The following is a 144,179-nucleotide window of genomic DNA, read 5'->3' as shown; positions in this document are numbered from 1 at the left end:
CAGTCACATCTTAACCACGCAGTTCTCTTTATCTCGTTTTAATTACTGAAGTAAAACAAAAATCAGTTTTGAAAAGGCAGATTTATTTGAAAAGAGACAATTTAAAGTGGTTTTGGACTTTTCTTAATTTTGTTAGCTGCTATTCTATTTGCTGACGTAGTGTTAGTGGGCATTCTACTTGTTAATTACATGTAGTTTCACTATTGGTTGAAGCAAAATATTTATATATATAAATTAAAGTTAGGTCACCTTCGTTGTTAACTGGAAGATGACCTAGAAGGTCGAAATGTTGTTCTGTACTTTATTTTAATCAAAGTTTTAACAACCATACCATCCGTTTGGGAAATTAGTTTGTGATAATTAATCAGCAAAACAATTGTAATCTTAGTTTGAAAATACCGAAAACACACTCGGATATTGTTCTTATGATTAGGATACAAAAATACACTTCTATGCTGTTCTTATGACGATGAACTTATTTTTAAGGTGGTAGGAGCATTGGGATTTATTTGAGTTTCTTTGTGGTTTTTTTTATATTTGAAAATAGGTTTTTGTTTTGTCTTTTAAAAAATACACACAAAAAAATAGTCCCACTGTACCCAGCTGAGTATCTCTACTTTTGTTTTAGGTATTTCACTTCTGGTGGAACTAATGGGTTGTTACTAAATAAGACGACAGCTACTTCGTACGTTAACAAGATAACTTGAATTTCATCGCAAAAAGTTTATTTTTACGCCAAGATAAGTAGTTTTTTAATTAATTAAATAGGGCCGTGAGGGAACAGCTCAAGAGTTAGCGGTGGGTGGTGATGACTAGCTTATTAATTACTATCTTTCATAAGTAATAAAACATTCCTGGTAGCTTTAGCTTGTATAACGGTCTACACGTTACTGTAGTACTATCCATCATCCTGTTAAAACATTGAATGATATTTAACTTTGATACCCTTTACCTCAAGCAGAACTATCCTGCTTTGCAGGCGTAATTATATTTTTATATTTCAAGCGAAATTTTGAAAATATAAAACGACACGAAGGTTACTAGTGTATGGAAAGTTTCTAGTAAAATAAAGAAGGTGATATTCAAGATATGCTCCTAATGCTATAAAAACAATATGTGAACAGTGACATGTTAGTCAAAGATTTGTGAATACAGGCTTTAAAATAGAGTTGAATAAAAACTAAATACAAGCGAAAATAAGTTTTAAAACTCTAAGTTAATAAATAATCAAAAGATACGACTGGAGTTCGAATGTCTGTTCTCTGACCTCGGTATTAAATGAAATGGTGTCATAACATTACAGTTGATCATCTTGTAGGTTAGTGTAATTTTGTAAGAATGTTTTATGATCCAGTAATCGGCTTCACTATTATTCATGTTTTTTTTTTTTATGTAATGTAAACTCGATTTACCTAAACGTATTATAACTTAAGAATTAAAAGAATTTTTAAGGAAATACTTGTCTGTAAATACAGCGTTAAACAACTATCAAATACATTGTTAAACAACAATCAAATACATTGTTAAACAACTATCAAATACATTGTTAAACAACTATCAAATACATTGTCAAACAACTATAAAATATTCATATAGAAACAGTTAGAGCTACATAATAAAACTGAATGAATAGCTTTCGAAGGTGTCATAACCAACCAAAGGTTACTTCAAATTATTGTTAATTATTTTTATAATTCAGTCCGTAATAAAACTTTTTTTTAGTACACTGGTATTACCTAAATTTCTATAAACATATGGAGTGTAAACATGTTATTATTTTCACATAAACAAAAGTTAATAGTTTCTAAAAGAATATTCATAATAAATTCAGTTTTAAACAAAAGTCATGTCAAAATAAACGTATGGTGGTGAGTTTCGGTCGCTGGTAATCTTATTAAGTTAAAATCCGGACTGGAAAATTATTTTAAGATGTTCGGGTTCAAGAAAAACTTTTTAATGGTTTAATATTATCAAAAGTACCATTGACGAGTTTCTTTTCTGCTAGTGTAACTTATTCTGTTCTTTCATGTCATAAGCGATCTCTAGTTTCGTATGGTATATGATGCAATGACAAATAGGTATATTTCTTCTTATTATGCGTTTTATCACATCTATCTTGTAAACTCCTATATTTAGCGATAAATTTATGTAATCGAATACGTCGTTCCTGAAGTCAATTTTGTTAGAGCATATTTTCAAAGATTTATTGGGAAAGATGTACGTTTCTGGAACGGATCGGATGATCGTATATGTGGCGTCATAATGACTTGGCGTTGGTTGTCACCAGTGTCGGTTGTTCACGTCTTCGACTTTGATTGTCGGGCCTTGTGACTAACAAATCGACCTTTAGTAAGGTTGCTGGACTTCTCCACATTCATGTAAGGAAATAGATTTGTTACAATATTTTATTTTACATTTTAATTGAAATAATCAACATATGAAATTTCGTTTCTGACATAAATGTTTACAGTGTTTTTTCTTTAGTTTTATTAATAAAAATAAATAAGTCACGTGTTCGTGCAAACGCCCCTTACAATCCCGTACCCACTGGTAATCTCGTCCCTAAGACATGTGCCTTGCAACTGTCAGTTGCAAACTCTCAATTTGTTAATCTTGAGATGACTTAGGAAGGTCGATACGTTGTTCTCTGCTTTATCAGTAAAAGTGTTAATACCCATACCAGTCGTTCTGAAATACATTTTTATTCGTGTTTATTTCACTTGAAAGCTGCAATTATAGAAACACAAGCAAAATTGTGGCTCGCGAGACGGCAGTAAGCCCGTCATGGCCAGGTGGGTTAAGACATTCGACTCGAAATCCGAGGGCGCGGGTTCGAATTCCCGTCACACCAAACATGCTCGCTTTTTCAGCCGTGGAGGACGTTATAATGTTACAGTTACTCCCACTATTCTTTGGTAAAAGTGTAGCCCAAGACTTGGCGGTGGGTGGTGATGACTAGCTGCCTTCCCTCTAGTCTTACACTGCTAAATTAGGGACGGCTAGTGCAGATAGCTCTCGAGTAGCAAAAAAACAACAACAACAAAAAACTAATCAATTTTAAGTTGGTTCATATACCAACTTTTTTTTCAAATCCACAGTCGTTTTAGAAAAAAAAACATTTGCTAACAAACACAGACACACGTAAGGGCGAAAACACAATCTCTGTCCACCTTAAGTGATCGTGGAAGCCACTAACCATAACAGTCAATTAATTTGAAATATGTGAAACAACAGTTAATTTAGAAACACACTTTCGTTTGTATAATAGTACACCAATGCTTAGCCGTTGTATATCTATTGTAGTTTGCTGGAAGTTCTTCTGCAGGCCGAGTTGGTAAAGGAAGCGTACATAACCTAATTATGTAATCTCGTTACGGTTTAATTCAGGTTACGACTCAATGATCATAAATTTTTATATTCCCCTTTGAGAGACATTTCTCGCTCTGATGTTGAATCTTTCGCCATTTTATTGTCTTAAACGAGAGAGAATGAGTACAATATCAGAGATTCTGAACAATGTAAAATAGTGGTCCTTTTAAAATCTTTTAAAGTTTCACCCACCCTTGTAAGTTTTTACAACAGTTCAGACACTACTGTTCCAAAAAACAGTACTAAATTGAAATGAAAAATTCTTTGTTATGACTTAAGTATATATCAGAGTACAACTAGAATGAACACAACAAAAATACGTGTATTTATCAAACAGTAACTAGAGTCATTAATAATAACTAATGACGTTTTTGCTCTTGAATTTGTTGTATAGTTGATGACATTCGTTCACCCTGTCATTCACTCTCGCTATTTTCGTTCAAAATTATTGTGGTCTTGTTAACTCCTGCAGTAAACATGAAAACGTTAATAACGTGAGAAACTGCACCATTTCACTGCTGCGTATTTGGAGTATAGTTGAATAATATCTCAACGATAAATAGAACTTATGTGTATAAACAGAAATGTAACTATCCTCGTTTGTTATCATGCACATTTGTATATAATCTCAAATCCTAACAATTAAGATGTAATATCCTATTTTAAAACACGTTTTGACCCATTAAAAATATTCAATATATTTAAATGATAACCAAAGGATAATCTTTATTTTAAACAACAATAACAAAAATACACCAGTGACGAATAACTACATTTCTCATGATGCTCTTAAGAGGTCTGGATAAGTGTACAGAAGAGATTGAGAATTTATTTAGTTTTCCTTGTATCACTGGTGGCTACTAAAATCGATTTAATTATTTGTGGTGGGACACCTGGGAGTCCCTAAAATGAATAATGAATAATTAATTTCCATTCCTTGTTCATCCAGAATGGACTTGTGTCCACTTTTATGTCCATCGGATGATTTGTTTTTTATTGAGTAACTGTCATGTTGTAATACCTTTTGGTGTTGTTCCCTTTGTACTTTATATTAAAGCGATTTTGAAGACGCAATGAGGCAAGTTCTCTAACAATAACAGCTGATATAACTTGATGATGGAATGACATTTATTACAAACACATTTTGACATAATTGAGATTTTCGTGTGTTGTAAGAACGGGTACTGTTTCTTGCTTATTTTATAAGCGGAAGCGTCCAGATGCGATTTTTGATCAATATTAATCAATGAAATTACGTAGTTTGAGCCATCAAGACAAAATAAAAAAAATTATGTTTAAGAAAGTTTAGCTAAAATTAGGATGAAATTGAAAATTATTGCTAATTTGTCTTTCAAAGTGTAATCGAAGAATTTCTAGCTACTTTATTTAGACTTTAAAATATGAAAAGTTCAAATAAAAACACACATTATATTATTGTTATGATTTAAGTGACTCGTGCAGCAGTGCTTATTAAACACCACACCTTATATTATTGTTATGATTTAAGTGACTCGTGCAGCAGTACTTATTAAACACCACACCTTATATTATTGTTATGATTTAAGTGACTCGTGCAGCAGTACTTATTAAACACCACACCTTATATTATTGTTATGATTTAAGTGACTCGTGCAGCAGTACTTATTAAACACCACACCTTATATTATTGTTATGATTTAAGTGACTCGTGCAGCAGTACTTATTAAACACCACACCTTATATTATTGTTATGATTTAAGTGACTCAAACTCGTGCAGCAGTACTTATTAAACACCACACAATATATTATTGTTATGATTTAAGTGACTCGTGTAGCAGTGCTTATTAAACACCACACCTTATATTATTGTTATGATTTAAGTGACTCGTGTAGCAGTGCTTATTAAACACCACACCTTATATTATTGTTATGATTTAAGTGACTCGTGCAGCAGTACTTATTAAACACCACACCTTATATTATTGTTATGATTTAAGTGACTCGTGTAGCAGTACTTATTAAACACCACACCTTATATTATTGTTATGATTTAAGTGACTCGTGTAGCAGTACTTATTAAACACCACACCTTATATTATTGTTATGATTTAAGTGACTCGTGCAGCAGTACTTATTAAACACCACACCTTATATTATTGTTATGATTTAAGTGACTCGTGCAGCAGTACTTATTAAACACCACACCTTATATTATTGTTATGATTTAAGTGACTCGTGTAGCAGTACTTATTAAACACCACACCTTATATTATTGTTATGATTTAAGTGACTCGTGCAGCAGTACTTATTAAACACCACACCTTATATTATTGTTATGATTTAAGTGACTCGTGTAGCAGTACTTATTAAACACCACACAATATATTATTGTTATGATTTAAGTGACTCAAACTCGTGCAGCAGTACTTATTAAACACCACACCTTATATTATTGTTATGATTTAAGTGACTCGTGCAGCAGTGCTTATTAAACACTACACAATATATTATTGTTATGATTTAAGTGACTCGTGTAGCAGTACTTATTAAACACCACACAATATATTATTGTTATGATTTAAGTGACTCGTGCAGCAGTACTTATTAAACACCACACAATATATTATTGTTATGATTTAAGTGACTCAAACTCGTGCAGCAGTACTTATTAAACACCACACCTTATATTATTGTTATGATTTAAGTGACTCGTGCAGCAGTGCTTATTAAACACTACACAATATATTATTGTTATGATTTAAGTGACTCGTGTAGCAGTACTTATTAAACACCACACAATATATTATTGTTATGATTTAAGTGACTCGTGCAGCAGTACTTATTAAACACCACACAATATATTATTGTTATGATTTAAGTGACTCGTGCAGCAGTGCTTATTAAACACCACACCTTATATTATTGTTATGATTTAAGTGACTCGTGTAGCAGTGCTTATTAAACACCACACAATATATTATTGTTATGATTTAAGTGACTCGTGTAGCAGTACTTATTAAACACCACACAATATATTATTGTTATGATTTAAGTGACTCGTGCAGCAGTACTTATTAAACACCACACAATATATTATTGTTATGATTTAAGTGACTCGTGTAGCAGTACTTATTAAACACCACACAATATATTATTGTTATGATTTAAGTGACTCGTGCAGCAGTGCTTATTAAACACCACACCTTATATTATTGTTATGATTTAAGTGACTCGTGTAGCAGTACTTATTAAACACCACACAATATATTATTGTTATGATTTAAGTGACTCGTGTAGCAGTACTTATTAAACACCACACAATATATTATTGTTATGATTTAAGTGACTCAAACTCGTGCAGCAGTACTTATTAAACACCACACCTTATATTATTGTTATGATTTAAGTGACTCGTGTAGTAGTGCTTATTAAACACCACACCTTATATTATTGTTATGATTTAAGTGACTCGTGTAGCAGTGCTTATTAAACACCACACAATATATTATTGTTATGATTTAAGTGACTCGTGTAGCGGTACTTATTAAACACCACACAATATATTATTGTTATGATTTAAGTGACTCGTGCAGCAGTGCTTATTAAACACCACACCTTATATTATTGTTATGATTTAAGTGACTCGTGTAGCAGTACTTATTAAACACCACACAATATATTATTGTTATGATTTAAGTGACTCGTGTAGCAGTACTTATTAAACACCACACAATATATTATTGTTATGATTTAAGTGACTCAAACTCGTGTAGCAGTACTTATTAAACACCACACAATATATTATTGTTATGATTTAAGTGACTCGTGTAGTAGTGCTTATTAAACACCACACCTTATATTATTGTTATGATTTAAGTGACTCGTGTAGCAGTGCTTATTAAACACCACACAATATATTATTGTTATGATTTAAGTGACTCGTGTAGCAGTACTTATTAAACACCACACAATATATTATTGTTATGATTTAAGTGACTCGTGCAGCAGTGCTTATTAAACACCACACCTTATATTATTGTTATGATTTAAGTGACTCGTGTAGCAGTACTTATTAAACACCACACAATATATTATTGTTATGATTTAAGTGACTCGTGTAGCAGTACTTATTAAACACCACACAATATATTATTGTTATGATTTAAGTGACTCGTGTAGCAGTGCTTATTAAACACCACACAATATATTATTGTTATGATTTAAGTGACTCGTGTAGCAGTACTTATTAAACACCACACAATATATTATTGTTATGATTTAAGTGACTCGTGTAGCAGTACTTATTAAACACCACACCTTATATTATTGTTATGATTTAAGTGACTCGTGTAGCAGTGCTTATTAAACACCACACAATATATTATTGTTATGATTTAAGTGACTCAAACTCGTGCAGCAGTACTTATTAAACACCACACCTTATATTATTGTTATGATTTAAGTGACTCAAACTCGTGCAGCAGTACTTATTAAACACCACACCTTATATTATTGTTATGATTTAAGTGACTCGTGTAGCAGTGCTTATTAAACACCACACCTTATATTATTGTTATGATTTAGAGTGACTCGTGTAGCAGTACTTATTAAACACCACACCTTATATTATTGTTATGATTTAAGTGACTCGTGTAGCAGTGCTTATTAAACACCACACCTTATATTATTGTTATGATTTAAGTGACTCGTGTAGCAGTGCTTATTAAACACCACACCTTATATTATTGTTATGATTTAAGTGACTCGTGCAGCAGTGCTTATTAAACACTACACAATATATTATTGTTATGATTTAAGTGACTCGTGCAGCAGTACTTATTAAACACCACACCTTATATTATTGTTATGATTTAAGTGACTCGTGTAGCAGTGCTTATTAAACACCACACCTTATATTATTGTTATGATTTAAGTGACTCGTGTAGCAGTACTTATTAAATACCACACCTTATATTATTGTTATGATTTAAGTGACTCGTGCAGCAGTACTTATTAAACACCACACCTTATATTATTGTTATGATTTAAGTGACTCGTGTAGCAGTGCTTATTAAACACCACACCTTATATTATTGTTATGATTTAAGTGACTCGTGTAGCAGTACTTATTAAATACCACACCTTATATTATTGTTATGATTTAAGTGACTCGTGTAGCAGTGCTTATTAAACACCACACCTTATATTATTGTTATGATTTAAGTGACTCGTGTAGCAGTACTTATTAAATACCACACCTTATATTATTGTTATGATTTAAGTGACTCGTGCAGCAGTGCTTATTAAACACCACACCTTATATTATTGTTATGATTTAAGTGACTCGTGTAGCAGTGCTTATTAAACACCACACCTTATATTATTGTTATGATTTAAGTGACTCGTGTAGCAGTACTTATTAAATACCACACCTTATATTATTGTTATGATTTAAGTGACTCGTGTAGCAGTACTTATTAAATACCACACCTTATATTATTGTTATGATTTAAGTGACTCGTGTAGCAGTACTTATTAAACACCACACCTTATATTATTGTTATGATTTAAGTGACTCGTGTAGCAGTACTTATTAAATACCACACCTTATATTATTGTTATGATTTAAGTGACTCGTGCAGCAGTACTTATTAAACACCACACCTTATATTATTGTTATGATTTAAGTGACTCGTGTAGCAGTGCTTATTAAACACCACACCTTATATTATTGTTATGATTTAAGTGACTCGTGTAGCAGTGCTTATTAAACACCACACCTTATATTATTGTTATGATTTAAGTGACTCGTGTAGCAGTACTTATTAAACACTACACAATATATTATTGTTATGATTTAAGTGACTCGTGTAGCAGTGCTTATTAAACACCACACCTTATATTATTGTTATGATTTAAGTGACTCGTGCAGCAGTACTTATTAAACACTACACAATATATTATTGTTATGATTTAAGTGACTCGTGCAGCAGTGCTTATTAAACACTACACAATATATTATTGTTATGATTTAAGTGACTCGTGTAGCAGTACTTATTAAACACTACACAATATATTATTGTTATGATTTAAGTGACTCGTGTAGCAGTGCTTATTAAACACCACACCTTATATTATTGTTATGATTTAAGTGACTCGTGCAGCAGTACTTATTAAACACTACACAATATATTATTGTTATGATTTAAGTGACTCGTGCAGCAGTGCTTATTAAACACTACACAATATATTATTGTTATGATTTAAGTGACTCGTGTAGCAGTGCTTATTAAACACCACACCTTATATTATTGTTATGATTTAAGTGACTCGTGTAGCAGTACTTATTAAACACCACACAATATATTATTGTTATGATTTAAGTGACTCAAACTCGTGCAGCAGTGCTTATTAAACACCACACCTTATATTATTGTTATGATTTAAGTGACTCGTGTAGCAGTACTTATTAAACACCACACAATATATTATTGTTATGATTTAAGTGACTCAAACTCGTGCAGCAGTACTTATTAAACACCACACCTTATATTATTGTTATGATTTAAGTGACTCGTGTAGCAGTGCTTATTAAACACCACACCTTATATTATTGTTATGATTTAAGTGACTCGTGTAGCAGTACTTATTAAACACCACACAATATATTATTGTTATGATTTAAGTGACTCAAACTCGTGCAGCAGTACTTATTAAACACCACACCTTATATTATTGTTATGATTTAAGTGACTCGTGCAGCAGTACTTATTAAACACCACACAATATATTATTGTTATGATTTAAGTGACTCGTGTAGCAGTGCTTATTAAACACCACACCTTATATTATTGTTATGATTTAAGTGACTCGTGCAGCAGTACTTATTAAACACCACACAATATATTATTGTTATGATTTAAGTGACTCGTGCAGCAGTACTTATTAAACACCACACAATATATTATTGTTATGATTTAAGTGACTCGTGTAGCAGTGCTTATTAAACACCACACCTTATATTATTGTTATGATTTAAGTGACTCGTGCAGCAGTACTTATTAAACACCACACAATATATTATTGTTATGATTTAAGTGACTCGTGCAGCAGTACTTATTAAACACCACACAATATATTATTGTTATGATTTAAGTGACTCGTGCAGCAGTACTTATTAAACACCACACAATATATTATTGTTATGATTTAAGTGACTCAAACTCGTGCAGCAGTGCTTATTAAACACCACACAATATATTATTGTTATGATTTAAGTGACTCGTGCAGCAGTACTTATTAAACACTACACAATATATTATTGTTATGATTTAAGTGACTCGTGCAGCAGTACTTATTAAACACCACACAATATATTATTGTTATGATTTAAGTGACTCAAACTCGTGCAGCAGTACTTATTAAACACCACACAATATATTATTGTTATGATTTAAGTGACTCGTGCAGCAGTACTTATTAAACACCACACCTTATATTATTGTTATGATTTAAGTGACTCAAACTCGTGTAGCAGTGCTTATTAAACACCACACCTTATATTATTGTTATGATTTAAGTGACTCGTGCAGCAGTACTTATTAAACACCACACAATATATTATTGTTATGATTTAAGTGACTCGTGCAGCAGTACTTATTAAACACCACACCTTATATTATTGTTATGATTTAAGTGACTCGTGCAGCAGTGCTTATTAAACACTACACCTTATATTATTGTTATGATTTAAGTGACTCGTGTAGCAGTACTTATTAAACACCACACCTTATATTATTGTTATGATTTAAGTGACTCGTGTAGCAGTGCTTATTAAACACCACACCTTATATTACTGTTATGATTTAAGTGACTCGTGTAGCAGTACTTATTAAACACCACACCTTATATTATTGTTATGAGTTAAGTGACTCAAACTCGTGCAGCAGTACTTATTAAACACCACACCTTATATTATTGTTATGATTTAAGTGACTCGTGCAGCAGTACTTATTAAACACCACACAATATATTATTGTTATGATTTAAGTGACTCGTTTAGCAGTAACACCACACCTTATATTATTGTTATGATTTAAGTGACTCGTGTAGCAGTAACACCACACCTTATATTATTGTTATGATTTAAGTGACTCGTGTAGCAGTAACACCACACCTTATATTATTGTTATGATTTAAGTGACTCGTGTAGCAGTAACACCACACCTTATATTATTGTTATGATTTAAGTGACTCGTGTAGCAGTACTTATTAAACACCACACCTTATATTATTGTTATGATTTAAGTGACTCGTGCAGCAGTACTTATTAAACACCACACCTTATATTATTGTTATGATTTAAGTGACTCGTGTAGCAGTGCTTATTAAACACCACACCTTATATTATTGTTATGATTTAAGTGACTCGTGTAGCAGTACTTATTAAACACTACACAATATATTATTGTTATGATTTAAGTGACTCGTGTAGCAGTGCTTATTAAACACCACACCTTATATTATTGTTATGATTTAAGTGACTCGTGTAGCAGTAACACCACACCTTATATTATTGTTATGATTTAAGTGACTCGTGTAGCAGTAACACCACACCTTATATTATTGTTATGATTTAAGTGACTCGTGTAGCAGTACTTATTAAACACCACACCTTATATTATTGTTATGATTTAAGTGACTCGTGCAGCAGTACTTATTAAACACCACACCTTATATTATTGTTATGATTTAAGTGACTCGTGTAGCAGTGCTTATTAAACACCACACCTTATATTATTGTTATGATTTAAGTGACTCGTGTAGCAGTACTTATTAAACACTACACAATATATTATTGTTATGATTTAAGTGACTCGTGTAGCAGTGCTTATTAAACACCACACCTTATATTATTGTTATGATTTAAGTGACTCGTGCAGCAGTGCTTATTAAACACTACACAATATATTATTGTTATGATTTAAGTGACTCGTGTAGCAGTGCTTATTAAACACCACACCTTATATTATTGTTATGATTTAAGTGACTCGTGTAGCAGTACTTATTAAACACCACACAATATATTATTGTTATGATTTAAGTGACTCAAACTCGTGCAGCAGTACTTATTAAACACCACACCTTATATTATTGTTATGATTTAAGTGACTCGTGTAGCAGTACTTATTAAACACCACACAATATATTATTGTTATGATTTAAGTGACTCAAACTCGTGCAGCAGTACTTATTAAACACCACACCTTATATTATTGTTATGATTTAAGTGACTCGTGTAGCAGTGCTTATTAAACACCACACCTTATATTATTGTTATGATTTAAGTGACTCGTGTAGCAGTACTTATTAAACACCACACAATATATTATTGTTATGATTTAAGTGACTCGTGCAGCAGTGCTTATTAAACACCACACAATATATTATTGTTATGATTTAAGTGACTCGTGTAGCAGTACTTATTAAACACTACACAATATATTATTGTTATGATTTAAGTGACTCGTGTAGCAGTGCTTATTAAACACCACACCTTATATTATTGTTATGATTTAAGTGACTCGTGCAGCAGTGCTTATTAAACACTACACAATATATTATTGTTATGATTTAAGTGACTCGTGTAGCAGTGCTTATTAAACACCACACCTTATATTATTGTTATGATTTAAGTGACTCAAACTCGTGCAGCAGTGCTTATTAAACACCACACAATATATTATTGTTATGATTTAAGTGACTCGTGCAGCAGTACTTATTAAACACCACACAATATATTATTGTTATGATTTAAGTGACTCGTGTAGCAGTGCTTATTAAACACCACACAATATATTATTGTTATGATTTAAGTGACTCGTGCAGCAGTACTTATTAAACACTACACAATATATTATTGTTATGATTTAAGTGACTCGTGCAGCAGTACTTATTAAACACCACACCTTATATTATTGTTATGATTTAAGTGACTCGTGCAGCAGTACTTATTAAACACCACACCTTATATTATTGTTATGATTTAAGTGACTCGTGCAGCAGTACTTATTAAACACCACACCTTATATTATTGTTATGATTTAAGTGACTCGTGTAGCAGTGCTTATTAAACACCACACCTTATATTATTGTTATGATTTAAGTGACTCGTGCAGCAGTGCTTATTAAACACTACACCTTATATTATTGTTATGATTTAAGTGACTCGTGCAGCAGTACTTATTAAACACCACACAATATATTATTGTTATGATTTAAGTGACTCGTGCAGCAGTACTTATTAAACACCACACCTTATATTATTGTTATGATTTAAGTGACTCGTGTAGCAGTGCTTATTAAACACCACACCTTATATTACTGTTATGATTTAAGTGACTCGTGTAGCAGTACTTATTAAACACCACACCTTATATTATTGTTATGAGTTAAGTGACTCAAACTCGTGCAGCAGTACTTATTAAACACCACACCTTATATTATTGTTATGATTTAAGTGACTCGTGCAGCAGTACTTATTAAACACCACACAATATATTATTGTTATGATTTAAGTGACTCGTGTAGCAGTAACACCACACCTTATATTATTGTTATGATTTAAGTGACTCGTGTAGCAGTAACACCACACCTTATATTATTGTTATGATTTAAGTGACTCGTGTAGGAGTAACACCACACCTTATATTATTGTTATGATTTAAGTGACTCGTGTAGCAGTAACACCACACCTTATATTATTGTTATGATTTAAGTGACTCGTGTAGCAGTACTTATTAAACACCACACCTTATATTATTGTTATGATTTAAGTGACTCGTGCAGCAGTACTTATTAAACACCACACAATATATTATTGTTATGATTTAAGTGACTCAAACTCGTGCAGCAGTGCTTATTAAACACCACACAATATATTATTGTTATGATTTAAGTGACTCGTGCAGCAGTACTTATTAAACACCACACCTTATATTATTGTTATGATTTAAGTGACTCAAACTCGTGCAGCAGTACTTATTAAACACTACTTGAAAGACAGTTTTTTGTTTTTTTTCCTTGTGTACTGTCTGCACTCAGTGTAGAAACAAAATAACACACGGCACAATAGGATAATATTACATAAAGGTTGACAAAATACCACATGCTGTTTTGAATAGTAAAAAAAACACTGCACAAAATAACACAAAAACAGAATTATACATTTATTTCACTTTCAACATATATTGTACAATCTACTTACTACTGCTTTTTAATTAATTGAATTGTCTTGTGCTACTTTATTGTGATATTCATCCTAGGGTATACCTTTGGACATGCAGTTGTTTGATTGGTGTATTATGTATCGTGTGTAAACTAGAAGCGCATGTGAACATAATTCGTTCAATATGTATAAGTCTTATCCTTTTTCAACAAAAATGGGTGTACGTAATTAATTTGTTTCTTTTGTATTTCGCGTAAAGCTATTCAAAGGCGATTTGATAGTTTGTTTCGTTTTTGAATTTTGCGCAAAGCTACACGAGAGCTACCTGCGCTAACCGTCTCTAATTTAGCAGTGTAAGACCAGAGGGAAGGCAGATAGTCATCACCACTCACCGCTAACCCTAGTGCTATTCTTTTACCAACGAATACTGGAATTGACCGTCACATTATAACGCCTCCACGGCTGAAAGGACGAGCATGTTTGGTGTGATGGGGATTCGAACCTGCGACCCTCAGATTACGAGACGATCCGATGGACTACAAGGAAGGTAGCAAGCTAGTCAACGCACTATCCCCAACTCTTGGACTACTCTTTTACTTTCGAATAATTGGATTGACCATCTCAATTACCCTCAAATTTGGAATTGAGAGGCCTAACCACCAGGTCATTACAAAATATCTCATTTGTACCTTTGCACTGAAAATAAAATGGATAAAGAAACAAATATTGTAAACAGAAGTCGTAAAATTTTAATCACAAATACACGCGGTTGACAGAGCACGTATAGCCATTACGTAGCTTTGCGTTTAACAACAACAACGACAAAAATCGATTAATTTCTAAGTTATTTATAGTTGTGAACTTGCATCAGATGCTTCCGAACTACGTGTTTATCTTACTTTCAGATCAGAAGCTGTTGGTAATATTCCAAAAGAATAGTCTTTTTAAAACTACTTATCAAAATACAAGAAAATCTATCGGTCTCTAGTTACAAAATATATAAATAAAATTTAGAGTTTAGAGTTTTTTAACAGAGTAAAAATGAAATAACGTTAATGCTGCTTCATAGGTCTAATTATTCCTATTCTTAGTTGTAGTTTCGAAATTATTTCTTAATAAAAAAATTTTACAGAATTTTAATGCGTACTTTTATCCCATTTCACTTCATTTTCAGGCTTTAAAAAAAACAACTTTTTGTTTATTCAATAAGTTTAGATTTTCTTCTTGAAAACCGTCTATTCATCACGTTTTTCTTTCTGGATCTAAACCTTTACAATGTCCCAATTACCTTTCAGTGTCTAGAAAAACCGTTTTTCAATAAACCGCTACAACAAAAGCTTTGTTTATACGGACAGAAAGCTCTTTCCGAATGTTTTCAAAACATATCCAAACTTTAAGAGTAACTATTCCCATGAAATTATAGGTATTCCAAAGGATTTTGATGAGTTGCCACACAAAAGAGTAAAGTAATTTTTTTTAGTAAGGGTTTGGAGAAAGACTCTTTGTTTGGATGGTAGGGTGGCTAAATCGAAGAAAGTCAGAAGCTTGTATTCGGTCACTATAAAATGATTACCATTCAAATTCTTTGGAAAAGTGGATACAAAGTTTTTGTCTTAATTTTTTAAAACGAAATCAAAAATAAGTCATATATAAAAGTCAAGTGACCTATTATAACACTAACTCACATTGATTGCAAGTTAAATAAACCATACGCAATGCTTTTTTTTTTTCGTATAGCAAAGCCACAAAGGGCTATCTGCTCAGCCCACCGAGGGGAATCGAACCCCTGATTTTAGCGCTGTAAATCCGGAGACATACCATACGCAATGCAACAATTATCCTTTAATTTATAAAACAAAACGAGCATTATTTATCAAATGAAATGTATCCTGGCTGCATCTTTTCGTAAAGTTGGGCAAGTTTAATAACCTAGTAATTATTTCATATTGGGTTTAATGAAATGCACTGGAAGTGTACCTTGTTAGTAGCCTCATGGATTAAACCGGACATTTCTTATTTACATTAATGATACTGATAGGACACCACAGTTGGTTAATATTGTAAATATTACTAATGATACCATATTGATGCTGAGGTATGGCTGGCACGAATCGCTGAGTTGGACAAATGTCCTCCACTTACGATAAGTTCAACCTGGGCTACTGTAATTTTGATCAGCTGTTTAATATAAATGAAAAACCATTCAACAGCTAATTGAAGAAAATAATCTTGGTATGGGGGTGGATAACTCACCCAAGTAAGTGATCTGTTGTTAATATAAATCTAATATATTTTTGCGTAAGTATTGTTGAACATATTGATTACAAATGAAAAGAGATAATCATGGAGAGAAATCAGTTGTTAGGCCTTACTTAAAATAATATGTACAACTGGTATTGAATTATTGGAAAAGATTCACATGGTTTCGAGAAAGGAATAAGATATTTCAACTTGTTTTTTTTTTAAATTGGAAGTTTATAATTTTATTTGTAGGAACGATAGGATAAAGGCCTCTGATTTCTTTGTTATGCATTGTGAAGATAGTGTGGCCAATTTGTATAACTCTTCATGTATCCATCTAACATACACAAGCACATTTGAAAGTGCAGAGCGAGGTTTTGCATCAACGATTTTGCGAACCAAATCCTCGGATTGATTATTGGGAAATGCTAAGTAGTAAGAACGCCTGACTCCAGAATAAGTTAAAGTAACAGTTATTATAAAACACTTTATGATTTTATTTTTATTGGTGCGAGCCTAGCTTAGTGGCTTACTTACTTTCACTGTAAACCAGGAGATTCATTGTTTACGGTTCATTGTCGCAAAAACGCTCTCCCTACTTTGCTGTAGGTTTGTGATAAGCGTGAAAGTCAAAATCTACTATTCTATCAAAGAAGAGTCGCCAAAGAATTGCCGATAGATGTTATTGATTAGTTATCTTCACGCTACTCTATTAGTACAAAACTAGAGACTGCTGTGCACAGTAAGTCTTGTGTATGTATAGTTTAGAGTGAAAATTCGGAAACCAATAATACATTTTTCTTGCAAGGAAATTTAACAATGTTATTTTTACTTAAACTAATAATAATAATAATAATTAATAATATATAAATGAAATAATTTCAATGAGACATTCATTTTAGTTGCAGGTTCCAGCGGTAGTATAGACTACCATATGATCCTGTAATGTGCTGCCATCTGTACCTTAACATTATATTTACAATATTGTGACCGTTTGTTTGTTTGTTTGTTTGAATTTCGCACAAAGCTACTCGAGGGCTACCTGCTCTAGCCGTCTCTAATTTAGCAGTGTAAGACTAGAGGGAAGACAGCTAGTCATCACCACCCATCGCCAACTCTTGGGCTACTCTTTTACTAACGAATAGTGGGATTGACCGTCACATTAAAACGCCTCCACGGCTGAAAGGTCGAGCATGTTTGGCGCGACGGGGATTCGAACCCGCGACCCTCAGATTACGAGTCGAACGCCTTAACCCACCTGGCCATGCCGGGGCCTGTTCGTTTGTTAAGGAGATTGAAGAAATATTTGATGAAGTGATGACTCAGACGAAGTGATGACTCAGACACAATGTTCAAAATTGTTTCAGATTTAGGGTTAACAGTGATATTTTATTGGTGACAACAAACATGTCGACATATTTTCCACAGAAGTATCAAATCCACTCTCACAATATATTTATTCATTTCTTGGTCTGCGATGTTAAAAACTGTGATTTTAAGTTACTTATACAATACAGATGAACATTTTTAAAAGTACAAGCGTATGAAGAAAACTAACATAAGTTGAAAATATAGTTTTTGCACTATGAATTGAAAGTTGAGATTGTAAGATTAATTTCAAATAGCTGAAAATAAGTTCAAAAGCTTAAATATAATACAAGCGCCCTCTGGTGGTTTAGCGTTAAGAGATTAATTTTTAGCATGATAGGGTGAGCATCACTATAACTGATATCTAGTTGCTGTGACTTAATATTAACTAAAGTTTTAGAAGAAGATAACAGGTGAATCATAATTAAGTTTTCCAACTCCGAAAACGATTAATTAATCAGGTGCGGAAGACAAGATATTATGTATTGCTACTACAGCTATAAGCTAGTTTACAAGATACATTGTCGTATTAAAGCAGGTGTTCAGAGTGTTTCCTTTTCTGATTTACACATAATATTGCATGTTCCAAATCTCATTCTGCTTACGTCATCATAGACATATTTTACTATTGGTTAATCTATTAATCCTTCCAGTAGCTACTAAATATGTCTATTAACAAGTCCTACGAGGCAAACAAGAATTAAATAATTAAAATCAGAAATAAGTGGACTATAAAATCTTTCGGCAAATTTATTCATTAAGCACTTGTAATATTGTAAGCTGGTTAACTGCTTTAAAACATTTTGTGATGTTTTTATAAAATTTTTGTAGAATACAATCGTTATGAATGATATTCTGAATGGTTATTTGAATATTCTTGTTAAACTATTAATTTATTTGTTATTGTTTCATTGGCATCGCTTATTTCAGAATGGATTTGTGGCTTCTAGTTCTGTTCAAACGACACTGCAATTTGTTATCGCTTCCAAGAAAGCATGATATCACACCTTCTGTCTCCGATAGATCTGCTCAGTCACGTGATAAAGATAAACCTCCGTAATGTACTAAGCTACTTTATTCAGATCATGATGAAGGGCCGAACTTAAAAAAAAAAAAACTTTTTATTTTCGAATATTTCTCAATCTTAAAACATTACTCTGGGCTCATGTTGGTTTCTAGTGATTCCGGAAATGTCGCGACGAACATCGTTGTTTGTGTGTTTTGTTATAGCAAAGCCACATCGGGCTATCTGCTGAACCCACCGAGGGGAATCGAACCCCTGATTTGGCGTTGTAAATCCGTAAACTTACCGCTGTACTAGCGGGAGGCAACATCATTGTTTCGGATGCTACAAAGAATGATCCTCAAAATTGTGGATTTTAATTTTCTGAATCGTTTGGTCTGTAAAACATCTAAACTTCCAAAACTAAGCCTACTACACATGAAACTAACGATATGTAGTAATGAATATGCAGAATTTTAGAACACTGGAACCCTTACACAGGCGAGGAAAATATTTTAATATAGGGGTGCCCTGAAGTCTGAAGTTAGCCTAAACTTAAGAGAATCAAATACCTCACGGTTCCTTCATCAACTTCTTCAAAACAGCAAAGTTTATAGCGATTGCAATAAACCACAAGTTAACATGACACATGCATACATATAAAAGAGACCGTGAAAAACGATTGGACTGTTGTTCCATTATAACTTGTACATGAAACGATCCCATTTCCTTACCCTACAAAGATTACTTCACTGAGCCACGCATTTAGCTCCCCACTTACCTCACTATACCCCCAAAATCAAACTTGCCACAAAATACTTAATAAAACCCGAAACACCTTTACATTCCACTTCCCCATCACTGCCGCTACTACTCAAAGCTGGTGTGGATATCTATTCCCACATAACTTAATCCATAAAGATTTATCTTTATCACACCTTCAGTAAACACATCGCATGTTTGTTTTATATGTACAACTCTGATTTATTTTTAGTATATTGAAATTCTCCACCATTTAAAACTCCAATAATTCTTTGTCTGGACTTTAATTCGGTCTCGATTAGTGAAAAAAAAAGTTTCACAGGGGTTCTCCCTGTCAAAAGTTTAAGACTTTGGCCCTGACGAGGCTCGTTTGTGATGATGGTTTGTCTGAGTCGTATTTTCTTATTGTCCTACCCGCCTTCAAGTTTCATTTAGAGTTTTCTTACCTTTCAGGTAAAACTTTACTTTTATCAGTCGATCTCTGATAATATTAATCTATACGATCTAAACCCACCAATAATTCGAGCGAGACGAAGGAAGATGACTGAATTTTTGAGTAACCCTAATCATTAATTATTCCTTCAGAAATTGTTAATATTAAAATGTAAAATGTAGCCATAAAAAACTGTATGAAGTGCGCCAACAACCAGCAACACCACCGTGGTTTCTACGCCTCTGCTATATTAACGAAAATCTATACAGGTTGATGGCATGACTTAGAGGTTTACGTTTCTTTTCCTTTTAATTTTATTACGGCACAGCTAAGTCAACAAACAGAGTAATCTTTCTATCCTGTAATATGGTTATTTCAATGTTTCCGTTTTGCTAACAAGACTGAAAATGTTTATGTCTGTTTTTAAGCACAAAGCTACACAGTGGACTGTGCCAACCATAGGTATCGAAACTCAGTTTTCAATGTTATAAGCATTCATAGTTGTCGTTGAGCTACTAGGAGCCAAAAAGTGGTAAAAACTACATCGGAAACTAGAAGACTTTTATAGTAATAATTTCTAAGTATGTGAATGGTTATCTAAAAATTATATTTTCCACTTGTTAGGCTAGGGTTATCCAAAAGTTATATTTTCCACTTGTTGGACTAGGGTTATCTAAATGTTATATTTTCCAGTTGTAGGACTAGGATTATCTAAAACTTTATTTTCCAACTCTTGGACTAGGGTTATCTAAATGTTATATTTTTCAGTTGTAGGACTAGGATTATCTAAATGTTATATTTCTCAATTGTTGAACTAGAATCATCTAAATGTTATATTTATATTTAAGGTAAGATATTGAGCTACGAAATAATTAGAATATATAAACAAAATTAAATTACCTATTATTAACTAAACGCTGGTGATTTTATGGGATATTATGCGTAGCAACAATTTTAAAACATGATATGAATTAGGGGTATATATCATACCAGTATTTCTTTTTGTACCCTTTAATTTGCTATTTTATAATCTTGAAAACTTTTATTTTAAGTGAACTAAAAACAAAATAATTGAGGAATGTTGCGTCATAATAAATTTCTCAAGCGAAACCCTTTGAGACTTCATTAAGTAAATGTGTGTTTGTGCTTGAAAACAAGAATGTTAATTGTGTCGTAAATGTTCGCCAGTGTACTTAGGAGAAGATTGTGTCACATGACCGCCTTCCTCAGTACAGATTCACGTTTTTCATTACAAGCAGAGAATATTCAGTTTGAATTAAAAGAAACAATAACAGTTCTTGACGTCTAGGATGAAATATTTTACGCCGTGATAAAACATATAATTTCTATCGCTGCTCACTGAAAGTTTGTTTGTTTCTTGAATTTCGCACAAAGCTACTCGAGGGCTATCTGTGCTAGCCGTCCCTAATTTAGCAGTGTAAGACTAGAGGGAAGGCAGCTAGTCATCACCACCCACCGCCAACTCTTGGGCTACTCTTTTACCAACGAATAGTGGGATTGACCGTCACATTATAACGCCCCCATGGCTGAAAGGGCGAGCATGTTTGGCGCGACCGGGATGCGAACCCGCGACCCTCAGATTACGAGTCGCACGCCTTAACACGCTTGGCCATGCCGCTCACTGAAAGAGATATCGGTTACTTTCAATAAATTTTAATGTTAGAAATCTAGATTATGAAAACACTAATTTCATATTGTAAAGATACAAGGTACGAGTCTGTGTTCAATGAGAAACAGTCAGTTTTTCAGTATAATTTGATTTTTATTTGTATGAAATATTTCCACGATTGCCTGTCGAATTACACCAGTCCAGCCAGGTCTATCAAACGAGTTAACCTTAGTTGTATTATTCTTTAAATATGCAAAGTTAGACATTGTTAGTTTTGCTTGTTGTTGGTTTTTATTTTACTTTTTAACCAAGAGAACTTCTGGTTGGCGAATCTTATCCACTATTTCCTGCCACTTACAATCCTTTTTCTTATTGTTTGCTATCATTCTGCTCTGGTTAAAGACATCTGAGGTTAATTCTGGTGAAGTGTACTTGTCCATAGACAGTCGTTGTTTGGAATTTATTAGAAGATGTGAGCTAATACGTTTTTCCTACGAGCGAACTTGTTGGACACTTTCTCTCAAGAAACTGCACCAACACTGATGTTATGGCAACTGAGAATAACTTTAAATACAATAAGCAGGGACCTGGCATGGCCTAGCGCGTTAAGGCGTGCACTTCGCAATCTGAGGGTCGCGGGTTCGCGCCCGAGTCGCGCCAAAACATGCTCGCCCTCCCAGCCGTGGGGGCGTTATAATGTGACGGTCAATCCCACTTTTCGTTGGTAAAAGAGTAGCCCAAGAGTTGGCGGTTGGTGGTGATGACTAGCTGCCTTCCCTCTAGTCTTACACTGCAAAATTAGGGACGGCTAGCACAGATAGCCCTCGAGTAGCTTTGTGCGAAATTCCAAAACAAACAATAAGCAGAGCGACATGATTTTCATGATTTTGCCACTTTGAAGAAAGCCTGTGGTATCGATGACGAATTACGTTTAGACGCACTGGTTGTGTTGAATGATAATCGTTGGTTGCAGTTCGTGGTGTTTTAATAAAGGTTTTATAATTTTGTGGGCACATAAGCCTTCTTTTGTCTTTCGTTTTTTCATGTATTCATGTTCAATTCACTATTACTGTTTTAACCAATCAAGTCTTTTTCTATTTCGCTGGCCCGGCATGACTAGGTGGTTGGGATTCTTGGCTCGGAATCTGCGGATCGCAGGTTCGAATTCCGGTCGCACCAAACATGCTCGCCCTTTTCACCCGTGGGGGCGTTATAATGTGACGGTCAATCTACTATTCGTTGGTAAAAGAGTAGCCCAAGAGTTGGCAGTTGGTGGTGATGACTAGTTGCCTTCTCACTATTCTTACACTGCTAAATTAGGGACGGCTAGCGCAGATAGCCTTCGTGTAGTTGTGTGCGAAATTCAAACTAACAGTAACAAAGGAATAGACATTTATCGGTACTAAGTGACCCGCTAAAGTCACTAATACTGTTGTGTTTGTAAATCGTGCCAATTAATTTTATCTTCGTGAACAATTAGCTTCACTAACAAAGTAAAACGAGTGATATAAGTGAAGTTAACGTGTTATGTAAATTCAGGCAGCTCCTATTAACCATCTTTAAAAAGTAAATTTATCAATGGACAATCTATAGTGTCTTTTCTGTTTTGTTTGAATTTCGCGCAAAGCTACACGAGGTCTATCTGCGCTAGTCGTCCCTAATTTAGCAGTGTAAGACTAAAGGGAAGGCAACTAGTCATCACCACCCACCGCTAATTCTTGGGCTTGTCTTTTACAAACGAGTAGTGGGATTGACCGTCACTTTATAACTCCCCCACGGCTGAAAGGGGCGAGCATGTTTGGTGCGACCGGGATTCGAACCCGCGATCCTCAGATTACGGGTCGAACGCCTTAACCCACCTGGCCATGATTGACCGTCAGCCAGTCTTTTCTGAAAGCTTTACTGAGAGTAACTTCGTTTGTTGATGCTTGAATTATTTGAGAGGTTTAATCATTTAAGCACTTTGTTCCGCGAATACTAAAGTCCGAAACTTTGTTACGTTATTTAATTTTCTTCGAATTAAACATAGAGATGGTGTTTACTTTCTAACAACCATTTCGCACAAATAAATGTACTCTAAGCTTTACATGCTTACCTTTATATGTGATATGCCTCGGGATTCTGATACTGACTTCTTCAATCAATAAAACCTTGACAAATAGTAGCTCGTCCCCATACATCAGAATATACGATCAGCTGTAGCTGTTAGTATCTGTTCTCCCTCATGCTTGAAGTGGTACACAAGAAAGCAGTTATTCAATAACAACTTCCTCTAAATCTTGGGCTACTCTAATTGAATATAGACCTAGTGGTTAGGGCCCTGTAATCTGAGGGTCGCGGGTTCGAATCCCCATCACACCAAACATGCTCGCCCTTTTAGCCGTGGGGGTGTTATTATGGTGGTCAACCCCACTATTCGTTGGTAAAAGAGCAGCCCAAGAGTTGGCGGTGGGTGGTGATGACTAGCTGCCTTCCTTCTCGTCTTACGCTACTAAATTTGGGACGGTTAACACAGATAGCTCTCGTGTAGCTTTGCATGAAATTTAAAACAAACAAACAGAGAAACTAATCAGATACTGGGATACGACAGTCACTCTTATTACGCTCGTAAATTGTGGAGTGTGACTACGTGAGTAGTTTATAATGCTAGAAGTCAAGTTTTAATAGCTGTCGTGGACAGAGCACAGATGAGCTTATTGTGTAACTCTGCGCTGAATAACAAAGAAATCGAAACATAAAGAACTAAGCCACTTGCGATAACTTTAAGAAACATCATTAAGTCTTGCTAACAGTATCTCATGTTATTCCATAAATTAAGCAACAACAACATCAAAAACGTTCCTGCGTGAAGGGGTCACACAACACTTGTTGAGCGAAACTTTAATAAACACGAAGAAAGGTATTGAGTCCAACGATGTTTTGACGTATAAACTGAGTAACAACTGAACGTGAACTGGATTTCTCCGCTTAGAATAATCCACTTGATTCTGCGAGAGCAAATATAAACAAAACACACATTTGCACGAAAAAAAAATCCTACACTTTTTTCTTGATGTTTTGCAAACACTGTCTCACCAGCACAGACAGAATGGTTTATCTGCTGTCATTATTTTATATAGGATAAAAATATGAATATCTTAGTTATTACTTGACAAACATCATCTATATTTTCTGAAATCATAACTTAAGAACATTTGCGTTTTATAGAATCACCTGTTAAAAGATATCGATTTTTTTATATAAATATAGTCGTTTTATTGACTAGAAAGTTTAAAATATTTACTTGGATTTTCCAACTTAAACAGAATCTTATTCTAAACATGAATTACAAGTTCAGGCCCATAAACCTTGAATCTCAGTTTTTAGAGTTGCTAAAAAAATAAATAAGATAACTAATAAGTAGCACTCATTGACTGTCACGCTTGTAACATAACCAGAAATAAAATACGGAGTGTGTTTTGCAGCATATTGGGGTTCAAACCTTGGACCTTATGTTCACATTCAGGTTGTTAATAAGTATACTACCGCCTATACTTTTTATGTAAAACTGTTTATTACAAGTGTATGTTTTAGATGGATAACAGTGGTCTTTTGAAGAACTAGTTTTATTGTTGGAATTAGAAAAGAAACAACAACTGATTTTTTTGTGTTACTCGAAAAATAAGTGTTTCGCCATAAATAGATTAGGTACAATATTTATTTTGTTTCTTAAACCGTACATGTTTTCCACACAATAAACAACATTGAATTATCTGAATTAGGTTTTGCTAGTTTACGTTTTTCATTGAAAAACATGTTCTGAATTAACGTAAAGTTAACTTCTCATGTAACATTCTGCAAATTCAATCTTAAATCAAGGTAGATATGTTTATATTTAAACATGTATAATCATAAATTCTTTTCAGTTGTATCTAGCTCAGTTTCACCAAGATTGTTTTAAGCATAATTGCATAATCGTTTCATGCCATACGAGAGTTCTTTGAACTACTTTTTGTGTAATATAATGTATTATTTTGTATTCAAAGAGGTACTTTGTACTGTTATCTGAAAATGATTCCGAACTATAGTTAAAATACAATAAAGTGGATATATATATATAGTCGTACATCAAGTAAAGCCGTGTTTATTAGATCTCAAATCGAAATACAAAATTACGAAAACGTTCTCGTTCAAAATAACCTTCCACAAACGGCAGTCATTGAAGTCAGCAGTCATGAAAAATCAAAAGTCATGAAAAATTACTACACTGCGAACTACAGTTGAAACTTGAAAATATTTATCATTAGTGGACAACTTATAGAGCATTTTGAAATTCCTATAATGGGCATTGTTTCTCTGAGATCGTGGCGGGAATCTGCAGGTTTCGATTACTGCATAATCCATAGCGTTTTCTCAAATCGACTCGCAGAATCTCGCTGTCTATTTAAAGTGCTTTAACATTCTCTCTCCATTTGAATCTTAAAGTAAGAAAGCTAACAATGCTTACGATTATTAACCTCGTTCATAAAAAAAACCTTTTAGAGTAAACGGGTATTTTATATATACGCAGACACGAGCTGAAAAAAGGCCTTCATTCTTGTCTAGCAGAAAGTGGCCATCTTCACTCTATAGAAATATGCAAAAATTGACGAGAAAAAAAGATATAATTAATAGTTTGACCTGTCCACTCTTTTGTGTTATGTTACTGCTTTTCGTAGAGTACAATCTGTTAGCAAAACTTTTGTTATCTTTAAATCACGTTCTTAGTTTGTGTGTCACATACAAACAGACAATACGTTCTAATTTGGAGAATACGCAACAAAAACTTGCATTATTTTTATACTGTAATGTATTTTGTGCTGTACTGCGATGTATTACTGGCAAATTGTATTGTATTTTCTATACTTATGGCAAAGACGTCATCTATAAGTTTAAATGACTGACCAGAAATCATACCATTGGAAAATAGTCATCAGCTAAAAGGTGGATTGTCACTCTTATAACGCACCGACAGCCTAATGAGCGAGAAATATTTTGTTGTATCGCCTACTCCGAAATCCAAAGAAATACCACAGGATAAGCCTGTATTTGTGTTCCTGATTTCTTGAATATCGCACTTTAATAATGATACAGCAAAGCATATAACACTTTAAACAAATGAAACACTTACAGGGCATTAGGAAAGTAAATGTAAAACAACGAGACAGAAATGTCATTAGCGCCAAGTTAAAGATTTATTATCTTGCAAGAAAGTTAATTATTTCGTGGAATATGAACACAAGAATCTCTTGAAAAAAATTCGAGAATGATTTACAAAAAAAAAATGACAAAAAATAAACGAACACGACTTTAATTAAACTAACAAATATTTAACGAAACGTTTAAATAATTGACAGTCAATATAATGTTATCTAGTCACTGAGACTTAGGAAACATTTTTAATACATAGAAATCACCTATGATAGCGGCCTGGTATGGCCACGTGATTAGGGCGCTCCGAGGGTCGTAGGTTCGAATCCCAGTTACACCAAACATGCTCGCCCTTTTAGCCGTAGGGGCGTTTTAATGTAACGGTCAATCCCACTATTCGTTGTGATATGGCATCTTTCACATTAGTCATATGAAGCTTATAAGGTAAAGTATTGTATTTTAAGCTCTTGCAATATAAATATTACAGCTCAAATATCGAATCATGACTATGTGTTATCTAAACACCATTATTCGACCGTCATATTTCAAACACTCTTCGTCCAGATAACACTGAACAAAAAAAAATTAAACACATGATAGCCAGAAATTAATATTCAAACAATACGTTCTGACATGTTGTTTAGAAAACATGCACGTATATACAAGCTGAAAGGACAAATACCGAACAGACTATTTAAAATGCTAAAAACACTACTACGTTACTAAGATTTATAATATGATACTAATAAGGAAACGTTGAATTAAACAAGCGTTACTGAGAAAATACAATTGAAGGGTCACATCTAAACATATTTTCTAGATTCTGCACCTCGTTTTACTTATTGTAAATATGCATTTCATTATAACATCAGTAAGAGAACAGTAAACGTTAAGTACAGAAAGTAATACAAGTTTTTATTCTGTCGTACAGCAGTAAGGATGAAAACTGGTAGCTCTATTGATAATACAGAGTTGGAGCTCTGTTTATGAAGTCTTCACCTACAAAAAATGTCTAAATAAAACTATCATTTTTACTCTTGTCGTAAAAAGTTTACTAGTTTTCTTTTTTTACTGCAATTTATCTTAATCCACGAGATCACGTAATACGTTTCATTACGTGTTCTTATGTAGTTACAATATTTAAACTGGTAAACAACATGGCAAAGAATTAATATTCATTAAAAAAAGACAATTTCGACTCCAGTTACGTAACAATTAACGTTCTAATCTATACTTGATTAACCTTACGCCATGTGTTTTAGCTGTTGTGTTTCATTTGCAACGCCACCTACTTACACTCAAATTAGCGTAAATGACTATACCCGTGATTTTCTATTACACATTCCTGTCGCGGTAAGTGTAACTTAAATGAAAAAAATGAGGGTTGGTTGTAATTCACTGACGTTTTGAATTATATGTTTTCCTTGTGCCTACGTATTTTAGGCTTAATTGCAGACCGTAACTGGTTACACAACAGAACTTGTTACGGAGGTTTGGCTATTTTAGTTGCTACTAAGTAAGTTCCCTTTAATAAAGAATTTTTTGTCTTTTGAACCTAATGTAAAAGATTGTTTTACCCAGTTTTTGTACAATCGAGAAACACATTTAATTATCACGTTTCAACGTTTTCTGTCATTATCAATTGTGAAGTAGTGCAATTTAATAAGCCTTGAAAAACGAAATTAATGCCCTGTATTAATGTGTTAATGAATAATAGAACGGATGAGTGTATTTAATATTCTGTACAGAAAAATGACTAGTTTTTAATGGACTTATATCGATTTTGAACATATAAATAGCCTAAACTATAATTACAGCTTGGACTAAATTTAAATATTAGTAGGTTCAACCATTCTAATTGTATTTGAAACATTCTAAAAATGACTGTATCATAATATATATTAGTTACATAGAGCAAACACTCAATGTTTTTCACAGACAGTTTATACTTGTCACACTAGATGACACTGAACAAGTAGTACAGATGTTTCTCTAACGTACGTTCATAATCAAATGTATTTTGCCACAGGCCATGGTACCTAAAAGAGAGAGGAAATACTATTACTAAAGTAACATACAAAAATGAAATGGAATAAATCTATCAAGAATTTAATTAAACCCAACAAACTATGATCGGCTCAGTATCTTAAGAGTTTAATCATTTTTACAAAATGAAGATATTTATCTTAACTTTCTTAAAAAAGATTCCATCCACAACATTTTCCAACCCTCAATATGTTTCAGAGAATAAATGTACGTAACTTCATAATCTTTTTGTTGTTCACTTTAAGTCTAAAGCAAAATACCAACGATAAAATGATTGGTGCGTTGATATTTACAGTGATAGCAATTGTACTGAGAGTTTCCGTTAGCTGAAAGTTTGAAGTAAATCTTTACGTTCCTTGTTAATTCTGCAAGACTTTCCTATAAGTGTCACTCTCATAAAGATAGTTGTTGTCCGTTTCATCTTTGTTCGCAGACTCTTTATTTGTAAAACAAAACAATCTGTGATCACTAGAAAATAAGTTAATGATAACAGTTTACTATTGTTTTAATACAACGTAATCAATATAAATAAATTAATATATTCACTGAAGTATATTTTGACTACCCGCAGATGATGGCGGGAAAGAAACCTTCAAGGTTGTTTTTTACTCAGAACGTTCTTTAAGTAGGTTTTTTTTCATTTGACGAGTAAGCAGGAAGCTTGTAACCGACAGGAAACAGCTTGGCCCATAACGCCAGGTAAGCGTTGTGTGACGAAGACAGCAATTGACGTTAAGACGAAAAAAAAACACGATAGAATAATTTTTTTTTCTGCTCTTGTAACTGCGATTTGAGACAGAGTTCTTTTGAAAGTCTTGTTCTGACTTTAAACCAATTTTGTTATTCCTTAACTAAAACAAACTGCACTCAAATGAACCGTAACGAATAAATTAATAAAAACAGAAATAATCACGTTATTTCTATCAGTGTATTGTGATTATTATGATTGTAATAAAATTTATTGTAACAACAACACAACTTAACACTCCTTGCGGTACAGAAAGTGTATTTATTTTATAAACTCTATTTATTCACAAAATAAAATCTATTTACATATAGGTAACTCAGAACTTACTGTGAAATAATCACTTCGCTACGAACACTTTCTCCCTAACCACACCATACACACCAGGAAAGGAATCCAGAAGCCTCTTACTCTTGGAGCGCCAGCTGGTGAGCCATCACCTAAACAAAAAGAACAATTTTCTGCCGGTATAAAAGGAAATGTCCTTGATAAACTTAATGGAAATTTCATTGCATTAAAAACAACAAAAACTGTCTTCTTTAATGTCATTATTTCTGTGTTACAAGACTTTCTTCTGAGTAGACGTCTTGTACTTTCTTTTATAAACATAAACACAAAATATATATATTTTTTATATTTACTCTGAAAGACAATTAGCAACGGAAAAATAATGATGTATTTCAGAGAAAAGACAAAAACTAGATTGTAAAGTCAGGACATGTGATACGTGAGATTAAGGCATAAAACTGGCAGTATATTTTTTTTACTTATTGTATCAAAGTTTGGTTTTTTTGGATAAAAATATATTTGTGTTAGGAAACTTGCTTCCATTGTCACCAGGATATTGCTACAATGGAAAAACGATATCAGGGCAACTGGAATCCGTCAATGCTTGATGACTACTGTTGGACACTGCAACGTGATGCACCGGACATTGAATATAAACGAAAATCACGAGCAAAACGCTTTTAATTATGTTGAACTTAATAGCGTATTAGAAACATAAACGCAATTATATACGTTATTGCTAGTAAACAGTTAACTGTCTATTTCTCAGAGTTCCTACGTGATGAAGCAAAACCAAAACCCATCAAGTACCTGTCACAATCAGCAAAAACGTCTCAGGAAGCAAAAGTTTTCAAAAAAATTGTTGTGCAGTGTAATTGTAATTTCACCTCAGAGGTGAACGTAAACTATATCACTGATTTTTGTGATGACCTTTGGCGTAGGATTAAAAAAAAAAAAGCACAAACGAATCTGTCAGGGTTAGTGGCATATAGTGTTACCAAAGTCTGATCATTAAGTGGTGAATAATTTGTTTGTTACTAGGCGCTAATCACATTCTGCGTTTTTCCCACTGAGCCTGCTCGTTTCTTCCAGGATTTTCATGAGGATTGTATTTTGTAATGATAATCAGGCTCTATCGTGGTACTCCGTGGTAGCAAGGGTCACCTTCATTAGAACTTTAATAAACATTGGGATTATTCTGGGTTTTACTGACTTCTTCGCTTGGTGAACTGAGAGAGTTATCAGTTTAAAAAGTACAGAAGACTTCTTTGATCTTTAGTTTTTTATGTGTGGTTCATATTCAGAATTTTCGTCTTATCACATTTTATTGTACGGTGTCTCTTTCAATAATGGACTGTTACAAACAGGTCGGTATTATAGAGTTTAGTATGTCAATTACGTTGTTTTTTTAATTGATTGTTGTTAGTCTTTTCGTTTTGGCCCGTCACAGCCATAGGCGCTGAGGCGTTCAAGTAGTAATCTGAGGGTGGCGATTTCGAATCCCCGTCGCACCAAATATGCTACCCCTTTCAGCCGTGGGGGCGTTATAATGTGACTATCAATTCCACTATTCGTTTGAAAAACAGTAGCCTAAAAGCTGGCGGTGGGTGGTGATGACTAGCTGCCTTTCCTCTAGTCTTACACTGGTAAATTAGGGACGGCTAGCGCAGATAACCCTCGTGTAGCTTTGCGCGAAATTGAAAAAAAACAACAACAACAAATTTTTCGCTTCTTCGATATACTGGAGGCTCCACCCACATAGGTCGTACACTTCACTGGACGTTTAGGTGGTTTAGTGACTGTGATAGTATAGCGATGTGGTTACTGTTCTGACTTTGTGCTGTTTCCCTATTCTGTGTCTCTTTTTACATAAGCCTTTTACACAAGTGAATATAACTGTGCGTCTGTAATGTTATACCATCTTATATTTTATATCTGTCTTCTTTCTTTCATTGTATTTTAGTTAGGGTATCCACTATTTTTTTCAGTTCATAATATATTATAAAGATAGTTTTAAATTATTCAGTTTTTAATTGCACTATGTAACAAAATTTTTAATTTTTCTTGTTCATGGGCCAAAAGTGTTATTTCCCAGTTGCTTGTGCCTAAAGTAAATGGAAAAAAAATTATTTTTGTCTTCAAACTTTGTTTTTGTGACCTGGAAGCGTATAACAAAAACATGATGGGAGACTATATTTGAGAGCTGATACGTGAAAGTGATTTAGAATACAGTCGCAAATCTCGAAAAACTACTCATTGTGTAGCTTTGTGCTTAATTCAAAATAACAACTCTTTACATGAAGCAAAATTGTTCGTTTATCTGGTGGCATGACATCGTGAGGTGTTGTGTCAAATTAGCTGAACTAATTTCGAATCAGTTTGCTAGTAGAGCTTGGATATTGTTTTCGAAGTACCTTGTTTAAAAAAAAAAAAGATCAGTCTAACTAACGGTTCGTGTGTGGTAGCCATTTTAACTTGTAATACATGAAACCGACGCCAAACTAAATCATTGGTATTTTTGCTGATCTCTATGTAGGTATGATAGTTAATTAAGAATAGATCCGATAGAGATAAGCTTAAATATAATTTTCATTGCCATCAGGCTATCACTGGTTGTAATGTACGACAATAAATTTGGGAAAATGTTTATAAAAATACAGTGAAGCGTGATTTGGTTGAGATAATTCAGAAAAATAATCTGAGTAATTTCGGGCAAATCATAGAAGGTATTAAATGTCACGTGACATGGAAGTATATCTGCTTGTTTGTTTGCTAAATACAAAGTCACACATTAGGGTATATAAGTTGTTTCCATATTGAGCAAACGAACCTAGGATTCTATCATTTAAATGTCTCGAGGCTACTACTGGATGGACGGTAAATTTGTTAGGTATAAGTGTATGTAAAGTGAATAATCTGAGAGTTCTCACAACAGTGAGTGATTAAAAACTGACAAACGTTTTGATGTGAAATTAATAATTAATTAAATATTTTAAAGAGCAATTGTTCAAGATATTAGCGTTATTTATTTAGTTACTTTAATTTTCCATAAAGTGGTTTCGTTTGATTAATAAATACAACGATAGAGAGCGTTCGATATTTTATGATCTTTGAACCAGAAATGATTATAGGAAATACAATAAGCTTTTCCAGAAGTTTTAAGATAAATGAGAAAACTATTCCTTTATGATCCGTCCCCCGTTAAGTCTACGGATTTACAACGTTAAAATATGGGGTTCGATTCCCCTGATGGACTCAGCATATAGGCTGATGTGGTTTTGCTATAAGAAAACACACTCACACCCCTTATGATCAGCCCTCCCACACTGAGGTAACGGCACCTTTACAGATTCACAACGCTAAAATTCAGGGCTCGATGTCCCGCGATGGACCAAACGCAGGAACTTTATCGTGTACCCTTGTGATAAAAAACGAGATTCTTGCGATTAATGAAGAAAATACTTTTAAAAAGACGATATTGAAAATATTTTCCTTATGAAACAATCTTACCGTGTTTGTTTGTTTGTGTTTTCTTATAGCAAAGCCACAGCGCGCCATCTGCTGAACCCACCGAGGAGAATCGAACCCTTGATTTTAGCACAGTAACTCCATAGACTTACCGCTGTACTAGCAGGAAGAAACAATCTTATCTTAACAGAATCATAAATGTAACTGAGGTTTAAAGTATCGGATATATGCTTATCTCACACCTAGCCTGTAGTTTTTATTTAAAGGTTGTTTGTTTACAGCAAAACTACATTGGGTTATATACTGTGTCCAGAGCGTTGTTTTAATTAAACACAAAACTACACAATGGGCTATCTATACTTTGCTTACTACGGGTATCGAAACCCGCTTTTTAGCGTTGTAAGTCCGCAGACATGTCACTGTGCCACTAGGGGGCGTGTCCAGAGCACTATAAAGTAGAAACGTACAAACGCGCATACTTGAGGTTCACCCTTACTCTAGGGACATTAAAGCTTTATTAAAGAACATCCATTATACAGCTGAAAAAGACCTTTTATAAAAGATCAAACATCACCATAGCAACAAAGCTCGTGGTGATATAACCTTTCCAGTTATGTTGTTATTGTCTTCCAACATTCATAGGATGTCGTTTCAAGACTCTGTTTTACAAGTTTGTTTAACATCACAATGATGGGGCAAGTGTATTAAGTCTGAAGGAAATGTCTGATGCGTCATCCGTATCAAACAATCTAAACGACGAAAATAAAAGTCAAAACAGTACTTGTCGTCCGTCACATTATTTACCCCACAGTCTTGACTTACGTCGCGAAGAAAGGAAAATAAGTGTACCAGATTGAAAGTCGATAGGGACTGCGATATTTAGGAATAAATCGAATGTATGAATACAACGCTAACAAAGACATTTGCTTGTAAACGATTTTAGTTTTGTTACTGACAACATATTTCATACTTGTGACGGTAGTAAAAACTAGTTATAAGCCTTTTTTTTATTAAAGTACAAAAGCAATAAGAAAGGAAAAACGAATCGTATTTTCTAGTTATTCTTACAGAACAACTCTGAAAACGAATGTATTAAAATACTATGTGGTAAATGTCGTTCCAGGATGAACACTTTTATTGTCTATGGTACTTTGCATACGCTAAACATTGGTTTACGCACAACAACATACCTTATGTTATATATCCAAAGATGATTCAATATAAATAGGATCAGTTTTTTTTTTGTTTTTTAGCGCATTAGGCTATTTGTTGTGTTCACCGCGGGGAATCGAATTCAGGATTTTAGCATTGTTAATATAATCAGACAAGCAGTTATTCAGTTTTTCTATCTCTCTTTAAGTATAACAGAAAGTTAATTTTTATATATCAGAGCAGCTCTATTTGTTATTATTACATCAGAAAATTACGCTGTTTTTTTAAAAAATAAATTATTCACTTTATGTAAGATAGAGAAAGAATCAATATTTAATGACGCAAGTAAAACTACAGCAAGAATTGCTTGCTCACAACTTGACGATGCTGAGATAAATAATAGTAGTGAGTATGTCTCGCTTGCGAATATAAATGCTAACATTAATGAGTCTGGATTTTCAATAAAGATTCTAAAACCGTTGTCTTTCCTATAAACACAGAGACACTTAACGGTGGGCTTCACATTTGCAGTGTTATAGCAAGGACATGAAAATTTATAAATCCCCACCAAATGCTTGCCTTTTGGGCATACTAACTTGGAATAAAAGATTTATACTAACATCAATTCTAATTTCAAATCTCCACGTCTACAATGCATATCAATTGTAGTGGAGTCAAAATATTAGCAGGAGAGATTTGTAGCTTGAAATAAACAACACATACACTGTTTTCAGCCCTGATTGTTTACCTTTATTTAGAGTCCAGAGAGTAGGCTTGAAAATATAATATTTGCATTCTGATTGTTTGTTTGTTTTTGAACTTCGCGCAAAGCTACTCGAGGGCTTATCTGCGCTAGCCGTCCCTAATTTAGCAGTGTAAGACAAGACTCTTTACCAAGGCAGCTAGTCATCACCACCCACCGCCAACCATGTTTGGTGCGCCTTAACCCGCGACCTCGGTTATGAGTCACTTGACCATGCCGGGCCATTTGCATTCTGATTCACCTTGTTTCTGTATTTGTTGACGATCCATTTCTCTTCCTTTCAGGCCCGGCATGGCCAGGTGGTTAAGGTATTCGAGTCGTGATCTGAGGGTCGCGGGTTCGAATCCCCGCCGCACCAAACATGGTCACCCTTTCAGCCATGGAGGCGTTATAATGTGACGGTTAATCCTACTATTCGTTGGTAAAAGAGTAGCCCAAGAGTTGGCGGTGGGTGGTGATGACTAGCTGTCTTCCCTCTAGCCCTATACTCCTAAATTAGGGACGGTTAGCACAGATAGCCCTCTTGTTGCTTTGCGCGAAAATTCAAAATAAAACAAACTTATTTTCTAAAACTGTACTCCCCTTATCTTCATTGTATGTGTTATGAAGCAAATAACAAAGTCAGTAATTAAAGTTTAGAAATTGTGAAACAAAAAATCACGTTTAACAGATAGAGACATTATAGTTGTTTAATATTTTTTTTCATTGATTATTTTTAAATTAGCTTTTTGCAATTACCGAGACAAAGTTTTGGATAATCGACTTTTATGGAGGTCAAGAGTGGCTCAGTGGTTAGCATGTGTGTGTGTGTTTCCTTATAGCAAAGCCACATCGGGCTGTCTGCTGAATCCACCGAGGGGAATCGAACCTCTGATTTTAGCGTTGTAAGTTCGAATACTTACCACTGTACCAGCGGGGGCCAGTGGTTAGCAAATCGAACTTTGGATCTACGGTTCTAGCGTTCACATTATATTAATGAAACACACACACACACACACCAAGAAAATGTTTTGTATACTTTGGAATCGTGGTTGTTTTATAAGAGTGGCAAGCAAAACCCATTAATAGGCCAGGCACGAGAAATCCGAGAGTTGGCTTTGGGTGCTGTCTCAAAGTTACATTTGTTTAGATATTTTATTAATACTAATATCAATGTCAACGATGGAATTTTGTATATAGTTGCTCTAACTGGGCTATACTGATATAACAGTAGTTTGACACCTATTTAAATTTAATGGAGAACCTTACCTAACGGTACTTACGTAATCACGAGTTGTCAGGGGTTGCTTCGTAAAGAAAAATTCTGTTTTACAAAGAAATGTGTTTCCTAGTTTGTTATTGGTGAGTGTATACGACAAACACTTAACAAAACTTTCTTTATTCCCTGATGTCAGAGTGCTAAAAACCAGGACTCGACACCCGTGGTGGACCGACAGATAATACATTGTGTAGATTTGCGTTTAAAAATGAGCGAAGGCTTCCACATCTGACATTCAAATATATAATCTATTATTATTACGCTGTCCTCAGTTTTGTTTCTGTGGAGATCTGATTGACCTACAACGCTAAAATACGGTGTTTGATTTCTTGTGGGGAACACGGTGTAGATAGCCCATTGTGTAGCTTCGATTTGAAAATAACAATAACAACAGTCCTTATGTCACAAGTATTAGATAACATATAAAGTTCGAAGTTAAATTAATGAAAGTATGTGTTCTCGAACGCCCCGGTATAACCAGGTGGTTAAGGCACTCGACTCGTAATCTGAGTGTCACGGGTTCGAATGAATCCCCATAACTCCAAACATGCTCGCACTTTCAGCCGTGGGGGCGTTATAATGTGACTGTCAATCCCACTATTCGTTGGTAAAAGAGCAGCCCAAGAGTTGGCGGTGGGTGGTGATGAATAGCTGCCTTCCCTCTAGTCTTACACTGCTAAATTAGGGACGGCTAGCGCAGATAGCCCTCGTGCAGCTTTGCGTGAAATTCAAAACAAACAATGTGTTCTCGAATACTATTAATATCTGTGTATATTCGAACCAGTTGTTAGAATCACACATCTGCTTAAGCTCAAATATTCTGTATCAAAGAACAAGAGTGTAGCAGTTGTTTTATAAGTTTGTTACCGATTTATTATCCTAGGAAATATTATTATATAATCTGTTAATTAAAACGGAGAAGCAGTAATGAGTAAATGAATCATGAAAGGCGTGTGGTCAGAAATTGATAGCCTTATCATAGTAGATTTGGTTTAGAAACTTCATATGTGTGTGAAGGAATTTAACTGATAAATTGATACAGTTTCTGAGCGAGCTTAGCCTATAAGCATTGGACCCACAGTGAGAGCTAGGCATACACAATAAGCCGATTAGGTTCATTCAAGAGAGCTATGATTGATCATTAGTTATACTGTTATCCATCTTAAATGCTTAATGTTGTCTAAAATTGAGCTTATTAGTTTGAAATATTTATGCTTATAATTTTGTCAAAGATAAAATTCTGTAAAATGGACTTTAACTGTGTTATAAATACGAAAAAAACCAATAACCAGCAAAACATAACGTGTGGCTGTTGATAAGTGAAATTTACTGTCTTATTAGAAAGTAAAATTAATTTACTATTATTAAATTCGCTAAGTGTGTTTGTGTTTTTATTTTAGCAAAGCCACAAAGGCTATCTGCTCAGCCCACCGAGGGGAATTGAACCCCTGATTTTAGCGTTGTAAATCCGGAGACATACCGCTGTACTAGCGGGGGGGGCAAATTCGCTAAGAAAATAATAGATTAAAATCATAGTTTCTCTCGAGAATAGAATTTAAAATGAGATTTTGAAGAATTGATTGTAATTAGTTACTCTCTTAAGTACCAAAACACAATGTTCATTTAGTGTTTGTTTTTACATGAATGTAAGAAACATGGGAAATCCTTAGTTGCAAGAAACAAAAAATAAGGCAATAACTTTATCCGTAAGTTAAACGTAAGTCTAACTTTCGTTTAGACTGAAAATGACAATTTCTTGTGGCTTCCTTTGAGAACTGCAGCCGTAATTTATTTTCTTCAACAAGAGTTTCTACTGAAAGCTGAAACTAAATTTGTATGTAAATTTAACAGATTAGGTTCGATGTGATAAAACAAACTTATAGTGATTAACACAGTTTTAATTAACGAAATACAATTACACTTTGAGAACAAAGAGCTAATTACACCACAAAGCTGGTTTTCGGAACATTATAGACATATTATTCAAGAAGAACCTTTAAAAAATATTATATGAGTTAGTACCATAATAGAGATTTTAATAGAGTTTTAAACAAACTAAAAGAGAACTTAATGATAATGCATTTGTAAAAGTTCAACCCCGGGCATGAACATGTGCCTCACTTCAATGAACACAAAGAAAGAGACGTAAATGTGTAGAAAATATTATTTTTTGTTTAGCCTACGATAGACGGGGGTGAGTCTGAAACTGTTTAATAATGAACAACACTTTTAACTGATTACGTGTAGGCAACAAATATTGAGAATAAGGTCTTCAATTACAAGAGTATATCATACATGTCTTATCTTATATTTATGTTCAAAGCTTTTCCTTTAACAACTACAATGCCTGTCTTTTGAACCATTCGAGCAATGTACCATTGCCTATTGCAAGACAAATAGAATTTCAGGTTCTATCTGCAGAAATGTTGAATAGAAGTCTAAATAGGATTTAGTATCATTGTATTGTTATTGGTTAGACTATATTTAGGGAACTGTATTCAGTCTTGGGCTACTTATCTTAGAAAGGACGTTAAATTGTTGAAAACGGTTCAGAAGATAACTACTAGGATGTCACCTGAGTTGGAAACTTTATCATGGAAGATAGATTAAGACCCCTGAACATTATTCCTTTTGCAAGAAGAAAAGTTAGAGGGATATTGATTAAGACTACTCATACATCATCTATTATTATGTAATGATGAGAACTGTATGGACAAATCTGTACATTTTGGCAAGGTAGGAGTCATCTTCACCTGAGACAGTTTTATTTTTGTAACAGAGTGGTTGACCTTTGGTACGTGGTGTGGTGGATGCAGTTCATTTAAAGGAGTTTAAGGGAGAGCTTGATAAATATCCAACTGATAAAGGATGGCTTTGGGATGAATTTAGGGTTCAATGGTGAGAAGTGGATAGCCCAGGTGGACGGAAAGGTCCTTTGTTATAGTATTTCCATCCTGGAAAGGAACTTCTAACGTTTGAAACACAATACTAAAAATACACTGTTTAAGCATAATGTAAATGGCGAACAGTTTATATTAGCTTTCATTAAAGAAAAACCAACATCATCTGTGTTAAGATAAAAGGTTACAAATTTAACAAAGTACATAAGTTAGATCGTAGGGAAGTGAATTGCATTTCGTATCAAATAACGCACAAAGTCGGCCATGTTAATTATATATATCTTCAGTAGTTTGAACAGTATGTTTTCTGACACTAATCATAACCAATACAGAATAAGTTTGTAAAACTTATAAAAGAACGTGTAACTCTTATATCATAGATTTGTGTCTTTTACAAATGTATGACTAATATCAGTGATTGGTTAACACAAGAAGAAACAAGTGTGTTAGTAATATTTAAGCCTGTATATTTAAAATACACGAACTGTTTTCTCCTTCTAAGATTTAACGAAGCATTTATTGTCAAAAGATTAAACAAATGGCATCGATCAAAATTCCTTATTATTGCGGTAATTTGGAACACGGCAGTACCCACATGATAGTACTCTTCCTTGTTATACAGCGTAGGCAGCAAAAAATGAATTTCAATATACATTTTTAGCCAGAAAAAAGTTGAATTTTTTTTTTTGAAAGCAGCCTATAGAACGAACATGTTTGATTGATATGCTGTTTATCACCACAAAGTATTCTTATTTTTTACGCTGGTTTATGAGGTTTCTTTGCTTGTTTGTAGTTAAGCAAAAAGCTTCACGAAGATAGCTATCTGTGCTGAACCTACCACGGATATCAAAACCCAGTTTTGAGTGTTAGAAATCCGCAGACATGCCGCTATGCCACAAAGGGAAAGGGTTATAAAGCAGCCGCCATATGCTTTTATTTATTTCGCCAGTGTTACTTGCAATACATTATTATTCCCACACGTTCTTGACCATTGTAATAGATCGCGAGAAGTGGATTAAACACACCGCCACATGAATAATTTAATCTGGAATATTGAGTATGTATGATTGATCAGAAACTTAAATCTACTTATATAAGCGCAACTTCCATTTTGGCTCTGAAATAATATTTTTGGTGTATCCATATCACATCTACCTTTTTCAGCCAAAAGAAACCACAAGTATATATAAAAGAATATACGTTTATCGAATTGCTGTATAGGAAGATAGCAATTAAACAACTATAAAAATTTCCCATCACTACGTCATCATTGTTGTTTATCAATTAAGTGGATTCTCTTGTGCATCATATAACTTGTTGAAAACGATCTGAAGCCTTTAAACTAGTCTCTATTTAAGTTTTATTTAGAAAAAATCAATTACCTTTCGTCCATTAATATAGTGGGTTACAAAAACTTTGTATAATCAGATTGGTTTGGTTTATTTTGAATTTCGCGCAAAGCTACACGAGAGCTATCTGCGCTAGCCGTCCCTAATTTAGCAGTGTAAGACTAGAGGGAAGGCAGCTAGTCATCATTACCCACCGCCAACTCTTGGGATACTTTTTACCAACGAATAGTGGGATTTACCGTCACTTTATAACGCCCCCACTGCTGAAAGGGCAAGCATGTTTGGTGGGAGGGGGATTGGAACCCCGACCTTCCGATTACGAGTCGAGTGCCTTGTTAACTTCTCCATGCCGGGCCAATATAATCACCCTAAATATTATATTTGACCTGAGGAATAGTTGTTTGGTATTCTTTGTAACTGAACCTACACGTCTATGGCTATCAAAATTACATATATTATGGACTTTCGTGGTCGTAAGATATCAGTGTTTTGTGTGTTTGTTCTTAGAACAAAGCTGCCAAGGGTTATCTGCCATGTCCACCAAGGGAAACGAGCCCCTGATTTTAGAATTGTAAATTCGTAGACTTACCGCTGTCTAAGCAGGGGATGTCATTGGTCACATTAACACCTTAGGTTGCTACCGTAATTTTAAGGCAAATCTACATTTTGACTATTTGCACTTTATCCATCGAGGGGACAGAAATTCCAGATTTTCGCTTGTATGTTTGTACTTTTTTGCTTGAATATCGAGATGTATCAAACTTATGATCTTTAACAACAAGACTGACAAACACAATTTTCCTTCTTAACACAAATATACTTTAATATACAAACAACAATACAATTTATAATAACGGTTATTATAAATGACGATCCATATACAAAGTTTACAAACCTACAAACAATATTACCTCTTGCACCCAATCTGGAATTGAATATTTTATCGACAGTTCAGTTGGCGCAGATTACACTTATGTTGATACACAAATATGCAGATGTACTTCACTTGACGGAACTGCTTGCTAGCTCTATTCTTGTTTGGCCTAACGCGGTTTGCAAGCTTACTTTTCACAGAAGAAGATATATATCTTATGCCCTCGTAGAAATACTAACGTACGAAAGTTAATTTTCTGAAGTTCAACGGTTCGTAATACTCAAAATCTATAAAATGGGAGGTCAAATATCTTTATTTTTCAAATTTATGGGCGTTTAGCACAATTATAGCTTTCGAGGGTTATAGCATACTGACTGTACCTGACCATTAACAATTTTATAACTGTCTCTCCGCGCCTTGCGATAGCTAGCTTTATAGTCATTATGCAAGATTCTCGAAATTTCACTTAGCAACAATATTTGAAAACACGCTAGTGCTTTTGTAAAACATATTTTGTTGATTCTCACACACGAGAATCTTCTACAAATTTAGAGAATAGGCGGAACTTGCGCAATACATATTTAACAAATATATTACACGCATTAAGCCGAATTGTTTGTTTTGTTTTATTTTTTTAATTTCGCGCAAAGCTACTCGAGGGTTATCTGCGCTTGCCGTCCATAATTTAGCAGTGTAAGGCTAGAGGAAAAGCAGCTAGTCATCACCATCCACCACCAACTTTTGGGCTACTCTTTTACGAACGAATAGTATGATTCATCGTCACGTTATAACGTCCCGACGGCTGTAAGGGCACATTAAACTGAAAAAACTTAGATATAAAATAAACGTATAACAGTTGTTACGTATTATAATTTATTTCAGACGAGTCTCCGTTATATTATGTTACGTATCCTACATATTACTATTTCAAGTAACTGGAAATTTGGATTTGAATTTAGAAGTAAGTTAAATGTTAATCTGTATTCAATTTTTAATATTTGCCAGTAAGACTGATCCAATCAATTTTCTTTCTTAATACAAGTATATTTTAATATACAAGCAACAATACAATCTATAATAACGGTTATTACTAATAGTTGTTACAAATGATGGCTTATATACAAGAGTTTTACAAATTTACAAACGATACTAAGTCATATTTGGTCTGGAACTGAATATTTTATCGACGATCCAGCTCCACGACGAGCATATTAAGTCTGAGTTGATATTGTCAGACCTCGCTTAAGCTAATGCTGTCTTTTCTTGGCATGCTTGATTGCCCTCTTACATCTAACTTTTTACTGATGAGCATATTTGATGTCTGTGTTAGAATGTTAAAGTCCGAAGTTAATCCACCGAAGGTTAAGGAATGTTCGAAATCTATAAATGTTCTTGGTCCAATTCTGTAGTTTTCCAATTAACAAATGTTGCACAATTGTAGCTTTTGAGGCTAATACTGACTGTAGCTGACCAATAATCTTTTGTTTCTTGGCGCGTTGGTTTATATAGTATAAGGCGAATTTCTAGAACGTTCAACAGTGTTCGAACACGCTACAGTTTTCGTAAAAAAGAAATGTTGTTGATTCTTATTCTCAAAAATCTTTTACAAAGTTGAAGAACATGCAGGACTTGAATAGTACACATCCAACAATACACGTCACATGTGTAAAAAAACTATACAGAAACAAACGCAGGTATTAAACTAAACGTATAACAGTATATCCGTTGTAATATATATCATATTTATTTCACAATAAATAGTTGAAAAAAAATCCCAGTTTCGTTTACTCGCAAAATCGCACTGAGTATTTTAAAATTTACTTAAACGTTTTACGTGTCAGTAGTTTTTAAAAATTATAAGCTTATTCGATTACACAACTTTTCAGGTTTTCATTATGTTTTTTATGGGTGTTTTTGTGTTTTTACCTCTACTTTGCCCCTGTTGATGGATCTTCACCAAATTCGAATGAAGGTCTTGGTGACCATGAAGACAAATCTACAATATTTCAGTTATTCATTTTACGTTTTGTTTCTTTTATGGGCGATTTTTGTGTTTTTTAGCACTATTTACCTATTTTAGACGACGAAGCTTCACCAAATTTAACAGGAAAGTTTTTGGTTCCATGCTGAAATAATGCAAAGTTGCGGTTTCAAAATTTCTTTTGCAAATTTTATAGGCGTTTTTTACAATTACATATAAGGAAGCAACTTATCACGTCATAAGATAACCATTCATTGATCATGAATTCACATATCTTACGTTCAGGGGACTGGTACTCCAGCTACCGTGTTTCTCCGATAATAAGACCTACCCATAAAATAAGACCTAGTGTGATTTTTGGGGATAGTTTTAATATAAGCCCTACCCTTAAAATAAGCCCTAGTTAAGAATGGCAGGAAGAGGAAAGAAATAAAAAAAAAGTAATTTATTAATTAGTTTAATAGTTAGTTAATTAGTTTGTTTAAGTGTTAATCAGTTAGTTTAATAGTTTAATAATAGTTTATTTTAAATGGTTAGTTTAATAGTTTTACTTTGTAACTTCATTTTTTTAATATATCAAAATAAGACATCCCCCGAAAATAAGCCCTAGTGTCATATTTTGGAGTGAAAATTAATATAAGCCCTGTCTTATTTTCGGAGAAACACGGTAGTTACTGATATAAACGACAAGCAGTTTTGTCTTTGTGACAAACGATAATTTTTTGGTAACACTCGACAGCAAAACTATCAACTCATATTTTTGTAAGGCCACCTACACTGAATGCTTAATATATATATTGACTTGTTAGAAAGGTTTGTCTTATTTATTTTTATAGTTTTGGTGATATAAGAGCAACTAGTTTAATTTATAAACGATTTAGTGTTAGAACTGATATTTTTTCTTTCGTGAAAAGTTTTGTGAACTTGCGTCTACATACAACTGTTGCATACATCTTTACTTGAGGCTTAATTACAAACCAATAGTAGTTTAGGCTCTCTTATAATAATATGTCAAATAACATTTATTCGTATTTTTCAGTTGTTTAATGAACATCTACGCGTTTTATTTACAGTAATTGTAGTTAAACAAAATAAAAGTTACCAGGGAACTCAATGATGTAGTATTTCAGCTTGTCTTACGTTACGTTAAGCATTAGGCCTAATGCTTAAATTAAACTACAATTTGGCCTGTTATTACTCACGTGATATAAATATGCTTTATAGAAGTCGTGGTTTTGATGTAAAATTAAATTTGTAATTTTACAATGTATTATTTGAAGTTGAAAAATATATATAATTATTATTTCTCTGTATAAAACCTATAATTGTATTTTTCTTATCTTTAATGTGTAGAAGCAAACGACTCGTATTCTATATTCATCATAATTCTATATTTTTAATAACACCAGAATGTCAGTTATTATTACGATTGTTACAAAGATGCTAATTTTAAAGCAACGTTCCACAGTTTAATGAATTTTTATAGCAAGTTTTTGCTGGTTGAAGGCACATGTAGGACGGCCGAACACCCGAATATAAAGTGTATTATTTTATATACATGTTGTTTTCTTAGAAAGTTTTGTTTTTTATTCTCTATTTTTGATACTTCGGTAACAGTAAATTAGTTTAATTCAGAAATGATTTAGATCTAGTATTTTTTTCTTTCATGATGGGTTATGTGCACTAACGCCTAGGGTAAATTATTCCACAATACGCTTTTCATTTAGCCTAGGCTTAATTGAAAAACATGTAGCACTTTAGTTTAAGCTCTTTTATATAACATTTTATGTATATTATTCAGTTATTTAATATAATCTACGTTTTTTAATATTAGTTGCAGGCAAAAGCAAGAAGAGATTTACCCAGGATTTGAATGATGTAGTATTTCGGTAAAGCCTTACGTTTGTGTGTTACGTGTACTACTTAAATCAGATTACAAATTGACCAACTATAATATTAACGTGCATCTGGAAACTTGTTCTTGCTGATTTAGTTTTAAGACCTGACTACAGTTACTTCGATAGCTCTGAATTCGGAAATGACATCCTTTTTACTCTATCAGGTCTGAGTATCTCACAAATTACATTTTAAAAAATTCACTAGTGTAATAAATTTCCATCGTAGCATGATAACTGATTACCTCTGCCACAAACCGGTTAGAATATATGAATTAAATATGATGAAATAGAGGTGCATATTCCTAAATGAAACTATGTACAAGGAAACATATTGACAGTATATAGAATTCTATATGATTATACCTGTACTTTCTACGATACAGTATACTTATTACAGTTCAATTTCAAAATTCAATCTGAAAACAGAACAAAACAAACTAGTTATTACTAAAAGTATAATTAATATGAAAGTATAACAGTTATTAAAATATAATTAATTTATTGAAAGTATGAATATAGTATAATTAATTATAAAAAATAAATGAAATTTGTAATTCCGTCTTCCTGCTTTTGTGGGAAAAACCTGACCTAATACTAAAAAACTAGTAATTTTCAGATTCACCGTACTTTTTTTCCTTCCCCGTCACACCAAACATGCTCGTCCTTTCAACATTATCATGTGATGGTCAATCCCACTATTCGTTGGTAAAAGAGTAGCCCAAGAGTTAGCGGTGGGTGGTGATGACTAGATGCCTTCTCGTTAGTCTTACACTGCTAAATTAGGGACGGTTAGCGCAGATAGCTATCGAGTAGCTTTGTGCGAAATTCAACCCAAATCAAACTTTTTTTCATATGTAAACAACTGGTACTTTCAAGTCAGCAAAAACTATGCAGGCGGTGTAATATGTAGTTACATGTAAGAAGGATGAACGAATAATATTTTAATTATACAACTGAAGAAAATAGTACTTCTTTATTAATGAAATAAATCAATGCTTGTATAATATTTATATTTTTTGTTACAACACGTGAATTGAAAAATAAGAATATAACAACGTTTAAAATTGTATTATTCAGTAATAACTAAAATTGTGAATTTTTAGGACGCTTTTGGAAATTAGCAAGAACAGTTAACGTGTGAACATTGTCAGAGTTGCGTGTAGAGGACTATTATGAAACAAAATGAACAAAACTGTTGAGAGTTTACAACAATCTTTAAAATCTTTCCAGTTTTATTGGGATTCGTCATGTTCGACGGGCTAAACACCAGTACTTATAATTAAATTATAAAGACAGTAATGTTTAACTTACCGACTGCCGCTGTTTTAAGAGTTCCTGAAAGTAAAGAAAAAAATATAAATTACAATTCTGATTGTTAACCGGTTATCAAAACGCAAGTTTTCAAAGGTAGGTGAAGATATTAAACATTAGGGCTAATTAAAGTGTTATTCGTACAGCTCAGATTTTTGGATAAAAATTCAAAATGGCTGACATTGCTTTTTGTATTAACACATGCTAAGAATATTTTGATTTTTTGTTTAAGCGAAGAACTACGTAACGCCCACAACAGGAATCGAACTTCGCATTTTAACAGTATATGTTCTCAAAAATACCAGTGAACCAATGGGGTGTTAATCAGGGATATATAAGGGTTTATTTCGTAAGATACACAGATCTCTATCTTGATTTTAAAAGCGTGTTATGTTATAAACTAGAAACCGTATTTAAGTTGACATGAATCCGAAGACTTTATCAGATAAAATAAGCAAACATGCGCAACGAAAGTCTAGATATTTTTATTACGCAGGAAGTTTGCTTTAAAGTACCATTTATTAATGGACGAATGTCGAAATACCCAAATGCAATTCAAGTAAGAAATCATGAAAAGACAGAATTATTACAAAAAGTGTAGGAAACAGTATCTTCTTGATGACAAATATTTTGTTTGTGTTCAGTATTTGTTTGAAAGGCAAAGAGTTCAAGGAGACACCACATTGTTCCCCAAGACAAACGACAAAACAATATCTTATCAGACACAAAATGTCACTTTGCTGAGAAAAAGTACGAGTTCGTTGTCAGAAAACAAACAAGAGACTATTTGTAAGAAAAAAAGAGACGAAGTTCAAATTAAACAATATGACGTCAGAGAAAGAAGCACTAGCTTATAGTTTAAGAAAGCACTAGTCTTTAATCAAATAAGTTTGTTTGTTTTGAATTTCGCGCAAGGCTACTCGAGGGCTATTTGCGCTAGCCGTCCCTAATTTAGCAGTGTAAAACTAGAGGGAAAGCAGCTAGTCATCACCACCCACCACAAACCCTTGGGCTACTCTTTTACCAACGAATAGTAGGATTGACCGTCACATTATAACGCCCCCACGGCTGAAAGGGCGAGCATATTTGGCGCGACGGGGATGCGAACCCGCGACCCTGATACGTTTGAATTTCGCATAAAGCTACACCAGAGATACCTGCACTGGTCGTCTCTAATTTAATGATAATAGACTAGGGTGAATATAGCTCGTCAACATCACTTAGTAAAACCTTTGGGCCCCTGTTTTACCAAAGAATAATGGTATTGAAATATCGATTATATTCGGTGACGGGGATTCGAACCAACGGTCCTCATACTGCTTGTCGAGCGCCTTAGACCGATTGCTGGTTGAAATGAAACAAAAATATCAACCAGCCAACTGAAACGAAACTGAAATTATGTCAACAGACTCAGATTAGGAAGCCAACTGAAACGAAACTGAAATTATGTCAACAGACTCAGATTAGGAAGAAAACTCAAAAACGTGTGTTTATACATACTGGAAAACCACAATAACAACTAGAAAACTATCAGTTCACAATAAAAAATGTCCTTATACTGGTAGATATCTATTGTATAAGTTTACACGAAATTGCTCATTCTGAAATGCTCACAATTCATGAACGGAACACGCGAAATATTTTGAACGACAAGTTAAGTCACGAGCGTAACTGGAGTGAATTTTTGGTTTCACCCATGCAGATATGTGTATCGGAATTCTACTCTACAAATGATAAGTCATGCTTAGCAACGTTTCAAGACTGGGTATGCATTTCTGAGAACTTTAATATTGGAGCTTTTTTGTAAACAGAGTTACACGTGGAGATATTTTAAACAGTCAACGCAATAACTTAAGTGCACGGTGCACATATACGTGTTTTCTGAATTACTTACGTGCTGAAAACGTAATGACGTGTAATATGACTAAAATTTAAGTTTGTTTGCTGCTTGCAATTCAAAGTGCTGTTTAAACATTGTCATTCAAGCACCTTCACAAGACGTGGAACAAATTTCTAACAGATCATGAAATTATTTTTAAAGAATATATTACTTTCTGAAACGATATTTTATCAGTAAACAGACATTTATGATGGTTAAAAAGCCATCTATGATACAATAATTTCAATTATCTTTATATTAGGCGCTTAAAATCTAGTCCCTGGATTGTTCAGAATTCGTCAAAACAAGTGGAAAGAGTAGATAACCACATTTATATGGTAACGAGATACAAGATGACTTACATGAAACTTCCAAACTCGAGTTTTCTGTGAATTACATAAAAACCGGTAGGTTGCACGAGAGCTTTGGGTCTACACACCAGCAAGTTATGTCCAAAGACATACGAAAATTCTACCAATTTCTGAACGTTTAATTAAGCTATCAAAAAAAATACTATAACAAATCCATTCACCGTAACTCACTCACTTCCGACTTCAAGAAAATAGCAGCTACCCTGAAATCTTGGTGCAAATATTTATCCCCATATAACTCTATCTAGGACAAATCCAACACATCACGACCTTTGCAATATGTTTTCAGCCTCGTTTCAGGTTCAATTCAATCTTCAGGACCAGCTCATTTTAAGGGTACCAGGCGGGCTTCATTCGATCCAATCTAGAGAAAGTGGGTTTTCTCGGGGTACTACCGTTTCCACCCACACTTAACTCTTAGGCATTGGATTTGTAGATCCTTGCTGGGGCAGTTTGATCCATCGATCTACGCCCGGCCCTGAATTGGCCCGCTTGAGTTGATAATTCGTCTGCCGCCCTGCTTTTGACTTCTTCTGCAATCGGGCGTTGGCTTTGCCTTCACTTTGTCAGCTGCCACGCCTATCAGACTCGCGTTAACCAGATTCATGCTAAGCTTATCAACCCTTTTAGCCCAAAATTATCAATAGTTTTGAAGTCAAAATTCTTAACTTCTACCAAGTGCGGAGTTGAAGAAGGACTGTTTAGTCTTCGAATACTCCTGGGAGTTAATATTTCATCAGAAGTATTAACTTTATTCCAAAACAACTGCCAGTATGGAGAGAAAGAGGGAGCTTTGGGTTAGAAAAAAGGCCTTAGTTAAAATATACCTTTGTTTAAAAGTTTAGAAAGACCCAGACTTATTTAACATATTTAAATGAATGTTCGCTACTTTAAAATGTAGATTTTTTTTCAAATATTCGGATAAATCCAGCCTTATTTCAAAACTCTAAACAACTCTTTTGGTTTTAAAGCAAAGAAAGCTACACTGAGCTATGTTCACCGTGGAGAATCGAGCTTCGGATTTTAGCGTTATAAGTTCGTAAACTTACTAATGCCACACTGGTGGACATCTATAGATAAGCCTATAATTACTTCATATCCTTAAGAAAATATGTTTAAGATTCTTAAGTAATTATATAATGATTTTAAATCACCATATACGTATGACTTTGTCTAAAATCCCTCGGTAAACCTAGCTTTGTTTAAAATCTTTAGGTAAATTTTTTTTAAATCCTTAGAGTAACACAGCTTTAAATACATTCGTGGTTCAGCTTTACGTAAACATAGTTTTATTTCCTTTCAAATTCGTACTTTCTTGTTATATTTACTTCACAAAAGATTAGAAAAAGTTTAACTCTACAAACATTATAATGTGAAGTGTAATCTCTAACCAGTAGTTCTTTGTAACAAGATCTGTGTATCAAAATGCGTGGTACGAAGAACCGTATTATTAGAATAGAACTCTGTTTAATAGAACACCGATTATTCTAAACAGCACAAAGTCTGTCTACACAAAGAACGATTAGTGTGGTATTTCACTTACAGTGACAAACGGCTTTTCATTCATCGCTCATTGAAATTAAATTAAAGATCTAATCTATCTTTTGTTGTATTTCTGAAACTTTAAATAATTAGAACTATCCAGTTGTGAGAAAGACTTGTTGAATTTCACGGAAGATTGTATTATTTTTCTTCATAAAAGCCCAATATCATGTCAAATAACGGGTGAAAATTAGCCTAGCTTGTAGCATGCCACTAAGTAGATGTATACTATGTATATTTATGGCAATACTAGTATCTATACGTGGGTAAATCACACTTTGTTAACGAAAGCTCTAGCTAAAACAAACGAAAATGGACGCCATTTCTTTTGCATAGATGTTTGTTTGATATAAGTTCAGTATTATAAAGAATTATGTTTTTAAATTTCATACAAAATTTATTCCATTTTAAACCTGATGAAACGTTACGAATAAGTTCGTTTTCTTATAGCAAAGCCACATGGGACTATCTGCAGTGTCCACCGAGGAGAATCGAAGCCCTAATTTTAGCGTTGTAAATCCATAGACTTACCGCTGCACCATTGGAGGATATTGCAAATAAAACAAACAACAATTTTGCTATCTACAACTAATTAAAATTTAAGAATGTTTGGCATAGTCTCTTAAATAATACATACAAACTGTGATTGATAGTTATTAGCCAAATTTGATGTTTGAAACGTAGTAAAAAAGAAAAATAAACACAAATATTGATGTGCCTTAATAGAATATATATTTGCTTTCAAAATTTCAGATGTTAGAAGAGGCTTTTAAATCAACTGGATTTGCTCGAACCACAATATCGGTAAGGGCCCGGCATGCCCTGGTGGGTTAAGACGTTCGACCCCTAATCTGAGGGTCGTGGGTTCGAATCCCCGTCGCACCAAACATGCTCGTCCTTTCAGCCGTAGGGGCGTTATAATGTGACAGTCAATCCCACTATTCGTTGGTAAAAAGTAGTCCAAGAGTTGGCGGTGGGTGGTGATGATTAGCTGCCTTCCCTCTAGTTTTACACTATTAAACTAAGGACGGCTAGCGCAGATACCCTTCGTGTAGCTTTGCGCGAAAATACAAAAACAAACAGTATCAGTAACTAGTTCAACAGGCAGTATACAGCTATGTACAAATCTATAAATCAATAGATACTTTAAATTAAAGTTTTACTCACACTTCTCTTACGTAGTTAAATATCTAAGGACTGGCATAACATGTACAGTTTCTTTAATCCATAGAAATAATCTAACTTTTATAAACCAGTATTTGTTATTTATTCAGTGCGTTACTGAGCACAAAATTGTTCCATAAAGTTTAAAATGTTATCAATTGAGCACACAGTTCTCCCAAAAAGATGAAAATAACATCAACCGAGCACACAGTTCTTCCAAAAAGACAAAAATAGCATCAATCGAGCACACAGTTCTCCCAAAAAGACAAAAATAGCATCTACCGAGCACACAGTTCTCCCAAAAAGACGAAAATAGCATCAACCGAGCACACAGTTCTTCCAAAAAGACAAAAATAGCATCAACTGAGCACACGGTTCTTCCAAAAAGACGAAAATAGCATCAACCGAGCACACAGTTCTTCCAAAAAGACGAAAATAGCATCAACCGAGCACACAGTTCTTCCAAAAAGAGGAAAATAGCAGCAACTGAGCACGCAGTTCTTTCGAAAAGACGAAAATAGCATCAACCGAGCGTACAATTGTTCCATAAAGATGAAAATAACTGAGTGAGATCCGTAGGATTAGTGGAAACTTGCCTGAAAAAAAATCTGTTGTGGAACATAAAACTGACTTTTACTGAGTGTTGCATAAAAAATCTGTTGTGGAACATAAAACTGACTTTTACTGAGTGTTGCATAAAAATCTGTTGTGGAACATAAAACTGACTTTTACTGAGTGTTGCATAAAAAATCTGTTGTGGAACATAAAACTGACTTTTACTGAGTGCTGCATAAGTGAACTGGGTACAAATGTCTACACATACTGACTTTATTTCATACAGATAATTAAAGCGAAAGACCAGTGTAAACGTGGCGTCTCTTCTGGAGAGAGATACGATGTTAAATTAAGCTAAGTGAAAGCTTCCAACAATTGAAGTTGAAGTTTAAAACTACGTTTTAGTTAAAACAGTTGAAGTAAATAGTTTAAAGGTTATTCAATCTTAAAAGTATTTTTTCTTCCAGTGTGAGAAAACGTGGCATTATATACTACTAAGAACAATGTTAAAGAAGCCTTACTTATACAACAACTTAAACCCAAAATAAACCAATATAAAGGAACGCCTTTATATCTATATTAAATATAATAAAATAAAATTATATATTCAAACATCTAACACCGCCTTCTACATTCCGACACTCAGTTACACAACCCCTTCCAAACATGTGGTCAGCTTCCGGTCAGTTAACTCTTTCTTTCTTTGTGAACCTGACGATGACCGAAGAAGGTCGAAACGTTGTTCGCTCTTCTACGTAAAATATTTTCCCAACCCAAACGAGCCGTTTTTGCATATATATTTCTCTACAAGTGGGTTTCTCAACATAACTGAATGTTACTTATCATGTAACTAAGGGCCACTTTAAAGTAAGGGATGTTATAGTCCTGGGACATCACACTGATTCTAGTAGGAAATATTAGAGTCATTGTTTACACGCGCTACGTTATTACAATATTTACTGTTAAACAACATACGTAACACTTTTGTTGGCTAACTGAGCAACTAGGGTAACATAACTTAGTGGCTCTCTTGACCAATATTGAGATCAACATTATCAATATGCACAGAATATGTTGCATATCACAGTGGTATGTTGGTGAAAAAAATGCTTAGTGGTGAAAGATTTAATGAGCAAAAAAGATTTGGAGCTTATGTTAGTATCATTTGCACGCTTGCACTATTCATCAATAGAGAGACATTTGTTTGGCTTGTTTTAAACTTCGTGCAAAGCTACACGAGGGCTATCTGTGCTAGCCGTCCCTAATTTAGCAGTGTAAGACTAGAGGGAAGACAGCTAGTGATCACCACTCACCGCCAACTCTTGGACTACCCTTTTACCAACGAATAGTGGGGTTGACTGTCACATTATAACGCCCTCACAGCTGAAAGGGCGTGCATGTTTGGTGCTACGGGAATTCGAACCCGCGACCCTCAGATTACGAGTCGAACTCCTTAACCCACCTGGCCATGCCGGGCCATCTGAAATTTGAGAGGGGGAACCTTAGTAAATGGAAGCTTAAAAATTATGAAACTCAATTACAATAAAAAGAAACAATGAGATAACAAAAGCGATTGGTTTTATATCATATTTTTAAGGAATCAAAAGTAACGAGTTATGACAATTAGACGGTGAATTTACTAATGGTACAAAACAAGGAATATGGTACCATTCTTCTGACTGTCATTAAAGAAACTATCATCCATTGTTACTGAATAATTCGAACCTGAATTTATCTATAAACAATACATATCTACAGTTTTATTTGTTACATACTTGGAGTTCTATGTTGTGTCAACTTTTGTTATTTCTTCGTATCGACGGATTTCGAACAAATAACCACAAAATCATAGAGACCACTCCGAGCAGTAAATATATGCACTACTATTCTAAAGATAACATTCAGCATGACCTGAGATATTTAGCATTACATGTGAATAGTTTTAGTTTTCTATATCAATCACCGAGATTAATAACAAAGCCAGTTTCGCATCCTTTCTTCAGAGCCTTACCTACATATCCTACTAAAACATGGAGTGTTGTTACAATTTTTCGTTTGGAGTATTATTGGCCAGTCACAGCTTTGATTTATACACGTATACCATGTGGTATTTCAGTTCTGAAAACCATAAAAGGATTCCCACAATAGGTATAAAATGATGGCTGTACTCTTACATGCTTTATTTTTCTGTGGCATTTTATGAACAGTTAAATGACAATCTATCCCAATTTTAACTGTCAGAAAGTGATTGGTTTCTTTTGTAGTTTATTTGCACATCATAAAATGGTGACATTCACATTGAATTTTATATATTTTCCCTCACCGTTTCTAAAGTTACTTCCAATACTTTATATGAGCAAAGCAATAGGTTATGCTGATTACAAAAATAAATATATAATTTTTTTAAAATTAAAAGGATTAATGTGGGTTATATTGTTTATTTATTCTTGTTTAAAAACTTCTATAAATTAGAGACATTTTTAAGTCAGTGCTGTTGGTGCGATTGTTCACACCGACAGATTGTATTGATAAATTTAACAGCTTAAAGTTCGTTAGTTTTCTAGAAAGCTCGCAAAAAATCACGTTTACAGTACAGTAAAGCACAAAGCATCTGCTTCGAAGCTAATCAGAAATTCTATTTCCAACAAAGAGGACGGAAATCAAACATTGAAAATAAAAATATTGTTCGTGTGATTTGGTAAAAATTTAGTTTTAATATTTTCCCAAATAAATGTCACTACTTGAAAAGATGAATTGCAAAAAACAACAAAAAAAAACACTTACTAAAACAAACTAAAACTTCTTTCCAATACAGATTTCATGATTAACAAAAATCAGTTAGGAAAAATCCTGTCCAAGAATTGTCACGTCCATTCTGAACTTTTCTTTCATTCTACTTCATTAAAAAGAAACTTTCATTTCTATCAGAATGTTCCTTTTCTATGTAAGGCATTGGATATAGGATTACTGTCGGTTTTCTTATATAACCTTACTATGTAACGTTCTTTATAAGACAGCGAAAATTAGTTATCACACGTTTTTCACGAATGAAGCCTAATCCTTTGAAAATGTTTCAGTATCATTAAAGCTTATTTCTGTTAAATCTGCTCAAAAGCAAAGATTACTCTGCATTTCTTTCGCTTCAGAAGCTTTGAAATCCAGCTGATAAAGAGATACCCCCAAAGGATTCCCTGAAAACACATATCTATATATGTTCGTTTTCGAAGGGCTGAAATTGAAAGGTTTTCTATGGCGTAACAACAACAGACACAAAGTTCCAAACCAACAGCTTAGAACGGAAATAATAAAGTTTAATTTTTTTGCGAATTATTTAACGATAAACCAACAGCTTAGAATGGAAAGAATAAAGTTTAAAGTTTTTGCGAATTATTTAACGATAAACCAACAGCTTAGAATGGAAAGAATAAAGTTTAAAGTTTTTGCGAATTATTTAACGATAAACCAACAGCTTAGAATGGAAAGAATAAAGTTCAAAATTTTTTGCGAATTATTTAACGATTACAAAAATGTTTCACCGCTACTGACGATCATTTTTACAACTGAAATATAACTTTAGATGTGAAAACGTCACTTGCAGAACCTAACGAGGAATTACGGTGGTCAATAAAAAACAATTAATTTAACATGAACTTGTAACATGATTGATAATTTGAAGAAAAGGCTGACAACACTGTAGGAATAGTGATATCCTATTTGATGTTGCTAGTCTTTTAGTAGTTCCATCCTTCACAACGTTTGTTCGTACAGAGGCGTTCCCTAATGACCGTTAGAACTATCTGTATATACTGTTGTTAGCTATTACGACTACCCGTTACTCCCATGGGTGATGAAAAATGTGGGGCGTACATCCACCGTGGTTATGGTAGAAAAATAAAGAACATCTTTATCCAGACTCGTAGAAAGCGTCTTTCAAACTAGCAAACAGCAACAGTAAGGAAGTCACGGACACGCCCATGTGATATAAAACATATTAAGACTTTTTTTCTGTTTTCTCATCAAGTTCTTTGTTTAATTGGTAATTAAATGAAACGGGAAGAAATGAATTTTAGAAAAAACAGGACCTTCTGCGTGGGCTTTCTTTTATATTATGATAACTTTTTTTAAAAAATACCATCCAAATATAAGTTATTAACTTACAGGTATCTCTATAAATAGCTAAAACCACATAAAAATAAGGAAAATAGAATCTTATTGTAGACAAAGAAAGGAATTATAACAGAGAACTAATGTAAGGAGTAAATGTAATTCAGAACAATAATTAAGATTTTAATTTACTTTTAGAAAACTCGAATTTTTTAAAAACTTCAATAGTCCAGGGGAAAGTAGGATAAGACGGCCATCTCAGCTTTGAATACGATTGTTACCGATTGAGATGAATGCTGCAAAATAGCCATAGGTTTTAAAATGAGTCCGCGTTTATTACAAATGTTAATTATAGTTAAAACAAGGGTTGGAAAGGGTTTTGGTTAGTAGCCATCTTACATAGAAGGTTTGTTAAAACGGCCTCCCCAGATGAGACAAATGGGCTTCGTTTAATTTATTACAACAACAGTTAAAGATAAATGTTGCGCTTAAATCACTTATACCATTATGTAAACACCCCTGACAATTTTACCCCACTTGTATGGGCTTATACCATTATGTAAACACCCCTGACAATTTTACCCCACTTGTATGGGCTTATACCATTATGTAAACACCCCTGACAATTTTACCCCACTTGTATGGGCTTATACCATTATGTAAACACCCCTGACAATTTTACCCCACTCGTATGGGCTTATACCATTATGTAAACACCCCTGACAATTTTACCCCACTTGTATGGGCTTATACCATTATGTAAACACCCCTGACAATTTTACCCCACTTGTATGGGACAAGACTTCCCGGCACTCATCCTAAAGAATTAACACATTATAAAAATTAGTAAATTTGAAGTGTTTATAACTTGCCTTTGTTCAAAATCAACAAAGTGAAACTTGATGACATATCTACTTAGTGACTATGAAAATATAAATTAAATATAGGTTTATTTAAAAACAGAAAAATCAGAAGTCGCATTTTTGTTCATTCATATTTGAACAATAGCTACATATAATTTACTTCAGGTAACAGCACATTAGAACAGGAGGTGGACTTTTCACCTTCTTAAGTCATTTTCTCCTATATGAATATAAATGGTATTAAACTGTTCTTCGAATTAATTTCATATTAATAGTGCTTTGTTCTCCTACGTTCAGTAGCAGAAATTAGAAAATAAAAGTAAAATAAATTATTAAATATGTCAAGTTTAAGGCCTCTTAAGAAAAATAATGACACACAAAGAGAATATTTGTTTTAATTACTATCGAAGTTCGAGTTTGAATTTCTCGTCTGCAGCGCTTTCAAAGAATTTACATAATACTTTCTTTTAGAACTCTCTGGCTTCAGAAATATTTGAAATGTACACAGTCTCTTACTTTATGCGGTAAGCCTAGGGATTTACAACGCTAAAATCAGGGGGCTCGATTTCTCTCGGTAGACTCGGCAGATAGCCCGATGTGGCTTTGCTATAAGAAAACACACACACTCTTACTTTATAATATTAAAAGAATGAGGTGTGATTTGGTGTTACCAGTTACCACGTGACGTAACTAAGAGTCCATCGAATTTAAATATCGGAGAGTTGACTGGCTTCACATGAAGTTGAATAATACAGGTTGTTTTTTACGACATCATAAAAACAAGTAAAAGTGTCATCTTACTCGTGGTATAAAAACTATCGATCTATTTATCTGTTTGTCTTCCTTCTGAGCCAGCAAAAAAAATAAATTAAAAGACGAAGGAAGAAAAACATTAACATGAGTGAATACGTAATAATATTAGATACCCAATACTCATGTTCATCTATTTTACATTTTGGTAATGCTGTTACGGCAGTATGGGTTTTCGTCAGTCAATAATAATTCTCAAGCACATTAAAGTAACGTAATCAAATACTTTGAACTTAATTTAGCTATGCAACTAGCTTATAAAGTTATATTTGACTATCAAGTAATCTTTCTCTGGGCCGGAATATATACATATAAATAACTATTATCAACAGTTTTATAAGCATTATATTTATTAAGTTACGTAGGAAAGACTACACGATAAACTAAAAAAAATAGATTAGTTTTGCAGAAGTACCTACCTTCTGTTATATATATTTTTAGTACACTATTACGTTTGATGTGTACATATATGTATACTCTACATATTTATGAATGCATGTACGTAAAATGTTATAATTGCATAAGAAACTACGTGAAATATTAGTCCTTGTGTATCACTTTAATGTTTACTGGTATGGATGTGTGAATTTATACTCTGAAACATTCATATGGGTCTTTTTTATCATATTAGAGTTATAGAATTATTTCACAATATTACAATGTGTTTTCCTAAAATACAATGAAGAACATCTGAAGAAAAAATGTTTGTTTGTTTTGGAATTTCGCACAAAGCTACTCGAGGGCTATCTGTGCTAGCCGTCCCTAATTTTGCAGTGTAAGACTAGAGGGAAGGCAGCTAGTCATCACCACCCACCGCCAACTCTTGGGCTACTCTTTTACCAACGAATAGTGGGATTGACCGCACCTTATAACGCCCCCACGGCTGAAAGGGCGCGACTCGGGCGCGAACCCGCGACCCTCAGATTATGAAGTGCACGCCTTAACGCGCTAGGCCATGCCAGGCCCCAAGAAAAAATGAAACTTAGGAAAAGTTCAGAATTTATTTTAAAAAGTACCACAGATGTGAGTTTTTCACTAAATGTGATATACTAAACTGACCGAAAATGAATGTTTTTAAATTGTACATGTTTTCTTAAACATGGTATTTCTCAGTTGCAACTCCAAGTTGGTTGACATGTAAGAAATATCATTTTATGTGTTTCATTAAACGATTAGCGGAATTAGATCACTCAAAATCTTACCTGTTCATTCCTCATAAATCATACATAAAGAGCTAGAGATAGATCTGTTAGCATACTTTATTTACGTCCTGTCAGAACTTTAATGTAATATGTACTGATTAGTATGAAAAATAATATTAGTTTCTTTGTTGTTAGGCTCCGGTATGGCCAGGTGGTTAAGGCACTCGAATCATAATCCGAGGGTTGCAGGTTCGGATCCCCGTCGCACCAAACATGCTCGCCCTTTCAGCCGTGGGGGCGTTATAATGTGACGGTTAATCCCATTATTCGTTGGCGGTAGGTGGTGATGACTAGCTGCCGTCCCTCTAGTCTTACACTGCTAAATTAGGGATGGCTAGCGCAGATAGCTCTCGTGTAGTTTTGCGCGAAATTCAAACCAAACCCTTCTTTGTTGTTAAGAGCAAAGCTGCAAAACTGGCTCTCTGTGGTGTGACCACTACGGGTATCGAGCTCGGTTAGTTTTCTTTGTTCTATTAAAGAAATAGATTCACTCTTATCTGTACATTACCTTTAAATAATATCTACTTCACACGCATAATGTATTTTTAAGGATCGGTTAACTATTTTAGACTACTAGGTGGCATTCTCGTAATTTTAAGATATAGTTATGAATCTTCTTGTTTAGATTTTTCTTACTCTGATAACACTACTCTTCATCAACTTGTAACAGGCCCGGCACGGCCAAGCGTGTTAAGGTCGCGGGTTCGAATCCCCGTCGCGCTAAACATGCTCGCCCTTTCAGCCGTGGGGGCGTTATAATGTGACGGTCACTCCCACTATTCGTTGGTAAAAGAGTAGCCCAAGAGTTGGCGGTGGGTAGTGATGACTAGCTGCCTTCCCTCTAGTCTTACACTGCTAAATTAGGGACGGCTAGCACAGATAGCCCTCCAGTAGCTTTGGGCAAAATTCAAAAACAAACAAGCAAAAAATCAACTTGTAGGCGATTGTCGTTTGAGCAAATAGTACGTTTGACTGTCACTCTTGTATTGTATTAATGGCCTTAAATTGCAGAATGTCTTGGCGTCAATTAATCCGCAAAGGGGCAAAATCCTTGAATTTAAAATCCAAGCACGTTAAGTAACAGGCCGCTATGCTAGTGTTTCATAAAGCTAGTGATTTCTGGAGTAAACTCCACTTTAGGTTTTTACAAATGTTGGCGCACATTCGAAGTAAATGAGGGACATGAAAATGTTAACACATATGGAGAATGTATAGGCAGTACTCCAAATGTATAAACGTATACACTTAACACGAGACATGCAAGTTTTAACGTTACACATGATGTTCCTTGTGATAACCCTATGGAACTTTTAGTCTGTCACATTTTCATTCACACAATTAGACAGAAAATATAAATTTTCATAATGAAATGACTAGCTTCCACTGGCTCTGTACGTAATAATATTATGTCAACATATTGTTTGTTTTGAATTTCGCGCAAAGCTACACGAGGGCTATCTGCGCTAGCCGTCCCTAATTTAGCAGTGTAAGACAAGAGGGAAGGCAACTAGTCATCACCACCCACCGCTAATTCTTGGACTACTGTTTTACCAACGAATAGTGGGATTGACCGTTACATTATAATGCCTCCACGGCTGAAAGGTCGAGCACATATGGTGTGACGGGGATTCAAACCCGCGACCCTCAGATTACGAGTCGAGTGTCTTAACCACCTGACCATGCACTGCTTCCACAAAGTGACAAAAGAGAAATGAATTATACTTTAATTATGTTTCAGTACTTGTTGAAACTTTGAAGTTCTGTTTTACATAAGTACAGTAAGTATAACAGTTGAAATTAATATGTTGTAACATAATTTTCATCTTTCAGTAAATGAAATCAGCCTAAAAATGTCACTAAGGGAATATTAAATTCCAAGTTATCTTATGTGGCAGAAATTTGTTTTTAATAAAATAAACAGAGTAACTGGGACGTTGGCAATTATTGATTGACGTTGGTTTGAAAAAGTAATTTATTAGTGAAATTAAAATAAATTTTTCTAAAGTGTGACAAAAGGAATTCACACAGAATTGAAAATGAAATTTAAAGTATTAATATATAAATGAAAGTAAAAATAATTGAAAATTAACAAGGGTTTGAAGTATGAGAGAAAAAAACATGAAAAAGAAACGACTGGTGAGGATTTAGTGTTACACACATATAGAAACGAATGTAAAAAGTAAAAGTATGAGAAAAAAAAGACATTTTACGTCTTTAGGTGAAATAATGGGAGTGCTAAGGTGGCTCATCACGTAGCAATAGAATAGATCATTCAGAATCACAACATCCTACGTACTAAAACGCCAAGGTTCTACGTGGTAAAATTTGAAGCATACAGCAAAAGATATGGGAAATATATATATATATATATATACATGCATAAAAATAAAACTTCAGGAAAAGCGAAACCAATTTAGACTGACAAGTAAAATTGAATAAGATAAGAGAGAAACGACTTACATGTTAGAAAGTAGTGTCTACTTTAAGATGTATTAAGAGCATTTTTGGATGTTATAATAAACAATTTGCCTTTAAAACAAAGATCCGTCTCCTTGTTCTGAGTATTGGTTCCAGTCAAAGCTAGAAATAGATTCAATGTCTTGTATGTACTCTAAGCTGTCTTTCCTTGCATAGACATCAGCTTCAATCAGCACTCACAAATTCACGCACTAAAAATTTGCTGTAAATGCTATTCTTACAAAGCGTCTAAATTTATAGCAACTAGGAACAAAATGAGTCTCTTAGGGATGGCAGTGCAGGACTGCTTGTCATTTTTCATTTGAAAACTTTTCAATTTGGTGGAGTTACTTTTTGTGTACAAGATGGTTGGCAATTCTATATTTAGCCATTGTGTTCAAGGGAAAAAAACATTTTTCTCCTTCTAATAATTCTTACAAATAAAGGAATGCAATTTATTATCAGTCTGAAAATTGGTTTTAGTAAAAAATATTCTGGTGAACATATAAAACTTTTATCAAAATATTCTGGTGAATATATAAAACCTTTATCAAAATATTCTGGTGAACATATAAAACCTTTATCAAAATATTCTGGTGAACATATAAAACCTTTATCAAAATATTCTGGTGAACATATAAAACCTTTATCAAAATATTCTGGTGAACATATAAAACCTTTATCAAAATATTCTGGTGAACATATAAAACCTTTATCAAAATATCCTGGTGAACATATAAAACCTTTATCAAAATATTCTGGTGAACATATAAAACCTTTATCAAAATATTCTGGTGAACATATAAAACCTTTATCAAAGTATTCTGGTGAACATATAAAACCTTTATCAAAATATTTCGGCTACATTTTTTTATTTACTTGTTTCATACTTTAAGTATTATGCTGTATTATTCTCGCACATGAAAATTGAAGTGGATACAGTGTTTGTACGCTTTACAATATAGTTTCAAATTATTCCTCAGTATAGAGGTTCTATAGATTAGCTACTGGATGCCAAGAGAAGTTGGTATAGCTGTTAAACTAAATTCATGATCACGTGTACGTTTAGGTACGATACTGATGAATAACCAGAACACGAACTTGCTGCATTTCTTTGAAAACCAGTAAACAAAATTACAGTTTTAGCTAACGAAAACAAACATTAAAGCCTTATGTTATCTTCTGAATCTCCTTCTGAAAAAGATAACTATGTTTTTTCTTTTAAAACAACAACAGATGTTGTTAATTGCAAATCTACACAAAGACTGTCTGTGCTTTACCCACCACGGGTATCGAAACCCGATTTCTAGCGGTATAAGGCTTCAGGCATACCACTTGGCTACTGAAAGGCACTTGGCCACTGGGGGAGGTATCAGATATTGAACTTCAATAAGCATTGAAGAACTTAAGGCACAATACATGAAACAATTCTTGAGTAAGAACAGTATTTTGGTTTCATACTTGGAGTATAATAAAATTTTATATTTCATAAATTTCTGCGATTTATAGATTGAAAATAAAGCTAAACCTTCACGATTAATGTTCAAGCCGTCCTCGCATTTTGTAAAGCTATTCCGTATTTGTTTCTCTGTGTGAATGTAACTTTTTATTACTGTTGAATTAATGCAGTAAAACAAATTACGAATGGTGGATTTGCATTAAATTATGAAACTGGCCCCAAAAGAAATGATCAAGAATTGATGGTAGTTTAAAAGTAAACCTATCCATCTAAACGTTACCATTTTTTTCGATTAATATTTACGACTGAAGATATAATACTTTTCTTTGTACCAGAGTTACAGCTTTAACAATAAGAACTTGCATATTTTATACTTTCAGGTACACGCTTTTTTTGAGCTGAGTTGAGTGCTTGAAATGTCTATATGCATTGCATGTTCATAATAGTGCAATATCTTTTGTAATAAAATCCTAACAGTTCAATTTATATGTTTTATTTTGTGTTTTTACGTAATACTGACAGTTTATAAAAAAAACAACTGATTTTGTGGTGTTTTGCAGCAGTGTGAAAAACAAATAATAAAATCTCAGAATATTATTTAAAAAACACAAATGTCAATGTCAGTTTTCAAGAGTGTGCCTGAAGGCAAATATAGGATTGAGAAAGTTTGTGAATCTTTTTGTTTTTAAACATGAATGTTGTCATTCTAATAATATTTATGTATTTTGATACATTAACGATCACAGTAAGTTGCACTCACATTGCCCACATTGCTAATAATTATTTGAAATGGAATTAAAGGCAGAAAGGAGCTCAATAGGAAGGTCAAATGGATAGTGTAAGAAAAATGGGATTTTGTAAGGATCAGGGGTCCGTTTGTTTTGATTCTAAGAACTTATACTTACATTTCAACCACAATATTTCTATTATTTTCAGTGTCAACGAGGTTTTTTTGTTAATACCAGGGTTTATCTGGAAACAAAAGAAATAGTAGTGGTCTAAGTGCTGTTTATATCACCAGTTGCATGAACAACGTTTGTGGTATGATCTAGATTAAATAAGTGAAGTGTACTTATTAGACGAATAACCTCATTCAGTTCATACACATGTTTATATATATATACATATATACATTCCAAATTTTATTTTTTATATATATTTAAAAAAAACGTTAAGTGTTTACAACAAAGTTTTGAAAACACAATACTCATGGTCAGGTCATAACATTGCGCATTGTACCCTACGATGTATTTGCCTCTTGAAATAACTATCAGTAATGTGAAAGGCATAAACATAAGTTAATATTCTATATTTCAGACTCGTAGCTCTTAAAGTATGATACTGTTGTATTTCGCCTTGCATCCGAATTGATGAATTATGGTATTTTTACGCACATATTTCTGACTTGAAAAATTATAAGAACAAATTACGACGAACTGTTCATTGTATATAGTTAAGCACAAAGCTATAGAATAGACTGTTTGTGCTCTGCTCACCACAGGTATCGAAACCAGGTTGCTTGCTTTGTAGTTCGAAGACATACCTCTGTGCTACTGGAAGGGCGCTTTTTTTCCTGTTGAAGATATAGCGGTCATATATTCTTTTCTGCGTGTTTTTTCCACCTTGCCTCATAAAAGAATGCATATGCGCTCGTACATGGATAAGTAGTACTACCCAGGTACACACCCTCAGGGTCCATTTAGTGGGTGTGTGCAACATCAGGCTTTTATGGTGCTGTGTCAGTGGGGGACATGTGTTTGTTTATCTTTTAATTTCGCGCAAAGCTACACGAGGGATATCTGCGCTAGCCATCCCTAATTTAGCAGTGTAAGACTACAGGGAAGGCAGCTAGCCATCACTACCCACCGCCAACTTTTGGGCTACTCTTTTACCAACGAATAGTGGGATTGGTCGTTACATTATAACTCTACCACGACTGAAAGGACGAACACGTTTGGTGCTCCTGGGATTCGAACCTGCGACTTTCAGACTATAAGTCGACTGCCTTAACCAACTGACCATGCCGGGCCTGGGGACATGTGAAAAAGCAAATAAACTTCTGCAACTTACGTGATTTTGTTTACATTTTTACTTAGCTTGTTTATAACATTGTTTTGACCAAATTTATGTATTATTAAGGTGATATAATCTAGAGTTTAAACCGAGACTTCAAGTAATAATTCATTATTTTACGATAAAGGAATATTTCTTCTTTGTTTGAGATTATTTTAATATTTCTAATTACATTCATGAATATTTGAAACAAAGATAACAACTTAATGAAGTAATTAATATCAATAGCCTTACAAGTACCCTAACCGGGAGGTTTAATACAAATTAATGAATTAATATAATTAAATTTTGTCTCCTAATGTAAAAAGGTTTTGGAGAAACAAATCATCCAAAAATGGAAAAAAGAACTAACAAAATCGTTCTTAATTAATTACTAGTTGTTTCTGTCACCCCCTTGGGACAGTAGTAAGTCTTCGAACTTACAACGCTAAAATCAAGGGTACGATTTCCCTTGGTGGACACAGCAGATAGCCCAATGTGGCTCTTTTTTAAAATATAATTGACTGTTTTTTTTCTTTTGGTGTTTAACGAAATGTTGCATAGAAAATATGAATGAACAAAATTCACAGTTCATCGAATGTTATAAGAAGTTCCACTAAAACATACGAACCAGTGTGTGTTCTGGTGTAAAGACAGTTTTGATAACTACTAGTTACGATTATCAAATTTAAAACATACGAACCACTGTGTGTTCTGGTGTAAAGACAGTTTTGGTAACTACTAGTTACGATTATCAAATTTAAAACATACGAACCAGTGTGTGTTCTGGTGTAAAGACAGTTTTGGTAACTACTAGTTACGGTTATCAAATTTAAAACATACGAACCAGTGTGTGTCTGGTGTAAAAACAGTTTTGATAACTACTAGTTACGATTATCAAATTTAAAACATACGAACCAGTGTGTGTTCTGGTGTAAAGACAGTTTTGGTAACTACTAGTTACGATTATCAAATTTAAAACATACGAACCAGTGTGTGTTCTGGTGTAAAGACAGTTTTGGTAACTACTAGTTACGGTTATCAAATTTAAAACATACGAACCAGTGTGTGTTCTGGTGTAAAGACAGTTTTGGTAACTACTAGTTACGGTTATCAAATTTAAAACATACGAACCACTGTGTGTTCTGGTGTAAAGACAGTTTTGGTAACTACTAGTTACGATTATCAAATTTAAAACATACGAACCAGTGTGTGTTCTGGTGTGAAGACAGTTTTGGTAACTACTAGTTACGATTATCAAATTTAAAACATACGAACCACTGTGTGTTCTGGTGTAAAGACAGTTTTGGTAACTACTAGTTACGATTATCAGATTTAAAACATACGAACCACTGTGTGTTCTGGTGTAAAGACAGTTTTGGTAACTACTAGTTACGATTATCAAATTTAAAACATACGAACCACTGTGTGTTCTGGTGTAAAGACAGTTTTGGTAACTACTAGTTACGATTATCAAATTTAAAACATACGAACCAGTGTGTGTTCTGGTGTAAAGACAGTTTTGGTAACTACTAGTTACGATTATCAAATTTAAAACATACGAAGCACTGTGTGTTCTGTGTAAAGACAGTTTTGGTAACTACTAGTTACGATTATCAAATTTGCCTAATTAGTAAAGAAAACCCTTACACTTTACTGATTTCGTAAGGGGCAGTAAATAGTCCATGACGAATTACGAGTGAGTGGAGAATAGAATAACTTATGAATGCGTAAGATCAGTGTTAGAAATTTTGGCACCCTGATATATCAGTTTAAGTATATAAGACTAGCTAGAGCTATTTTAGTAAAGATGGTTTGCATGACTGAATCACAGACAAAGAAGAACTCATTTTTAAGGTGATTATTTCAGCATGCAGTTGCTTTCTTCCATTATAAATTGAGGATAAAAGACGAGTCAACGAAACCATAGGTCATTTTGGTATCTCGAAACGGTGGATATATTTCAGCAGGGTTACTCTGTCAAGCTTTCTTTAAGTTGGTTAAATACTAAATCTTTGGAATGACACGTGATAAAGGGAAGTGGTGAGCCTATGCCTCATAATGTACAGATTTATATATGTATATATTTGTGTGTACTACACAGATGGAGAGCGTGGCCATATTTTTGTGAAAGACGTGTAAAGACAACTGTCACGTCTAATGGGGTTTACTAATCTTCACAGTCATGTGAAATATGAAGTTTTACTCATTGATTGGTCCGATTTTTTTTTTTACTGAGACGACAACGTCACGGTCCTTAGAAGACAGTTCATTGTTGCACTACAAAGGCTTAACGACGTAACCTAAAAAAATAGTTGTATGTTCCCTTTCTCTCTCCTCCACTTCTTATGTCAATATTTTAAAGATACAGAAATATTCACGGCACTGTTATTGTGAACAAGAAAACAGATCAATGTCATATAGAGCAGATATATATATATACTACGTCTACAGACATGTTATCATATTTAGTTCTCGTTTGTTTGTTTGTTTTGAATTTCGCGCAAAGCTACACGAGGGCTATCGGCGCTAGCCGTCCCTAATTTAGCAGTGTAAGACTAGAGGGAAGGCAGCTAGTCATCACCACCCACCACCAACCCTTGGGCTACTCTTTTACCAACGAATACTGGGATTGACCGTCACATTATAACGCCCCCATGGCTGAAAGGGCGAGCATGTTTGGCGTGACGGGGATGCAAACCCGCCACCTCAGATTACGAGTCGCACGCCTTAACCCACCTGGCCATGCCGGGCCAGCAGTATATTAAATATTTATATTCCACTGTTGAACAGTATAGATTTTCATTCAAAAACAAAGTTTGCTACCGCCAGCAAACAAGCAAAAATAGTGATGTATAGATTTATATATTCCTTAATATTATATAACGCAACTGTGACACACATATATATATATATATATTACTTGTCTGTGACACACACACACTCTTTGATTGATACCTGTCAGATACATAGTATATATCGCTCTGAGCCAGATCCAATGCTTAATACTCTAATTTGTTTTCACTCGTAAATTAATCTCAATAATTTTGCAGGTGTGCCAACTTCGAGGGGTGTCCCGTACGTATACGTTTGAGGTTTCGTCCAATTTTATGTCGTTGATTTTACGACTAATATTAACTATGTTTATAGATATGTTTATTGTTTAAGACAACTGTTAAATGTTGAACACAACATGGAAGAGGGTATTGGTTTCATAAATGTTCATTGATACGAATTAAAAACCCCCTATCAGGGTCATGTTCATTTATGTTCAAACGGTTACTGCGACACACTCGCTGTATAAATAGTCAATATATTCCAGTGTTTTTTCATGTTGTTAGCTTACTTTATGTGCTTAAGCGGTGAGATACATTGTCTGTCTGTCTGTCTCTGGTATTTGGGTATATATAATTTTTATATCCAGGAGGGATTGTTTGTTTGTTTGTTTTTGAATTTCGCACAAAGCTACACGAGGGCTATTTGTGCTAGCCGTCCCTAATTTAGCAGTGTAAGACTAGAGGGAAGGCAACTAGTCATCACCACCCACCGCCAACTCTGGGGCTACTCTTTTACCAACGAATAGTGGGATTGACCACCACATTATAACGCCCACACGGCTGAAAGGGCAAGCATGTTTGGTGCGACGGGGATTCGAACACTCGACCCTCAGGTTAAGAGTCGAACGCCTTTACCCACCTGGCCATGTCGGGCTTCTCGATTTGTAAGAGTTACAGAAAGTTATAAAGCAAGGAATGATAATTATACTGTGTAAAAGAAACTCTGTTATTATTTAATTTTTGCTTCAGTATAAAATTTACAATACATAAACCTGGCGAAAATACAATAAAATAGAATATTAATTGAAGTTTCATTAACACAGCAAGAGAACATGTTACATATCGATTTTCACATATCTCTTGAAATGTAGGCGAGCGAACGAAACAGAGTAGATATTGAGATACAACTAAGATGGAGTCTATTAGTCGAGAAGCTATTATTTTCAAACTTAGCTTTTATAGATCATTCATGTGAGTACATAGAACCGATCTGGGTGTGATAAGCACCACGCATTGTTTGTAAAGTGTGACTATGCACTGTTTATAAAGTGTGAAACAATGTGCGAAAAGATCACGTCTTTTTACTAAACTTCTCGCAGTATGAAATCTCAACCGGAATGACACGAACATTTAATACTAGCAAGCAGGTTGAAAATGTTGTAATTTTTTATAAGTTTAAATCTAAGGTATCGTCATTGTTGTTACTACTATTACGGGAACTTCAGAAAAACAACAACAACAACATTCATGTATCGAACAGAGTAATTTGTTATAGAATTAGAGAAAACGAACAGTACAGTGTTTGGTGTATTTCATATATTCACCGTATTTTTGTTACATACACACACAATACTGACTTACTCCATGGTTCCTTCTCTGCGAGTTTGTGGTTCTAGTATTTCTGGAATGAAACAATAAGTCACGGATATAACAATCGAAACTTGAATGTTAAAAGCGTTTTAAAAGTTTCACGCGAAATTACTAAGATGTAGGGTGACCTGCTTTCCTTAGGGTTAAATCCTGTGCCTTTGAAGGCTCGAAGATTCCAGCCACAAATTTTATTCAAGAAGTGCTATTATATGTAAACTCAGGGTATTTGGTTTATAGGTTTTCCTATTATTTCTATTTATATTGTGATGTTTGTCTAAGATATACTTATTACGCGAAATAAAACTAAATTCTAAATGTATATGATAACAATTTATTCTAAATAATACAACTTATAGAGGTCTATTAGCCCTCTCCCTAGAAAATGAAATTGAACTGATATATTTTGTCTAGAAATGAAGTTAGCGAGGGGAATTTCCTTTGTTCGTTTTGAATTTCGCGCAAAGCTACTCTTGAGATATTTGCACTAGTTGTTCGTAACTCAGCAGTGATGGACTATAGGGAAAGCAGTTATAGTCAACATCACCCAATGCTTACTCTTTCACCAAAAAATAGTGGGATTGACCGTTATGTTATAACGCTCCCTAGGCTTAAATAGGCTTCTCCGCTAGTACAGCGGTAAGTCTACGGATTTACAACACTAAAATCAGGGGTCCGATTGCCCTCGGTGGGCCCAGTAGATAGCTCGATGTGCTTTGGTATAAGAAAACACACACACACACAAACAGACTTAAAGGGCGCGAATATTCAGTGAAAGAGATTTCAACCCTCGACCTGCAGATTACGAGTACCCACCCTAACCACCAGATCAGGCCGGGCTGTTTCCGTACTCTTGTTGACTGCTGGCAGTTTTTTGGTATATTTTACTTTCTCAACATCATAAAACGTCACCCACGGCTCTGACAAATATTAAATTATATGGAGTTTAAGCTATAATGTAATACAGTGTACAATAGTTATGTGTTAATCTAACTTGCAATAATAGTTTAGCTGTATATAGAAGGATGGGTTTAAAATATCTATATTTTCATTTTTTTGTTTCTTTTCCAGAACTAACATTTTTATCCAAAAGCATCATATGAAAGCAACTAGTAATCATTCCCTTAACTGGAAAATCGAAAACGGCTACACTTGATTCCAGAGTTTGACGTGTCACACGAAATATGAAATTATTTATTTCTACCATCTGTAATGACTTTAAAATATCTCTGTATACAACATTTGATGTGCATGTTTATTTGTCACACTTAGGTCTATCTATCACGTTGTCTTTTTTGGAGTTCTTTGTACTTGTCTCAATTTTTTTTTCTTTCTGTGAATAAGTCATTGTATTCTAGTTTCTTTATCTCTTGCTATTTATTTCGCTCTTCCTAGCCTGTCTTTCTCTCTACTTAAGTCTATTTTTTGTACGTTTATTTCCTGCATCTGTTCTCTTTTTTTTATTTCTCTCACGTTTCCTGTTATTTACCTCGTTCTGTCTATTTTGACGTCAGTCACTTGTATTTTCTTTTCTTTTTATCGGGCTCTATATAACTTGTTTCCTTCTTCTGTTTTTTTCGTATCCTTATCTTATGATGCATACCATAGTAGGTGTATCTTCATATGGACTAGTTGACTCTCAGTGTTTTCTTTTGTACTCGCGAGGTAATTATTTCATGTGAAAATGACTCGGTGTTAGTTCTATAACGTGACTGAGATAATGTAGTGATATTTAGTCAGGATAGAGACTCTTCTGATACATTAGTGGTGCCAGTGCTACTGTCGTTTAGTTAAGTGAATTGTTTTTCAATATAAATCCCCGCTTCTTTGTATGTGTTATTAGAAATCTTTCCTGGAAACTAGTTGTATACGAAATGTTCATGATCTTTTCCAAGCTAAGTTTCTGATGTAGAAAACCAACAAAAAAGTGCAAACTGTTGTTCATACAACTTCATTAAAGTTCGATTTTTCTTTTAATTGCCTTTCCTGAGAACTATCCATGTATACAGATGAAAAATAAAAGAAATTGTCTGCTGGTGTATAATTACTTAGGAACAGGCAAATAGAGATATTTGAATTTATTTCAAGTGTTTTATTTTTTTCGTTTCTCGTTGAAAAGTTTCGCCTTAAGCCACTCAACGGATTTCTGCTTGTAGCTTAAAGTTAAGCTGATAGATTGTTTTGAATTTCGCACAAAGGTACTCGAGGGCTATTTGTGCTAGCCGTTCCTAATTTAGCAGTGTAATACTAGAGGGAAGGCAGCTAGTCATCACCACCCACCGCCAACTCTTAGGCTACTCTTTTATCAACGAATAGTGGGATTGATCGTCACATTATAACGCCCCCACGACTTAAAGGGCGAGCATGTTTGGCGCGACGGGGATGCGAACCCGCGACCCTCAGATTACGAGTCGCACACCTTAACATGCTTGGCCATACCGGGCCCTAAGCTGACAAACTAAAGGGAAGGCAGTCAGTGAATAGTACCAACTACTATTTCTTGGGCTACTCTTATTTGACCGACCACTTTCATTTAATCTTCGCTCTTACAATGCGCTTAAGCGCAAACCGTGTTTTTGCCGCAAGGGGACGCGAATCTGGAGTTCTCGGACTTATATTTGTGCATGAAAAGGCCACATACGGCCTTCATTCATTTACTTCTTATTTTATCCTCTCTTTATCAACTTAACTTTTGCCTTATACCCCAGAGGCACAGCGGCATGTCTTTGTACTCACAATGATAAAAACCAAGCTTCGATACCAGTGGTGGGCAGAGCACAGACGTTTCATTGTGCACCTTTGTGCTTAATTCTAAATAAACAAACAAAAACTTTACCTTAAAATCCAACTTGTCTTCGTAATATCTTCAATAACAAAAGGTAATGGAATTATATCAGTTTCAAGATAAACATCTGTTTACTTACGGCGTGTTAGTCTGAGACAGAAACAGACATTCTTTATCAACAATAACCGCACCCAAATATTTATCGCAATGTACGATTCGTTCGTGTGTTTAATAGCAGGTAAGTATTTGATTTGTTTATATCGCATTAGAATACATAAGAAAAAACGATTTTTTATATCACTAATACTTGCTAATACGATGGGTTGTTGTTGTTGTTGTTTTTTAATTAAGCACAAAGCTACACAATGGGCTATCTGTGCTCTGCCCACCACGGGTATCGAAACCCGGATTTTCGCGTGTAAGTCTGCAGACATACCGCTGAGCCACTGGGGGGCAATACGATGGGATCCAAGAGAAATTCAGGGCAAAATAGTTGAGCTTGAAAAGGGACTTATATTACTAGTCACCGCGTGTTAGAACTAAAAACATAGTTTATGCATGTAGATCTAACCCTAATTGATATTTAATAACTTAAGAGGGTGATTGAAAGAGTCGTAGATGTGAAGATCGATACGTTTCTATGGAAACTTTGTCCACGAGTGATGGCACGAGCTGGGAGTCTCTCTTCAGATTCACAGAGAAAATGACTAATGACACTTTGCCGCCAAAGGATGCAGCAGTTCACACGAAAAAGGCAGCTGGTTTTGGCTTGATTTCTTTACAGGCGGCAACGAATTCTTGGGCGTCGCTCCAAAACCCACGTGAAAGACCAGCATTGAGGAAGGCTGGACTGCATATTTGTGCTTTTCATGCTCGAACGCGAAAGTGTGGTTCGTTTTCTATTTTTATATCTCGTATGGAATGTTCAAACTGAGATTTACATCTGATAACCCGAAATAACTGATTCGAAAGAATGTTTACTATCACAAACGTCGCATATATAACAACTAGAAGTATACATTATTTATATATGTGTGTGAAACACAGAGAAACAATTACATTTCATTTTTTATCTTGTTGTTATGATATATCTCTCTGCTTGTCTTCATGTTTTTCCATCTGTTTGTCTATCCATTTTTTTTCTCGTTTATTCTATCAGTATATACATTTTCGCTGTTTATTGTTTGTTAATCTGCTTCTTTGTTGATCAAACTGCTACTGCTATTCTGATGCGATAATTTATTTAGTACAATTGCGACACCTAGTGATTTTTAGGTGATTTAAATAAAAAAAATCATAAGTGTCTGATAAGCATTCACATCGTTGATTATTTATATACTTGGTAGTTATCAATCTTATTAGCCACTAGAAGTCTCCAGATGGCGCAGCGATAACTGAGGGCTTAAGTGGCTCAAAATTAGGTTTTAATACCTGGTGTTGGCACAGCACAGATAGCCCATTCTGGAGTTTTATGCTTTTTTATATAATGATCATAAAAACTATAGGAAAAACTATATTTTTAACTTTAGGAAACGTAATTTATGAAGCCCAACGTAAAACAGGGTCTTAAAAACTATCGTATTTGATATACACCTATCTAAAGGGGATTTACAACGCTAAGATCAGGGGTTCGATTCCTCTCGGTGGACTCAACAGATATTCCGATGTGGCTTTCCTATAATAATACGTACACATACACACATACTCTATCTAAAAGTTGAAACTGCTAATTAAATATGCTATAAATCTTTCTGTGACCAATTATTTTGGCATACCATAATGTTTACTAGGCTTTAACCTAAAACTTCCATCTATCGACAGATACAATTACTGTAACATTAACAGGTGAATTTTTCTGCAGCCATGCAGCCTTTGTCTTTATATTTTATTTCTACATTAGAATGATTTATAAAAAACAAACAAAAGTAGTACAGTACAGGTAGTTACCGGCTTTGTTTTGCATAATTTGTTGGTTTCTTTACGTAACTTCAAGATTGAAGCAACACGGAAGTTTTCAAATTTTGCTACACATTCTTGTCATCAGATGATTAAATGATTTTGTTGGCTGATTATATTTTTGTATCTTGTATAAATGCGCTGTGAAATTTCGTATAAATGAATATTAAGTCTACAGTGAAGCTTCAGGAGAGAAATCCTTGAAGTATTTCTCGTAAATGTTTTAACATTAATTGAATTTTGATTTGCGCCATACCATGTAGTCCAAGGTTATTTGTCACAGCGTACTATTGTTTGTTTGTTTTTGAATTTCGCGCAAAGCTACTCAAGGGCTATCTGCACTAGCCATCCCTAATTTATCAGTGTAAGACTAGTCACATTTTAACGCCCCCACGGCTGAGAGGGCGAGCATGTTTAGTGGGACGGGGATTCGAATCCGCGACCCTCAGGTTAAGAGTCCCACCTGGCCATGCCGGGCTTCATCAAAAGTTCTTAGGCTAACTTACAAAATACGTTTTGTCTATAAAGGTTAACATTCAAAGTGTTGTAATTAGTAACTTTTGAACAACATTTATACTGGAAAATAAAATAAATTCACGAGACAATTGCGATGTACCAACATTGATATCTCTTCTTTTGCTTTGATCAAGGATGGTTTTATTTCAGGTCATTTATAATTCTTTTTTATCTTATTTATGGTTTGCTGACGAAGAACTCGATGAAAGCCCAGAGTTCTAACGTCGTCTCCAAACTAGACAGAAAGCAGCAGTCTACAGGAAATTGTTCGACATGTCAACACACTGTCTAAAACTTTCTTTAAAAGAAGTCTCCTCGTATGTTGTGGTTAATGAATCATATCAAAGAAACTTCTATACGGGATTTCGTTTTGAGTATATTGTTAAAATTAATTGTTAGATTTTTAAGTGCAGACTGGAGGTTTGAAATTATTGTGCAAGGTTCCTCAAGGGTTTTTTTTTTCAACTAATATTTTTAAAGCTATACATCTGACAAAGTTAATGTACTAGTAAACCTTTTAATATCTTTCAAAGATAAACGTGACCGGGTTGTGAATCCGAGAGTTTTTGGTTCGTAGTCTGTTGACGTAATAAACGGCTGCTCTTTGGAGCCATGGATGCTTTGTAGTGTCGATTAATTGCTTTCCTTGTAGCCTATCAGTTGAAAATTGAGAATGCTAGACACATACAGCCTTGTGTAGCTTCGAGTGAATATGTTGAAAAGAAACATATTGTTTATAAGCTGACTTCAGAATTGCAATAGCCCGGCATGGCCAGGTGGTTAAGGCACTCGACTCGCAATCGGAGAGCGAGGGTTCGAATCCTCGTCACACCAAACATGCTCGCCCTTTCAACCATGGGGACGTTGTAATGTTTCGGTCAATCGCACTTTTCGTTGGTAAAAGAGTAGCCCAAGAGTTGGTGGTGATGACTATCTGCCTTCCCTCTAGTCTTATACTGCAAAATTAGGGACGGCTAGCGCAAATAGCCCTCCTGTAGGTTTGCGCGATATTCAAAACAAACCGGGCTGCAATACAGGAACGCTTGGCCGGACAATAATTACTCCAATATAGCTTACAACTCGTTATGATAGAAATTTTAATGCTGAGAAACTCTGCACTGTTGTTTTCAATTCATCAGAGCTAGAGAACAAATATTTATGAGTTTAATGATAGAAAACGTAGCTATAGGAATTTACAGATTTCTAGTTAGTTATTAGCGAATGTGGAGCTATAAACAGTGTGTTATTTTTAATTTCGAGCAGAGCTACTCGAGGGCTATCTTCGTTAGCCGTCCCTAATTTAGAAGTATAAAACTAGAGGGAAGGTAGCTAGTCATCACCACCCACCGCCAACTCTTGGGCTACTTATTTACCAACGAATAGTGTGATTGACTGTAACATTGTAACTCCCTCACGGCTGAAAGGGCGAACACGAATGGTGTAACGGGGATTCAAACTCGCGATCCTAAGATTACAAGTCAAGTGCCTCAACCACCTGCCCGCTGAGCAAGAGATTATGATAATTTTAAATTATGTTTGAAACTCCAAACGCATGTAAGCAGCAAATAAGAAATTCCATAAAAGAACACTCACAAAAAAAGAGAGAAATGGTATATTAAAATAAACACTCGTCTGAGAAATGAAACATCCGGTTAATCTTAAATCATACTATAAAGATCTTTAAGTAATCATTAATCATAATCTCAGAAGTTGGAAAACCTAAAATAAACGTTATCCATATTTTGCAAGAATTTGTTCTTACTTTGTTAAAGGCACAGCATGGCCATGTGGTTAAGACGCTTGCCTCCTCATTTGACAGTCGCGGGTTCGAATCTCCGTAGTACCAAACATGCTCGCCCTTTTAGCCGTAGGGACGTTATAATGTTATGCTCAATCCCACTATTTGTTGGTAAAGAGTAGCCCAAGAGTTGGTGGTGATTATTAACTGCCTTTGTTCTGGGTCTTACGCAGCTAAATTAGGGTCAGCTAACGTAGGTAGCCCTGGTGCAGCTTTGCGCGAAATTGAAAACCAACCAAACAAATAAACTTTGTTAAAGCTTTCTCTATTGATAGCTGAGATGTAATACTTTTGTTGTATGTTATCTTACAGAATTAAAATGCTTTATGTTTACAGGTTTATGATGAATTTACTTCAGACCTACTCTACTTCTGTTACTTTATCACGTGACGTGTTAGCAAAAACAAAACAATGCATTTAAAACAGTGATAAACTTATGTATTGTATCAAATACTTCAACGTAAGTGTTTACAACGTTATACATACAAAGGAAAATATGTGTTAACATATAAGATCGCAAAAGTAGTGAAACCTAAATTCTAGAAAAAAATATTCTGAGCGAATTTAGGATGTTGATAAATGATTGGTTTGTTTTTAATTTCGCGTGAAGCTATTCGAGGGCTGTCTTCGCTAACCGTCCCTATATTAGCAGTGTAAGAGTAGAAGGAAGGCAGCTGGTCATCACCACAAACTCTTTTATCAACGAATAGAGGGATTGACATTATAAGGTCCCCACGGCTGAAAGGGCGAGCATGTTTGGTGTGACGGGGATTCGAACCCGCGAACCTCGGATTACGAGTCAAGCGCCGTAACCATTTGGCCATGCCGGGCCGTTGATAAAGGAAGTTTCAGTGTTATGGCGTGAAAATAAAAAAAAACTATAAAGTATATATATATACCCACAAGGGACAGAAGAACAGCTGGTAAGCTGCGTTCTCTATATATACCAGTTTATTCCACAGAAATCTATGTGATAATATTTTAGAAACATATGATCTGTTCCTCAGAAATTGTACAGATAACTTGAAATGTACGTGTCAAAATCGTATGTATTGTGCGCATCTCTATAACTAGGTTAAAATAAAACATTGAAATCTGATGCACATTACATTGTAAGCTTAATGGGATAGTTATGAAAGATTAAGCTTTTCTTTAGATAGACGTTTATAAAACATGTTATACATGAAACACGCATGAACATCTTTACGATTCAAAATCAGCCCAATGTAATAAAAGGATGCGGAGAAATAAGTTAAATTTTAAATTAATCTTTTTATTTTGTTAACATTCAACACGGTGGATAAAACTTTAGTTTCATAATAAATCGTAAACTCCAAAACATTTCTTCATATTTATATTGCTTTAAAACAGCAGGTTGATTATTACGAGCCTTATGAAGAGGACAATTACTGAACAGATATGCAATTGTAAAAAAAACAGATTCGATGTAAATATAATATTGTCCCCTTGTGGACCAGTAGTAAACTTACTGACTTACAAAGATAACATAGTGGTACGATTCCCCGCGGAAGAGAGTGCGTAGATAATTCATTGTTTAACTTGGCACTAAAAATACAGTAAAATTTTAATTGCGTTTATCGAAAAGTTACAATTACGAAGTTTGGTTGAAAATATCATAGTTCGGTGAATGTAATTTTTGTGTATTTTACTTTTATTATTATTTGGTTTTCCTAGTAATTAATAAATATTTTCAAATTGCGCATGGTCTAAATAATCACATCCGGTTAATCAAAGGACCATTTCCTTCAAGATGTATCGAAGACGCAATTGAATGCAGTAAAACCGGATTGCGTATACAGAAATGCCATTTATTCGATCACATGAGAACTTGGTGCGCACGCAATCATATCATTAGACATGTATTTGGAAGAGTAATAGATTGAATTCCATAAGATATTTCTCACCCTAAAACAGCATAAAGAAAAAAAAACGCATGCTGATGAGCCTGAGAAATTACAATCGCATCTGCTCAGCAAGAGCTATTGTTTTTTTATGGATCTCTTGATGAAAGAAAACTTTAAGAGAAAAGTTTGAGATATCGTGTTCTAAAATACCAAACCCAAACTTTACAGAATTATTTCAAGTTGTGTGCATGTGAGGGTTTAAAAGCAGCAGTCTTATTGATTCGAAAATGTACCTTCAGTTAAATTATAAATAAAGGAACTGTATTACTTGGAATAATGTGTAGATGGTCTTCTAAAATATCGGCTTTGTTATGATTATTAAATAAACAAAGGCTTTTCCACTTTTATTTTGTTTTGTAACACGCTTTTGACCATTGAACTGCAGCCATATGTCTTCATGTAAGCTCTAAAGTTTCGTTGTTTGGTTTTTCAACTAACTGTGTTTTGAATTTATATAGCATTGTTATCCGTATTTATTGCGTTGTTCTAAAGTTTATGGTTTGAAAACAAGGTTGAACTGCACCTAATTCGGAAGAAAACTTTCTTTAGTGCATATGGTAAAAAGGAAATGGAAGTGCAATCATGGAAATGAAAGACACACCCCACTCGATGGATGAATGAACGTCATCAGAATTGGTAATCTATGAAGAATAAGACCAACGTTTAATACATTTATTTATAATACGATTTTAAGATATGCGAATATCTAGATAAGGATATGATGGATATGCATTTCTGAAGTAATTACCATTTTATAAATTTGATATTTAAAAAGTGTGACTAAAGTTTTAGAATAATCTTACAAAAAAAACGAAAAGGTTAAATATCGAAAGTACATCTCTCAAAACTGATTTTATCACGTTTCAAGTATAATATAGTAAGTTATAAAGTTCTGAATAAAGAAACAAACATAAAGAAACGCAAAATTAAAGAAGCCTTACTTATACAGCAACTTAAACCCAAAATAAACCAATATAAAGGAACACCTTTATACCTATATTAATAAATATAATCAAACATCTAAGCACGCCCTCTACATTCCTACACTCAATTACACAACCCCCTTAAAATACGTGGTCAGCTATCGGTCAGTTACCTCTTTCTTTCTTTGTGAACCTGACGATGACCGAAGAAGGTCGAAACGTTGTTCGCTCCCCTACATAGTGCTTTCTCTATCCATACCAGCAATTTTTACCTATATAAAGTTCTGAAAGACTTAATTATGGTTTCAATCGGTATACATTAACCGAATGCAGCTCGGTTTTTAATTAGCATACGTTTTATCTTTCACTTGGGTTTTGAAGTTGATGTATAAACAACTTTGGTGAATTAGGCTTACCATGTTCCTATCACATGACAGCTATGAAAAAGGAAATACAATGTTGCAACAGAATAGTGTAAAACTGAACGTCTTCTGTGTTAACGAACGCCATAGACCTTAACTTTAAGAGACTTTCTAATATGCCGTGCACCACTGATTAAGTTTGCATATTGAATCTTATTAAGTATTTTTGTGTTGTTGTTTTTTTTTGTTTCTTACAACACTTGCTGTAAAAAACTGCCCGAACTAAATCGGGTGAAACTTGAGTAAGGAAGCACATTATGCTAATATAATAATAGGTAGGTAAACAATGATTTATAAGTACAAGTAAAAATGTTTGTTGATGGTGGAACTTACAATTACATGTTTCGATAAACTAATGTTCTGTGGTATATTATATCATTAAAAAAAAACAAACTTGTGCTGATAAATCGTTGTTTGAGTACCTATTATTCTCCCTTTTAAAATGCATAGGAAATTCCTAGCAGGAATTTGTGGTTTAAATGCCATATTGTTATGCCAGTCACATTTTGTTAGGGACGCGTGACAAAGTCATAATTGCACAAGAAACTTGGCGCATAAAAGTCAAGGACAATGTGTTTAAAGATACTTTAGATACAAGGCATTTACCTTTCTTTACATCTAAGGTTAAACTTGCTACATTATTGTATCATTATTGTTCATTATAGAAGATTGAAAATTACAACCTAATCTAAATTGAAAACTGGTAATAAAAGTGTAAATGAAATTATATTTTGCTCTGTGCAAACCTATCAAGCACCGATTTATTCTAGTAGTTTAACCAGTTACTTTTTATGAAAATAAAAAGATACGATGGACATAGAGCGTATGAATATGACATAATATTTACTCATACTTTTGTCCAAATTTTATGAAGTCTGGATGTTTAATTTATGGAATGGCCGTCTAATATTATTGATGTTAAACTGAATATCTGTACGCCTTTCGTTAAGTCAGGATAACCATTTATAGAGTTCTACTATTGTTTTTAGTTCTGAAACTGAAAGTAAAACAATAATTATTTTCATGAAAACAATCCAGTTAGCTGCACTTTGTTCTAAAATAATATATTTCATTAAAAAAATTATGAAAGTTGCATGTGTTCCATTGATCAACAGAATGAATGTTTTCACCTCTAACATTATATAGGTATTTACATTTAATCTTTTAAAACTTGTGTTATAATATGGTTCTGTTTCCTTCGATTTTTTTTATGATATGAACGATTTTAATTAAGTGCTTTCTATTCCAAAACTTCATCTTTCTAGGGAATGAATGTTTAGTTTTATTTCATTTTGAAACGGGATAAAAAAGTGTTGAAACGTGTTTTTTTATGTTTGGTCAAAATTTATGTTAAAAATTCTTGCTTCACAAGACACGTGCAGTATATAACGGTAATGACAGTTTAATTTTATATTTTGATTGTGTAAGACAAAATTAAAGGTCACACGCTTTACATGACTATCATAAAAATATCGTAATTTTCTGTAGCTTTCCAGAGTAAAAGCGAGAATTATATTTTTAGGCCTATTTTGTCGAACGACAACTGTTCGGCTGATTTTCTTTTGTGTCCAATGATTAGTTTTTTTTCTGCGCTGACTTTTGAATTGATATTTATTAACTTTTCCTTTTAGGTCTCAAATCTGTTTTTATAGTAAAAGGAAATTAATATTAATGCTCGCTTAGAGCAAGCTATCTACTTAGATAAAGCCCCATTCGTGGAGTTCTGGATTTAGGATCCGGCAAATCGGTTTCAATTTTTTTTTTTTTTTAGTTTGAAGTTCGCGCAAAGCTATAGGAGGACTATCTGCGCTAGCCGTCCCTAATTTAGCGGTGTAAGACTAAAGGGAAGACAGCTAGTAATCACCACCCACCGCCAACTCTTGAGCTACTTTTCACTAATGAATAGTGGGATTGGCCGTACCGTTATAACTCTCGCAAGGCTGAAAGGACGAGGATCTTTATTGTGACGAGAGTCAGGTTTGAATTCGTAGGGTATCGTGAAATATTTCCCATTCGTTCAGCTGTGGGCGCGTTATAAGAGTGACAGTCGGTACCGTAGGTGGCAGGTGGAAGGATGCTGCTGACAACTTGTCTTCCTTTAGGTCAGGTCAGTAATTCAGAATTAAGGAAGAAGGCGGATAATCTTAGAAGCTTTACCATGTATACAAATGCAATTACTTAAATGTAAAAAATTATAAATGAATACGAAAATAAGTATAGCTAATTACACATTTTGTTATAACGTCATTACTCATAAATATTAGAATTCATTCTTTCATTAGGTATCGTCGCTGTTAACGATACAAGTATTTGCAAATCTAGGGTAATAGTTAAGCTAATAAAAAATATTCTTCAAAAATTTCGGTTATCAATAAGTTTGATGAAATGTAGAATTAAACAACAGCTTTATCTGAAATTAAATCAGTAAAGGTAATAATACACGATTGAAACAGAAAGACTGAAAGCTAAAGTGACTTACCAGGATGATATACGATACTACTGTGCTTTTGGAAGTTTGTTTGTGGTATCAAAATGACACACTCAAAAGTTGTAGCGCCATCTAACGGAAGTTCACTATCTTTAATTTCTTTGGTAAGAAGTACACGATATGATCCATTATTTTTCTCTGTTTTTATTGGAGCGTTTTGTAGAAGTTTCCTCTCACTTTTTCCTGGTTCCATCTGAACCAAGGTCACCTGTGGTCGAGGGTATACTTCATCTACTTCACACGTGAAAGTGGCTGCCTCTGATGAAGTTTTAGTATAATTAAACTTAATGTGTTTTCCAGGAGCTGAAAGCAAAACCAGGGTCCGATTTAATAGAACTTTTAGAATAGGGAAAAAATTCCAATAAAACATAATAAGAGTTTGATTAGTAACAATTAGGGTGATGAGTCGACTTGTAAAAACGAACTTACTTTTAAGTGATGAGAAATATTAGAAAGAGTAAGAAACTTCGTAACCAGTAACATATCATTTATATATTTATAAGAACAAATATTGTTTTTGAATTTCGCGCAAAGCTACACCAGCACCATCTGCGCTAGACGTCCCTAATTTAACAGTGCAAGACTAGAGAGAAGGCAGCTAGTCATCACCACCCACCGCCGACTCTTGAGCTATTCTTTTATCAACGAATAGTGGGATTGATCGTCATATTATTACGCCTCCACGGCTGAAAGGTCGAGCATATTTGGTGCGACGGGGATTCGAACCCACGACCCTCAGATTACGAGTCAAATGTCTAAATCCTCCTGGCCATGCCGGGCAGAGAACAAATAATACTTTAGGCTAAACAATGGGTCAGCCGTGGCCAAAAGGGAGTGTATGTCTGCAGATTAGATAGAGGGCGCAGAGCTTCGTGATTTCAACTATGGGTTTTTTTTTTTGTAAAGATAATAATCAATCCTGTTATTCGGTTGAAGCAAAACTTTAGTGGCATAGACTTATGCTTGCTGGCTGCCTTTCCCATAGGCAGTAGTTGAAAATTAAGATGGCTAACATCCTTGAAGTCTTTGACCTGCGAGTTTCGCCGACATGCGAATAAGGTGCTGTTAAAATTAAGAAAATTCTAGTACCGCTCAGTAATGCTGTATAAATTAAAACAGAGCATTGTTAGTGAGCTATCATACGGTTACCTCATTTTTAAGTATTGTCGTCATCAGTGTAAAAATGCATATTACATTTTAGGTGCTATTAATTGTCTAACAACGATATTCGTGTCAAACCAACAGATAAATTTTTAATTAATTAATAATCTTCTTCTTTCTAGATGTTTTCTGTTGACTTGACTAACTGGTCTTTATTTTTCTTTCTTGCTCACCCTGAGTCATGCTTTATATAATGTGGAGTCATTACATTAGATTTACTTTTATAGCTTAGCATGACTATTCATAGCTCGTTATTTAGCAGGAGGCCCAGCGTGGCCAAGGCACTCGACTCGTAACTCGCAGGGTCGCGAGTTCGAATCCTCGTCACACCAAACATTCTCGCCCTTTCAACTGTGATGGCTTTATAATGTGACGGTCAATTCCACTATTCGTTGGTAAAAGAGTAGCCCAAGAGTTAGCGGTGGGTGTTAACGACTAGCTTTTTTGCCTCTAGTCTTAAACTACTAAATTAGGGACGGCTAGCACAGATAGCCCTCGTGTAGCCTTGCGCGAAATTCAAAACAAATTAACAGGAACGTTTATTTCTCTTCTCGGAAACCACGAACTCTCCTAATGTGAGTACAAGATGATGAACTAACTTCTAACGACCACGAGATCGTAGAATACGAGAAACAACATCTTATGTCTTGTTTAGAATATGGAAGTATTTGCTAAGTTGATGGATAAAATTGTTTGACTGTAAAGAGATTACGTTACCATTCGGTTTCGAAAGAAAGTGCAGTCCAGTTAGATGTAGTAAATCGTTAATGTGTATTAAGGCGAGGTGCAATTTACAATTTCTTTGAACTTTTATCCACGCAAGTAATCACTGGAACGGAAATCGAGAATAGGCTGGAGATGGTTCATTTGAATGCAAATACAAAGTTGCGAGTATAAATACAGGAGAAAAAAGTTATTCGTCACCCGAGAACGTGATTTTCTATTTATTTTGCTGGAAGATATTTTTGTATTTTATAGGATTTCAGTAAGTTCTTTTATTATGAAGAAAAGTTGATACATTATTTCTGTGCCCCGATTTTAAAGGTTATTCATGTAATTACATTTCTTATATTTCTCTCATCCGTTACTTTTAGCTTGGGGCAAAAAATATATTACAAATATTCATATGCAGCATTTTAGCTCTTTTGTTTTTCACATTAAACAAAACGCGTTTTTATATCACATGCTCCTATCTTTGCACACACAAAAAACGTTCAATTAACCTTTTAAAACAACGATAAAGTAAATCGCTTAGTTAACAAGAATGGGTTTAGTGCTTTTCCTTAGTTACAGAATTCAAAAACATACAAAACTTGCAGCCTGATACAGTATTCTCCTAAGCTAGTAACAACGTTAGTCCAAGCACAATAACATATAACTGTAATCTACAGTAATCTCCTAAGCTAGTAACAACGTTAGTCCAAGCACAATAACATATAACTGTAATTTACAGTAATCTCCTGAGCTAGTGTTAACGTAAGACCAAGCACAAGAACATATAACTGTAATCTATAGTAATCTCCTGAGCTAGTGTTAACGTTAGTCCAAGCACAATAACATATAACTGTAATCTACAGTAATCTCCTGAGCTAGTGTTAACGTTAGTCCAAGCACAATAACATATAACTGTAATCTACAGTAATCTCCTAAGCTAGTGATAACGTTAGTCCAAGCACAATAACATATAACTGTAATCTACAGTAATCTTTTGATCTAGTGTTAACGTTAGTCCAAGCACAATAACATATAACTGTAATCTACAGTAATCTCCGGAGCTAGTAATAACGTTAGTCCAAGCACTATAACATATAACTGTAATCTACAGTAATCTCCTAAGCTAGTAACAACGTTAGTCCAAGCACAACAACATATAACTGTAATCTACGGTAATCTCCTAAGCTAGTAACAACGTTAGTCCAAGCACAATAACATATAACTGTAATCTACAGTAATCTCCGGAGCTAGTAATAACGTTAGTCCAAGCACAATAACATATAACTGTAATCTACAGTAATCTCCTGAGCTAGTGTTAACGTTAGTCCAAGCACAATAACACATAACTGTAATCTACAGTAATCTCCTGAGCTAGTGTTAACGTTAGTCCAAGCACAATAACATATAACTGTAATCTACAGTAATCTTCTAAGCTAGTGTTAACGTTAGTCCAAGCACAATAACATATAACTGTAATCTACAGTAATCTCCGGAGCTAGTAATAACGTTAGTCCAAGCACTATAACATATAACTGTAATCTACAGTAATCTCCTAAGCTAGTAACAACGTTAGTCCAAGCACAACAACATATAACTGTAATCTACAGTAATCTCCTAAGCTAGTAACAACGTTAGTCCAAGCACAATAACATATAACTGTAATCTACAGTAATCTCCGGAGCTAGTAATAACGTTAGTCCAAGCACAATAACATATAACTGTAATCTACAGTAATCTCCTGAGCTAGTGTTAACGTTAGTCCAAGCACAATAACACATAACTGTAATCTACAGTAATCTCCTGAGCTAGTGTTAACGTTAGTCCAAGCACAATAACATATAACTGTAATCTACAGTAATCTCCTAAACTAGTAATAACGTTAGTCCACGCACAATAACATATAACTGTAATTTACAGTAATCTCCTAAGCTAGTAACAACGTTAGTCCAAGCACAATAACATATAACTGTAATCTACAGAAATCTCCTAAGCAAGTGTTAACGTTAGTCCAAGCACAATAAGATGTAACTGTAATCTACAGTAATCTCCTAAGCTAGTAATAACGTTAGTCCACGCACAATAACATATAACTGTAATCTACAGTAATCTCCTGAGCTAGTGTTAACGTTAGTCCAAGCACAATAACATATAACTGTAATCTACAGTAATCTCCTAAGCTAGTGTTAACGTTAGTCCAAGCACAATAACATATAATTGTAATCTACAGTAATCTTCTAAGCTAGTGTTAACGTTAGTCCAAGCACAATAACATATAACTATAATCTACAGTAATCTCCTGAGCTAGTGTTAACGCTAGACCAAGCACAATAACATATAACTGTAATCTACAGTATTTTCCTTCGCTAGTAATAACGTTAGTCCAAGTACAATAACATATAACTGTAATCTACAGTATTCTCCTAAGCTAGTAGTAACGTTAACCCAAGCACAATAACATATAACTGTAATCTACAGTAATCTTCTGAGCTAGTGTTAACGTTAGTCCAAGCACAATAACATATAACTGTAATCTACAGTAATCTCCTGAGCTAGTGTTAATGTTAGTCCAAGCACACTAACATATAACTGTAATCTACAGTATTCTCCTAAGCTAGTAATAACGTTAGTCCAATCACAATAACATATAACTGTAATCTACAGTATTCTCCTAAGCTAGTAATAACGTTAGTCCAAGCACAATAACATATAACTGTAATCTACAGTAATCTCCTAAGCTAGTAATAACGTTAGACCAAGCACAATACAATATAAATGTAATCTACAGTAATCTCCTAAGCTAGTAATAACGTTAGACCAAGCACAATAACATATAACTGTAATCTACAGTAATCTCCTGAGCTAGTGTTAACGTTAGTCCAAGCACAATAACATATAACTGTAATCTACAGTAATCTCCTAAGCTAGTAACAACGTTAGACCAAGCACAATAACATATAACTGTAATCTACAGTAATCTCCTAAGCTAGTAATAACGTTAGTCCAAGCACAATAATTTATAACTGTAATCTACAGTAATCTCCTGAGCTAGTGTTAACGTTAGTCCAAGCACAATAACATATAACTGTAATCTACAGTAATCTCCAAAGCTAGAGTTAACGTTAGTCCAAGCACAATAACATATAACTATAATCTACAGTAATCTCCTGAGCTAGTGTTAACGTTAGACCAAGCACAATAACATATAACTGTAATCTACAGTATTTTCCTAAGCTAGTAATAACGTTAGTCCAAGTACAATAACATATAACTGTAATCTACAGTATTCTCCTAAGCTAGTAATAACGTTAGTCCAAGCACAATAACATATAACTGTAATCTACAGTATTCTTTTAAGCTAGTAATAGCGTTAGTCCAAGCACAATAACATATAACTGTATTCTACAGTAATCTCCTAAGCTAGTAATAACGTTAGACCAAGCACAATAACATATAACTGTAATCTACTGTAATCTCCTAAGCTAGTAATAACGTTAGACCAAGCACAATAACATATAACTGTAATTTACAGTAATCTCCTGAGCTAGTGTTAACGTTAGTCCAAGCACAATAACATATAACTGTAATCTACAGTAATCTCCTAAGCTAGTAACAACGTTAGACCAAGCACAATAACACATAACTGTAATCTACAGTAATCTCCTAAGCTAGTAATAACGTTAGTCCAAGCACAATAATTTATAACTGTAATCTACAGTAATCTCCTGAGCTAGTGTTAACGTTAGTCCAAGCACAATAACATATAACTGTAATCTACAGTAATCTTCTAAGCTAGAGTTAACGTTAGTCCAAGCACAATAACATATAACTGTAATCTACAGTAATCTCCTAAGCTAGTAATAACGTTAGACCAAGCACAATAACATAAAATGTAATCTACAGTAATCTCCTAAGCTAGTAATAACCTTAGTCCAAGCACAATAACATATAACTGTAATCTACAGTAATCTCCTGAGCTAGTGTTAACATTAGTCCAAGCACAAGAACATATAACTGTAATCTACAGTAATCTCCTGAGCTGGTGTTAATGTTATTCCAAGCACAATAACATATAACTGTAATCTACAGTAATCTTCTAAGCTAGTGTTAACGTTAGTCCAAGCACAATAACATATACATCTAATCTACAGTAATCTCCTAAGCTAGTAACAACGTTAGTCCAAGCACAATAACATATAACTGTAATCTACAGTAATCTCCTGAGCTAGTGTTAACGTTAGTCCAAGCACAATAACATATAACTGTAATCTACAGTAATCTCCTAAGCTAGTGTTAACGTTAGTCCAAGCACAATAACATATAATTGTAATCTACAGTAATCTTCTAAGCTAGTGTTAACGTTAGTCCAAGCACAATAACATATAACTATAATCTACAGTAATCTCCTGAGCTAGTGTTAACGCTAGACCAAGCACAATAACATATAACTGTAATCTACAGTATTTTCCTTCGCTAGTAATAACGTTAGTCCAAGTACAATAACATATAACTGTAATCTACAGTATTCTCCTAAGCTAGTAGTAACGTTAACCCAAGCACAATAACATATAACTGTAATCTACAGTAATCTTCTGAGCTAGTGTTAACGTTAGTCCAAGCACAATAACATATAACTGTAATCTACAGTAATCTCCTGAGCTAGTGTTAATGTTAGTCCAAGCACACTAACATATAACTGTAATCTACAGTATTCTCCTAAGCTAGTAATAACGTTAGTCCAAGCACAATAACATATAACTGTAATCTACAGTAATCTCCTAAGCTAGTAATAACGTTAGACCAAGCACAATACAATATAAATGTAATCTACAGTAATCTTCTAAGCTAGTAATAACGTTAGACCAAGCACAATAACATATAACTGTAATCTACAGTAATCTCCTGAGCTAGTGTTAACGTTAGTCCAAGCACAATAACATATAACTGTAATCTACAGTAATCTCCTAAGCTAGTAATAACGTTAGTCCAAGCACAATAATTTATAACTGTAATCTACAGTAATCTCCTGAGCTAGTGTTAACGTTAGTCCAAGCACAATAACATATAACTGTAATCTACAGTAATCTCCAAAGCTAGAGTTAACGTTAGTCCAAGCACAATAACATATAACTATAATCTACAGTAATCTCCTGAGCTAGTGTTAACGTTACACCAAGCACAATAACATATAACTGTAATCTACAGTATTTTCCTAAGCTAGTAATAACGTTAGTCCAAGTACAATAACATATAACTGTAATCTACAGTATTCTCCTAAGCTAGTAATAACGTTAGTCCAAGCACAATAACATATAACTGTAATCTACAGTATTCTTTTAAGCTAGTAATAGCGTTAGTCCAAGCACAATAACATATAACTGTATTCTACAGTAATCTCCTAAGCTAGTAATAACGTTAGACCAAGCACAATAACATATAACTGTAATCTACTGTAATCTCCTAAGCTAGTAATAACGTTAGACCAAGCACAATAACATATAACTGTAATTTACAGTAATCTCCTGAGCTAGTGTTAACGTTAGTCCAAGCACAATAACATATAACTGTAATCTACAGTAATCTCTAAGCTAGTAACAACGTTAGACCAAGCACAATAACATATAACTGTAATCTACAGTAATCTCCTAAGCTAGTAATAACGTTGGTCCAAGCACAATAATTTATAACTGTAATCTACAGTAATCTCCTGAGCTAGTGTTAACGTTAGTCCAAGCACAATAACATATAACTGTAATCTACAGTAATCTTCTAAGCTAGAGTTAACGTTAGTCCAAGCACAATAACATATAACTGTAATCTACAGTAATCTCCTAAGCTAGTAATAACGTTAGACCAAGCACAATAACATAAAATGTAATCTACAGTAATCTCCTAAGCTAGTAATAACCTTAGTCCAAGCACAATAACATATAACTGTAATCTACAGTAATCTCCTGAGCTAGTGTTAACGTTGGTCCAAGCACAAGAACATATAACTGTAATCTACAGTAATCTCCTGAGCTGGTGTTAATGTTATTCCAAGCACAATAACATATAACTGTAATCTACAGTAATCTTCTAAGCTAGTGTTAACGTTAGTCCAAGCACAATAACATATACATTTAATCTACAGTAATCTCCTAAGCTAGTAACAACGTTAGTCCAAGCACAATAACATATAACTGTAACCTACAGTAATCTCCTAAGCTAGTGTTAACGTTAGTCCAAGCACAATAACACATAACTGTAATCTACAGTAATCTCCTAAGCTAGTAACAACGTTAGTCCAAGCACAATAACATATAACTGTAATCTACAGTAATCTCCTGAGCTAGTGTTGACGTTAGTCCAAGCACAATAACATATAACTGTAATCTACAGTAATCTCCTGAGCTAGTGTTAACGTTAGTCCAAGCACAATAACATATAACTGTAATCTACAGTAATCTCCTAAGCTAGTGTTAACGTTAGTCCAAGCACAATAACATATAACTGTAATCTACAGTAATCTTCTAAGCTAGTGTTAACGTTAGTCCAAGCACAATAACATATAACTGTAATCTACAGTATTCTCCTAAGCTAGTAATTACGTTAGTCCAAGCACAATAACATATAACTATAATCTACAGTAATCTCCTAAGCTAGTGTTAACGTTAGACCAAGTACAATAACATATAACTGTAATCTACAGTATTTTTCTAAGCTAGTAGTAACGTTAGTCCAAGCACAATAACATATAACTGTAATCTACAGTATTCTCCTAAGCTAGTAATTACGTTAGTCCAAGCACAATAACATATAACTATAATCTACAGTAATCTCCTAAGCTAGTGTTAACGTTAGACCAAGTACAATAACATATAACTGTAATCTACAGTATTCTCCTAAGCTAGTAGTAACGTTAGTCCAAGCACAATAACATATAACTGTAATCTACAGTAATCTTCTGAGCTAGTGTTAACGTTAGTCCAAGCACAATAACATATAGCTGTAATCTACAGTATTCTCTAAAGCTAGTGTTAACGTTAGTCCAAGCACAATAACATATAACTGTAATCTACAGTATTCTCCTAAGCTAGTAATAACGTTAGTCCACGCACAATAACATATAACTGTAATCTACAGTAATCTCCTAAGCTAGTAAAAACGTTAGACCAAGCACAATAACATATAACTGTAATCTACAGTAATCTCCTAAGCTAGTAATAACGTTAGACCAAGCACAATAACATATAACTGTAATCTACAGTAATCTTTTAAGCTAGTAATAACGTTAGTCCAAGCACAATAACATATAACTGTAATCTACAGTAATCTCCTAAGCTAGTAATAACGTTAGTCCAAGCACAATAATTTATAACTGTAATCTACAGTAATCTCCTGAGCTAGTGTTAACGTTATTCCAAGCACAATAACATATAACTGTAATGTACAGTAATCTTTTAAGCTAGTGTTAACGTTAGTCCAAGAACAATAACAAATAACTGTAATCTACAGTAATCTCCTAAGCTAGTAATAACGTTAGTCCAAGCACAATAACATATAACTGTAATCTACAGTAATCTCCTAAGCTAGTAATAACGTTAGACCAAGCACAATAACATATAACTGTAATCTACAGTAATCTCCTAAACTTGTAATAACGTTAGACCAAGCACAATAACATATAACTGTAATCTACAGTAATCTCTAAGCTAGTAATAACGTTAGTCCAAGCACAATAACATATAACTGTAATCTACAGTAATCTCTAAGCTAGTAATAACGTTAGTCCAAGCACAATAATTTATAACTGTAATCTACAGTAATCTCCTGAGCTAGTGTTAACGTTAGTCCAAGCACAATAACATATAACTGTAATCTACAGTAATCTTTTAAGCTAGTGTTAACGTTAGTCCAAGAACAATAACAAATAACTGTAATCTACAGTAATCTCCTAAGCTAGTAATAACGTTAGACCAAGCACAATAACATATAACTGTAATCTACTGTAATCTCCTAAGCTAGTAATAACGTTAGACCAAGCACAATAACATATAACTGTAATTTACAGTAATCTCCTGAGCTAGTGTTAACGTTAGTCCAAGCACAATAACATATAACTGTAATCTACAGTAATCTCCTAAGCTAGTAACAACGTTAGACCAAGCACAATAACATATAACTGTAATCTACAGTAATCTCCTAAGCTAGTAATAACGTTAGTCCAAGCACAATAATTTATAACTGTAATCTACAGTAATCTCCTGAGCTAGTGTTAACGTTAGTCCAAGCACAATAACATATAACTGTAATCTACAGTAATCTTCTAAGCTAGAGTTAACGTTAGTCCAAGCACAATAACATATAACTGTAATCTACAGTAATCTCCTAAGCTAGTAATAACGTTAGACCAAGCACAATAACATAAAATGTAATCTACAGTAATCTCCTAAGCTAGTAATAACCTTAGTCCAAGCACAATAACATATAACTGTAATCTACAGTAATCTCCTGAGCTAGTGTTAACGTTAGTCCAAGCACAAGAACATATAACTGTAATCTACAGTAATCTCCTGAGCTGGTGTTAATGTTATTCCAAGCACAATAACATATAACTGTAATCTACAGTAATCTTCTAAGCTAGTGTTAACGTTAGTCCAAGCACAATAACATATACATTTAATCTACAGTAATCTCCTAAGCTAGTAACAACGTTAGTCCAAGCACAATAACATATAACTGTAACCTACAGTAATCTCCTAAGCTAGTGTTAACGTTAGTCCAAGCACAATAACACATAACTGTAATCTACAGTAATCTCCTAAGCTAGTAACAACGTTAGTCCAAGCACAATAACATATAACTGTAATCTACAGTAATCTCCTGAGCTAGTGTTGACGTTAGTCCAAGCACAATAACATATAACTGTAATCTACAGTAATCTCCTGAGCTAGTGTTAACGTTAGTCCAAGCACAATAACATATAACTGTAATCTACAGTAATCTCCTAAGCTAGTGTTAACGTTAGTCCAAGCACAATAACATATAACTGTAATCTACAGTAATCTTCTAAGCTAGTGTTAACGTTAGTCCAAGCACAATAACATATAACTGTAATCTACAGTATTCTCCTAAGCTAGTAATTACGTTAGTCCAAGCACAATAACATATAACTATAATCTACAGTAATCTCCTAAGCTAGTGTTAACGTTAGACCAAGTACAATAACATATAACTGTAATCTACAGTATTTTTCTAAGCTAGTAGTAACGTTAGTCCAAGCACAATAACATATAACTGTAATCTACAGTATTCTCCTAAGCTAGTAATTACGTTAGTCCAAGCACAATAACATATAACTATAATCTACAGTAATCTCCTAAGCTAGTGTTAACGTTAGACCAAGTACAATAACATATAACTGTAATCTACAGTATTCTCCTAAGCTAGTAGTAACGTTAGTCCAAGCACAATAACATATAACTGTAATCTACAGTAATCTTCTGAGCTAGTGTTAACGTTAGTCCAAGCACAATAACATATAGCTGTAATCTACAGTATTCTCCTAAGCTAGTGTTAACGTTAGTCCAAGCACAATAACATATAACTGTAATCTACAGTATTCTCCTAAGCTAGTAATAACGTTAGTCCACGCACAATAACATATAACTGTAATCTACAGTAATCTCCTAAGCTAGTAAAAACGTTAGACCAAGCACAATAACATATAACTGTAATCTACAGTAATCTCCTAAGCTAGTAATAACGTTAGACCAAGCACAATAACATATAACTGTAATCTACAGTAATCTTTTAAGCTAGTAATAACGTTAGTCCAAGCACAATAACATATAACTGTAATCTACAGTAATCTCCTAAGCTAGTAATAACGTTAGTCCAAGCACAATAATTTATAACTGTAATCTACAGTAATCTCCTGAGCTAGTGTTAACGTTATTCCAAGCACAATAACATATAACTGTAATGTACAGTAATCTTTTAAGCTAGTGTTAACGTTAGTCCAAGAACAATAACAAATAACTGTAATCTACAGTAATCTCCTAAGCTAGTAATAACGTTAGTCCAAGCACAATAACATATAACTGTAATCTACAGTAATCTCCTAAGCTAGTAATAACGTTAGACCAAGCACAATAACATATAACTGTAATCTACAGTAATCTCCTAAACTTGTAATAACGTTAGACCAAGCACAATAACATATAACTGTAATCTACAGTAATCTCCTAAGCTAGTAATAACGTTAGTCCAAGCACAATAACATATAACTGTAATCTACAGTAATCTCCTAAGCTAGTAATAACGTTAGTCCAAGCACAATAATTTATAACTGTAATCTACAGTAATCTCCTGAGCTAGTGTTAACGTTAGTCCAAGCACAATAACATATAACTGTAATCTACAGTAATCTTTTAAGCTAGTGTTAACGTTAGTCCAAGAACAATAACAAATAACTGTAATCTACAGTAATCTCCTAAGCTAGTAATAACGTTAGTCCAAGCACAATAACATATAACTGTAATCTACAGTAATCTTCTGAGCTAGTGTTAACGTTAGTCCAAGCACAATAACATATAACTGTAATCTACAGTATTCTCCTAAGCTAGTGTTAACGTTAGTCCAAGCACAATAACATATAACTGTAATCTACAGTAATCTCCTAAGCTAGTAAAAACGTTAGACCAAGCACAATAACATATAACTGTAATCTACAGTAATCTCCTAAGCTAGTAATAACGTTAGACCAAGCACAATAACATATAACTGTAATCTACAGTATTTTCCTAAGCTAGTAATAACGTTAGCCCAAGTACAATAACTTATAACTGTAATCTACAGTATTTTCCTAAGCTAGTAATAACGTTAGTCCAAGCACAATAACATATAACTGTAATCTACAGTAATCTCCTAAGCTAGTAATAACGTTAGACCAAGCACAATAACATATAACTGTAATCTACAGTAATCTCCTAAACTTGTAATAACGTTAGACCAAGCACAATAACATATAACTGTAATCTACAGTAATCTCCTAAGCTAGTAATAACGTTAGTCCAAGCACAATAACATATAACTGTAATCTACAGTAATGTCCTAAGCTAGAGTTAACGTTAGTCCAAGCACAATAACATATAACTGTAATCTACAGTAATCTCCTAAGCTAGTAATAACGTTAGTCCAAGCACAATAATTTATAACTGTAATCTACAGTAATCTCCTGAGCTAGTGTTAACGTTAGTCCAAGCACAATAACATATAACTGTAATCTACAGTAATCTTTTAAGCTAGTGTTAACGTTAGTCCAAGCACAATAACATATAACTGTAATCTACAGTAATCTCCTAAGTTAGTAATAACGTTAGACCAAGCACAATAACATATAACTGTAATCTACAGTATTTTCCTGAGCTAGTAAAAACGTTAGACCAAGCACAATAACATATAACTGTAATCTACAGTAATCTCCTAAGCTAGTAAGAACGTTAGACCAAGCACAATAACATATAACTGTAATCTACAGTATTTTCCTAAGCTAGTGTTAACGTTAGTCCAAGCACAATAACATATAACTGTAATCTACAGTATTCTCGTAAGCTAGTAATAACGTTAGTCCACGCACAATAACATATAACTGTAATCTACAGTAATCTCCTTAGCTAGTAAAAACGTTAGACCAAGCACAATAACATATAACTGTAATCTACAGTAATCTCCTAAGCTAGTAATAACGTTGGACCAAGCACAATAACATATAACTGTAATCTACAGTAATCTTTTAAGCTAGTAATAACGTTATTCCAAGCACAATAATTTATAACTGTAATCTACAGTAATCTTTTAAGCTAGTGTTAACGTTAGTCCAAGCACAATAACATATAACTGTAATCTACAGTAATCTCCTAAGCTAGTAATAACGTTAGACCAAACACAATAACATATAACTGTAATCTACAGTAATCTCCTAAGCTAGTAATAACGTTAGTCCAAGCACAATAACATATAACTGTAATCTACAGTATTTTCCTAAGCTAGTAATAACGTTAGTCCAAGTACAATAACATATAACTGTAATCTACAGTATTCTCCTAAGCTAGTAATAACGTTAGTCCAAGCACAATAACATATAACTGTAATTTACAGTAATCTCCTAAGCTTGTGTTAACGTTAGTCCAAGCACAATAACATATAACTGTAATCTACAGTAATGTCCTAAGCTAGTAACAACGTTAGACCAAGCACAATAACATATAACTGTAATCTACAGTAATCTTTTAAGCTAGTGTTAACGTTAGTCCAAGCACAATAACATATAACTGTAATCTACAGTAATCTCCTAAGCTAGTATCAACGTTAGTGCAAGCACAATAACATATAACTGTAATCTACAGTAATCTCCTAAGCTAGTGTTAACGTTAGTCCAAGCACAATAAAATATTATAACTGTAATCTACAGTAATCTCCTAAGCTAGTAACAACGTTAGTCCAAGCACAATAACATATAACTGTAATCTACAGTAATCTCCTAAGCTAGTGTTAACGTTAGTCCAAGCACAATAACATATAACTGTAATCCACAGTAATCTTCTAAGCTAGTGTTAACGTTAGTCCAAGCACAATAACATATAACTGTAATCTACAGTATTCTCCTAAGCTAGTAATAACGTTAGTCCAAGCACAATAACATATAACTGTAATCTACAGTAATCTCCTAAGCTAGTGTTAACGTTAGACCAAGCACAGTAACATATAACTGTAATCTAGAGTATTTTCCTATGCTAGTAATAACGTTAGTCCAAGTACAATAACATATAACTGTAATCTACAGTATTCTCCCGAGCTAGTAGTAACGTTAGTCCAAGCACAATAACATATAACTGTAATCTACAGTAATCTTTTGAGCTAGTGTTAACGTTAGTCCAAGCACAATAACATATAACTGTAATCTAGTGTATTTTCCTATGCTAGTAATAACGTTAGACCAAGCACAGTAACATATAACTGTAATCTAGAGTATTTTCCTATGCTAGTAATAACGTTAGTCCAAGCACAATAACATATAACTGTAATTTACAGTAATCTCCTGAGCTAGTGTTAACGTTAGTCCAAGCACAAGAACATATAACTGTAATCTACAGTAATCTTCTAAGCTAGTAATAACGTTAGTCCAAGCACAATAACATATAACTGTAATCTACAGTAATCTCCTGAGCTAGTGTTAACGTTAGTCCAAGCACAATAACATATAACTGTAATCTACAGTAATCTTCTAAGCTAGTGTTAACGTTAGTCCAAGCACAATAACATATAACTGTAATATACAGTAATCTCCTAAGGTAGTGTTAACGTTAGTCCAAGCACAATAACATATAACTGTAATATTCAGTAATCTTTTGATCTAGTGTTAACGTTAGTCCAAGCACAATAACATATAATTGCAATCATGGAGAAACGTTGTAACTGAAGACTGCTCAACGCTCTGTTTTCATAGTGCTGTTTGTTTTTAATCAATATATGACGAACAAAGTAACTATCAGATGTGTTTAAAATAACTCAAGCTTCCAGTACTTATATTGTTAACTAGAATTGTGTTTGTGTTTTGTTTTAGCGCGAAGCTACACAATGAACTATCTTCGCTTTGTAACAATAAGGCAGTGGTTCCCAACCAGGAGCGCTCGCACCCCTTTGGGGGCTGCGAGATAACATTATAAAACTTTGTTTTGGCCACCTTCACGTTTATTGTTAAATAAATAATTACTGTGAGGGGTGCGAGAACATATTAAATTTTTTTAGGGGTGTGGGGCATAAAAAAGGTTGGTAACCACTGTCATAGGGAATTGAACATGAAATTTGTATCTTTGTAATTCCACAAACTTACACTAGGGGTAATAATAATAGTAACAAACAGCTGAGTCTATTGTGTTTTCTATAGCAAAGCCACATCGAGCTATTTGCTGAGCTCACCAAGGAGAATCGAACCCCTGATTTTAGCGTTGTAAATCTGTAGGCTTACCGTTGTACCAATTGGGGGCAGTGAGTTCATCCAACGATGAACAGTTTTGGGTTTAATTTGTGTATGATCTGTATTGATCAATAGTTCATGTATTTGGTTTAGATGTTCTTATTATAGCAGACATAATCTATTATATCGCTATTTAATTCGAATTTTGCTTCTTTCGTTATAGATTCTGAACGTTTTGACTTCTTTTACTTAAGATTTTTCTTTTCGTTATTTTTGCACTAAAGAACACTTGAATTTCATTCTCTATGCTTTTAAAAATATTTGATTCAGTAAGTAACTCTGCTCTTATTATTTCGTATCAGTTATATGTGGTTAAAACACAGCTTGGTGTATCAGTTTTTAATGAGGCCTAAATGTTCAAGCTATATTCAACACCTATAGCGTTACTCTAACAGTGCGCTATTGTCTATAGAACAACCCAGTGTAAATTATAAAAGAAATGCGCGAAGCTAATGCACTGTAATGCTCAGTTAATTTAATGGTAACATGAGATTCCATGAAGAGCTGCAGTAAAAACGTTATTAATGACAATTTGGTTCGTTTTAAATTTCACGCAAAAAAAAAAGGCTAGTCATCACTACCCACCGCCATCTCTTGGGCTACTTTTTAACCAACGAATGGTAAGATTTACCGTCACATTATAACGCCCCCACGGCTGAAAGGGTGAGCATGTTTTGGTGTGACCGTGATTCGAACCCGCGGCCCTCGGATTACGAGTCCAACGCCTTAACACGCTTGGCCATGCCAGTCCATATGTAAAGAAGTTGGTTTGAGTATGAAATTCCTGGTGAGAGATGAAGGAAGCTTTCCTCCTTGTTAAGTGAAAAATTTGAGGATGAAAAATTGCTTATAGTATTATATTAGGTATATATATATATTATATTATATATTAGGTATATATATATATTATATTTTATATTAGGTATATATATATATTATATCATATATTAGGTATATATATATATATATTATATTTTATATTAGGTATATATATATTACATTATATATTAGGTATATATATATATATATTATATTTTATATTAGGTATATATATATATTATATTATATATTAGGTATATATATATATTATATTTTATATTAGGTATATATATATATTATATTTTATATTAGGTATATATATATATTATATTATATATTAGGTATATATATATATTATATATTATATTATGTATATATATATATATTATATTATATATTAGGTATATATATATATTATATATTATATTATGTATATATATATATATTATATTATATATTAGGTATATATATATTATATATTATATTATGTATATATATATATATTATATATTATATTATGTATATATATATATATTATATTATATATTAGGTATATATACTCATATGCTGAAACACAAATGCAATATAAACCATTCTTATGTTTATTTTAATGTGCAGCAGCTCTGTTTCTCTGAGAGACAACATTTAAGTCTTTGTTATACGTGTGAATTTTCTCTTTAATAATTCATTTCTACAGTTTTACTTTTGCTGAACGGTAACACAAGTTAAATCGCTAGTGAAGAACGCAATATAACAACAACAAAGAAATCTCCTCAAAGAGGTAAAAAGATTCGTAAAAAAACAATTATGGACACTAACCATAAACTATCATATCTTTATTTGCGTCATCTATGCCGTTTAGCGAAGCGACGTGACAAGAGTACTTCCCGCTGATTTCTGTGGTTGGGTTGAGAATCCGAAATCCTCTATATTTCGTGAAATTATCTGAAGGCGAAAGAGAGAAACTCCTGTCAACTCTATCCTGGAATTTTTCTGAGAAACGACGAGAGTTAAGCTCCGGTATCCATTGGTAAATGGGATTAGGATCCTCGTTGTGATACCATTTAACTACCAGCTGCTCGTCGTCTTCTGTGAAGTTATATGCACAGTCCAAATCAATGTACTCTCTCGTACCATTCTCAACCAGATGGGGCACAGACAGACTGGTAATGGCCAGGCTTTCGGCTCCTTTTAAAAGAAAGAAAAAAAATGCTTAGTACCTTTGAGCAAACGTAAATACCTGTATTAACTATAACTTCGTTTAGTATTAAAAGAAATAAAACATAGATTTGGAAGTATCATCAAATAATTTTACACATGTTTATCATTTATGTTAACTTGTAAGGTGATATAAATATTGGGATAGCAGCTTACTGGGCTGCAGATCGAAAGTTCTGAGGTTCAAGTGAACCGATGGATCTCCCTAACACTCCAAATTTAGAATTTGGAAAGTAGCATAAAAGTGACAGTAAATCCCACTATTCCTTTGAGAGAAACGTGTAGGTAGCGAGTACTGCTGATTTATACTCCTGATTGGTCAGTAGTTCTAAATTAGGAACAGCTACACCTAAACCTTGGAGCCTTTGACCTAGCCGTTTAGTCCCATGTATCGCACAGGTTGGAAAATAGTAAATAAAATGTATAGAAAGCATGTGAAAATAATTTATGTTAAGGATTACAACTGTAAAATATTTCATGATTTTGATTTTATAAAAGAATTAATATCACACTCAATCATTCAGAAAGTGAAAAAAATAAAACAATAAAGGAGAACCAGATGTAACATCGTTTCTTAGGTGTACATGCGTGTTGATAAAAAAATCACATATCATTATGAGACTAGAGAAGAACAACAAATAATTGTTAAAATATAAATATTGGTCAAGTCACAAACACAGAATAGCTGATTCTTACAACATACATTTACCTGAATCAGTAGGCTAAACACGTTACCTGAGCTATACTTGATGAGTGGAGTGATAAACATATTAGTGAACAAAGCTTCTGAAACAATAAGCAAATGGTAGGTGAATAAACCATTTTTATACTATAATATCTTTATGTTTAAATGTGTTGCAAAACATATTATTTAACATGTTATCGTTGGTAGCACTTCCTACAAATATTTGTTATTGTGAAATGTTTCACGTAAAAATCAAACAACCATTCAGTTTTATAATAACTTTTATTTGATAAGGAATTCCAAAACTGTTCTCAGTCAGTTTTGCGGACATGTAACAGTGATAGAAATAATTACCAGTGCTACTTAGTTATTTCTTAATATAGAAATTTATTTAGGTTTGAGAAAGCTAAGAAAATTGAATTACAATTATTTTCTCTTTTTAGATTTTCTCGTTTTCCAAACAGAAATTACAGAATTTTGTAATTTAATGCAAGGAAAACAAAGTTAAGTTACAAATATTTTAAAGCTTTTGTTTTGACGAGAGATGTTTCTAGATAACCTAAATCAATATATTTTGTCCTTTGTGATTCTCTTTTTAATTGCATTAGGTTTTGATTATCTAAACATAAGTTGGAGTTATAGCAAATAAACATTTTCTTAGTTTCGTTGGAATGAAACTTCCTTACTTAAGGCGTGGAATATTGTTGACTATTATACCATCCTCAAGTTGCAAGTACTCAGGCGAATTCTATTTGTATAAAGTTTCGAAATGTGGACTAATTAAAATCAGGTATTCACAGGAATATTTTCTTATTTTGAAGTTATTCGTTTGGAATTGATCTTATGCTTGCATTAAATGTTAAACGTCTAGATGGTTCGATCCCCCACGGCGGATACAACTCAGATAATTCATTGTATAGTTTTCAGGACGAAACAAAACAAATCCTAGATATTATAACTTGTAGAAACTACACGTAGAAAGTTTTCAGAGAAATATTGATTGACAGTTAAATCTGAACAGAATATTGTAACCGTGTAACAGAAATACAATAGGTTTAAAAATCACCATTTACGAGAAGTTTTGATTCATAAATATGGCACATAATTTTAAAGCTGTTGTACAACTGAAGCCGTCTAAGAAACCTGGTAACCGAAGCTATTAGTGTAATGTCACGAAGCCTACTCATAATCTACCTTCACGACCTTGGAGTGTACGAAAAATAGATCAACCTGACAAAAGCAGGCAAAAACATATGAGATAGATACGAAATAGTTGTTATGAAACAGAAAAGAAGAATGATTGGTTTTAAAGCCATGTTTTGTACTAGTAAGCAGTCTAGAAGTAATAAATCTTTATTCTGTAAACCGTTGAAGATAGTTTAATCATAAATACGTTAAGATTACACTTATGCATCCTTAGAGTTATGGCATTCTTAAACCCATAGCCTGTCACAGAAGCTGTTGATGTATATGGTCAATTCTTTTTAGGTTTAGTTCACTCAATAATTATCACTGTTGCATACGAGACTTCTGCCCCAGAGTGAATACTTAATCCAAAATTGATTCAACTCAGCCATATTTTTTGGTTAAACTCGGATCCTTTTAGGGACATATGAACTAACAGCGGTTAATGATAACGTAATTCTTCGGCCTTCTCCTGCATATACAAATTATGATAATTCGTGGCTCACAAAAGCGCGGTTATTGGTTTATTGTATCAACGTAAGAGCGCACTAAATCGAGAAATGAAACAAGGTTCTAACACAGCAATACGTTTGAAACTATCGACATAGAAGCAGTCAGAAGAATAAATTTAAGCAAGCCCAAGTCAGGCACACTCGAACTGCTGGTAATGAACTGGTACAACATAGTAGTAGATGCATTTACTAAGGGTTTTGACTTTCATTACCTAATGTACTCACTGTAAGAGAGTATGGAACACAGCAACAATACATAAGTCACGATTCACTGACATCAAGAACAACGTCACCACGTTTCCAGGTTGCCATGAGAATATATTTAATGGAACACCAGAAGCTATTTAGATTGTTCAAAACCACAACAAGCACTGATAATTAATATAATTAAGGCATACAGTTTTGCCTTTGAACACTTGAGTAATGGCCACAGTTACTTTTAATGTAAATTGTGATAAAGTTGTTAAAGATAAACTATCCAGGTGCGTGTGGCTTTAGTATCTAACTGGATCTGAGATATTACTCTGAAAAGGTTATTTGATTAATACTCTACGTTGTGAGAAGACGGATACTGATCAGGCTCCAAGGACAAGAAACTAAATACTGCAGTAGATAGATTTAACATTTATTTCTCATAAGAGTTCTCTAAGATTTCAATCATCAAAAGTAGACATAAAGAGTAAATAGAAAGAAAGCCGACCTAAGATGGAGAGAAAGTGTGAAAGAGGATTCTCTCTGTGCAAATAAACAAAGGAAAGAGGCTCCAGCAGTCTCTTACAGACTTCTAGTAGAAGGGAACTTCTCAGACAACCTTTTCTGAGAGTAAAGATATCTCACATTACAAACTATAGTTGTCAGACGTTAGCTTTCTGAAAAATAAAGCCACCATTTCACTAATCGCGCATTAATACCACGTAAACAAAACTGTGATTACAATACACACCAACTGAGTTTTCTAACTTATTAAGCTGATAATGTTGTGTGTAAAACCTTTTTTTTTGTAACAATGTACGTTCTGACTGAAAAGTGGTGGGAAGGGTTAGAATTGTTACATCACACGAAGATATAGAAGTGAATTATTGTCTACATAAACACGTTAAGAATTATTTTATCAAAGAAAGCATGTACAACGAGTGAATCGGGTATTTATAAGCAATGAACCAAGGTATAGTAAGTTTTATGTAGTTTAATGGTTGTTGTACAGCAAATATTATACAATATCAAAATCAAATTAGTTAATCATAAATTAATATAAAAATAGTTTACGAAATTGGAAAAAAATGCGCTGTAGAGGGCTTATATCCTCCTGACGCAATGCCAGGGTGTATATGTGAACATTACAGTATTTAATGTAAAAATGTACATATAATTACCTTTACAATCCATAGAATATGCTTTTTTAATAAAAGGTTATCAAAATTGCATGGCAAAAATACTTAACCCATGGAAATAATGTTCCAAATTCTGTTGGTTGTATATTGTTGTTTTGTAAACAATGACTGTCGCACAGCACTTTGATGAAGTCATTACATCTGAATATAGAACTTAAACTATGGGTTTTTGCCCTAATTCTAGACGCACGAAACGTCTTTATACTGTTAATTATAACCTTGACTTGTACGTACAGAGTTCACGGTACTAAGATGTGTCTATGGTAAGGTGTGTCATGGAAATTAAACTTATTTAACAGTCGCCTTTCTTCATTTTATTAGTTTTAAGCGAGATAAATACGTAAATAAGTGCATTAGTTTAACGTTCTATATGTATAGATTAACGTAATAGAAAATAGGATAACTAATATGCAAATTAAACAGATTAAACATTAAACAGATGACTTCCATATGTGCGAACCCATCAGAGTTTTATTTCTCACGTGATCATGCAGGTGTCCGAGCATTGACACATCGTGACTGAGTTGATGATTATATGCAAGGGTTTGGTTTTGAAATACGCGCAAAGCTACACGAGGGGCTGTCTGCGCTGGCCTTCCCTAATTTAGTAGTGTAAGACTAGAGGGAAGGCAGCTAGTCATCACCACCCACCGCCAACTCTTGGGCTACTCTTTTACCAACGAATAGTGGGATTTATCGTCACATTATAACGTCCCCACAGTTGAAAGGGCGAGCATGTTTGGTGTGACGGGTATTCAAACCCGCGACCCTCCGATTACGAGTCCAGCGCCCTAACCACATGGCCATGCCATGGCTCACATGCAAAGGTTGACTCCCACTGCAAGTAGTAAAAAAAGGAACTAAATACTCAACATGTGAATCAGTTGAAATATCAGTTTCGGTTTCTTTATTAGTCGTATTACGTTACGCATTAAACAATGGTATAGTCGCTTTCGATAATCTTAATTCGCTTTTCATGATCGAATCTATTAATTAAAACGCTTGTTGTAGCTAAGTTTATTATGTATTTGTGTGTGCAAGATAAGTTAAAATCAGTTTTCATTTAACGTATTGATTTGTTAAGTCTAGGAGACGAGCAAACTTAGCAAAATAAACTACAGATCCAGCGTGATAGAGATAAGTTTTTCATACTTTGAATGTCTCCATCGGTGGCACAGCGGTATGCCTTCGGACTTGCAACGCTTAAAGCAGCATTTCTATATTCGAGGGGAGGCAGAGCATAGTTTGTTTGTTTGTTTGTTTGTTTTTGAACTTCGCACAAAGCTACTCGAGGGCTATCTATGCTAGCCGTCCCTAATTTAGCAGTGTAAGACTAGAGGGAAGGCAGCTAGTCATCACCGCCCACCGCCACCTCTTGGGATACTCTTTTACCAACGAATGGTGGGAGTGACCGTCACATTATAACGCCCGCACGGCTGAAAGGGCGGGCATGTTTGGCGTGACGGAGATGCGAACCCGCGACCCTCGGATTACGAGTCGCACGCCTTAACACGCTTGGCCATGTCGGGCCCAGCAGAGCATAGATAAGAAGTGTTTAGTTTTGGTTTTAACTCAAACAAAAACTTAGAAGGTTTAGCCTCAACAGATCCATATATACTTTCATCATAAAAGATAATAAAAGTATAATAATAATAACAAATAAATATATAAATATATATATTTATATAAGGGAGTTAAAAAAAGGCCATCATCAAACCAGACTTCCTGCTGATAGGGCATATAATATCTATAATGTACGAAACTAGTACATGGACATTGCCCTGAAAAGGGTCAGAGTAAACTCAGACCACTTTGACCCTAAAGCAGTAGCTATACCTACTCATACAGCATGACCGTGAAAGTAAAGGAAGGAGGAAGAGGTCAAATGGCACCTTACCCTCCAGGGTCCATATTACCCAAAACCCGAGAGAGAGAGCCTCAAAGCATGGTAACCTAATTTTTGTATATTCTATAATCCATTCAAATTTATCTATAAATATCATATTAGGTACACTCCGTATATTCCGTATCAGAAATTTACTTTAACGTTTAAGTTTAACCGTTGAGAACTGGCTGAGGAATGGAACACAGCGTACGTAACGTTCTTAATAAAAGACATATTTCTATTAACGATTTCATAATAGATCCAGGGATCATATTTCTGTCTCTGCGATTATTTGGTTTCAAGTTGAGTTGACCAAATAAAATATCAGGTTCAGATATCTAAGTAAATAATCACCACTCCACCCTACTCTCATAAACAATAAAAAATAAGTAAAGACCATAGGTGGCGTAAATAGTGAAAACGACAACATCTCTTAAAATGTTTAAACTGCAGTTTTGCTGTTATTAGTGGCGTATGTTTATGAATATCATTTACATGTTATCATCGTCACATCAAACATACGCGCCCTTTCAGCCGTGGGGGCGTTATTACGTTACGGTTAATCCCACTATTCGTCGGTAAAAGAGTAGCCCAAGAGTTGGCGGTGGGTGGTGATGACTAGCTGCCTTCTCTCTAGTCTTACATTTCTAAATTAGGGACGGCTAGCGCAGATAGCCCTCGTGCAGCTTCGCGTGAAATTAAAAACAATCTACTCACACGTGAAACATGAGGGTTTTTCAATTACTTTATCCTGATCGCTTTCATACAATTACTTTCAAATAGATTTATCGATGATTCTAAATCTATGTATATATTATTAACTTGTATTATTTATTTTTGAAATTTTGAATCGATTTTAAGTTGTAGTTCTATGAATGGAACAAACATTTGTTTGTTTTTTATGTCGTTTTGTCTCTTTAGACTTTAAGCTCTCACTTGCATCAATGTCATATAAACCAGAACCTTCGAAACAGTAATTTTTTAAACAATACGTTGCTGTTTGTTTTTTCGGATGATATAAGCACTTCATTGTTCATTCACTACAATTAACCCAAATAATTTCGTTTGTTTATTGTTAAGCATAACGCTGGAAAAATGGGCTGCCTGAGCTGTGCCGATCATGAGTATAGAAACCAGGTTGTCTCCCGCTAAAATCAGGGTTACGGATTACCTCGGTGGATACAGCAGAGAGCTCGATGGGGCTTCGCTATAAGAATACACATACAAAACTCAGTTTCAGCCGTGAAAGCCCTTAGGGATAACCGAGTTGATTTGGTTTGTTTTGAATTTTGCGCAGACCTTCACGACGGCTCTCTGCGATAGCTGTCCCTAATTTTACAGTGGGCTGCTCTTTTATCAACGAATAGTGGGATTGACCGTCACATTCTAACTCCCTCAAGGCTGAAAGGGCAAGCATGTTTGGCGCGACGAAGATGCGAACCCGCGACCCTCAGATAACCCACCTGGTCATGCCGGGCCAGCAGTATATTAAATATTTATATTCCACTGTTGAACAGTATAGATTTTCATTCAAAAACAAAGTTTGCTACCGCCAGCAAACAAGCAAAAATAGTGATGTATAGATTTATATTTTCCTTAATATTATATAACGCAACTGTGACACACAGATATATATTACTTGTTTGTGACACACACACACACACACACATATATATATATATTACTTACTAACATACAATGTGAAAAAATAAATGTATTATCACGAACTTATATTACTTGCTGAAAGTCACTCGATCCATATTTAATGATGTTTCGTAACTGACCTCCAGTTATGTTTGAACCATATTCTCAAAGTAAATAATAGTTTTCGTTGTACACACTACACATGGAGATGCATCATGATAACCGTTAATGTTATTACTTATACCACTCCTACCTCTGTGGGTTGGCAGTAACACTGCAGGCTTAAGACACTAAACCCGGGTTTTGGTGGCAGACCAAATACAAACCATTGTGTAGCTCTACGCTTAAGATAAACCAAAACCAGTCTTGGAGGTTTTATGTCAAAATTGGTTTTCTTGCTTCTGTTTGGACTCGAGACAAGTAATATATATATATATATGTGTGTGTGTGTGTGTGTGTCACAGACAAGTAATATATATATATGTCACAGACAAGTAATATATATATATATATATGTGTGTCACAGTTGCGTTATATAATATTAAGGAATATATAAATCTATACATCACTATTTTTGCTTGTTTGCTGGCGGTAGCAAACTTTGTTTTTGAATGAAAATCTATACTGTTCAACAGTGGAATATAAATATTTAATATACTGCTGGCCCGGCATGGCCAGGTGGGTTAAGGCGTGCGACTCGTAATCTGAGGGTGGCGGGTTTGCATCCCCGTCACGCCAAACATGCTCGCTCTTTCAGCCATGGGGGCGTTATAAGTGACGGTCAATCTCAGTATTCGTTGGTAAAAGATTAGCCCAAGAGATGGCGGTGGGTGGTGATGACTAGCTGCTTTCCCTCTAGTCTTACACTACTAAATTAGGGACGGCTAGCACAGATAGCCCTCGAGAAGCTTTGTGCGAAATTCAAAACACAAAAGAAACAAAAACAAATCATATACTGCTTTCAGATGTGGAATTCCGATAGAACTAATGTATCTATGTTTGTACAGATCATACCACAGAATATTTTATTTGTTAACTGCTATAGATATATAGTTTATGAATAAAAACTGATTTTTAACAAAATATAGTTACCCGAGTGTGTGTTTTTTCTTATAGCAAAGCCGCACTGGGCTATCTGCTGAGTCAACCGAGGGAATCGAACCCTTGATTTTAGCGTGTAAATCCGTAGACAGTTATTTGAAGTTCTTACCACAAGTACTAAGTAAAGTAATGTATTACAGGGATCCATAAACACAGTGTGTTGTTTTATCTGTTCTCTTTCATGAAAGATTGTCAATCTTTCTTTTTTTATTTTACAGTATAACAGTGCTATTATTTTTACAGTGTATTAGTGGTATTATTTCGAACTGTATGCGAACTTATTTTAACGCAATGAAATATAAAACAGACGTTTTCTACAAATTTTCGTACTGCTAACGCTTCGAACGAAAACGGAACTAATGACTAAGCAACAACAGCAGTGTTAATTAAAACAGTTAAAGTTTCATGTTTTATTGTTCATAACGTAGTTTAATAAACCATTATTGCGTTTTAAAGGATATATAATTTAAAAAAGGAAAAGATGGGGAAGAAATGATATTTAGCTGCTTTGCTTGAAACTAGATCACAGTTGGGCATTCGTAGTCAGAAAATCTGTAACTAGACGGTCTACAGGTGATTACAATGACAGGAAGTAGCCTATTATACACTCCTGTCGGTGCAGCTGGTATTTACAACTGTTGTTTGAAATAGTGAGTCTGAGAAAGCCGGCTTTCTTCATCATATTTTGAGTAAGTCTGTCTCATTGTCTGTAGAAAACGTTTTGTTTACATATTTGTTGAAAATTATCTATCTAGTGTTGTAAATTGGATCTTAATTTCTTCCTTTCAATATATGTATATATATTTACTAGCTGGCTCATCCGATCAATAGAAGAAGACAGTAACCTCAGGGTGTGACATTGGGAAATCAGTTCCGAACGCCAATCACGCAATTTTACACTCCAGGAACCCAAGTTGGATGGCATTCGGCCCAGTGGTTCGTTTATAACGAGCGGACACACACACACACACACACACATAAAATTTTGTCAAATAATAATTTAGAATTATATATACAGATGCTAACTAGAGATTCCACTTGGGGTCTCTGCACAACTACGGAAATCACTCTAAATATTCGTGCATATACGATGCTTTTGTGATATTTGAAGTGTTAATTTGAGCCGTGTAAATCCAGCGACATTAAAATTAGTACTGAAAGAATGGGACAGAGCATGGACTTGTAAGATAAAAAAAAGGACTCGATGAAATGTGTCCGTCTAACAGGATTGTCTTTATTAAAGGCTATTTCTGTGATCAGCTGTTCAAAGCTATTTTCCACCAGTCTACCTGGGGAATCTATTGATACGGAAAATCTTATCTATTGGGAACAAATTTTGCTGCTAACTGTTGGTAAGGGACAGAGGGAACCGTGGATGGACAATAAATAAAAATATTCAACTATTCGAAAGCGCTGGAATTTTGGGTTTCGTTTGAAAATAAAAAGTTATTAGAACGGTTAGATCTAACATCGTTTCTTACCAATATGATAAGAGAAGAGGGATTTTTGCATAACATTGTATAATTATTAGTATTTTAACGTAGATACAAAAATGTACCATGAGCATTAAAGAAGGAATATAATTAAACGGTTCTTGAATGTTAACGAGGCAAGATTACCTTAAATTGTTTCGGAAATTACAGCTCTCATTGCGAGAGCGAAGTTTGAAAGAGAAACACAGCTTGTATCCAATATTATAAATTACATAACTCGGCTCACATTTTTTATAAACGTAATTTTATTTCCATAACTTGCAATTTATGAACCAGAAGTCAAGTGAAAACAACCGACGTAAATTTGTAATAAAAAGTACATGATTAGAAAGAGTAAACTTTAAATAAGTCCAACATCAGTCCAACCAAATAATGGCATTCAAGAATATCTTTGTTAGTTAATTTGAAGAACGCTGTAGAAAGTATTGAAAGTTAGGTATTAACTGTTTTTGTTTATATATTAGTTTTTGGGATTTTTTTTTCCAAGAATGTAATGGTAAACTGAAGATTAGATTTTGTTTTTCTTTCATATTCGTCCTTTCAGCCGTGGGTGCGTTATAATGTCACGGTCAATCCCACTATTCGTTGGTAAAAGAATAGCCCAAAAGTTGGCGGTCGGTGGTGATGACTAGCTGCCCTCCCTCTAGTCTTACACTGTAAAATTAGGAAGGGCTGGAGCAGATAGCCCTCGAGTAGCTTTGCGCGAAATTAGAAATGAACATCTTTTATATTAGACATTTAACTAGAATCAATAAAAATACTACTCTTCACTGTATCGTTCTAATTTTAGTATATGTACTGCTCAAGCAAGTACGATAAAAATACGTAAATGTGTTCATTTCCTTTTTGAATTTCGCGCAAAGCTACACGAGGGCTATCTGCTGTAGCCATCCCTAATTTTGCAGTGTAAGACTAGAGGGAAGGCAGCTGGTCATCACTACCAACTTTTGGGCTACTCTTTTACCAACGAACGGATTACTAGTCGAACACCTTAACTCATCTAGCCATGCCGGACCAATGTGTTTATTACTATTAACTAGTATTTCACCAAATTTCTTTAAACGCGTGTCTCAAGATTAAATGGAGTTTTAATTTCGGGGCCGTTGTATCATTTATTGATGCTAATTCTTTATGATTTTATGTTATTTTACTTTTCTGTCAACCGAGATAGTTTATGATTTCTCTCCCGGACAACTTGATGAGTGGGAAGAGATGACATCATTCATATATTTTAACTTAGAATATAAACACATTTAGTTCAGCTGGTTGATATTACACGTATTCATAACATCGGTTTTTGCTTTTCATGTGTTCAATTTTTATTGAAATAATCAAATAATAAGAGAGAGGAAGCCAATACCAATACAGCTGGGTATTAGGGAAAACGGACACTAGTCTAATAATTATAATTCATGGGTTTCTGTTTTATGGGTAGAAATGGTAGCAGCTGGTCTGTTTTAGACTGTCGAATTTGATAACTGATGTGCTGTCATACGTTACGTCAGTGTATGTACACATCTGGTGTTCGACGTTTTCACACGGTTGACACTTGTCATATATAGTTTTATTTTTATTTTCAGTTAATATCTAATTGATAATTTATTCTTTTTCTTCCCTTTAAGTTTTTATCACATAATAAGGAACAGATAATGCTAATTGAAGGTAAGATACCTATTAAAAATATATCATTAACAGCTCAGGTCTTAGTGAGGGAAACGAAAAGTCACCAAACAGGATGTTGTAATTTATCAGGTTCAATCGTTTCCATAAAAGTTTGTTTTGAATTACGCGCAAAGTTACGCGAGGGCTATCTACGCTACTCGTCCCTAATTTTGCAGTGTAAGACTAGAGGGAGGGCAGCTAGTCATCATCACCCACCGCCAACCCTTGAGCTACTCTTTTACCAATGACCATCACATTATAACGCACTCACGGCTGAAAGGGCGAGCATGTTTGGTGTGACGGTGACTCGAACCCGTGACCCTCGGATTACAAGTCGAGTGTCTTAACCACCTGGCCATGCCGGGCCCTTCATAAAACTTCTTTATTCTAATGGGGATTTATTTTTCATAGAATAATATATGCTATAAACCAATATTCAAAAGCGGACCTTAAATATATATCCAGTCAAAACACATGCACCTACTAATTCGATACGTTGTTTAATTATCAATTCGTAATAATTCAAATAACCAAATAAAATACTCGACTGAGTCGTACTGAAAGATGCACTATTTTCATACTAACACATGGTTACACAGATCTATCACACCTTACTCGTAAACGAGCGAAATGAATGAAAGTATTTGATAAGATGAACACTAAAAGTCCTGTAGAAGGAATCGTGAATGCACAATTTTTTAAAACAAAGTTTAAATTATAGCCTAGGTAAAAGTTGAAACAGGAGTGAATCAATGTGTCGAATATACTACTGTCAAAGAAAGACCTCTATAGCCTTGAGTATATACATATATAATATAACCTTGAAGCCGTTTCCAAAATAAACATTCTTCCTATTTTTGTTTTAAAAAAGTACTTTTTGTGGCTTAAAATAAAATACTAATTCACAAAAGTTGCTCTATAGATAATTGCATATTATTTCATTTAACAGGCTTTACCACGTCCGTAGCAATCTATTAACTTCTAAGAGTGCCAGAGCTTATGCTCTATGTTACGAGTAGCTCGTACAAAACTGGAAGATACTTCTGAATAGTCAAAGTATCGCGAAAGCGGTATAATTTAAAGTCAAACCCTTCAAAACTGGGTGGTTCGTTAGTCAAGTTTACCGACTGAACGACATATCAACTTAATCGTCAAACTGGAACATCCAGAAAAAGATAAAAATTAAATTACCTCTTTAGAAACGCCGAGCTTCTAATGAATTCTACTGAGAACTATCCCACGAATTTTTTTGGTTTTTTTTACAAATTAATATAAATTTAATCATGATGAATTATTTAATGGTTTGACTGCCATGTTTCTTACACATCAGGCTCACTTATTGTCGTTGGTTCAGTTTTTCAGGAATTATAATTTCAGAGATATCATTGAATATCAGATAAAAACTTTGTGGTATTACTTTCATTTAGTTTAAATTGTTGTTTTTGTTTGTAATTAATTGCAAAACTACTCAAAGGTCGCTGTGCTCTGTCACCACGGGTATCGTAACCCGGTTTTTAGAGTTGTAAGTTCGCAGACATACCTCTCCGCTGTGCCACTAGGGGCAGCTTAAATTGACATCAGTTTCATAATCACTTCTGTACAGTTATCTAACAAGTTATGTTAACCACGATAAAACAGCTGCTTACAGTCCTCGTTAACAAGAGTAACTGGAGTTATACTTCATCTTTACATATATATATATCCTTTTTATCTTGCCAAGTAACTGTTCCTTAAGAAACTTCAGCTTTTGGATGTTTACTTTCTTTCATCAATTATATATTATCGCTTGAATATACATAAACACATACACACACACACATATATATACATTCCATATGCTACCACTTATGATGTTGAATATGTGCTTCGAGTTTTGCGGTACTAAAAGAGAACCTAAAACATCAAATACATTACGTGCGCTCCACGACTATATGAAGCTCAGTTTTATTCTTTCAATTTGATCTTGAGGATGGAATTCCTCCAAATCGGTATAACTCAACGACAAGTAGTGAATCGCATGAGTGATTGGGAATTTGTAATTCTTATTTCTGCCTACACTAGGTTTCCATCAATAATATCATCCCATTTCCATATAAGAATGGGGTGGGTTGAGTCTGTAGTCCTTATATTATATAGAACACTATACTGTTTTATTACTGCAGCACGAAACGTGATTCATCTGTGAAAGGAATGCTTCTGTTGCTGATTCAGAAGTTCAGTGTTTCTGATACCCCTTACAAGCATCGAGATTCTTTGGGCCTTGCTGTGAGAGGAATACATCTCAATGGACTTCTGGCATATAGCCAGCCCTTTGAAGTCAATTTCTAATCACCTATAGAACTGAGATTTTGTCCGGTTGCAGCTGTGAACATCTAATTCAGCCTAGAATTCAGTTACCTTGCGATTGTAGTGAGTGAGAATCAGCAGATAGAGGCCTATGTCTTGTCTAGGTGTCTAACAACTGTACCATTGGTTTGGAAGCTATTCCACGGAACATTAACGACAGATGCTTTGAGAAGCTAGTGGCAATTCGAAGCAGTTGTTGTCCGGCTTCCACTCTTCTGATGGTTCATAAACAGTTCTGACCCATTTAAGTAAGCTCTGTGGTTTATTTCCAACTAACAACTGTGATTTTATATATATACAGCATAGGCTGGGGGACAGATGAATCGGTTTCAGATCATATGACTGAACGTCAGATATCCGATTGCCATAACAGTGAAGTAGATGGGTTATGAATGGTACTATTTGATACCAGTATGCATTTTTCTTTCTTATGCAAGTCCTTTGGTGGGACAGCAGTAAGCTTACGGACTTACAACACCAAAATTCGGGGTTCGATTCCAGGCGCAGGACAAGGCAAAACCCCAATGTAACTTTTCTCTAAAAGCAAATAAATAAAATTACAATTGATCTATTAATAATGTTCTGCAATGTTTGATGAGGACTAGTCGAAAAAAAATATCAATAGGTGAGTGTGTTTTCTTATAGCAAAGCCACATTGGGCTGTCTCCTGAGTTTACCGAGGGGAATCGAACCCCTGATTTTAGCGTTGTAAATCCGAAGACTTACCGCTGTACCAGTGGGAGACGAAAAATCATTCGAGCGTTGTTTCATGTACAGGCTGATATTAAGTATATGTATCTAAACCTTGTATAATTGTTTTTCCAGTATTTGTTTCAGTTTGTAAACAATACAATTGAAAATGTGTTTTGTGGCTTGAACTTTTTCCACTACAGCTCGTCCATAAGGTGTTAGGATTAATGCAATTGTGAGTGCAAATACATTGATTTTGTGTCATAGACGGATATGAAGTTTGATTGGAAAGAGGAATTTCCTTTCTTGTATATAAAGTTATCTTTATCATGGGTTTCAGCCGCTAACAACAGAATAATGTATCTTGTGACTATCTGTAGTTCCGTGTGACTGTACTTTTTGGATAAATGCCAACACAACGGTAGCCATGGAATGAAGACAATAATGGAAACCTATTCTGTCAAAATAGCTGTAAGCATTGTGGGATATTGGCGAATTTACTAAATATTCATAAAGTATTTCTACAAGTTAAGACTTCTCTAAATTATGGAATATTGTGTGTCATTTCTATAAAAGGAATACGAGTATAATTCATAATTTTTAAGTATTTAAAAAATAAAAATAGAATTTGTTTGTTTGTTTTGGAATTTCGCACAAAGATACTCGAGGGCTATCTCTGCTAGCCGTCCCTAATTTAGCAGTGTAAGACTAGAGGGAAAGCAGCTAGTCATCACCACCCACCCCCAACTCTTGGGCTACTCTTTTACCAACGAATAGTGGGATTGACCGTCACATTATACACCCCCACGGCTGGGAGGTCGAGCATGTTGAGCGCGACGCGGGCGCGAACCCGCGACCCTCGGATTACGAGTCGCACGCCTTACGCGATTGGCCATGCCAGTCCAGTAAAAATAGAACAAACTCACTTAAGCCTATTTAATAAAACAAAAAACGTTTGCTTGATGAAGCATTTCTTAAATGTCTGTAAGTTTTCAACCACTTGCCATGCTCTGTTGTAATCTAACGTCATTATTTTGGCTTGGTTTACACAAAAAATCGCAAAATTATTTGCATTTCTAAAATACTATTATTTATAATCATAATTGAAGTAATGACATGCTATTGTAAGATATGAAAACGAGGTCATTAAAAATGTTTAAACTCACCGTTGCGGAGGATAAAAAGAAAATGAATGATCCAGACAGAAACTATAGTTTTTTCAGTTTTGATGCAACGCATTCTGCTGGTATGTGACACGACCGTTCAGCAAACTTGTCGTCGAGGCCTAATGAATCACGAAGTTCTAGCCGAATATACTAAATATTTAACTCTCTTTGCTCAGCAGCATCTCTGCCTCCTCACCTGGCAAGTAGGAAAGGTTATCGCTTGACGCATGCGCTGCAGCTTGCTCTCCCGACGTTCTATTCGACGCGGGCAATACAGATCAGTTCAATGAGAGAACACAGTATCTCAAATGTTAGCATACATCATGACCTCTGTTAAACATGGATAAATTCACAGTGTTACACATCAATATCCAGGGTGCTATTGCTTCCAACTCCTTTCCCCATTAAATTTGTACATCTGATTTTTAAATAAAATCAAATTTAAATAATAATAATTAATAAAATAGTGCTAAATTAAAACAGCCACCTACGTACTAGACTTAAAAAAAAGAAAGAAAAATATAAATGGACATTGTCCTGAAAAGGACCAGTTTAAAGTTGACATTAATCCATATTAATCAATCAATTTCAACAATGTCATGGAAGGAAGAAGAGGTCTGGTGTACCTAACCCTCCTGGGGGCCCGACATGGCCAAGCGTGCGACTTGTAATCTGAGGGTCGCGGGTTCGCATTCCCGTCGCGCCAAAGATGCTCGCCCTTTCAGCCGTGGGGGCGTTATAATGTGACGGTCAGTCCCACTATTCGTTGGTAAAAGAGTAGCCCTAGAGTTGGCGGTGGGTGGTGATGACTAGCTGCCTTCCCTCTAGTCTTACACTGCTAAATTAAGGACGGCTAGCACAGATAGCCCTCGTGTAGCTTTGTGCGAAATTCAAAAACAAACAAACAAACCCTCCTGGATATAAAAATTATATATACCCAAATACCAGAGACAGACAGACAGACAATGTATCTCACCGCTTAAGCACATAAAGTAAGCTAACAACATGAAAAAACACTGGAATATATTGACTATTTATACAGCGAGTGTGTCGCAGTGACCGTTTGAACATAAATGAACATGACCCTGATAGGGGGTTTTTAATTCGTATCAATGAACATTTATGAAACCAATACCCTCTTCCATGTTGTGTTCAACATTTAACAGTTGTCTTAAACAATAAACATATCTATAAACATAGTTAATATTAGTCGTAAAATCAACGACATAAAATTGGACGAAACCTCAAACGTATACGTACGGGACACCCCTCGAAGTTGGCACACCTGCAAAATTATTGAGGTTAATTTACGAATGAAAACAAATTAGAGTATTAAGCATTGGATCTGGCTCAGAGCGATATATACTATGTATCTGACAGGTATCAATCAAAGAGTTTCACCAGACACTAAACTTAGTATATATATAACACACATTAGGTCAGTTACAGAATACTCCTGCACGCTACGGCGAAATAGTTGAAACACCTAGAACAGTTACAGCAAACACAAAACTATATCCTAACAAAAGCCTGTAATGTTCCCTTTCCAACAAATTTTACTCTCTTTATAACCATTCTTATGCAGTTCTCGGTTATTTGACAGACTGTTTTAAAACGCTCTCAAATATTATTATAAGGAAAATAAAAACAGAAGCGACCTGATGTATACCATACATGGAACAAATCAGAAGTACTTCTCGCAATTAAATAACATAAATAAAGTGTTGCATTGCAAATTCTTTTCTGATTCCTTTGGTTGTTTTGAATTTCGCGAAAACTGCACGAGGGCTATCTATGCAAGCCGTCACTAAGGTAGTAGTGTAAGACTAGAGAAAAAGCAGCTAGTCATCACCACCCACCGCCAACTCTTGGGCTACTCTTTTCCAGCGAATAGTGGGATTGACTGTCGCATTATAACGCCCACCCCGGCTAAAATGGCGAGCGTGTTTGGCGCGATGGGGATTCGAACCCGCGACTCTCGGGTTAGTAGTCTAACACCTTAACACGCTTGTTAAATACATTTAACGTATATTACATTATTACCGCAGTGGATTGTAGTGTAAGATGTTGTGTAAACCGACATCAACAATTTAGGTGTAATTATGTTAGCATGAACAAAGGACAATGCGAAAGTTTATCTACAGACACTACGAAAATAAATTTAGTATTGTGTAAGCGTGGGAAGTATCACTAGAAACATTGTTTTTAGATTGAACATAACATCATTAGCGCGGACCTCGTGGAGACATCTTGCGGTGTAAACTCGACCAAACTATATTACCAAGAAGGTTCAAACAATAGAAAATATCAAAAATCGTTCAAGAGGAAAACAAATTAAACATGAAATCTAAAACATCTGATATAGTTTTAAAAATATAACAGAAAAAAATCTACTCTTAGGGGACAAGAAGATGTACACGACCCTCACTGGTCCAATAAAATTGGACCTAGAAATATTGACACAGTGAAAGTAATGACTGGAGTCAGTCGTTATGACGTCGTAATTCTGTACTTATGACATAAAATAAGACTGAGATGACAACTACAACCTCCAGTTAAATATAAGGACCTTGACACGTGACGATGTGAGTGTAGGGAAAATTTAACAAATGGCTAATTCGATCTAAGGCTAAAATTAGCTCCCACAATTATTAGTTAGAAAAATTTCCCAGAAAAATTCTAGGACTATACAAAATGGTACATTAACAAGCTTAAAACTTATTATGACAAAACTGTCAACCTAATGAACAGCTGTTTTCGAGAGAGAGATGAAGGAAGAAGCTGAAATCACAACAAATCCATTTGATCAAATATTAGGGAAGTTTCTAGCTACAGCCACAGGAAAATTTTGCTTAAAAATATGCTTTCAAGTCGTAGATTTAGGGCATTATTTTTTGTTTAACAAGAGAAGTGGAACAACTCTGACGTGGCTGTTCCTCTGAGAACTTTGATTAGATGAAAGAATCGCCGTAGGTGTGTGGTTAAGAACCAGGAGACGCACGTTAAACATAATTACTGGAATAGATATAACCTTCTGCGTCAGTCAGTTTAACTTATTCATCGCTTTAAAAATAAGGGTAAATAACCACTTATAAACTAGAATTACATAGTTTCTGCAGATTGTTATAAGACAGAGTTATATAGTTTTTGCAGGTTGTTAACAGACAGTTACATAATTTTGCAGGTTGTTAATAGATAGAGTAACATAGTTTCGCTGATTGAAAACATAGAGAAACAGTTTTCACAGATTGTTATAAGACAGAGTAACATGATTTTGGCAGATTGTTAACAGACAGAGTAACATAGTTTTCGCAGATTGTTAACAGACAAGGTAACATGATTTTGGCAAATTCTTAACAGACAGAGTAACATAGTTTTCGCAGATTGTTAACAGACAAGGTAACATGATTTTGGCAAATTCTTAACAGACAGAGTAACATAGTTTTCTCAGATAGTTAACAAACAGAATAACATGATTTTCGCAGATTGTTAACAGACATGATATACACTTACAGAGATATTCACTTGAACACTGTCCCTGAGTGGAAGAACGTTTTCTTTTCCTTTGCAATGGTTTAGAAAAATGAATCCAACACTAGAAATTCTGTACTTAGTACATACAAAACCTATCACTTATCCACGAGTATTTTTACAAATGTTACGACTCCAGTACAAACCACATTTATGAAGAAATTATTATAAATAGCTTGGCTATTTTTTTTGGTTAAGTTAAAGAATTGTTAAAGATTATATACGGAAAATATATTCCCAAAATGAAAACAGTATAAGATGTTGTCCTTGTAACGCGCAAAGCTACACAACGGGCTATCTGTACTTTGCCCACCGTGGGCGTCGAAACGTTTTTTGTTTTTTTTTACAGTTATATGTCTGGAATGTTATCGCTGTACCACTGGGGAAGATATATCATGAGATATACTGTAAACTGTCAATCATATTCTGATTTTTTGTTTTACTATAATTTCCTGAAAATTAGAATTTATTAAGATTTTTTTATAATCATTATAATTTGTATTAAGTGTAATGGTAGAGTTAAGATTCTGTTTTGAGCAACGCCACTGATGTAGTTTAGGGAAATTATATATTATTTTAATTTTAGGGCGAACTTTAGAAATACCTTCAAAATATTTTCGAGTACAGTAACTTAAGGTTTATTTGTTTGTTTTGAAACGAAGTCACATGGGGTTATATTTTGACTGGAACATTATAGTATGCAAAACATAATTGTTTATTTTTCTTTTAATTTAGACAGGTGAACATTTCTTGTTTAACTAAAATCTGAAACAGTTTTTACAAATTCTCGTCCATCCGTACGTATAGGCCTGACAATAGGGTTTGGTTCTGGTATATTGTAACGTCAGCCTGCGGTTGCTTATTGGCTACTCATTGTTATAATTCATACTCTGTGTCACTCAAAGCTTTACCTTAGCATAGACTGTTGTAGAGCTATATAAATTTTATGTAGTTTCTGTAAAGGCAACCATGTGGCGTGTTTTATGACTTCTCGAAGATATATCCTTCTCATTTTGCCTGATGAAATGACCAGTGACGTGAGTAATAAATGTGTTCTGGGAGTTACGAAGCTATTATTGTATTCGGATATAGTCGTTGTACTCTTTCAGTCTCTTTCCAATTGCTTTAGATGTTTTCCCTCAAAATTCTCTCCAATTTCGAAGTCCTCCACTGGGAAAACGGTAAGTCTACGGATTTATAACGCTAAAATCAGGGGTTTGATTCCTCTCCGTGGACACATAGCCTAATGTGGCTTTGCTACTAGGAAGCACGCACACAGCTAATTTCGACAGCTGCGCTATACTTAAATATAATGCTCTCGTTCATCTTTAACTGTTTTGTTATTTATAAAGATAAAATTTCACTTTGTTTTCATTTTGTTGGATCTCTTTAATCAATCAATGAGTCAGGAATCCAGTTTTAACTCAGTGGAGCATTTTCTGCCTTTTCTCTTGTTATCTATAGTTACTAATCGTATCTGTGAGGATAACCATCGCCTCTGAGAAATGACGTATGAGTGTTAAATCCTCAAACTGTTTGAGTTACTTTACGTCACTTAAATGTTCAATATTTTATCAGATTATATTTATTCCAAGTTAAATTTCAAGAACGGTTTGCTAATTGGTTGAATCGTATTACTACGTCAGAGAAACAATTAATACGATCCTGAGCACATATCAGTCTTGTCACCTGAAAACCTTACAACTCTATCAATAGCTCTGCTCGAGCAGAATGTATTGCCGCTGTCTCTTAGGAATAAACAACACGAACAATTTTTATCGTTGCAACTATAAAATAAACACGAAATATGGACAATAGTTGAATATGAAGAAAACGAAACCCAAATGTACAAGTATTATAAAGAAGATGATTCCACTATTTTTTTTAGAATAGTAATCTGAAATATCATTCTATATAAACGTGTTCAAAGGCGGTAACTTGAGAACTAATCCTATGTCATGCACGCTCATGTGATGCTCATTTTGGAAGATATTTTACTGACCTGCACAGTTCTTAAAACATTATGTGACTGAGCTTTGTTACACTCCAGCGAAACAAACAGCATGTATACTGGTAAAAAATGCCACATACAATCCTGAGTAAACTGAAAGGTAAAATACTAAGTGAAGAAGATAAATAGGGTGAAGTGTGTTACGTTGCCTGGAACGTTAACTGTATCAAAGAACATTTTGACATTATTTGGCTTTTTGTAGATAGTGTGATACTATTGAAAACTTTTGAGAAGGTTTGTGGTAGTCTATATCGACAAAAGACGTTCATAAAAAGGGGTTGTTCTTTACATTGAATGGCAATTAGTAAACGAAGGAATATGGATCAGCATAGGGTACCAAGAATATCCAGAAAGATACTTGCAACAAGTCGTAACTTTGCTGAATTATCAGGATGGAGTGTTTTGTAACATGTGAGAATCTACGAACACAAAAGTCAGTAGCAAAAACACCTGTTCAACATAGTCCTGAAGGACCTCTGTTTAGAAAAGTGACAGAAGTCACATCTAAATAGGTTGCTTTTACTACCTATCAGTTCAACCGTCGCGTGTCTTGAATATTTGGAGAATGAAACAAGTATTCATGTATTTTATACAAAGACATACATCAAAGACCAAGATACAGCATGATTGGACATGATGAAGCGGTGAAGCTTCGAAATAATTTTCATTTGAAGTACCTAACGGTTTGAGATCATATTTCGTAGCTATCTAAAGTTCATCAATGAAATTCTTATATGGTATCCATTTGTATAATTTTCAGTTAGGTAGATCGCTTATTCTTCGTTCAATACCCTGCTAAACAGCTCAAGAAGTGTGATAGTCATGCTAAATTTTGAAGCGATAGAAGAAAGGGAAGACCACCAACCGTTAATTTTGGGGCTACTATAATCAAATACTGGGATTTGACTCAAAGTACCGGCTACGTTTTTTTTGTTTTTTTTTGGTAGTGGGGCACAAATCACGGAACCAGGGTTTCAAAGTCCAGCATGCCAACCAATGGGGCGCACTCGGCCCATTAGGTTAGTCACGAAATATGGTAAACTACGTTCACATGAAATATGGTAAACTACGTTCACATGAAATATATCTCGAGTGTCTGTGTTTCACGATTTAACTGAGAAAAAACACTTTAAAGAAACCGACTATCCAATGAAAAGATGTTAGTTTTTGGAGAATGAATTTAATTTTTAGTATTTTGAGACTACGTAGGAGAAAACTTATAAAATACCATAATTATATTAACAGTTAGAGCAGAATACCCAAATACAATTTAGATCAACTTTACTGGTTTAAAAAATGGCCATTAATAACTGAACTCAGTAGAAGTAAAAGCTACTGTCAATAGATTAAGGTTTACGATTTCAGCAGTTCTTTAATATAATTGTATACATTGTATCTTAAAATTTAAAAACTAACTGTCAGTACAGTTATAGTAATTAAATCTTAGATTTTGTTAAGAATAATAGAAGATTTAAAATAGTCTTAGAAATGGGCAAAAAAAATAGTTCAAACTAAGTAAGTGTAAGATGTGTCACTTTGTGTGTAATAATACAATTATGGTGTATTTTGTACGTGACCAAAAATGAAGCGGTTTTTATGTGTACAGCTTTGCATTATGAGAAGCACGCATTGAAATTAAAAGTGAACAGTGAAATAATTAATTACGTGTACATATTTGATTTCTAATATAATAAAGGTAGCACAGACGAAAAGTAAAAGTGGTACCATTGGAATATTTAAGTCAATCTTAACTGAGAGCACGTATTTAACCCAGATTTACGAAGGTTAACTCGTGTTTCTAAAATTAAGAAGTTTTGCTTGTTTATTTGTTTTGAATTTCGCGCAAACCTACACGAGGGCTATCTGAGCTAGCCGTTCTTAATTTAGCAGTATAAGATTAGAGAGAAGGCAGCTAGTCATCATCACTTACCGCCAACTCTGGGGCTACTCTTTTACCAACGAATAGTGAGATTGACCGTCACATTATAACGTCCTCACGGCTGAAAAAGCGAGCATGTTTGGTGTGACGGGGATTCAAACCCGCGATTCTCAGATTACGAGTCGAGATCCTAATCACCTGGCCATGCCGAGCCACGACTGTTGGTTTTCGTAGATTCGCTCAAAGCTACTCAAGTTCTACTTGCGATAGCCGTCTCTTATTTTGAACCAATAGACTATATAAAAAGCAGCTAGTCAACTGCACCCTCTAAGAACTGCTTGGCTCCTCGTGTTTTAACAAGTAGCGAAATATGACCCTCACTCTTATAAAGCACCCACTATACCAAAGTGTAAATATTTGTCACGTTATATGTTTTAGAATGGTTTCAGTTGCTGATGAATTAGAATACATTTTTGGCTTGAGGTTTTTGATGGCCTATTGTTGGATCTGCAAATTATACATAAGTCTTTTTGATCTCGGGTTCGCATCCACGTCGTGCCAAACATACTCGCCCTTTCAGCCGTGGGGGCGTTATAATGTGACGGTAAATCCCACTATTCGTTGGTAAAAGAGTAGCCCAAGAGTCGGCGATGGCTGGTGATGACTAGCTGCCTTCCCTCTAGTCTTACACTGCTAAATTAGGGACGGCTAGCGCAGATAGCCCTCGAGTAGCTTTGTGCGAAATTCAAAAACAAACAAACAAACCTTTTTTGATCTACAGTCTCACCACATGTGATACTGAGTCCTTGTACACTGACACTTCTCTGTAAGATGGAATTCAGTTAGAAACATAATTGGTATTTTAAAGTGACAAAGTTCTACAAGGGTTAGAAATATCTGTTTTCATGGGGTTATTAATTTTACTTAATATCATTTTATTTATTTTTTACAGTAGTGTTTATAATAACTAGGTGGTGCTGACATGGATTTGAAAAGAGAATCCTGCCTAATAAACTTTGTTTTATGTTATGATTAAAAACCATGGTTGATTAAATGACCTAAAGGTTTTTGACTTACTAGAAACTATAGAATATTTATTCGTAAAACACTCAAGCAAATAAAATTCAAGCATCTAGTTTACAGTTGAAAATGAAGCTTACTGAAGTCGTCTTATTGGGTCTGATTTCCAATGGTTTCAACGATCGTTTAGAAATAGAAGCGTTTTCTAAACCTACGTATATTGTATTGTACGCTCATTCTGACAGTTTATACCTTTTGAATATGAGGTTCCTTTGATAAATATGTTATTTTGTAGTGCTTATTATATTTAAAATGCTGATTATGGTTTGCAAAGTGTGCTGATCAAAACTGTTTTCATTTTTTCTTAACTGACAACATGTTAAAATGATTATTTTTAAAAATATGTGTAAACACGCCACTTGTAAAGTAATCTTCGATGCTCTTAAACTATCCGATGCCTTCTATTTATGGATAAATATGTTAATTATTTGAAGAATAAAATGAAACATTACTTGTAAACCAGACTAGCTACAAGCTTTAGGGTAACTTTAAAATAATTCTCAAGAATGTTTTTGAGACAAAAGAGAGAATCAGCATATTTCAACACTTACGTTGTCTACGGATTTATTCGTTCTCGATGTGAACGAGATTATGCGAGATAAACCGCGCAACGTTTAGAGCGACGTATAAACTAGTGTACTAAAACTGGCTTTTCACGTTGAGGGAACGCAAACGTTGTATCACGAATTCATGAAACGCCTGATTAAGATTCTTGTGTTTCAAGAATTATTTTTAATCGAAGATCAAAAACAATTACGAATGGTGTTGCGTTCCCGTGTACATATAGGCACGAATATATTATATATATTTTTTTCATTTTGAGAACGACGTATTTTATAAGAAAAATATAAGTCTGTAATACTAAGCGAGGCCATTCTGAGGTCAGTGCTTCTTATGTAAAAAAATGACTGTGCTGGTGATAAGAGCTGTGTATATAAACACTTATGACCGTTTGCACTGAATGTTTTAGAAGAGGATAGTTGTCACAGTACTTACTGTGACTGTATTTATGTGAAGAAAAAAGAACACATGGTATAATTGTGAAAGTACGTGTACGGCTCGAGTTTTATATATAAATGTGTTTCTAAATAATTAACAAATCCAACAGACGTTAGCAGAAATACTTTTTTCTTTATTTGATTTCGAAGTGGCAGTGGCAAAATTTACAAGTAAAACATGACCACACTGGTAAACAAATCTGTTTGGATCAATATATGCGTATACATGACACAAATATTTCTAGACTGTGCTCTGTCCACTACGGGTATTGAAACCTGGTTTCCATCGTTGTAAGTTCGCAGACATACCGCTATGCAACTAGGGGGGAACTGATTGAGATATGGTCCATTAAAAGCGACCAGCTTCTCAATTGAACTACAGCTATTATGACCTAACAGACAACTCACTTTTGCTTCAGTTAATAAGAACAGCAATGGTAAATAGGAGCATACGTGTGCACGTGTAGGATTGATCTTTGAAAACTCAAGACAGTGGTTGTAGTTTTTCAAAATCCTTTTCGGCCTGTTTTCGTATCTGAAATACTGCTGATGAAGTTCCCTGAAGCAAACGACCACCACAACCCGGACTGTTGTTTTGAGTTGACATGTTTAACCTCCGACAAACTGAGTTTAATTACAATTACAAATTAAAGTTGATCGTATTGCTGGGGTCTGTCATAAGTACATTATTTGTATTTTGTGCAAGTACAATAAAAGAAAGAAGTGTAGGAACGCAAAGTTTATACAAAATTTGATTTACCAAGAAGCCTACGATGTGCTATACGACAGGTTTACTGCAGTGGCTTTATATGCTGGTTTGTTTGGTGTTAGGTTAAGTCTTTTTTTTTTTTCTTTTTGAATTTCGCGCAAAGATACTCGAGGGCTATCTGCGCTAGCCGTCCCTAATTTAGCCGTGTAAGACCAGAGGGAAGGCAGCTAGTCATCACCACTCTCCGCCAACTCTTGGGCTACTATTTTACCAAAGAATACTGGGATTGACCGTCATATAATAACGCCCTCACGGCTGAAAGGGCGAGCATGTTTGGTGCGATCGGGAATCGAACGCTTTAACACGCTTGGCCATGTCGGGCTCGTTAGGTGTAAGGCTTACATAAGGAACTATCTGTGCTCTTACACCACGGGCATTGAAATCCGATTTTCAGAGCCTTCGGACTTACCACTGAGCGACTGGTTGTTACAGCATTGGTGAAAAATGGCGCCTGTGCTTAACGGATTTTATGGTCATGCGTCAATAGTAGAATTTCGTTTCAGTAAACAAGGTCGATGTTATAAGTACAGGATTCACCGGTATTTGCATCTTTATTTGGATTTGAATTCTGAATTTTATTTAAATATTTAAATAAAAAGTTTTTGGTTTTTGTTTTTTTTTTTTGGTTAGAAAGGAAAACCACTAGTGTTGTGAACAGTTCATGAATGTCCATTTATTTATTATTAAAATATATTTTTTGAATTAAGTGTATAATACATTAAAAAAAAGCATAGCAGTACCGTAGAACAATGTATTAGTTTAAGCTGAGGCTGATACACTGAAAATCCTCTACGTTCAACATTTTGTTAAATAATGAAAGTATGTAAATATTCCTCACGTGACTTTATATGGGACTATTTACTGACAAATGATGATGAAATACCTTCTTTCAGGGCGAAAAATATGTGAAGAAAAACAACAATGTCATATCTACTTGTTAGCCAAATACATTCCCTACGATTCTGACAGAGGACACAAATTATTACAGCCATAAACACTATTCCTTCCATAATGATTTCAGTAATACCATATTAGGATGAAAATTCAATAATAATATCATTAATACCATATTACGATGAAAATTCAATAATAATATCAGTAATACCATATTAGGATGAAAATTCAATAATGATATCAGTAATACCATATTAGGATGAAAATTCAATAATGATATCAGTAATACCATATTAGGATGAAAACTCAATAATGATATCAGCAATACCATATTAGGATGAAAACTCAATAATGATATCATTAATACCATATTACGATGAAAATTCAATAATAATATGAGTAATACCATATTAGGATGAAACTTCAATAATGATATCATTAATACCATATTAGGATGAAACTTCAATAATGATATCAGTAATACCATATTAGGATGAAAACTCAATAATGATATCAGTAATACCATATTAGGATGAAAACTCAATAATGATATCAGCAATACCATATTAGGATGAAAACTCAATAATGATATCAGAAATACCATATTAGGATGAAAATTCAATAATGATATCATTAATACCATATTAGGATGAAAATTCAATAATGATATAAGTAATATCATATTAGCATGAAAATTCAATAATGATATCAGTAATACCATATTAGGATGAAACTTCAATAATGATATCAGTAATATCATATTAGGATGAAAACTCAATAATGATATCAGTAATACCATATTAGGATGAAAACTCAATAATGATATCAGTAATACCATATTAGGATGAAAATTCAATAATGATATCAGTAATATCATATTAGGATGAAAACTCAATAATGATATCAGTTATACCATATTAGGATGAAAACTCAATAATGATATCAGTAATACCATATTAGGATGAAAATTCAATAATGAGATCAGTAATACCATATTAGGATGAAAATTCAATAGTGATATCAGTTATACCATATTATGATGAAACTTTAATAATGAGTTGACAAAAACGAAAGACATTTCTGTAAACTTTTAATAAAGTCATCTCGAGGTGAACACAAAATGCGTTTCTTATGTATTACCATCACATATCAAAGATGCTTTTATAACACTTGATGACATTACTACATGACATTCCCGACAAAACAAAGACTTTGTTTGATTGTTTCGAAATTTCGCGCAAAGCTACACGAGGGCTATATTTTAATCAAACCGGGCAGTTAACAAATAACACCAATACGTTATGGATAAGAATTGTTACATGAAATATATCTCATAGTATGTTTGCAAGATTACTTTAAATAACGTGATTCGAATACCCTGTTAAAGTTCAGTAAATACACGCTGATTGTGTATTATTGTTATTGGATAATGATTATATGCAATGTCATCTGTCGTATTAAGTAGGTTATTTTTGCGACATCGCATAATCTCGACTGGTTCATTTAGTTCGGTAAATAAACAGAAAGTGAAGAGCGGATGTTTTAACCACTTTAAACAATGGCGCAATAATAATAATAATAATCATGTGAAAGGTATATCATGATACAACATAATAATTAATTATCAACAAAATAATGTTCACTATTTCAGAATATGTTTCCCTATTTTTACATAACGGTGCACAATGTGATATATTACATCAATAAATTTACAATAATTAAACGAAATTTCGAGACCTTGTGGCTCATATTTGACATATATTTGTAATTCAACTTATGGATTGTTTAAAAGACGAATTCCTTAATTAATGTTTGATATATTTGTAATTCAAAGGATTGTTTCAAAGAATTCCTTAATTAATGTTTGACATATATCTGTAATTCAGCTTATGGATTGTTTCAAAGACGAATTCCTTAATTAATATTTGACATATATTTGTAATTCAACTTATGGATTGTTTAAAAGACGAATTCCTTAATTAATGTTTGACATATATTTGTAATTCAGCTTATGGATTGTTTCAAAGACGAATTCTTTAATTAATATTTGACATATATTTGTAATTCAGCTTATGGATTGTTTTTTTGTTTCAAAGACGAATTCCTTAAATAATGTTTGACAAAGACGAATTCCTCAATTAATATTTGACATATATTTGTAATTCAACTTATGGATTCTTTCAAAGACGAATTTCTTAATTAATATTTGACATATATTTGTAATTCAACTTATGTATTGTTTCAAAGACGAATTATGGATTCTTTCAAAGACGAATTCCAACTAATGGATTGTTTTTTAAACACGAATTCCTAATTAATATTTGACATATATTTGTAATTCAACTTATGGATCGTTTCAAAGACGAATTTTTATTTGACATATATTTGTAATTCAACTTATGGATTGTTTTTTAAAGACGAATTCCTCAATTAATATTTGACATATATTTGTAATTCAACTTATGGATTCTTTCAAAGACGAATTTCTTTATTAATATTTGACATATATATGTAATTCAACTTAATTTTTTTGCGTAACGACTGTAAAACAAGTTTACATCCAACTGTAAAACTCTTGTAAAAATAAAAACATCGTTATGTTTTTGAAATTTAATATAATTTGTCGTCAATGTTTTTCCTAATGACATAAAAAGCCACCAGTCTGGATCAAAGGAAGCTTATGAATTATGTGAAAACAGTTAATTCAAATAATTCCCAATTTGAATTTACTTTTATATAATGATTAAAATTATTTGACGTTCTTACCATATGAATTTTACATTGAGTTAGTGGTATCTTTACGAACTTACAGTCCTATAAATCGGAGCTTATATGGCTTTGCTCTTAAGTAAATAAACATACATGCGTAATTATGACTTATCGCTGTACTAACGGGAGCATATAGTGCTTAACATATAGAGAATAATTTATGTGCCTTAGAAACAAAAATCAAATTGCTCAATTAGACTTAAGACTGACATTTTTGCTCTCAATTTTCAGACAGTTACTGAGCTCTCTAGTTAAGCATATATTTTCTTTTGTAACAAGCTGTTTCTTACTAATTGACTTCTGAGTCAAGAGGTGATTGCTCTTTGTTTTGGGCCCGGCATGGCCAGGTGGGTTAAGGCACTCGACTCGTAATCTGAGGGTCGCGATTTCGAATCCCTGTCGCACCAAATATGCTCGCCCCTTCAACCGTGGGGGTGTTATAAGTCACGGTCAATCCCATTATTCGTTGGTAAAAGAGTAGCCTAAGAGTTGACGGTGGGTGGTGATGCTGCCTTCCCTCTAGTCTTCCACTGCTAAATTAGGGACAGCTAGCGCAGATAGCCCTCGTGTAGTTTTGTGGGAAATTCGAAATAAACAAACTAACTAAACTTTTTTAAAATGACCTAAATATCACACGAGAAAAAAACTATTTTTATGAGAACCACGTTTAAATCGCTAGACTATATAACATACAGAACCTGTCTCCTTGTTCGGGTATCATTAGTCATGTTTTAACACCAAGATAACAGTTAAAATAGTCACTGAAGGAATTCGTTTTTGTTTTAACAAGTTGCCAGTTTTAACCCGAGCAAAAAAATGGATGAGCAATGTGCCACAATTGAGGTACTTTCATGATAAATGGATGATGTGGGAGTTAGATTTTTACACATATATATATATATACACACGTTTTTGTTTCATCATTGTGTGCTACATGGTTTGCGCGGTCGTTGACTTGATTACTTAGAATAGGGTATCTTCATCGTAAGTGAGGTTGTTGGGTAGATAATTTGGCCTTTAGTTTGCCGATATGACAAGTTTTCTGGTAGGAGCAATTTCTGCGATTCAACTAGAGAACGCAATTTTTCCTTATCTGTGCTTTTCGAAGCTTGTTTGTGTGGTGGTTTGATGGTATATGGTTTGAAATAATAGAGCACAGCCACTATTGATCATGACTTTAAGATTCTTTGCCATTACTGTAGTCCTGATGCCATATCACTAGCCTTTTAGTTCGAAACGAGTATATATATCTTGTAGATAATAGCGTCATAACTTTCTTACGCTTACTTTCAATGTGATGAATAAATCTCGCACTTACGAGCCAAAGTTAGCGTTTGAAACAACGTCCAAATGATTGTCATTTAATAAAGTGTCATGTTGTTGCATTGGTTGTTGTGCCTTTTAATACAAAGAGAATTCCGAATGTACCGAAATCAGAGTGTAGGCTTCTGGTTAGATTCCGAGCTAGGAAGTTACAGAACAATACTGGTTGTAAGTATTGGTTTAATAACGACCTCTAGATATAATTATTGTTTTGGACACATTTTCAAAACTGTAGGCATTGCTGCTACACTACGCAGGAATACAAATAAGACGTAATACCAAGATATATGAGACTCAGGAGCTGGATGGGATATTTCTGTTATGTCATTAGAGCTTGTTTGATCTACCTTCTTTGACTTGGTAACTTATTTATCATTTCATGAATGGTCGGAAACGAACGCATTGTTAAATTAGGTAATAAATGTCATACATAAACATTAAACGACGTCAAATATCTAGTAATACGTCTTCGAAATAGTAGATGGAAATTACAAAACATTATGAGCGTATTTTATTTAAGTTGAATAAACGTACACACTATTTCGAACAGCGAGAACAGCAGTTTTAACAACAACATCGGAACGTATGTTAAGTATGCTGTTGTTGTTTTGAATTTAGCAGAAAGCTACAAAATGAGCTATTTGTGTTCTGCCCACCACGGGTATCGAAACCCGGTTTTTAGCGTTGTAAGTCCGCAGACATACTGCTGAGCCCCTGGGGGGGGCATGTTAAGTATGTTTGTTATACTTTTTTTTTTTTTAAGACACATGATAGAATGCCCCTTAGAAATAGGTAATAGTATTACAAATTTCTGCGTAGAATGAAAATAGGTAATAGAAATAAAACTTTCTGCGTAGAATGTTCATTAAAGATAGGTAATAGAAATATGTTATTTGTTATTTTAAATTTCGCGCAAAGCTACTCAAGGGCTATATACGCTATCCGACCCCAATTTAACAGTGTAAGACTAGAGGGAAGGCACCTAGTCATTACTACCCACCGCCAACTCTTGGGCTACTCTTTTACCAACGAAAAGTGAGATTGACCGTCACGTTATAACGCCCTCACAGCTGAATGGGCGAGCATGTTTGGTGTGAAGGTGAGGTAATAGAAATAAACCAGGATTGAATCTTTGGTCATTTTTTTAACTTTTCTAGATTGTATGTTTATTACAAATATCCAGCTTGTCTTTCGTTACACATTTTAAGAAGCAATCTCTTTATTAACTGACACGTAAATATGAATATTTTTGTGTTAAGTTATACCCTCCGTATCCGGGTGTTTAAAATATTAATTATTAAGAGATGTATTGTCTGTTTTAATGTTTTGAATGGCACGACTTTAACTTCTAATCAACGTAAGCAACTTAAATCAAAACTAAATCACTGAGGATTTTAACTAATTGAATACATTTGTTCTTATAACATTTTCATTAGAATGTTTTTTTTTTTAAAATTAGTTCTGTACCTTCGCTTTTTTAAAGTTATTTTTGGCCGTAAACCCAATAATATCTTATAAGGTTCGGTTAGCTAAGGAGATTTAGGTAAGACCTGAATCCATATAAATCAAGCTAACAACGTAAGAGTTTGTACCATTGTTCACAAAAGGTTAATTATTAATACAAAGTAATATATTATTAAGCTCTGCAGGGAGTGTACATCGTTCAGAAACGATGAGCTGATGATACTCGTGGGATGAGGCAATTTTTGTGCCACTTGCTTTATATGTGCTTCTCTTCTCCATTAAAAGTTTCACTTATAACCTTCTTTTTGGGAGCTTACAAACATTAACTGTTTGAACCAAAGTCCGAGCGTAAAAATTTTAGGTTTATAAATTCATAATACATCCTAATTCATCATAACTAAATATCTACATATAACAATAAACTACATCAAACATCTTTCGTGTGGTTTATGATTTTGGTTATTCTGTTTTTTAAGGCTCAATGTTTAATTTTCAGTTTCTTCACATAATATAATATAATATAATATAATATAATATAATATAATATAATATAATATAATATAATATAATATAATATAATATAATATAATATAATATAATATAATATAATATAATATAATATAATATAATATAATATAATATAATATAATATAATATAATATAATATAATATAAAGTAAATTAGCTTCTGTGAAACAGGAACACATAAACTTACACTCTGAGAACTATATTTTCGAGAAATGGCATCTGTTCGATAGTCCAGCTAAGAAGAATGTAAACTGTCATCCAACAAAAATTCACTTGGTGTAGTTCTCAGAAATATACAGAACTTTATGTATATTTTTATTCCGAATGAGAGTTTGAGGTCTCTCAGCTTTCATCTAAATCTACCACTGACGTTTCCTCAACGTCTCACAGAAAAAACAAACAAACTCTAAGCTATTGTCCACAACTAAAGTTCTTTGATTATGGAGTCCCATCATAGACCGAGACTTGTTGATGAGGACTGATATTGTTTGCCACGAGTATGGTACCTAACGCAAGCTTTTACGGTTTCACATCACAATCCTCTGTTTAAGTTCTAAGGAAACCTTGAGTGCTAAATGTATCCATAAAGCTGGACAGCTCTCTCTCTGTGTGTATGAAATATTATAGGGCTGTTTTAACATAAACCAAAAGTTAAAGGTGTTTTTTTTTTTTAATCAAACATTACAGCGAGATGATTATTAAAAGTGAAATACCTTAAAGTTACATATAAATCAAACATATAAATGACACATAAATCAAACATATAAATTACATATAAATCAAACTTGCCTGACGGGATATTGTTGTCTCCGTTTATTGTTCTTAACGAGTTTGTTCCTAAATCGTAATAGCCAGTTCTGGTGGTCACCAGTACCACATAGGACAGCAATTAGTTATTAGAAAGTTGACAGTTTTTTTTTTTTATGATCGCTGAAAACTATTATTCTTAAAATACAGTAAGTTCAGGTTTCATTATTTCTGTTAGTCAGGATGTTATGTGAGTGGTCAGTAAATATGTGTATGTTACAATACTACATTTCTCTTGAAATGCTATACTAGAATTTTATAGCTGTAATATTTATTATACAAGTAATGTATTAATATCTTTACGATTTTAATCAGAGATGATACAATTTACTATGATTTTGCCACCTCTCAGTGGTATAGCGATATGTCTGCGGACTCACACCACTAGAATCCAGGTTTCAATACCCGTGATGGGTAGAGCACAGAAAGCCCATTGTGTAGCTTTGTGTTAAATTAAAAACAAACAAAATGCTGTGATTTTATATCTATTTTAAAGTATTTAAACATAATGTTTTATCTTTTGTGTTGATTTTGAGGTGAAACATAAGTGATTTTGTTTACTTCTCTTTAAACCTGAAGATACGCCTGTGTTGTTACCATTAACGGTGTTTAGATCCGGTTTTTAACATTATAAACTTTCATACTTACTGTATAGACACTGAGGAAAAGTAGAAGATACTAAATCGGATCTTTGATCAGTAAGTATCGTTAAGTAATAATAGTAAAAGTTCAAAGGAAGAACAGAGCGATTTGTTGTGTGAGCTGTTAAGTATGTATATTGATGTGTAAACAGTACTATGCTTGTATGTATATTGATATGTAAACAATACTATGCCTATCATATTGTAATCCTTATGCTAAATTCGTACAGTTACTTCTATCAGTGTGCAAATATTTTTTCTAGAATAGGTTTTTTAATACCAAAAATAATAAATAGTTGTCATAGTGAAAAAATTAATAGTAGGTGAAAAATAACAAGACACAATGTTGACGTCAGGTAGTGCCATGAATCAAAATAATCTGTTATTTTAAAGTTTGGGGAAAATACACTTGCTGAAACGAAGCTAACATACATAGAGTAACAAATTCTCCTTACAATTAGTTTCATAAGTGCGAAACGTTACTTACACGGTGTTGTGTGGTAAGCTAGAGCCCTCTAGCGGCAACTGCTATAAATTATACTTACATATTAAAGCGAAGTGTGGTAGGAACAGCTGTGGTCGGAGAGCGAGCTCAGCGGTAGAACGAGGCAAAAACCTTTGAGTTGTGGTGGGCTGGTAGCAAACACGTTATAACAACGTGTTACATGCTTCCTCGATACATAGCTCACTGGAAGACATCTCGTCTTCCTCGAACCAAACGTAGAAATAATCTTTCCCATAAACACAGCTCTTGATCGATAACTTAATTCAAGCCAAGTCTTTTGTAAGGGGTTCTACGTGACCATGGTAATCATAAGTACTAGTAATACATTATAACATGAGAAAAAGCTAACTGGGTTTGTTCTCGTGATTTCCACGTGTTGAAAAGTGAACTGGTTAAAACGGACAAAGAAAATAAACTGAACGTTTCATTCAGCGAAAAAGGACATCACTCACTCATTAAAATTTGAAGATCGAAGTGCAGGGGTTTAGCTGGCTTCAAGTACAAGAATAATGAATTTCGAAGGATTCCTTTGTTTGATGACAATGTACGTTGCCACAGACTGTCGACGTGTTACTTCTAACGATCTTTCTACTGAAGGTAAGACTTTGTACCATAATTATTCGTTTTATTTCCAGACTTTTGTGCTTAGAATATGTTTTTGTCAGTTTAATTTTAATGCGTATATAATTTTGCATTATCAGAATATAAGAAAATCCAATGGTCGCATAATTTACTAACAATTTTTTTTTATCCTCTGTGTTTAAAAAAATCTACAAAAATCGAAATAACATTTTCGTAAAAGTCTTGTAGAAAGCACTACGAATAAATAATAAAAAAAAAACGAAACTAGCTAGAATTCGTAAATTCGTCTAAATAGGTTCACAGTAGTTATTCATCCATCATTTTTGAAACAATGTTTTTGTCAAACATTAAACAGGTTGTTAATTTGAATGATTCTTTTCCTTTACCCACAGTCCAACATTATTCAGTATTTCATTATAGGTTTTTCGATTGCACTAAGTCAAATATATATAAAAATCAGTTCAAGTAAAGTATAACCAACATTAGGTTTGTATATATTAATGCTTGTATAATCACGTGACAGGAAACTCACCTGTCAGTCAGTAGACTAAACAGGAGTGATTATGAACCTCTTAAAGAATTTGTGTATATTTTACTAAAGTTCAAGGACAGATTGCTTGAAGATAGCTTATTAAAACATTTTAGTAAGTTTTGAGAACAGAATATATGAAAACAATTTATAGAGAGTTGTGTTCCAATGGTAAATTAAGCCTATATTGGATAAATGATATTACGAACATAAATTTAATAAACGGAGAAAAGGGAAAAAAAAACAACTGATAATTTTAATATAGGCGTTGAAGGAAGAGAAGTTATATGGGTAATAATGAATGCAAGAATACTTTGTTGTTTTTATGAAATAACTCGCGTGAGCTAACTACAAATTCTTTTACACGTTTCGTCAAGAAAAGCATTTCACGTTTGTACAAATGAGGGAAATATAATGAGAACAGTTACAAAATTATGCCTTAATACGAAGGTTTAAAGAAATAACACATTTTGAAACATCATATAAAGTAACACGATTTTATCTTAGAACTGTCTGCACTGGTAATTACACTACATAGAATAAAACATCTAAGTCTGTGAAAGCTAGCTTATATAACGAGTCAGACAACGTCTAATAGAAACTAACTACAACGTCGGTGAAAGAAACATAACTGACATTAATACAATTACTTTAAAACAGTAAATCGTTCAACCCGCACCAAGCTGTTTAGAACTTGCGTGTAATAAGAAAAGCTTAGTGTTATTATAATTTTTTTTAAAGTAAAGGTTGAACATTGAATACGACGAATTGTCGTCAATGCTTAGGAAGTAGTGTATTTTTATACATCAATTCAGTGGCTAATATACTTCTCAAAGTTTTCAATGAATCCCTTCCTGGTTGATTGTCTTTTGAGACATGCTGATGACAGCGCTGTTCTTTGTTTTTTTAAAATTTCCTACTATCAGTGCTGTCTGATAAGAAAGGATCCTGTATAAATATTTCTTTTCTCCTCAGCCAAAAGACAGGAATTCAGTACATTACAAAGAAATGGAAGATAAACGAAAATCTGTGTTAAAAATATTTATCTTAAATTTTTGAAAAAAGACTCTATTGAAGCTTATGAAATACTTAACTTTTTAACATTACTTTACACTTCTTACTAGAATGGCTCATTAAACTGATCAAATCAGCAGGAAATAGTACCAGTTATAACCTTAGAAGATAGTCTGTCAACAAAGCAACTTAAGACTTGGTATTACTGAGCTGACATGGGATTCTATTTATGAGAAGGACTATTTCTGGGTTAAAACAATTTCACTAAAAGCTACAATGACGGGAGAATCAGAGTATTAGATTTTATGGAACGTATCTTTCATGGTTAGTGGAGGAAAATCTCTTCATGGAAAATATTATCTTTCTCTAAATTCAATGTCAATGCTGTGATCACGAACATACTGGCGTTATTCACAGGTAGTACTGTTGTAGCTCTTGATAGAATAAAATCTAATTTACCAAAGATAACATGACATACTTTTTATTATCGTTTAAAATCTATCGAAATATATAGTGTAGATAATACAAGATTTATAACAATTTACCTGATATATTCTTTTCTTTATTTGAACAAAAGAAAACCAATAAAACTATCGAGATAGACTAAAAACTTGACAATTATTTTATAAAGTTTCAAAAACAATCTTCAAACACCGCAGTGTTTAAAATTAGTTGCCGTTTCTTCTCCTTGTTGACGTGTGATCTTTATTAGCTTCGGAACACCTATTTATTATCATATTCATCTCCATGGTGTGATAATATAACCCAGATGAAGTCAGTGGATTGAGTGCTCGTTGTAGGTTTTTTTAAATAGAGCCAGTGGTATGCATCTCTTAATTAGTTTGTGTATTATTTTTATGATGGACTTCATTATAAAACATTTTTTTTTTAAGTGGCTTCATTTGTCAATAAGAACAGACAGTTCTCGGTTCTGACGCCCCAGGAAACCTTGAGCTTGAAACTCGTAATTTACAGTTTGTATTAAAGCTAAAACAAAAAGTTTTATAAAAACAACAATAACAGAAAACAACTGGTTGACCTTCTTAAGTGCTAGAATTGTTTTTGTAGTTTTTATTACTTCGTAGAGTAGAAATTTGCTAAGGCACATACATATATACATAGTTTCAAGCAATTACCGTAATTCATTGGTTAGAGTCAGGGAGAATTATATTGTTCGTTCATTAATCAATGTCAGAATCGAAAGTTCATTGAGAATAAATGAAGAAGCCAGTGAATATTTAGATTCCCTTAATACTTGAATAGGAAATGGAAGTTTCTACACAGAAATCTAATTCAGTTTGTGAAAGTCGTTCTCAGTGAATATCTTACTAGTCTTGTGGATAGACAATGTACATAAACATAATTATCATCTTCTCTGAGGCTCAAGCTAAGAGAGTTGTACAATGAGGCTCAAGCTAACAGAGTTGTACAACTATAATTTTGACATCTTTTCATACTAAAGTGTGCTGGTTCAACCATTTAATTTGTATTTGTTTTTTAATTAGTTGACGAACATAACTTTATAAATTCATTGTTTACGTAATATCTGAAGTAAATAAATGAAACGTATAATGCACTTCCTTGTATATAAAATACCATTGAATTTACTGGAGTTTAACAACGTATATAAATATACTTATGTTCAATATTATTTATAAACACTAGTATCTGAAGGTTATGTTTATCGGCTAAATGGGCAGGTCGCAAAATTCCATATATTCATATGGAATCGATACGACTGTCGAATATATTAATCTTGAAAAGACAGTGAACATTATAATGTAATTTTATATGGATTATTTTCCTCTTATGTTTGAGAATTAAACTTATTTCTGTTTTTGAAAGCACAGTAAACATTTGCAATAGAAGGAAAATGAATTATGTATAATTTCACTTTAATGACTTTCCTTGAATTTATATAAAAATCGTTATACCAGTGGAGGCACCAATGTACACGTTGGCACCACTATGTTTTTGTTATGATAATGCTCTAAAAGTCATAAATAATTCAGTAGAAACCAATTGTAAGTGAGGTAAGAAATTTGCACAAAAAAGTTTATTGTCCTATAAGAAATAGGATATTTTCTTAAAAGAAAAATTCGAAGATTTATTTATTCTAAATCATTTTACTCGTATAAGAACGAGGCCCTTCTGTTCTTTGACAACCTTTTTAAATTTTTTCTATGAGCCATTATAACGTGGAAAAAAAAAAACTACTGTTGCCTGAAGCGATTTTACGAAGTTACAGCTTTCAAAACTGTGTTCACTTTTGGCCTTATGAATAATAACAAGCTAGGTGACCCTTTATTTCATTTTTTTTTCATATTCCATACAAGTCTTAGTGACAGACATGGTTCTGTTCACCTGTTACATGACGTTTTTCAAAGTTTCTAAATTTGAACCAACAGCGAGCTTTAGGCGACTATGTCAGAGGGTAATATCTGACTTATAGAATTACGCTCTTGATATGTAAATGTATGTAATCATTATTTTTTGTAAGCTTTTGATGACATTCAACAGGTGAAGTTAATATATTATGTTACGTATTTTCAAGGTTAAAGAATCAAATAATAATATTCTATGGATAGAACTGCGCGGCTTTTCGTTTATTTAAAAAAAAAGAAGATAAAGATGGTGTGATATTATTTACTAAATAATTATTAAGATCATACACTCGAGACTCGTCATGACCAGGTGGTTAACGCACTCGACTCGTAATCTGAGGGTCGTGGGTTTCAATCCCTATAACTTCAAATATGCTCGCCCTTTCAGTCGTGGGGGCGTTATAATGTAACGTTCAATCCTACTATTCGTTGGTAAAAGAGTAGCCCAAGAGTTGGCTGTGGGTAGTCTTACACTGCAATATTAGGGGACTGCTAACGCAGATAGCCCTTGTGCAGTTCTGCGCGAAATTCAAAACAAACCAAATCATAGATTCGAGAAATAAGCTAAAGGCAATGAAATAATAACATTAGTAACATTAAAAGTTGTATATTCTGATGACTAGTGTGCCAAAGAACAGAGTCTGTTTATTTTGTTTTTGAATTTCGCGCAAAGCTACACGAAGGCTATCTGCACTAGCCGTTCCTAATTCAGCAGTGTAAGACTAAAGGGAAGGCAGCTAGTCATCACCACCCACCGCCAACTCTTGGGCTACTCTTTTACTAACGAATAGTGAGATTGAAAGTCACATTATAACGTCCTCACCGCTGAAATAGCATGTTTGGTGCGACGGGAATTTGAACCAGTGACCCTCAGATTATGAGCGATAAGAAATTCTACAATTTCTAATAATATTAGAATATGTGCATTGATTGGTTTGACCAAGAATTGTTCATGACATAGGAGTAATGTAGTTTATACACAAGCCCGTGAAGGAACGTAATGATCGAACATGGTGATCCATTGTATTGTAATTTAAAAGACTGTAAAATAAGTGTTAGAGACAACGCCACAAGTGAGATTAGTGAACCTGAGAAAGTTATACAAACCAGTGGTTTGTAAGATGTATAACCGAGGCATAAGCAAGGAGAAGCCCAAAACATTTAAGTCCGACTGTGATTAGGTTTTGTGGGGCTAGAGGCAAACATTAAGGCCTTCTCTCAACCTTTTGCTTATGAAAAGTAAAAACAATTTTCGGAAGCAAACGCACGTGAAGTGTATTTGTGGTGGTGGTGGGGGGAAACTTCATGTTTCTTTTGTTTTTCTATTCTATTGTGAGCTACACGAGGAGCCCAAGGCAACTGCTTAGTTCACACGATGGGAAATACAACCCGCCATTTGATATGCCATTCAGAGGCACGTAACGTGCAAAACTAACTAACTGCAAAACCAGGTTTATGTGGGTTAAAAAAAAACGAATGGTTTCGAAATAGCCTTTGCAATGCATGTTGTGAATATGTGTGCAACTATAGTAGAAACGTTTTGACTTGAACAAATATAACAATGTGTTATTCTTATAGCACAGCCACGTGACTATCTGCTATGACCACTGAGGGAATCGAACCCATAATATTAGAGCTGTAAATCTAAAGGCTCATCCACTATCCTTCCGGGGAATAGCATATACGAATAACACTGTGTTTCAGTAATAAAATAACTTTATTTCACTTGCGACATGTAAAGAATGTTGAAACATTCAACTTTGATAAATAGAGTAAGAATGTTTGGTTAACCGATACAAAGTCGTAGTAAAACTAAAATTACTACTTGAAATGAAAGTAATAAAAAAATAATAAAAACACCAACAGATGAGCAAAAAAAATTCTTAAAAACATTAATACAGAATCACAATGTTGTTTTATTGTTTGTTTTTTATCAAAGACGTTTTGGTTAAAAAAAATTGAAAACCAACAACAACATTCTTTCAACCAGGATACAGAACACGTTGTGGAGTTAGATGTAAACACGTTCCAGGATATTAGAGGTTCTGCAGGGTTTCTGCAGTGAGTTGTCTAATGAATTAAAATGACGCACATTTTCATGTTTGATTAAACGTGATATTTCTATTCAAGAGATCAGAAAGGCGTATGTTCGAACCTTGGTTTATTAGTGAGTTTTGTAAGCTAACAAGGGTCTGAGAAATAGAAATAAACGTCATTATCTATTGAATTATTCTTAGAAGCTATAAAAATGTAAAAATAACTACCGCAGATATCGCTCTTTGGCCCCGGCATGGCCAGGTGGTTGAGGCACTCGACTTGTAATCTGAGAGTCCCGGATTCGAATTTCCGTCACACCAAACATGCTCGCCCATTTATGCGTGGGGTAGTTATAATATGACAGTCAATTCCACTATTCGTTGGTAAAAGAGTAGTCCAAGAGTTGGCAGTGGGTGGTGATGACTAGCTGCCTTCACTCTATGCTAAATTAGGGATGGCTAGCGCAGATAGCTCTCGTGTAGCTTTGCGTGAAATTCGAAACAATCCAAACCGTTTCTCTCTGTAGAGCCTCATTGTTCCCAAACCTGTTACTGGGAATCTAGGGAAACGTGTGTCCACTTCGAGCAGGAGAAACTTTTTTTCCGAACTGAATAATATTAACCTCTTTGAACAACCCTAGCAAAAAGTCGTTTGGGATATGTTCACCATTAGTGTTAGCTGTTTGGTAATACCTAATAAAACTTCTCACATAACCACACATTTTTCACACCATCAACAGCATTGAGGTAAGGCAGCACCTTTTGCACATTTTCAAAAAAAATATTTGTTTTTCATAAAAAGAAATCATGTGTCGTTTACAAGACATTCTTCACGGGTTTTTTTATTATAAAGTCAAGACGTGAACCATATATACAGCATATATACAACATATATACAGCTTATATACAACATATATACAGCCTATATACAACATATATACAGCATATATACAGCATATATACAACATATATACAGCATATATACAGCATATATACAGCATATATACAACATATATACAGCCTACCACCTTTTTTCTCCCGATGATTTTGCAAACGAGGGTAGAATGAAATGAAGTATATTTTTGTTTATTTTAGACGTAGCTAAAAATCATGACATTATAAACTACATATAAAGATATTCTGTACTGATAGAGATGTAGGTCGCTAACAACATTATAAAGTACATATAAAGATATTCTGCACTGATAGAGAGATGTAGGTCGCTAACAACATTATAAACTACATATAAAGATATTCTGCACTGATAGAGAGATGTAGGTCGCTAACAACATTATAAACTACATATAAAGATATTCTGCACTGATAGAGAGATGTAGGTCGCTAACAACATTATAAACTACATATAAAGATATTCTGTACTGATAGAGAGATGTAGGTCGCTAACAACATTATAAACTACATATAAAGATATTCTGTACTGATAGAGAGCTGTAGGTCGCTAACAACATTATAAACTACATATAAAGATATTCTGTACTGATAGAGAGCTGTAGGTCGCTAACAACATTATAAACCACACATAAAGATATTCTGTACTGATAGAGAGCTGTAGGTCGCTAACAACATTATAAACTAGATATAAAGATATTCTGTACTGATAGAGAGCTGTAGGTCGCTAACAACATTATAAACCACATATAAAGATATTCTGCACTGATAGAGAGCTGTAGGTCGCTAACAACATTATAAACTACATATAAAGATATTCTGTACTGATAGAGAGCTGTAGGTCGCTAACAACATTATAAACCACATATAAAGATATTCTGTACTGATAGAGAGCTGTAGGTCGCTAACAACATTATAAACTACA

General features: G+C 34.0%; 2 protein-coding genes across 2 annotated transcripts in view; one reads left to right on the top strand and one right to left on the bottom strand.

The window, feature by feature from the left end:
* Positions 1-26,120: 26,120 nt before the first annotated feature.
* On the bottom strand, positions 26,121-116,815 carry LOC143233367 (uncharacterized). Its single transcript, XM_076469549.1, has 6 exons — positions 116,603-116,815; positions 100,444-100,812; positions 82,902-83,213; positions 47,216-47,239; positions 30,304-30,413; positions 26,121-29,221 (listed from the first exon to the last, which is right to left on the bottom strand). Exons 1-5 carry the CDS (start codon positions 116,673-116,675, stop codon positions 30,322-30,324), a joined length of 870 nt encoding a protein of 289 aa, XP_076325664.1. The 5' UTR covers positions 116,676-116,815; the 3' UTR covers positions 26,121-29,221; positions 30,304-30,321.
* A 19,054-nt stretch (positions 116,816-135,869) lies between these two features.
* Positions 135,870-144,179, top strand: part of LOC143235626 (hemicentin-2-like) — a 290,444-nt gene continuing 282,134 nt past the window's right edge. Inside the window, exon 1 of the mRNA XM_076473859.1 lies at positions 135,870-136,397. Within this exon, the coding sequence (XP_076329974.1) occupies positions 136,310-136,397 (88 nt within the window). The 5' untranslated portion in view covers positions 135,870-136,309. The remainder of the gene's footprint in view (positions 136,398-144,179) is intronic.

The sequence above is a fragment of the Tachypleus tridentatus genome, chromosome 12 (genome assembly GCF_004210375.1).
Source record: "Tachypleus tridentatus isolate NWPU-2018 chromosome 12, ASM421037v1, whole genome shotgun sequence".
Taxonomy (NCBI): Eukaryota; Metazoa; Arthropoda; class Merostomata; order Xiphosura; family Limulidae; genus Tachypleus; species Tachypleus tridentatus.
This window is presented reverse-complemented; position numbering and strand designations above follow the sequence as displayed.

What these genes read in the sequence shown, in the direction of transcription:
- LOC143233367 (XM_076469549.1), bottom strand. Translation starts at nt 116,675, where the DNA reads ATGCGTTGCATCAAAACTGAAAAAACTATAGTTTCTGTCTGGATCATT. An exon ending in TAAAGATATGATAGTTTATG is followed by an intron (nt 83,214 to 100,443) that starts GTTAGTGTCCAT and finishes TTTTGCTTTCAG; the next exon opens with CTCCTGGAAAACACATTAAG. An exon ending in TCTTAAAACAGCGGCAGTCG is followed by an intron (nt 30,414 to 47,215) that starts GTAAGTTAAACA and finishes CTTTTTGTTTAG; the next exon opens with GTGATGGCTCACCAGCTGGC.